General features: G+C 38.3%; 7 protein-coding genes and 1 non-coding gene across 8 annotated transcripts; 4 read left to right on the top strand and 4 right to left on the bottom strand.

Annotated features, from left to right (window-relative positions):
• The first annotated feature begins 443 nt into the window (after positions 1 to 443).
• Positions 444 to 25,970, top strand: LOC147158321 (adhesion G protein-coupled receptor F5-like). The gene is made up of 28 exons (XM_086061748.1): positions 444 to 462; positions 576 to 605; positions 3,208 to 3,354; positions 3,500 to 3,661; positions 3,778 to 3,819; positions 5,342 to 5,488; positions 5,634 to 5,795; positions 5,912 to 5,953; positions 7,476 to 7,622; positions 7,768 to 7,929; positions 8,046 to 8,102; positions 9,487 to 9,633; positions 9,750 to 9,908; positions 10,028 to 10,099; positions 11,651 to 11,680; positions 11,758 to 11,846; positions 11,943 to 12,004; positions 12,166 to 12,290; positions 13,081 to 13,296; positions 14,709 to 14,909; positions 17,074 to 17,208; positions 17,311 to 17,495; positions 18,477 to 18,653; positions 18,741 to 20,117; positions 22,200 to 22,241; positions 22,593 to 22,649; positions 22,738 to 22,795; positions 25,093 to 25,970. The coding sequence occupies exons 1-28, from the start codon at positions 444 to 446 to the stop codon at positions 25,146 to 25,148; spliced, it is 4,305 nt and encodes a 1,434-aa protein (XP_085917874.1). The 3' UTR covers positions 25,149 to 25,970.
• Positions 25,971 to 35,992: 10,022 nt separating this feature from the next.
• LOC147158320 (uncharacterized) lies at positions 35,993 to 56,865 on the top strand. Its single transcript, XM_086061230.1, has 29 exons — positions 35,993 to 36,094; positions 36,267 to 36,373; positions 36,822 to 36,873; positions 36,994 to 37,179; positions 37,272 to 37,430; positions 38,925 to 38,957; positions 39,610 to 39,753; positions 39,865 to 40,038; positions 40,155 to 40,187; positions 41,147 to 41,299; positions 41,407 to 41,574; positions 42,081 to 42,119; positions 42,795 to 42,935; positions 43,016 to 43,177; positions 43,290 to 43,316; positions 44,362 to 44,391; positions 44,480 to 44,568; positions 44,660 to 44,721; positions 45,693 to 45,817; positions 45,924 to 46,139; positions 47,082 to 47,282; positions 48,749 to 48,883; positions 48,980 to 49,164; positions 49,876 to 50,052; positions 50,137 to 51,510; positions 53,568 to 53,609; positions 54,090 to 54,152; positions 54,243 to 54,303; positions 56,388 to 56,865. Exons 2-28 carry the CDS (start codon positions 36,272 to 36,274, stop codon positions 54,261 to 54,263), a joined length of 4,293 nt encoding a protein of 1,430 aa, XP_085917356.1. The 5' UTR covers positions 35,993 to 36,094; positions 36,267 to 36,271; the 3' UTR covers positions 54,264 to 54,303; positions 56,388 to 56,865.
• A 5,335-nt stretch (positions 56,866 to 62,200) lies between these two features.
• On the top strand, positions 62,201 to 74,977 carry adgrf3b (adhesion G protein-coupled receptor F3b). The gene is made up of 14 exons (XM_086061743.1): positions 62,201 to 62,375; positions 62,597 to 62,749; positions 63,292 to 63,353; positions 63,710 to 63,768; positions 64,116 to 64,240; positions 64,968 to 65,198; positions 65,472 to 65,702; positions 68,697 to 68,837; positions 68,942 to 69,132; positions 70,363 to 70,548; positions 71,355 to 72,659; positions 74,621 to 74,662; positions 74,771 to 74,800; positions 74,896 to 74,977. Exons 1-14 carry the CDS (start codon positions 62,201 to 62,203, stop codon positions 74,956 to 74,958), a joined length of 2,994 nt encoding a protein of 997 aa, XP_085917869.1. The 3' UTR covers positions 74,959 to 74,977.
• Positions 74,978 to 75,103: 126 nt separating this feature from the next.
• On the bottom strand, positions 75,104 to 83,779 carry LOC147158318 (meprin A subunit alpha-like). The gene is given in 16 exon segments (XM_086061742.1): positions 75,104 to 75,124; positions 76,077 to 76,197; positions 80,098 to 80,183; positions 80,186 to 80,289; positions 80,401 to 80,574; positions 80,870 to 81,316; positions 81,409 to 81,624; positions 81,708 to 81,854; positions 82,109 to 82,330; positions 82,725 to 82,900; positions 83,016 to 83,133; positions 83,206 to 83,281; positions 83,354 to 83,391; positions 83,470 to 83,523; positions 83,617 to 83,641; positions 83,717 to 83,779. Coding segments are annotated over 16 exon segments (2,088 nt in total).
• Positions 83,780 to 89,326: 5,547 nt separating this feature from the next.
• On the bottom strand, positions 89,327 to 97,723 carry LOC147158317 (meprin A subunit alpha-like). The gene is given in 12 exon segments (XM_086061741.1): positions 89,327 to 89,379; positions 89,466 to 89,639; positions 92,603 to 92,931; positions 92,933 to 93,059; positions 93,272 to 93,487; positions 93,554 to 93,700; positions 95,022 to 95,243; positions 95,357 to 95,532; positions 95,851 to 95,968; positions 96,516 to 96,591; positions 96,679 to 96,719; positions 97,693 to 97,723. Coding segments are annotated over 12 exon segments (1,710 nt in total).
• Positions 97,724 to 100,404: 2,681 nt separating this feature from the next.
• Positions 100,405 to 100,486, top strand: trnas-gcu (transfer RNA serine (anticodon GCU)). Its single transcript has one exon. It is a non-coding gene; the product is annotated as a tRNA-Ser (tRNA).
• Positions 100,487 to 100,699: 213 nt separating this feature from the next.
• Positions 100,700 to 109,389, bottom strand: brox (BRO1 domain and CAAX motif containing). The gene is made up of 13 exons (XM_086061069.1): positions 109,306 to 109,389; positions 108,772 to 108,900; positions 108,448 to 108,554; positions 107,719 to 107,815; positions 106,542 to 106,637; positions 106,395 to 106,467; positions 106,042 to 106,147; positions 105,458 to 105,547; positions 105,269 to 105,354; positions 105,108 to 105,189; positions 103,942 to 104,092; positions 103,592 to 103,751; positions 100,700 to 101,869 (listed from the first exon to the last, which is right to left on the bottom strand). The coding sequence occupies exons 2-13, from the start codon at positions 108,870 to 108,872 to the stop codon at positions 101,786 to 101,788; spliced, it is 1,233 nt and encodes a 410-aa protein (XP_085917195.1). The 5' UTR covers positions 108,873 to 108,900; positions 109,306 to 109,389; the 3' UTR covers positions 100,700 to 101,785.
• A 1,219-nt stretch (positions 109,390 to 110,608) lies between these two features.
• LOC147158314 (alpha-1,6-mannosyl-glycoprotein 2-beta-N-acetylglucosaminyltransferase) lies at positions 110,609 to 113,460 on the bottom strand. Its single transcript, XM_086061068.1, has 2 exons — positions 113,239 to 113,460; positions 110,609 to 113,155 (listed from the first exon to the last, which is right to left on the bottom strand). Exon 2 carries the CDS (start codon positions 113,018 to 113,020, stop codon positions 111,764 to 111,766), a length of 1,257 nt encoding a protein of 418 aa, XP_085917194.1. The 5' UTR covers positions 113,021 to 113,155; positions 113,239 to 113,460; the 3' UTR covers positions 110,609 to 111,763.
• Between the last annotated feature and the right edge of the window lie 8,436 nt (positions 113,461 to 121,896).

Here is a 121,896-nt window from a genome sequence, read left to right as displayed (position 1 = left end):
CGATTAAGAAATTTCAAAACTTTTAAATGTGCATTATGGTTGTGAAAATACGGTAGATTATCATTGACACATTATCTGCAAACACAAGAGGTGAGACTTCAAGGTGTTTTCTACATCTATCCTGCGTTGAGAAATTATGTTTAGAAAGATAATCTCTTAAAATCTGTGACAAAGGACAGCCTTGACAGAGTCCAAAGTTTACTGTGAAAAAGCTGTATTCACTCCAGTCACTGTAAACCCAGCATCTCCTCGCACTGTGTAGAGTCCCAAATGACCTGTAGTACTGTAGATTTCCCCTATTTATCTTTTGTATCTAGCTGTATTTTATTTAAATTTCAGGTGACTACATTGTTTGTTTTAAGGATTCTAAACAATTTTAACCTCTGTGATTGGCTGATGAACAGTCCAGAGTTTACCTCACCTCCAGCCCAAAGTAACCTGAGATGGGCCTCGCCGACCCCAGTGAGAACAAAGACAGTAGAAAATAGGTGGATGGATTGAATTTGATGAGGACATTGTTTTCCCTCTTATAGAATGATATTGTAATATTTTTTCTTTCAAAATTTGCTCCACAGCAATCGACCCGTGTCCACCACTAACAGAAGGTATGTTGATGTAAAAGTCATCCCTTGAAACCAGTTTCAGTTCATTTTAGCTAGACATTTTTTTTTTCTAATTCATTAATGTAATATTTTATATGGTACATAACTTAGCTCCGTTTTTTAAATATGGCTAATTATAATGTCAGATCACCTGGAATCTTGCAGATCAGCTCCGAAACCAACCCACTGTATTATTGGGCGCATGCATGCTAAATACAAATTGTAGCATGCGTGCTAAAATCAAACGGTAGCATCTATGCTAAAACATACGGGAGCAAGCATTCTACCATGTTTTAAAAAGGCAACTGAAGCAAAATAGTGAGTTAGTTAGGTTGTACTTTATAATTCAAATATTTAACAATTTACGCACATTTTTCGTTGCCGTGCAGCTCGTCAAGACACTTTAAGCCAGGTGTTCACAATCCATTCACATACCGTGGCGTAACTCGTCCGGCCGGCACTGCCTCCCAATTTGTTTTGGTGGAAGTGTGTTCTCCTTCTCTCATGCATCGCTCCCATGCTTCTTGCAACTTTACTTTGAACGGCCAGTTTAAATGTCCAGCGGTTGGAGTTTGTTTATTAATCCTCCCGGAATGATGGCAAGCCCCTAATTAGTTTTCTTGCTTCCTTCACTTCCAAACCATGGATCCATTGATGTGGAATTATCTCGTGGCTGCTCTATTCCCATGTAAAACCGCGTAACTGATAGCTTGCAGTTTAAATTGTGCCTCGAAAGCATTTCTCCCCTAGCTGATGCAATTTTCGGAGTTCCTTAGCCAAATAGATGTTGTTTTGCACAGTGCAAATACCAGCAGTATTTTGTTATCCATTCCTGCTCGAACTCGGCTGGAGTTCAGGTCGTCCAGCCGCTGCACATTGTCAATAAAGTGGGGTCCGAACGGGGTAGATGAAATGAACTACAGCAGACAGAGGAGGTCAAACTGCAGTCTGGTGTTTTATTTTATTTCTTTTTATTGACTTTATTGTTACATCTCCACATTCGAGTACATACAGCCTCAACTCACTTCTGCCTTAGCCTCTCCTTTGTCCGCCGCTGTACCTACACAGGCGCACTCCAAATTCACATGTCATCTACAGCCCTCACAGTACCTTGCCTCCGTAGCTCGAGAAAGCAGCCAACCAGGAATGAGGGTGAACCAACCCACCAATCAGAAATAAGCGTTTGCACAGCAACATTTGCCCCGAAGCTTGGCTGGAAGGAAAACATTTCTGGAACTCGGTGCACACATAAGACAAATTTAAGACTTTTAAGTGTGCCTTATAGTCGTAAAAAATACGGTAAATTTTCTTGAAAACCTCTCGGGCGGCTGCCAGTTTACTTGGGCGGGGCGCATGGTGTGGGAATCAGTGCACATAGTGACTCTTCACACTGAGAAAGTGTAATAATTTTAACTGACAAGTTCTGTATTTACGTAAGATATTTTTTTCTCGCTCTGGAGCTTTACTTTAGTGAATGACATAAATAATGGCAGAACGGTGCATTGCCACGACAACAGCATTTCTCAAAAACTTGCAAACTTCGTGTTTTAAGAGAATGAAAGCTGAAACACTCTTCTGAGCAAATATGAGCTAGATCCGGTTAACCCGCTTGAAAAGAACTTCAAAGAAAAAAACATGTATTTATTTTTGGAAGTAGGTGGGGCTACTACGGTTATGTTCATAGATTTCCTTAGACCTGGACTCTCATCAAATGTGTGAGATTTTTGGAAAAGAGGCTCATCTGGGATAAATTAAAGCAGCTTTATTATCACAGTGCATCATCAGATTTTGCAACACCGTTATGGCCACACCCTTTGCCTAAAAGTCACAATATTTGGTCTGAGGCATGATCAACATCTTAAAAGGAACCCTGACTGTCATGACAAGTTTGCTTTATATTATTTATTTGTTTGTTACTAACATAACTATGAGATTCTTTTTTTTTTTGCCCAGCTCGTGTAGTATTTGACGTCATGTGACGCTGTTGCCGCTCCCGTTCCTCGCAAGCGCGTTAAGCAGTTTCTTTCTTTCTTTCTATCTTTCTTTTTTTTTTTTAATCAACCACATGTGTATGACTATTTACGGATGTGCGTGTGAAGAATTTATGGGAGAGCAATAGTTCAGCTACTTCAGATACTTCAGCGCAAGTAACGTAAACTATCACTTTATTTGCATGAGAGGAGTCGACGAGGCAGTGGAACCGTCAAGGCGTTTGACTACCGAACCGATATTGACAGCGCGAGCACATTTGGTTTTTGCAGACATAGGGTGAAGTCACGGACAGTCAAATCCGTTCCGAGTGTTTCGAGCTGATCTGACTGAGATGCATCCTGTCAAAATCAGATATGAAACTACCTCCCGCATGTGGTTTCAATCCGTCCCGGAATAATCGGATTTCATGTCCTTCGTGACTGTTCAGACTACAAAACAGCCATCCACTTTCGATCTGGATCGGCTAAAAATCTGATTTGGGCTTCCAGTCTGAACAAGGCTTTTATCTCCTAGGGCACATGACCTACATTGTATACTCCTCCTTATGGTCTTTTCAGTCATGAATGCTACACTTGAGGTAATTTGTTTTCATGTAATCTGTGTTTCTTCTTAGCCTCACTGGACGCTGTTCTCAGCATAAGCACATTCAACACTGAGCCAAAGGAGCTCATGAGTCAACTAAGAGAAACTGTGAAAAATGTCTCTTTACCATTCAACATCACTATGGATTTAATATTGACAAGCTTAAATTTGACCACAGGTGAGAATGCATTTTACGTTAGTTGGTTTCTTTTGTCTGTCTGTGTGTCTGTTTGTCTAAAAAAACAAAAAAACTCTTGTCTTCCAGTTTTTCAATATTAAAATAGTCAGTGTTATGACATGTTTTTTTGTTTTGTTTTTTTCAGTCTGCTATAGAGACTTTAATGGACAGGAGCAATGTCAATGTGAGGATGAGTACCTATGGCCATGTGACATCTGTGAAACTTATGGTGCATGTAGCAATACCAGTCTGCAAAGTTGCAACTGCATAAATGGAATTCCTTCAGATGGGCAGTATTGTGAACGAAGTAAGTGCATTTACTCAGACTCATGCGCCTGGATATGAACACTGATTTGACTATTACGTTTGCTAGTAATAATCATGTTTAATGTATACTGTTATATTTTCATTTGTGCTCCACAGGTGTCAACACCACATGCCCACCACCACCACCATCAGTAGAAAGTAATGTATATCAGATATACATACAATATACGACTCTTACATTTATTTACCTACAAGCTTAACTCTAAGTACAATTACATTAAGACCGAGCTGCGCTCTTCTGAGCAAATGTGAGCTAGATCCGGTTGGAAAAAAATGCTAAAATAAAAAAACAACATGTATTTCTTTTTGAAAGTAGTTGGGCTACAACTACGATGAAATATAGTGTTATGTTTGTAGATTTCTTCAGACCTGGACTCTCATAAAATGTGCGAGATTTTGAGAAGAGAGGCTTATCTCGGTCAAGTTAAAGCAGCTTTATTGTCACAGTGTAACATCAGGCTTTGCGAGACCGTAATGTCCACACCCTTTGCCGAAAAGTCACAATATTTGGGCTGAGGTAAGATCAACATCCTAAGGCTTTTCTGACAAATTTTCAACTGGATCCGTTCAACGGGCTTGGGGTACTAGATAAGAATGTAAAAAAAGAAATTTCTTGTCACCACTAGTCGGCACTACATGTATAACTGAATATTGTCATTTAGATGCTTCAGGTCATGACTATTAACAAACGTGAAGTTTGGGATTTTTGGGAGCATGTACACGGGAGTTAATTTAATAAGCATTTCCTACTTTGTGACAAAGCGAAAGGCAAAATTTAATGCCCCGCCTCTTTCGTGTAGTATTTCAAAAACTCAAGATTTTTTTCCCCCAGTTGTTATCCCAGATCTTAAGATAATACAGCCCTAGTTTTAAGTCAATCAGAATAATCTTCTAGGACAAGGGAGCAAAAGTATGACCCTTGTAATTGCACAAAAATGGGCCAAAATTGGACATTAAACAATTCATAGCTCACTTCCTGCACATTTTAGGATAGGGCTTCTACTGACTTTTTTGTACGTCACAGGGTGCTACACGTGCCTCCCAAAATTTGCAGCCCTAGGTCCAACTTGCTGCGATAGGGCCTCATTAGGGGGTGCTACAGAGCTGTTTTGTTTTCATCACTTATGACAACTTTAATATAGAAACGTTTTCACCAGGCCCGGCGAGAGTGCAAAGTTTGGAGAGTTTCCGTACATATTTAGGTCCTCAAAAATGCAATTTAGTTAGGAGAAAAAGAACAAGAATTTCTACAGATACAAATACAATAGGGACCTCGAAGCGGTCGCCGTTGGTAGTTTTTGGAAAGGGAGTGTTAATGACCCAATTGAGCTGAAGTCTTGTACAAGCCCTGGGGCTTAAGGTAGCAACTAAACCTCCATATCTCTTGCTTGGGAAAAAAATTAAATGAAGGTAAAAGTTAAAAGTAAATATAAACTCTCCTGTTGTGTGTCCTATCAAATATATAAACAATCAATATAATCAAGTTTTACATCTGTAATATTTAGTTTGACATTCTCTTTTTCTGTAGCCTATAATCTAAACGTGATTCTTTATCTGCAGGCACTTGGCCCACATTGTATACTCCTCCTTATGGTCTTTTCAGTCATTGTTTGCTACACTTGAGGTAATTTGTTTTCATGTAATCTGTGTTTCTTCTTAGCCTCACTGGACGCTGTTCTCAGCATAAGCACATTCAACACTGAGCCAAAGGAGCTCATGAGTCAACTAAGAGAAACTGTGAAAAATGTCTCTTTACCATTCAACATCACTATGGATTTAATATTGACAAGCTTAAATTTGACCACAGGTGAGAATGCATTTTACGTTAGTTGGTTTCTTTTGTCTGTCTGTGTGTCTGTTTGTCTAAAAAAACAAAAAAACTCTTGTCTTCCAGTTTTTCAATATTAAAATAGTCAATGTTATGACATGTTTTTTTGTTTTGTTTTTTTCAGTCTGCTATAGAGACTTTAATGGACAGGAGCAATGTCAATGTGAGGATGAGTACCTATGGCCATGTGACATCTGTGAAACTTATGGTGCATGTAGCAATACCAGTCTGCAAAGTTGCAACTGCATAAATGGAATTCCTTCAGATGGGCAGTATTGTGAACGAAGTAAGTGCATTTACTCAGACTCATGCGCCTGGATATGAACACTGATTTGACTATTACGTTTGCTAGTAATAATCATGTTTAATGTATACTGTTATATTTTCATTTGTGCTCCACAGGTGTCAACACCACATGCCCACCACCACCACCATCAGTAGAAAGTAATGTATATCAGATATACATACAATATACGACTCTTACATTTATTTACCTACAAGCTTAACTCTAAGTACAATTACATTAAGACCGAGCTGCGCTCTTCTGAGCAAATGTGAGCTAGATCCGGTTGGAAAAAAATGCTAAAATAAAAAAACAACATGTATTTCTTTTTGAAAGTAGTTGGGCTACAACTACGATGAAATATAGTGTTAACTTTGTAGATTTCTTCAGACCTGGATTCTCATTAAATGTGCGAGATTTTGAGAAGAGAGGCTTATCTCGGTCAAGTTAAAGCAGCTTTATTGTCACAGTGTAACATCAGGCTTTGCGAGACCGTAATGTCCACACCCTTTGCCGAAAAGTCACAATATTTGGGCTGAGGTAAGATCAACATCCTAAGGCTTTTCTGACAAATTTTCAACTGGATCCGTTCAACGGGCTTGGGGTACTAGATAAGAATGTAAAAAAAGAAATTTCTTGTCACCACTAGTCGGCACTACATGTATAACTGAATATTGTCATTTAGATGCTTCAGGTCATGACTATTAACAAACGTGAAGTTTGGGATTTTTGGGAGCATGTACACGGGAGTTAATTTAATAAGCATTTCCTACTTTGTGACAAAGCGAAAGGCAAAATTTAATGCCCCGCCTCTTTCGTGTAGTATTTCAAAAACTCAAGATTTTTTTCCCCCAGTTGTTATCCCAGATCTTAAGATAATACAGCCCTAGTTTTAAGTCAATCAGAATAATCTTCTAGGACAAGGGAGCAAAAGTATGACCCTTGTAATTGCACAAAAATGGGCCAAAATTGGACATTAAACAATTCATAGCTCACTTCCTGCACATTTTAGGATAGGGCTTCTACTGACTTTTTTGTACGTCACAGGGTGCTACACGTGCCTCCCAAAATTTGCAGCCCTAGGTCCAACTTGCTGCGATAGGGCCTCATTAGGGGGTGCTACAGAGCTGTTTTGTTTTCATCACTTATGACAACTTTAATATAGAAACGTTTTCACCAGGCCCGGCGAGAGTGCAAAGTTTGGAGAGTTTCCGTACATATTTAGGTCCTCAAAAATGCAATTTAGTTAGGAGAAAAAGAACAAGAATTTCTACAGATACAAATACAATAGGGACCTCGAAGCGGTCGCCGTTGGTAGTTTTTGGAAAGGGAGTGTTAATGACCCAATTGAGCTGAAGTCTTGTACAAGCCCTGGGGCTTAAGGTAGCAACTAAACCTCCATATCTCTTGCTTGGGAAAAAAAATAAATGAAGGTAAAAGTTAAAAGTAAATATAAACTCTCCTGTTGTGTGTCCTATCAAATATATAAACAACCAATATAATCAAGTTTTACATCTGTAATATTTAGTTTGACATTCTCTTTTTCTGTAGCCTATAATCTAAACGTGATTCTTTATCTGCAGGCACTTGGCCCACATTGTATACTCCTCCTTATGGTCTTTTCAGTCATTGTTTGCTACACTTGAGGTAATTTGTTTTCATGTAATCTGTGTTTCTTCTTAGCCTCACTGGACGCTGTTCTCAGCATAAGCACATTCAACACTGAGCCAAAGGAGCTCATGAGTCAACTAAGAGAAACTGTGAAAAATGTCTCTTTACCATTCAACATCACTATGGATTTAATATTGACAAGCTTAAATTTGACCACAGGTGAGAATGCATTTTACGTTAGTTGGTTTCTTTTGTCTGTCTGTGTGTCTGTTTGTCTAAAAAAACAAAAAAACTCTTGTCTTCCAGTTTTTCAATATTAAAATAGTCAATGTTATGACATGTTTTTTTGTTTTGTTTTTTTCAGTCTGCTATAGAGACTTTAATGGACAGGAGCAATGTCAATGTGAGGATGAGTACCTATGGCCATGTGACATCTGTGAAACTTATGGTGCATGTAGCAATACCAGTCTGCAAAGTTGCAACTGCATAAATGGAATTCCTTCAGATGGGCAGTATTGTGAACGAAGTAAGTGAATCTATTTAGATTAATGCACCAGGATATGAACAACGATTTGACTATTACGTTTGCTAGTAATAATCATGTTTAATGCATACTGTTGTATTTTCATTTGTGCTCCATAGGTGTCAACATCACATGCCCACCACCACCACCACCACCACCAACACCATCAGTAGAAAGTAATGTATCTGAGACATACGTACAATATATGACTCTTACATTATTTTACCTAAGAGCTTAACTCTAAGTACAATTACAATTAAGACCTAGCTTACACAATGAAAGGAAACATTTCAAGTGGCACTGGTTTCAAAGTCTTTAAGCATAATAGCTTTGAAACTTAAAAAAAAAAAACACAAACTATTTAACATTCTTCTACAAATAAGTATTCAAATGTCTTAAGTTGCCACCATCACACAATTTACCTCAGTACCTGATATACCATGATATCCTTAACATTTCAAATGGCACAAAATGTCGGACAACTTTTTTTTTTACTCTTAGATATTTTGTGAACTTGAGTAAGATTTGGGGAAAAAAATATTGGAATGTTTGAGAACTTCTTGTAATTCAACTTTTGCTCTACAATTCACACTTCAGATTTGCCTACAAATATCCAGACAATAGATGGTAAATAAGTTAGACATAGTGACTCTTCAGACTGAGAAAGTGTAATAATTTTTACTGACAAGTTACTTCTTTATTTTAGTGTGATATCTGCGCCATCAAAAATTTAAAGATGATAACAATATTAATGCATTGAATGAGATTTTTTTTCTTCAAGGATTTAGCGGGATCACCGGGCTCGCTGTTATTTTATGAAGAAAATACAATTTATAAATAAAATACGATAACTCTCACCACAAAGTGCAAAATCGGTTTTTCTGCGCCTTGATAAAATCCACCAATATTTACACCACGGCGCTTCAATTTAGCTAGTCTAAAATCTAGTCTACTTTTCGTCACCAAACAATAGAATATGCTGGAACGCTTATTGAGGCGTAACACTGTATACCAAAATTCAGAAACACGCTACACAAGGCTGGCCCGGGCATAAAAATGAAGGTTCACCCATTTTTACGCTGAGCACACGAGCGCCTCTCTACGAAAATATGGGACTTAGTCGTATACACCCTAAGTTGCATTTGCGAGTAACTAAGCATGGAAAATAAGTGATACCGTGGAACCCTGGTAGTTATTGGTTAACATACACATGCTGTGATTAGGAGGGGAAAAAACATGTCAGCGGTGAAAAACCAACAGACGCTGAATGCCCAAGACTCATCACAGAATACTTCATCAGTTGCAAACAACAATGCATTCCTTCTTCTGGCCCATAAAATCTTGGGTTTTACATCTGTAATATATAGTTTTACACCTGTAATACTATTACCCTTCACATTCAGTTTTTCTGTAGCCTATATTTATCTGAACATGTTTCTGTGTTCTGTATCTCTGAGGCTGACAGGTATACTACATTCTATACTACTCCCTATTCTCTTTTAAGTCATGAATACTACACTTGAGGTAAATTGTTGTCATGTAATCTGTGTTTCTCTCTAGCCTCAGTGGACGCTATTCTCAACGCGCGCACACTGCTCACTGAGCCAAGGGAGCTCATAATTCATCTAAAAGAAGCTATAGAAAATATCACCTTGCCATTCAACGTCACTGTTGATTTAAGACTGACAAGCTTAATTTTAACCACAGGTGAGAATGTTTATTGGTTTCTGTTATCTGTAGAAAACAAACAAACAAACTAAAACAACTCTGGTCTTCAAGTTTTTCAATATTATATTAGTCAATGTTGTGGTGTATTTTTTCAGCCTGCTTTAGAGACTTTAATGGACAAGAACAGTGTCAGTGTGAGGATGAGTATCTATGGCCGTGTGACATCTGCGCCATCTGTGCCTGTAGCAACACCAGTATGCAAAATTGCGACTGCATAAATAAAATTCCTTCAGATGGGCAGCATTGTGAACTAGGTAAGCGCCTATACTCAAACTCTTGTGCCAGGATATGAACAACAATTTGACTATTACGTTTGCTTAGTCATGATTATGCATTTAATGTATACTGTTATATTTTTAATTGTGCTATACAGGTGTCAACACCATATGTCCACCAACAACAACACCATCATTATCAACAACAACAACACCATCATCAGCAGAAAGTAAAGTATCAGAGACACATACAATATACTCTTACGTTCATTTACCTAAGATCTTAACTCTTAAGTACAAACATTAAGACGGAGCTAACACTATGAAAAGTATGGTGGATGGAAACATTTCAAAGTGGCACTGGTTTTACAGTCTTTAAGCATAATAGCTGTGAACCTTAAAATAGTATTTAGCATTCTTCTACAAGTATATCTTAATATTACACAATTTACCTCAGTACCTGATATAAGGGAGAGCAGGGTAAGTAGTGCCAATGTTTACTTAAAGCGTCGTTCACGCAAGGGGATTACAGGAATGTCTCCAACTAAAATATGTTCATATTGTTTCAGATGTTGTGCATCCCTGGGAGCAATCACTTTGGAGCCTCAATAAATTGTTTGAGAAATATAGCTTTAAAAAAAAAGAAGTGGCACAACTTGCCTCCGCCACTAGTCAGAATTCAGTGGGGTAAATTGTGCCATTGATAACTGAAGTAAAAAAGATCATTTTAATTTCACAAACGATAATGCTATATAAAAGGAAGACAGAGGCCTTTTCTTTTTTCATTCTTTTGCTTTTCCTGTTCAGCCCTCTTATCTTATCTTTCTTTGTGAGCCGTCTCTAATTCCATCTTCTCAGGTGTGTCAATCACAATTCTTCTTTTCACTTTCTTGCTTTTTTTCTTTTTCTTTACAATTCTGTTCTTTCTTTCTGTGGATTTTGGTTAAGTAAAAATAACTTCTGCAGACACATAACCCAAGTGAGCAGAACAACCAGATTTGTTACTTGCCTGAGCCTATTTTTTTCTTATCCCTATATTTTTTTTATGGCCATCCTGCAGAATTTTATCTCCTTTCCAACCTGACGTATGGTCTTACCCTCTTTCCAAATCCTCAGGAGGAGTTGAAATCCTATCTTCCTTTTGTATCTGGTGACAGGATGAGTTTTGGTCAAAAATGAAGAATGGCACATACTTTTAGTAATCAAATGTAAGAATACAGTTAAAATACAATAAAGTAATATAGAGTAAATAATCAAAAATGTTCTCACAAATTACCCCAAGCCCACCATTTTGAAAAAAAAATGCATCCCCCAGCTGTTTTGAGCCAACATCATGCTAACCATATAGTTTCATGATGTAGCTTACTAAAGCACTAAAACGTGTGAACTGTTTTAATAGTTGTCTGTAATTGTTCAAACACAGCCATCAAAAAACCTTAATCATAGAAATTTTACTTTGAAGGGCAAAAAACTGTGCTTACCTCTCAAGCCATGTGTCTCCCTTTTTTACCGGATGAGCGAAATGGATGTCTCTCCAAGAATATGTGGTCACATGACCAACTTTTTCTATGGTTTTCTAAATAACAGGGGTGTAACTACTTGCACAAATTGCCCCACTCTCCCCTATCTATCCTTAACATTTCAAATGGCACAAAACGTTTGACAACTTTTTTTTTTACTCTTTCTAAGATATTATGTGAACTTAGTAAGATTTGCAAAAAAATATTGGAATGTTTGAAAAACTTCTAATTCAAACTTTTGCTATACAATTCACATTACAGATTTGACTACAGATATGCAGACAAGAGACGGTAAATAAGTTACACATAATGACTCTTCACTGAAAAAGTGTAATAATTTTTACTGACAAGTTACTTCTGTATTTTAGGGAGGTCATTATTGCTCACTCTGGAGCTTGACTTTGAAAACTCATACAACGATGAAACTAACGGTGTTTACCAGAGGTGTTTGCTGTCTGTAAGTTATAATTTGTTCTCATCATTTCAAAGAATGCTTGCAATTGCTGTTGGTATAATTGTTGAACGCATGTTGGGTGTGCTCACGCTCAAACAGATTCGAACACAATCTAGGATCCATATCCCAGAAATACTATCATCTGAACTTTCGGGCTTCAGGTAGATTTAATTCTTTAATTTCAAAATGTTTAAGCTTTTTACAATTATTGCCCTGAACTATCTGACCTTATCTGACCGTTCGTACATTAGAATGAAAGCCTTTTGGCCTTTATTTCAAGTTCACCTTACTGTGATAAATCTGATTTTAAACGTTTGTGTAGGTTTGGTAGCACCATTATGGACTTTGAAATTACTGCAAATACTACAATTCAAGACCAAGATGTTGATGCACTTCTAGCAGCATTATTCAATGATCTGAGGGTTGACTTTCCTATAAGGTTTGAGAGTAAGTAACTTTAATTATGTTGTCATTGGAATGACCTTAGAGTCATTTTAATGTCATGTTACCATTAAGATTATTTGTCTTGAGAACAGGGGTGTCAAACTCAAATTAGCTCAGGGACCGCATGGAGGAAAATATATTAGTAAGTGGGCCGGATTGGTAAAATAATGGTATATAAGTTAAAAACAATTGCCGTCAATTATACGCAGATTTTCAGTATTTTTGGGCCAGCCCTAAGTTACGGACTTCAACTGTAATCATATTGTTGCAAAAAATAACACAAATGTAAATGGAATGCGGCAACACTTTGCCTGTATGAGTTACGGACGTGTTATGCATATATATTGTTCCCAGAATGCATTGTGCGGCGCAGTTAATGAAGTTATAAGGACTTTAATGTTTGTCACATTTATTTTTGTTATCAGTAATTGAATTTGTTTTGTATTTAACACGTTAATGTCGGTCTATGATAAAAAAAAAAAAAAAAAAAACACAAAAAAACCCCGTAACTTTAAGTTGTGTGTAAAATAATGACATCCAGGACGATTCCATGTACAAGTTGCATTGCTCATCTGAGTACTGCTTGTGAAATTACGAATGTATATGTTTTGATTGTGGCCGGCTGATTAATTGACATAGCAAAAACATTTTTACTTTACAAAATCGTCTCGCTGACCAAATTAAACCCCTTTGTGGGCCTGATCTGGCCCGCGGGCCGTATGTTTGACACCCCTGCTTGAGAAACCTCTGCAGAATAATAATTGTACACATTTTATGTTGCTTTCCTTCAAAGGCAGAAGAAACTTAACATTTCAACCACCTAGAGTATTCTTCAATGACATTTTGAATGTGACATGTGGCCCACCACCAGAGGGCCTCGAGTTTCGTATCGACAGGACTGAATGGACACTTGATGATGCTGTAATAATTGAAGGCATTAGACACAGCTTTTCACGAGCTAATGGAGCGGAAACGCTGACTATCACAAATTCCTTTTTTACTGACAATGGTAAGAAACACTTGAAGCACTGTATATGCACAAGGGCCCTATTTCCGTGCCCAGCACAAGTTTAGCACTAAGCGCAGTGTAACTGTGCACATGGGCGGAGTTTTCTTTCTTTTGGTATTTTCGTAGACTTTGCACAGGTAGAATTGGGCGTAAGGGAGTGTATATGCCGTTGTGGGATGGAACGCAACTGACTTCCGGGCCATGAAACTGCTCCCCTCATTCCCATTTAAATTACGGCGGTGGAAGTGCGCACATGCTTCAGGAAGTTGTGGAAGCAGAAATTAAGTCTGAAAGACCGCCTTGCACCCCTGATTGTGTATCTGTGTGTGTGATCCCGGGAACCCCACCCCATTTGTGACGCGCGTTCTGGGGGTGCAATTAACGTATTATTAAGATGATAATGATAATTCGTTCAATTAATTGATTTCTACAACAATTCGGAGGGATTGTTCTACGCATTTGGCGTATTCATGAATAAAATCTGATGATGTCCACCACAAATGTCCATGGAGCACCAAATCTGTAGGGCTGGGCCTACCAAAATCGCATTCCACCACCTGCGCCAGAATTTAGACCTGCTTTTTGCAAGTCTATAATCAAGTCACCTTTTTATCACCAAATTTTGTCATACGCTGGGGGTGCGGCAGCCACACAAATACGCTAAACCAGGGGTGGGCAAACTTGGTCCTCGAAGGCCGGAGTCATTGAGGTTTTGGAGTCTTCCAACACAAGCTGATTCCAATCAACAGGATCATTATAAGGCTTATGCAGAGCTTGCTGATGAGCTGATCATATATCAGCTGTGTTGGAGAAGGGAAACATCCAAAACCTGCAGGACTCTGGCCCTCGAGGACCGAGTTTGCCCATCCCTGGGCTAAACTATACTTAAATTGACACAAAAATTAAGATATACCAGTTTTTACACTGAGTGCAGTCTACTTAGTGGTTCTCAACTCTGGTCCTCTGAGACCTCTATCCAGCCTGTTTTCTATGTCTCCATCAGCCAACACAGGTGAGTATCATTATCAGGCTTCATGCAGAGCTTGCTGATTAGCTGATCGACTCACCTGTGTTGGCTGAAGACGACATGGAAAACAGGCTGGATAGGGGTCCCTGAGGAACGGGGTTGAGAACCACTGGCTTTGTCACCAAATTGGCACGTGTGTCATCTCCATCCCCAACACGGGATACTAGTCTTGCTCTTGCCTGAAAATGAAGACGCACACATTTTTACGCCAAGCACACGGGCACCCACTAGGGAACTGGGCTACTAGGCCAAACCGAGGAAAAACAACTCCACTGAGTGCTTTACATTGAAATCTGTTTCCATTTACTGCCATCTGCCACATTTTAGAATACTTGGCAGTTGGCAGTGAAATCTTACATTAATTTGCATAACAATATTATTTCAGGACGCTATCAATGTCAGCTGTTTGATGGGGAGTCAAGTTTCCTTGAGAAATCCAATAAATCGTTCAGTCTTTTGGAAACACCCACAGTCCAGACTATTCCCCTTCAAAACACGATCTTGTGTGAGGCTGGCCAGCAAGTGCAAATACAGTGCTCTGTCCAGGACTCCTACCAAGTGAGGTTTAAAGACATCCCAAATACAGGTAAAACTGAAAGCGCAAAAAAACAGAAAGACATCAAAATTATATTTTGCATTTGTAAAGTTATGCAGATCAACAGTAGCTTGACTCTTATTGGCAAAAGTTTGGAATTTCTAACGAAACCATTTGTCATTTTAATCAAATAGATAAAACAACAACAAAAATAAATTTTCAGAATTTTCCCAAAATTTTTGACCATGTGCCGCCATTTTGAAATTTTCAAATATTGTGAACGTTTAATGAAATGTACAGTATACCACTGCTACTATTTACACATTTGGTGTTTCTGGGCATTGCTTTTGCACCAAAGGGATGTTTGGGCCTTTAGTCACATTAAAAATGGTTATTGAATTTTCCCGCCAATTGTCACTGTGCCGCTATTTTGAATTTCTTGAAAATAGCAACATTTTAACAGAAGTTACCACCACATTAAATTATATTTTTGGGCATTTCCCGACACTAATGAAGCCGAGCCACTTGTATTTCGCTATCCCATTTGAACATTTACTGTACTGCCAATTTTCCTTGAGGGAAGCCATTCAGAATTTTTCAAGAATGGTATACGTAATATACATACCACTTGTCATAGTAATCATTATTAATTACTAGAACCCTCAGATGGCTCAAACGTAAGATAACGTCCCTTATCAATACATTTCAAAACCTGACTACATAATAATATTCTAATCGCAGCTGAACCTAAGTGACTTACTAACAGTTGCGAGCGGTAACCTATTAGAGTGGGCATGCTGGAGTGACACATATTTTGGGGTATTTTTATTCTTAATTTTAATATTAAATAATATTTAATTAAATCGGAAATATTCAGGACTGACGCAGCTTGATGCACACACACTGTAATGTAACCAGCTCCGTGGTGAGTGAAATGACACAATCACATGCCCACAAATTTGCTAATACACTGGAATTTGCAGTATTCGGAACTGGCTCATGCCGACGAAGTGGGCTCAACCCAGGAGAGGAAAAAATGACATCACAGCGGAGCCACAAGTGATTTCAACCAACAATCAAGTTTGCTAACCTGTGAACAGCCAGCGAGCCATTTATGTTTCTCGTACGTCCTGGCTTGAAAGTGACGGACAAAATTCGTCCCCGTTTTCGTGATGATTACTTCAGGAGTAGAACGACCACTTGAAATTATATTCTTCTTTTCCTCAAAAGTTCCCAGAGAAAACGGCACTCATTGTGATTCGGTAATGAACTGAACCACTGACTGTTTACCGCAGAACAAGTCAAGTAAGCCAATTATGCGCACGCACGTTATCAGCTGCCAGCTTTTTTTGCCATTTGCACAAAAACAACCTCTTGGGAAATAAGACAACTTGATTTCTCATTGCGCATTCGCAAAACAAGCTGTCAGCTTTTCAGCTCTCCGCGAGGAAAACAGGACAAATTACACATAAGAATTTAAGACCAAAACAGTCAAACTAAGGTATTGTATAATAGAGGACACTGACTATATACAAATATTTTCAATTTATTTATTCAAAGGGCTTGGGCATAACTGCATTAATATCTTATTATGACTGCTCGCCACTGCTTACTAACTTAGTTAAATGGTCGCAAAGTCCAAATTGGCAGTAAAATTCAATAACCATTTTTAATGTGAATAAGAGCCCCTTAACCATTCGTTTGTGCCAAAGAAATACTCAAAAACACCAAATGTGCAAATAATGATAATGCAAAACATTTCATTGAAATTTCACCAATTTTAAGAATTTCATAATGGTGGCACATGATCAAAGATGGCAGGAAAACTCAAAAAAATTATTTTGTTGTGCTTTTGTGTTCATTCATCTATTTGATTATAATGCCAAATGGTCTCGTTAGAAATTACAAACTTTTGCCAAAACAGTATGAGCTAATCTATAGTGTCGCCCAAAATTATTGTTAGCCTCGCCATTTGTGAGTTAAAGTGAATTTGTATCTGTTGAGAAGGGATCTTGTGGCTGCAATAACACAAGAAAATGAGAAAATATATGACAAATTACACATTTGCGTGTGGAATTTGCAAATTCTTGTGTTGGTTTTCCCAAATGCAGAATTTAAAAAAATGCACAAAGCAAAATTCAGATTTTGAATAATTTTGACTAAACTGTATGTTAATAATGTTTCACAATGCTGGGTTTTGTGTGTACATGTTTAGAAAGAGGCCCTGTCATCCAACAACTGATAACAATCACACAAGAAGACTGTGATAACCAAGAATTAATCATTACTTGTGAAGTGGTTGGAAATTCTCGATTCACACGGGACATAACATTGCGGTTAATCAATGATGGTAAGCCCTGAGCTACAAATGACAACACATTTAATACTTGAGAGTTAAAGCTTTTATCCCCATCTTCCATATCACTTGGGTAAACGTGCATTGTCTTTCCAGGTACATTCACATGTCTAGCTGATCCAGACTTCGGAAATGGATTTTTAGATGACGAGGGAAGAGCTTCTTGTGAAACAAACCAGGTGGGACAAAAGACTGCCTTTTGCAGGGCAAGTGGAGAATGGGAAGCTCGAGACGACACCTGCACCCTCCAGAGGATTGCACAACTACTCTCTCAATCTACGGTGAGATGGTTGACTTTTTTCCCCCCCACAAAATTGAAATGCAAAGATGATTTGAGTTATTGGACAACTAATGGGAGCCATTTCCCCATAAAGGGTTATCTGGAGTGACTGACTAACCCCTAAATTACACCGCATGCGTGTGTGTTGGGATCCGCTCCGGCGGCGGAGTAGAAGTGTTTCCATTCTATCAGCTTGTTCAATTTACACCGACTGCGTATGCATTGCGGATCGACTGCGGCCCAGCTCCGTCGTGCCGCAGTTCGCCGGACGAATAGAACTATTTTCTATTTTTTGCCGGACGTCGCATCCATTGGCATCCGTCAAATGGCAAAGTAGCACAGAATACAACGAGTGGGACAGGAAGACCGACGCAGTTTCAAAATAAAACATTTTTGGTTACTTTTCAGAATAACACTCACCAGTTCCTATTTCGCAATCATGTCAGCAAAACGTCATAATGGGTGGAGCCAGGCTTGGAGTCAACAGGCCAGGTGCTTATTCACGGTTTAAATTTAAACACCAGCGAACATAGACAAGGAGAGATTTATAATGGAGGTGGAAACCCACAAAATTATATATGACCTGGCACATCCTAAAAAATGCAGCATGGAACGTCATAGCAGAAGCTATGGGAGTGGATGGTGATTTATTACTAACTTCAGTAAAAACTTCAATGCAAGTTGTGCCACATTATTCCGTGTGATCACGCGAGACACGGCGGGAAGTTGCCGGTGATGGAGCTGGCGGACCGCAGTTGTCGCAGCCGGTGAGTTTTGTACATGGTATTGGCGTGTTTGGACCACGTAGTCAAGACTGAGCGGGGCGGATCTGCAACGCACACGCATGCGGTGTAATCTAGGGGGTAACTACAAATCTGAGTTTGACGACAGACAATATATTTGCCTGAGTTTTTAATGTTTTCAAATAGAAAACTTGATGCACATATTGATTGTAACATTTTTTTCCCCTCTGAAAATGCAGTTGTTGACTGAACAGACTTTAGAAGCATTCCTGGACGAACTCCGCAATGCTTCTCTAGAACTAAGCAACCAAGTGGCTCAATCGCCTAACAACATTAAGGCTATTGTTAGAATTATGAACAATGTATCCAACTTTGTGACAACATTCGGTATCACGATAAGTCAGGACTCTATGGAGGTACGTGTGTTTGTGTTGTTTCATCTAACAATACAGTAGGCGTTAAGACAAGTACTGACTCTAGTTCTTTTTCACTTTTTATTCTAGGATGTCCTTTTCGCTACTGATGTCCTTACTAGAGATGCGGCAAGAGAATCATGGGATATTCTTAACTTTGAAGCTATCATAGAGTCTATAGACCCAAGAACCATCACTCCCAGAAATGAGAGTTTCAGTTCATTATTGTTGTTTGCTCTGGAGGGTATAACACGTAGGCTTGTCAATGCATCCTTTGGCATTGAAACGCCTTTGATTCTCTTGAACAAAACTACATTCATCAACAATTTCAACGGGGACTTTAATTCTACAGTGGAGATAGAAATACAGGAGGCTGATGGAGCAACAAACCTCACTGTGATAACCTTTGAAAGTATGAATAATATACTTCCTCCAAGAGATGAGAACAACTCTTTGGGCAGGGTCATCAATGGGAGAGTCGTACTTGTTCAGTCTGACACCATTATCGACAATGTCACTTTCACATTTGACATAGTCAATGATACTCTGGGAAACCCACAATGTGTGTTCTGGAACTTTTCCCTTTTTGACGGTCTTGGAGGATGGGATGATGAAGGCTGCGAGCTTGTCAGAGAGGATGAAACAGTCACATGTCAGTGTGACCACCTGACCTCATTTTCGATACTAATGTCACCTATTGATATAATCAGCCGTCTGTTGGATTTCATAAGCTACATTGGCGTCAGCATTTCCATTGCATCTTTAGTGATATGCCTCATTATTGAGGCTTTTATATTGACAAAAGTTAGCAATAACGCCACGTCATACTTGCGCCATGTTTCCATTGTTAACATTGCAGTTTGTCTCCTTATTGCAAACATTTGGTTCATTGTTGGTGCAAGTATCTCTGAAGAATCTAGAAATACAAGAAACCCAGACGCATGCACCGCTGCTACCTTTTTCATCCATTTCTTTTACTTAGCCCTCTTTTTCTGGATGTTATCATCAGCCTTGTTGTTATTCTACCGCTTAGTATGGATCTTTGGTGGAAGACTTTCAACAAAAACGATGTTGGTGATTGGATTCTCTCTTAGCTATGGAGCCCCACTGCTTATCGCAGTCATTACTATCGCTGTAACTGCACCAAACGATGCTTACATTCGAGAAAATGTGATCTGCTGGCTCAATTGGGATAGGTCAAGAGCGCTGCTGGCATTTGTGGTCCCGGCACTGCTCATCGTGTTTATAAACATTATAATCCTAATTGTGGTGACAGTTAAAATATTGCGTCGTGGAATGACAAACAATGCACAAGATGATGAGACGTATGTCCTGGTGGTCATTATTAGGAGCTTAGCCATCCTCACACCGTTCTTTGGAATAACATGGGGTCTTGGAGTTGGAATCTTGATTGAACCAACTAATATCGGAATCCACATTGCCTTCGCCTTCTTCAACTCTCTGCAAGTGAGTTTCCGATAATTGTGTTGTATGTATTTATTTCATGTGTTTATCTCTTTTGTATTTGGTCATATATTATTTATTTTACTTAATTTTTTTTTTCAATCTTGTGTCAATATTTAGTCAACCAAGCCCATCTATGGTGGAAATTCATTACCAGATCCTAAAAAGTCTAACATCAAAACACAAAGACTTCCAGCTGACTTGGATTAAGCCCATGAAATTGTTATCTGTTTAACCTTACACAACCAATTAATCAATAAAAATATTTATAAAGCACTTCAAAAACAACAGGAATAAAGGTGATTAGATAAAAGTTAGATAAAAGTGTAAGAAATAAAAAATTGAATACACAAGCCCAGGCCGGATACTAAAAATCTATATATATCAAACTAGGTTGAAAGCCAGTTAAAAATCCGGGCATTCTGGATAAGATGTAAGTGATTAATGGGATTTTAAAAGTAAAGAGCATTACAATCGTCAAGTAAAGCTGTAATAAAAGCATTGATTACTGTTTCAAGATCCTGACGTGACAAAAATAAACCTCTTTGAAGTTAATTGCCTCCACTAAACTGTTTTTATCCTTCTTGGCAACCAGAGAGCAGAGAGGGAGGGCGCAAGACGAAAATGAGATTGCAAACACTGATGTGTTTTGTTCTGATTAATGTGCAATGTCCTAACCCCCCCCAACAACAAAAAATGTGCCAGTGGGTGCTAGTTAGCCTTAAGGACAGCATGAGTAGCACACGGGTCTGTTCTAAAATTAGCTTACCAGTGATTGGACACTGTGACTTACTAAGAAGAATTAACATTTGTTTATTGACAATTTGACATGTTTTGTCTGTACCAAATATTATATACTTTGCGTAAAAAAAAGAGAATAAATTGTGTTCAATGCGGGGAAAAAAGCAGCTTTTTTCAGTAAACTATTTTAAAAAAGGTCATTTTAGAGCTGTAATTGTAATACCGTGATACCATAGTATCTCAGCTATCATACCGTCAAAATCTAATATTGTCCCATGCCTAGTCCTGGCTTGCTTTAAAGGGATGTAATCTCTGTTGTATATACTGAACAGTAGAAACCTGCAAAGTTGTTAATTATTTGCGTGACAGTGGTCAACTTTCAGATTGTTCTAATTTCAAAATAATATTTTAAAAATTTTCATTAAAAACATTCTTATTGGTGAAGTAAGTGGGTAAATCTTTTACCATTGTTCATTCAAACAGTTAAATGACAAATAATATACTCATCATCTTTCACACCTTGCTGAGGCATGATGTAGTTACACCGGGATATTATTGGTATAGAGGAGCAAAACTGCCAAAATTAAAAATAAATGACTAAATAAATAAATGAATAAAAGTGAAAATAAAAACGGATATAAAAAATATAAAATTTAAAAAATTAATATGAATGGAAATAAAAACGACAACAAATATATATCCATAAATAAATAAATACAATTTAAAAATTAAAAACAAGAACCACAACTTGCGACTTGAGTTGCTCGACAACAAGTTGTGGTGAGAGTGGACAAGTACTGGAGCTCTCTATGCAAGCCGGCGAGACCGCCCCCTCATTTGAATAACATTTCGACCTGACAGAGTGTCTGCAGCATGAAATAGATAAATGTGAGACCAGAGCATTTTTATTGATTGATTGATATTTAATTCTATTTATATATTTATTTTTATTTTATCTTGTTTTTTATTTTTGTATTTATTTTTACTTGTATTTATTTATTTAGGGATATGTATATATACACAATATTTTGTTGTTTTTATTTCCATTCATATTTATTTTTTTGTATTTCATTTTTGAATTGTATTTTTATATCCGTTTTGATTTTCACATTTATTTATTTAGTCATTTATTTTTATTTTTTATTTTGGCAGTTTTGGTCCTTCATATACTGCTAGTACTGGGAGTCTCACATTAACCTACTGTATTAGACTTTGAATAGAGGTTCTAAGTCTAATACAGTAGGTTCATGTGATAATGTGATTCTATGTTTTACAATGTGCTGCATGTTCATCAAGAAATTAATTTTTTTGTTGTCTAAAGCTTCTCTTCTTATCTTCACATAGGGTTTTTTCATATTAGTTTTCGGAACGCTCTTAGACAGAAAGGTACGTGCCACTAATGCATAAAAAAAAAGAAGAAGCAATTTGGGGTTTTGGGGTATGCTACCAAGCTAAACTAACTCACAATTTGCTTCTTAAATGACTTTGAATCTGATGAGTGGTCTTCTGTAATTATGCATAGTTGAAATGAGCATAGCAATTACGATCATTGCATCTCAGCTTTCCCACAATTGTCTTAGTTTTGATGTTATATTTGCTTCGATTTGCTTCATTGTTTTATTGGTAACGCACATTGGAAAATTTAGTTTAAAAATCACAAATCTTGACATAACTCCTGCCAGACTTATCAGAGTTGTGTAGTCAGATGCTAATTTGTGTGCACTACATTTTCTTCAGGTTCGGTCAGAAATAGCGTTGTTGACATCGTCTCAATTTACCAGGAGTGGGACAAAGGTAGGAACGCACTGAATTTATCCGCACTGTTCATAGATCACATTATCGTTTCTCCAATAATGACTTGTGGTTTTGGTAATTCTTTTAGACCACAAGTACTGGATCATCAAGTGGATGGCAGGTTTTTAAGAACTTGGGAAGAAGAGGTATAGCATTTTTTGAAAAGTGTGCAATATACTTCTTGTGCTCTGTTTTGCCCATGCATGATACTAAAGATCAGGATCGTTATCAGGCATGCTGATAAATTGATTATACGAATCAGGTGTGCTCGTGGGTGGAAACATCTAAAACCTGCAGGACTACGGACCTCGAGGACTAGAATTGGTGAACCCTGTCCTACATGGACCCCAGAGAGTCAGTTTCTGCTTCCACATGTTAGACCATGACAATGTACTGTATTTAAAGGGGATGTATCTCAGTATTTTAAGCCATTCCACAGTTAATTACAATATAGGCATATAATGATTAAATCTTTCCTTTGACACCATGGCGATGTAATTTTTTAGGAAATATTAGGTATTTTGCTGGCTATTTCTCTAAAGTGGAAGTAAAACGCCCAGTTCAGTACAACCCCGCCTCTCCCCGTGTGGTTGCCGCGCTCCTAAGCCGGTTGCTGCATGCAACGCCCACAAAACTCAGGAGAGCTGCGTTCAAGCACTCCTCTGAGTGGCCATGCATTCTTTAAATGTGGAAATTGGATGGATGTTCAATTCGTCAATAAACATTTGAAACAAAACGGCTCCTTTGCCGCAAGAAATCGTAGTCGAGAAGGAAGGAAGGGGGAAAAAAATAACCTGAGTGGGACATGAACCCGGGACCTTCTGCTTATAGTGTGAGCACGCTAACCAGTACACCGTTCATTCATTTAGGTTAAATAGTGTGCAGAAATTGTACTTGTAGTTTACACAAGTGTCAGCCACAACTTTCTGGGAATTTAAGACAGCCAATTGTCATTGCACTTTGCCGTTGCAAATGGAAAAGGATAATTGATTGCTTTAAATTCATTTGGACAGAACATTTACTTAAAGGCTTTTATCACTATCCTGCAAGCATGGAGGTCTCAGAGAAAGTGGGCATGTGTTTAGTCCGCATAGGCGGTGCGGTGCGGGGGTGGGTCCACACCTGATGACGTCATAGAGTAAGCACCCGCTAATTTTCTCGGGTTGGCAGTGGCTGGTGCTTGGAGAGCAGAATGATCTAGAATTTCTCATAGAGGGGCAAATGGAGGAAAACACCACTTCGGTGATGTTTTTGGTGAGGAATTTGCATTTTAACATGGCTAAAAGCGCCAAAAAGTTGATTTTTCACGTTACTGTCTTTTTAACTCATTCATTTCAAATGAAGCAACCCCCTTCACATCAGGCTGTTTTACTGGATTTTGACTGATTTTGCAAGGCCCACAGAATATTGTGTTCTATTGCTATAAAAACATGGATCCTACCAAAACAAAGATTAGAGACTCTGCTTTCATCAGGAAAAAATGCATATCTATCTGTTTCCGCTTTGCAGCAATTAGCATTAGAATATAGCTAAGTTTCATCACTATTCACAAATCTGTTTAAAACACTGGGGAAATTAGCTTTTTTGCAACATGGCCCTGGTTGATCTCTTATACTCTGCTTGTAGAGTGTAAGAGTATTTATGTATTTTGTATTAACTACCATTGCTTTAAACGACCTCTTCAGGTCAGAGGCTGCATCAAAGCCTTTTATTTTTAAACCGTATACATACGTTTTTGGGACCATGGCAATATTTAAAATAGAACGTTTTTATACGTTTTTGGGAGCAAATGAGTTAAAGGGAATGAGAGCAGCCACTTCCATTAACCAGAACCAAATTGGCTGTGTTCACTCCCACAACAGTGCAAAGACCTGTTTCTAACTGCGCACATCTGGAAAAATGCCAAAAGAAGGGAAACTCCACCCATGTAAAATATGTAAGACCGCGCTCTGCACTGGGCACGAAAATAGGGCCCCTAAGTTTTGGTATTTGTACTTGTTTTTTGTAGCTCATTCTGGGCATTTATTTATCTCATAGTTGCCATTCACCAATTGGTAGCTACAATCCTGTCAAGCGAGTAACTCGACAATCAATTGATTAGGTTGTACTTTACTCATCTGGTGAGAATACACAGAAGCATGTAAAGTTCCAACTATCCATACATCCATGCAACCATCCATTCAATCATCCATCCATTTTCTATGCTGAACATTAATTAGGGTTATGCATGAGCTGGAGCCTAGCCCACCTGACTTTGTACAAAAGACGGACTACAATCTGGGCTGGTTGCTGGTTAATTGCAGGGCCCATACTGTATACAGTAGACAAAAATTAACACTCAGCATAAGACAGTCAACATAGCAACAGATGACAGCAACCAAGATGTGGAGTATAAATCTAGCCATTTCGTCACTGATTTAATCTGTTTTGTTGTGTTTTTCAGGTGGTAACAACGTATCATCCAATACCTCTTCGTCATCTCAGGCAATCAACACTTGATAACTGCTGCAAACATCTCCACTCAGGCTGACCAAGCAACGAACTGTTCCCAAAAAAGGCTGTGAATGCTGAGCAATAAGATGTCACAAGTACAATAACACAACTATTCTGTTAATACTGTACAGTAAATGCACATGCACTCAAAATATTACAACTACTGTATTCGGGGCAAAGGGTAATTTCTTCTATACAGTGTGTGTGTATATATATATATATATATATATATATATATATATATATATTGTTCTCTAACAAGGAGCTGACAAAATTAGACCAGTGGCCACATTCCTCTGAGGCCACATTCCTGTTTGGATCCTTGCTTGCAAGGTACTGTTGGTTAATTATTAGGTGATATCTTGGTCTCATGTCAAAATGTGAAGAGCAGGATGAGGAGGACCGTATGAATACCAGTTGTAATTGTCAAAATGTGTGGAATGTACAGTATATAGTGCATTTTAGGTTAATTCTGAAATTTCATCCGAAAACCGATGGTGATTATCCCTATCTTTTTGTGCTTAATGTATGTATTCTAATCACAGTAACAGTTACTTTGTATGTTTCACGTTTGTGTATTTTCCTTGAATTTTACCAGCTATGTGTTACTTAACATACTTGCCCGATAGGAGCTATATTGCTATACAGTGGAAATGGCCTCTGTCCTTAAGTAAAACTCCCTTTACTAAATGTATTGAGTGCTATGAACATGCAATGCATTAGGCACATTAGTATACTTGGAAAATATATATATATATATATATATATATGTATATTTATAATTTTTTAAATAATTTTTCTGTACATGATTTGATAGTAACATTTAATATAATCCTGAATAAAGAATTACAAGCAATGACTGATCTTATTGACTTTTGAATAGTTTTGTTTAGAAATAGTTTAGTTTAATTGTGAGTGTAGATGGTTGTTTGTCTCGGGTGTACCCCGCCTACTGCGCAAAGCCAGCTGGGATAGGCTCCAGCATCCCCGCAACCCAAGGTGAGGACAAGCGGTTAAGAAAATGCATCCTAAGGAGGCAGCGCAAAACGACTACGACACGGCTATCTGCCATTGTTGTTGACAGACTGGCGGTTCGCGCGCAGTCACGCGAGAATTGGAGCATACGTCATCAAACTACGACATTGCGTCATCATCGAGCTGCGACTATTACGTCATCACTGGAGGAGGATCCTGCATATGGTGTCCAGACGGAAGCGTACAGGGCGCATTTTGAAATCTTCCCACTCTGGAGCCCGATTTTAAAACGGATTCAAGCTCCGTGTGGGCGAACGGCCTAAACTGTAAGAAACTTGTGAGAATACATGAAACAGGCTTTTGTGTAGACGGGGCCCACACACACATTCACACACAAACGACATAACGAGACACACCTGGGCAAGACAAGTGGCTGAGTGTACTGATAGGTAAACACACAAGGCAAACACAGATGAGCAGGACAATGACAAGGAGACAAGGTAGTGTTAGAGTAGACAATATTATTGTACTCTTTGCGTGTTCAATAAAATGAAGTTGAGATTCTGGTGAAGAAGTCCCTTTGCAAAGGTAATTAATCAGAAGCTTCTGATCACACAAATAAAGTCACCCAAGCAGTGATCTGTTCAAAAGTGTGTCTCCTCCTCCAGCACACAGCACATTTATTGAAAATCAGTGAATACAACAAAATCCCTCTCCCCTCCCATCAGCAAGTTCCCATAGGTACAAATCAGATTAGACTTGAACAGCAGTATATCAGCCTGTCCTTGGACTCTCTTTGACCGGACAGAGACTCGTACAAACTATACTCCCTTTAGATAATATAGAAAAGAAACCTGTTACCTTCCTCTTTCCCAGGCAAGAGAACAAAGGACTATAGATTGACTTAATATATGAATTAACTGTTATCTTATTATTACACAGCTCTAACTAATATCCAAAACGGTTAAAATATAAATCAAAACAGAAAAACAATGTTAATAATCTAACATTCCCTCATTTGAGCTCGTGAGAGCTCAACACATTGAAACATTTTTTTTCTTTCTTGTTCAAAGGAAAATACCAGCCGGATCTTCATCATCGCAAACAGCAACGTAACATTAAGCAATGGTTGTGTGGTGGAAGTAATTATCATTAAAACATCCCTTTAGCAGGAGAGGAGGTAGTTTAGCAGTCATATGGTATTAAGAAAAACAATTTGATACATTAAAAGATTTTTTTGTGGAATAAGCATAGCATATGTGAGGCTTAACACAAAATGTTGTTCGCGGTGCATCGGCAGACGGATATGTGTTCCCGCTTTGAAGCCATTTCGTGATGAAGTTCTTTGTTGAATGAGAAGATGACGTTGTCAACTTTTTGCAGAACCCCAGAATAGATTGCCTGCAAATGTGATTCTCGTGATGATTGCCCAGGAAAAGGCACTTGACTCGATTTTCGTTGAATAATGTCGAATGATGTTCTTAAACGGCCGCTCCAGAACCGAGCACTGATTCGGCTGACGTGGCTCCCAGGTCGGAGGTGATAAGATTGATGATCATCAGTTGGTGAGATAGCTGAGTCTGGGACGTTTCCGGCAGCCTTGTAGACCAGTTGTGGAATTTCGTCTCCCCCTCCTTTGAACCGGATAACCTCTCACAACCTGAGAGCGAAACATGTTCATTTAGTCACTCAGAAACTTGCATAAATTTTATTTGGAGAAAAAAACGCTGATAGTTTTTGTTAGTTGGGATTAGTAAATGTTATTTGATTAAGATCCGTAGGTTCTGTGCTGTTGGAACAGGAAAATATCTATATTTGTGACAGTGAAATAGAGCCCAGCCTTTGATTGAGTTGAATGACATTCGCTCATTCATTAATACAACAGACGGAGCTTGTAAATATAATTTTTTTAAATAGATTTCATATAATAGTAGGTAATTTTTTTACCACGACATTTACTGTTCTAAATTTGCATGAATGTGCCTTTCACCATCCTGAAAGGAATCATTTTACTAGCATATCATATATAATCTTTTGCAAACACTGGGCTCCAAACATTACATTTTTCAATTATTTCTGAGATAAAAGATATAATATAATATAATTACCTTCATTTGGCGATATACTTCATTATTGTCTTCGCTTGCTTCAAACTTACTTTGCTTCCGCTCGATTTCCTCTGGTAGATTTCTTTATATTCAAACTGTGGATTATCACTTCAAAACCTTTTCATTTTTTAATCTACTAATTCATCTACATTGGTTAATTTCTTAAACATAAACTGTCCTATAAACACCCTCCTTTTGACAAAGATCCACTGATCTTTTTAAACACGTCAAGATAAAGGGAGGATAAAACAGAGACCTCGTAGCTCATAAATAAGGAATACCAGACCATAGCTTTCCGCAAAAGACGTCGTAAATAACACAACCCTCTAAATCAGGCCGTGAGGTAAACGAGAGAGCTACAGGACACTGCAATAAAAAATGAGCACAAGCAGATATAATTTAAGACACTGGTATATGAGGACTTTGGGGACATGAAAAAATAGAGGTAACCATATTAATCTATTTCAGGATACGAATTACACAAAACCTACAAATATCTACCCTCTCAACGAGTAAAACAAATGTTTATAATCAAAAGCAAAAATAAAAATTAAAAACAATACTCCTAGATTTAAGCAAACTAAAAATTATTCTCAAACTACTAATCAACCTCACCTCTTCTATAGATTAGTGGGGCTTGAAAGAACACTAATTTTTTTTTATATCTCTGGGATTCATAAATCACAGTGCTGTAAAAAAATTAATAAATAAAAAATCTAAAATTAACCAGCAAACTCGCTGTTATTTATTAAATAACATTAACTGAGTACCATAAGATGTATGGTTCAATATTATGTATATCGAACATATACTTAGATAATATATATATTTATAATATATACTACTATGAAGACTTCTGGAAAGTCTTCTACTTATTGCTACTCTTTTTATTCTATTATTTTTTCTATACTGTAGCTGCAGCTGGACGGAGTCCAGGAAAAAGTTCCTTACGAGGAAAATAAAAGTATATCGTATTGTATCGTATTTGTTAAATACCCATTGTACCAATTCAGAAACTGATTCTCCCAAGAAAATAGGCAAAAATTTAGTAGGCTAAACCCAATAATAAAATAGAGTAATTAAAATTAAAAGAAATTTTCCCAATCCCTCATTTCAAATTCACATATGTCGTTTTCAATTTCCTGAAATACCTTGCTATAGATCACATTTCCCCATCCAACACATTAAAAATGCCTTGCATACAACCCGTTTAGCATCTCAATGATTGAAGGGTCGCATCCCAGTCAGACCACCAGCTTTTAGTAGTCAATGTTCAGTCCTGGCCAGCAGATGGCAGGGCGGCGGCTGTGTCAGGCAATGTTCAGGCATTGAGATTTTCACTGGAGCCAAAATAGCCGTAGGGGATATGTCTCTGTAATGAGGCTTGCACACAGTCACTGGGCATTGTGGAATTTGAGCACCATGTTTGTTGGTCACAGAGGAATGACTTTGCTGTGGCGTGAAGCTCTTTGATCTCTGCCACATCCACCCAGACGCTGGAGGTTGCTGTCTGCAATCGTGGACGCGATGACACATTTCGGCCCTCCCAGGCGCTCACCCGACCAACGCATGCACCCGCCTGATCCAATGCACTTCAAATGCCAGACTGAGGAGGATGAGCTCTATAGCAAGACAGTTCACTTCATACTTTCTCAAAAATATTTCAACATTACCATAGCTTGTGTTTTGGGAATACCCTTCAAAATAGCCACTAAAAATACTTGCAAATACAACGTATCAGCAGAGCTGGGGCGCATCCCGTTCGCAGAGTCACCAAACCCCCATCTGCTTTGGAACTTAAGCATCAGTTTCTGAAATGACACACTCAGAGAAAAAACAAATATTAAAAATCATTATTATTATGTCGACTTCAAAAACATTTATAACTTCTTATTCAACTATCTTAAATCTAGCCACAACCATACAGATGTAGGTATAATTATATTAACTCAATATAGCTCAATACAAAATACCTTTATATTTTCATTATTCTTGATTCATTTATCCAGAAAATAAAAAGTCAACAAGTCTATTATCTACATCAAAAGTAGTATAGCGTAAAAGACTGTCAATTCAGTCACTAAAAAAAAAAAAAAACACTAATCTAATATTCTTCTACAATAACTCAGCAATATCCTTCAAATACTATTACTTATTTTATTTTATTACAGTAGACACAAGAAAAACAGAACTTAACACTGATCATGACAGAAACTAAAGAAACATTGACAAAAATCTAACAAAACCCAAACCGTGACTAAGGTAAAACAAAAACTAACCAAAACCTGACAGTACTCCCCCCTCAAGGGACGGCTCCCGGACGTCCCACCAGGTTCCAAAAACAAAAAGAGCCTCAAAACAGGCGGGCTGGAAGGGGCACGGAGACAGGAGCACAGCCCACCCTCGCACAGAAATTTTCGAACATAAGTACTGTATGAATAATACAGCAATCCTATCTCACCGTGCCACCTGGATCTTCCAGAAAAGATGCCACTAAGACTGGTGGCTTAATTGATGGCCTGGTACCCAATGCATTGTGCATGTACTGCCAGGTACCCACAGTATTTTGACCTCCTTCAGTAATTGACTGAGCCTGTTTTTGGGCATTTGTATTCCCTTCAAGAAGACATAATTGCAAAATTGTGACATTTTCAAAATTCATTTGCTATTGCATTTCAGGGGTAGAGCTAGAAAATTACCTTGTATTTTTTTTAGACTTGTCCTGTTGCCTTTCCCTCAGCCCAACTATTCTACCAATTTCACATTACTTAAAACAATTCAGCTCAAGAGCACATACGTAAAGGTCAATATTTGCATGTTATACTCTGATATTTTCTTATTACTTTTGTCTCGGGTGTGTTTCTAGACTAATGGGACAACAGCCAACGGACATGATTAATTAGACAACTAAATGAAAAACATACACCACAGAATTCTGACGTAACAATACTCCCTAGCCTCTAGCCTCAGTGTTGCTAGTTTGCTCTGACAGCATGTACAGTAAGCTATGGCTAGCGTCCACCAACAAATTAAAATCGACTAATTGTACAAAGTATAGAATATCTATTATAATCTTTGTTGTGTCACCGGGGTAGATGGTGAGAGTGAATCCCAAAACACGCAGACCACAAAATAAGGATTGAGATTTATTCCACAATGTTGCGTGGAAACAAACCACCCTAAAAAACTGGTTACAAATTAACACAACCGAGGACACTTGCAAAAGGCATGGAGAAAAAAAACATTAACGAAAAACGCTTGCTAAAAGCAAGGAATAACATCGCAAATACGGTTTCGCACAAAATTGAAAGTACAACTTAGAATAACGAGGCAAAAGCACACACGCAAAGATATTACTTACAGGCAACGGTGAAAGAAACGCGAACTATAAACTAGTGTTGTGCCCTACTGTGCCGAGGCGCCGATGCGTGTGCCGAGTAAACCGGAAACAAATCTGCAAAGCGCGCATCGAGGCATGTGTTGATTACGCTTGTGGCCACGTCCGAAGCCTCGGAACGCGCGTTGCTACGTCCGAAGCCTCGCCAGACGGGCTTCCTACGTCATCGCCAACACATAGTTTCGCGGGTGATTCGAAATAAAATGCCGCACCGAGACGACAATGAGCTCACAGGTGACACTGACACACCCAACTCGCATCTTCAAACCTCAATTCAATCGGATTTGTTTTGCAATGGACGCACCCGCAACGAAAAAGAAGAGAACATCCCCTGTCTGGGATCATTTTGAGCAGATCTATCCTAAAAAGGTACAAATTATAATAACCAGTGTGAATATATATTGTAAATTATTGTGACAACACAGTGTATCCCTTGTTTTAATGTCTTTCTTCTACTTGCTGATATTTCAAAAGGTGAAGTGTAAACTTTGTTCTAAAGAACTTACCAAGAGAACACCCTTTAGCCTCAATAAAGCACAAGAGGCTGAGAGGAGGCTCACAGCTGAATGTGCGACAGTGATCCGGCACAGGGCATCTTCCTCCTCCTCCTCCTCCAACCCATCATCTTCATCAACACAACCAGACACATCAGAAGCTTCCCAGCCTGTGGAGCAAGGTAATATTTGATACATTCTAATGGTGTTAATTAAGCAATAGGAAATGAGCGGCAGTGCATTATTGTGGGATAAGGCATTATTTTGCTCCCATCTCTACGATGGGCAGCCAGAACTGCCTGTTGGCTGTTAGTCTGTTTGTTGTGTCTTAGGTGACAAACTGTGGCGGCGATTGGACCACACAGTCATGCAGAGGAGGACCCAGAGTGAGACCGCAGATGCGACTGTGGAGGTCCACACTTACCTGGGGGAACCCAACATAAGCAGGATGTCAAACCCCCTGGACTACTGGGAGCTGCACAAACATGTCTACCCAAACCTCTACAAACGAGCAATAACCTTTCTCTGTACCCCGGCCTCATCCGTCCCTTGCGAAATACTATTTTCAAAAGCAGGAGAAATCCTATCTAAAATAATAAACCGTTTAAATCCAAAAACTTTGGAAATGCTAGTTTTCCTCAATAAAAATGAATGAAAGGTGTGTCTTGTTTCTTGTTTATATGTCAATGTCTAAAATAAAGCAATCATTCTTTCAATTACCACACGCACATTCATTCACATCCCAACTCCCTGCTCTTTTGACCCCATCAAATCCATGGTATCATTTTAATCACTGTCTGTCATGACATTTATTTTCCACATGAAGGCGCAATAGAACAAATGAAGCCTCATGATGCTTCGGCCCAGGAGCGAACCAGTTGGATGGAAGGCCTCATTGCTTCATGATGCTTCAGTTTACCATCACTACTATAAACCCAACAATTAATAAAGGTCAACAAAGAGCGACGTCGTAATACAAGACACGTGAAAAACTATAAATAATAGGCTATGAAAACGCAAGAATAAACACTTATCAGCACGCCAGTGAGCAAGATGAATAATCTGGCAGTGGGCAGTAGTGGCTCAGTTGCTTTTAAAATCCATTGATTGGTCATGGTGAACAAGTGCGGTAGTGGAGGGAACGCCCACCAATCACTCAGGCACTGGAATAAAAAACAAAACTAAAAAACACAGAGGCCTGAGAGCCGAGCTATGACAATCTTGAGTGTCATTACCATGAAAATCAGTTTGTCACAGTATTCAGAAGCAACAATACTACCTAGCTTCCAAAGTCTGACACTGACGACATGTAAGGCAGCTCTATGGACATCCAGGCATTTCCACACTCGTCAACGAAAACTGTAACTTTTTGTTGACTAAAATTAGACTAATAAAATTGTTTTCTGGGACTAAAATAAAAATTTAAATGCTAGTTTTCTAGTCGCCTAAAAATTGACTAATTTAAAACAGGTGGAGGTTGACTATGATAGAAACAAGTGGGATTGAAACTGGACAAAAACTGAGGCAATATTTTAAAATGGCGGATACAATAAACATGGTGAAAACATACAGAAAACAAAACCCCCACCGTATTGTATTGCTTTTGCCTTACATGTATGTGTGTCCCTTTTCTTTTTGCTCGCAAATATTGTTGTAGCCATCGTTGCCGAGGTGTGTGTAGACCTCTGTCGTCTAGGGAGGTTGGGGTCTGTCTTGGTGTATGAGGGCCATAGGCCCCTGGTCGGTGACCACACTCCGAAAGTATACAGAGAATTGGGACACTAATTAGTTCTTGTGAACACGCAGTTGTAGGGCTAAGAGATGAGATTTAAGGGGTGGTATTGAGATTGGGCCAAAATCTAGGCTCGGCATCTAACTTAATGCCACATTGGCTTGGGCCAGCCCTGGCAATCACAACTGCCAAACAAACAAATATGCAGAACACACCCTAATATAAACTCCTCCTCCAAGCATCTCATTTTTCAACCTGTCTTTTTGTAATTTGTTTTAAAAACAATAACCAAACAAAGAGATCAGTGTCCACAACAATCTAAATAATGACACCCACTGTAGTAAATTGACAAACAAACAATCTGTGAGGACCTATATGGACAGTCTGGGTAGTTGTTTACTCTTTCGTCGCTAAGTAACAGGGTGTGTAGGTGTTATTAGCCAGGCATGAAAAACACAAATCGCGTATTTTAAGTTTTAAGTCTTAAGAAGGACCTTACAAAGGTATAGCCATACTAATTCTCATCACTAGGCTATTAGGAATTAATGTAATAATGTGTTGAGGTCAAAATGTATGTACAGTAGATAACTTGCAAAAAAAGATGATGTAAGTCAAATGAAACTTAATTGTCAACATGCCAGTAAAGCTTGGCAAAAAATGACGGGAATGTTTCTTTAGCGCTGCCTACTTCCTTCTACCATAAAAGAATAACAAAGCTTGGTTTTATAACATATTAGTGTAGAGTTACTGTATGCTGTGTTTAGTATTGTAGGTGTAGTGTGCAGTATTCACATTGAGGGTCATTTAATATCTGTAGTTCACAGTGGATGGGTTTGTAAACAATGTCCATTTCCCCACTGGTTTGGTTTGCGCTGCCATGGTAAATGTGTGCCAAAATGTGTTGCAACAAACCACATAATGTCGCTGTCTCCTCTTAATGGTATAGAGTAGAGTAGAGTAGAGTAGACTCAGAGTCCCTCCCAGATAACCGTGTTTCTCACCTCGCTAAGGAAATTCTTCTAGACCGATTGTATCTGGAATCTCGTTCTTTCTCATCCACTTGGGGCAGGATCTCATCCCCGACCCAGAGAGGGCACTGACTGAGGAAGAGGATGAGGTACTTATTTTCATCCCAAATGGTTCATGGCCGACTGCGAACCACTCCAGTGAGAGCTGGCTTGAAGAAGCCCTCAGTACCACCACATGATCTGTAAAAAGCAGGGATGCAGTACTGAGGCCACCAAATAGCCGAATAGCCCGTATCAGGAAGTTTGGTACCCTGCACTCCCAAAGCATCCCCACAAAACTCACCGAGGGACACGGTCGAACGCTTTCTCCAAGTACACAAAACAGGAGGTAAAATTTTGGCATGCGTACTTCTTAACTTTGCACCACTGGACACAAGCAAGCATTAAAATGACAGCTAGAACATAAAAATCAGCTAAAACAGCAACTGCACCCCTCCGTGAGTCGTCACCTTATCGTGTCCCAATGATCCTAGGTGCTATGTTGTCTGGGGTTTTATGCCCCTGGCAGGGTCGCCAATGGCAAACAGGTCCTAGGTGTGGGACCAGACAAAGCATGACTCAAGCAGATTCCATATGATGAGCAATAAAAATGGATCGTGGTTTCCCTTGCACGCGGGTCACCGGGGTCCCCCTCTAGAGCCAGGCCTGGAGGCGGGACTCAAAGGCGGGCCTTAACCCATGGGGTGAAAAGGCAACGTGGGTCCCTCTTTCTATGGGCTGACCACCTGTTTTTTGATTTTTTTGGGAATAGCGTCGCCATGGTAACTTGGAATTCTTAGAAAAATAATGCCGCAGCGAGTCAGATCGAGCCTCATCGTTTGATACCTCATTTGTGCCGGTGCGATCTACGGTACGGGCCGCATTTTTGCGGAAAATAATAAACCCTTTTTCCCTTTTTCTAGGATAGTAATATGTGCCTGCTTGTTTCGCTTGCTCCGCTCAGCAGGCCTATAATTAACTCTCAGGAGGGTGGAACGGCGAGTTCCAGTCAGTTATGCTTGTCATTAGCCAAAGCACAAAGAAAGAAGGAACATAATCGTCTTACATGAATGCTTAATGATTGTAATTGTTGCATGCTATGTGAAGCAAATTAACCTGTCAGACTGGTGAGTAACCCGGACACATGCTGCATAAAGTGGATGGAGAGCAACTGACGCACATTTTTCTTCAGGCATTCGGGAAAAAAATAGTGATTTCATCGAAAAGAAGAAAAACAAGGTAAATACAAACTTCCCCTGCCCTTTCTATTTTGTACATTGTCTTAGTCAAGTCATCTATTTATATAGAAACATCACATTTTGTATTAGTTTTTAAGCACTGTGGATGGATGGATGATTTTCTGTGTTACGAGGAAGCATTTGAATTAATTATGAATTCAATTTCTCTACAGTCTGGATGGAATTACTGAAGGCCGTCAGATTCATCGTTCTCCTTCTGGGTGCCTTTCTCTTTTTCTGGAATAAGGACTACACACAGTCTTTGAACTTGTTTCATAAAGTAAGAATTTAAAGCAATTCACACAACTTGTAAACACATTACAAATTATTCTTTAATGACAAATTCGGAATGTGGATTTATGTGTAATAGTGAAATACTTTGCAGCTATTTTGAGGCAAGTAGAAAAGCATTAGCCATGCATTTTAAACTACAGTGGAAGAGTATGATGAAGTATTTAACTCCCAAATATATTTGAATAGCTCTTAAAATGTATAGCTCTTATTTCTTTTTGCCGTTGTTGCCATTTGCTGCTGTATAGTCAATATTATTCAGCTATTGCAAGAGTCAGAAAAAATAGAGATGAGACTGACATATGGAAACATTTCTAAACAATGTAAACCAAACTGAAGTAAATGGGCATTTATTGAAGACAACAAAACAGCTACTATTTTGACAAAACTCCATTTTGGTATTTTATGTGACTCAAGCATGTTTTTCTACTTTCCAGGAGCTCAGACATAGAAAAATAACCCACAGTCATGGCAGAGAAAAAAGGAATGGTAAGTAGTGTTTAAATGGGGACTTCACTAGGGTGCAGTATTCTTAGTCAAGCAATTTGCTAATTAAAGCAATGCCTGAAACTGAAACTGTTTTTTGTTTTGTTTCATCCCCCGCTTTAGCCATAGAAAACTGTTCTGCAGCAAATTGCTCTACAGGATCAGTGGACATATTCTTCTCACTTGACCCTCTAGACTTTACAGCAAACAGGTTCTTTAATCAACTGAGGGATAGTCTGGAAAATGTCCCCTTACCAATCATTGTCACAGAGGACGTATTACTGCTGGCAGGCATAAATTTCACAACAGGTGACAGTCTAAAGTTGCCAACTTGCCACTTTCATTTATTTTTGTGTTTTAGTTAATCTGTTAGCTAACGTATCATGTAAATTTCTTTTCAGCCTGCTTTCAAAACTCTACTGGAGGCCATCAGTGTCATTGTGAGGATGACTTTTTCTGGTCAGCTGACATTTGTGACACCTACGGTGCATGCAGCAATACTATCACACAAACCTGCAACTGCGTAAATGGAATTCCAAATAGGCAGTTCTGTGAACCAAGTAAGTGTCGCTTATATGAAACAGTTGCAATAATATTAACATATATTAACATATAATCTAGGATGACCAAACCTTCTCTTTTACCCGGACATGTCCGCTTACTTTGAGATTTCTTTGAAATGTAAAGTGCATTACAAATTAAATTTATTATTATTATTATTATTATGTACACCCTGCCCGGTTTTTATAGTTTTTATAAATTCATGAAAACATCCGTTTTCATTGTTTTTGACGGGACCAATATGCATGTGTTGAACTTACTGACGCTTTGCGCGACAAATGTATGTAACCTGGACACAAGTGGCGGTCAAGACCCCAGAAAAGATGTAGTTGTTGGCGTTAGGAGAGCTACAAGTGATAGAATGTTTTATGATACGTGAGCTGCTTAATGGGCTCTTTGCACAAATTCACTACTTCCTGAACTCAGTACCACTCCTTCATTTCCTGACTTTCATGATTGGACAAACTGATTAATCGAGGTGTGCCTGTCCTCAGTAACCACGATGACAATGGCCAGACACACCTGGATTAATCAGTTTGTCCAATTATGAAAGACAGGAAATGAAGGAGTGATATTGAGTTCAGGAAGTAGTGGATTTGTGCAAAGAGCCCATTGGGATGGAATATGAATGTTAAAGTCGCCGGACCGAGAGGTGACCTGTGTTGGCCATTAATATTCAATCTTCAAGACATCCACCCAACACTACTTAGCGATTGAATCTCTAAGTAGTGTTGGGTGGATAATGGAACTAGGCACCAGGAAGCATGAAGAAGATGAAGTGAAGGATTAAACACCAAGATTTCAGATCCAGAAGAAAGTTTTATATATAAAAAAAAAAACAATCTAAATTGATTCAGAATATTTATTGTCATTGTCACAAAGAAACATCGCAACTTCGTTTGGAGCATCCATACAGCAGAAATGGTAAAGTGCAAAGTCCCACAAAATAAATACCCATAAAATAACCCAGTGTAAACATTCGACACAGTATAAGTCATAGTACAAAAAAGACTGAGCGCACTTAAGGTCTTGTCATTAATAAAGTGCAGAGCAGAAATATTCAGATACTTGAGAATGACATCGTGCATCAGTGCAAAACCGGATGATTTAATCAAATATTATGGTCGTCAAACATTGAGTAAGCAGGATAAATGGACAAAGGGAGTAGTGACATTCTGCAACAATGCAAACCGGTTCAAAGTTATTGTTGTTGTTGGATGTAATTATTGTCCATAATGGGGAGCAGAGAGGGAAGAGGAGCAGAGTTCAGTAGCCTCACAGCCTGTGGATACAGACTGTTGGCCAGTCTTGATGTTCTGGCCCGTATGGACCTGTACCTTCTCCCTGAGGGCAGCAGGTGCAAAAGGTGGTGAGCCGGATGGTGCACCACTTTTTTCCCCCCACATGGGATTATATGGCCACTGTATATGCTTATGAGTTGAAATGTCTCAGAATTTCTTTACATGTTACTGTTAATTGTTTGTGCTTTACAGGTATCATCACAACTCCCACACCATCCATATCAGGTACTATTATTATTATTTTTTTTACATTACTCCTATCAAAGGTACTTTTAGATCACTCACACTAAAATGTCAGATCTAACATTCAAATATCAGTGAAAGACATTTATGGTCCGAAATATTCTTAGGACTGTATAACAGTTGTAAAGTGCCGTTTATGTTCAGGCTGGTGTAGTAAATACTAATGGACTGTATATATAACACAATATATAAATTAGGTTGGTGAATTTGGCTTATCAAGGCAGGGAAGTAGACACCAATCAACTTAAAAGTAGTTAAATGTCCCCAAAAAAATAATGGGTAAAAAAAATTAACTATGCCATTTGTCTTCCTTTCAGCATGCCTTATTTGTCTTTTTTTAATTATTATTATTAAATTATCATTATTATGTATTTATTAAATTTACTTTGTGTGTACTGTCGACAAAAATGTTAGGAATGGTAAGGGGTTTTAATAGGAAACTCTTACATTAAATACACATTTACTCAATTGTTTAAAGTTAGTTTTTCGGTGAAAATTAAGTAAAAATTATAAAATACAAACATGATAACTATGAGTTAAGCCAGCAGTTTACAGCGAAAACTCTGGCTCCAAATAATGAATGGCCCAAATGTAAACTAATTCCTGTTGTCTTGCCTCCTATGCTCCTTCTCAGCATCAGTAGACATTGTCTTCATGGTGAACGCATCAGTTCCATTTCAGTTCATTGATATGCTGAGGGCTGCTGTGGCGAATGCCCCCTCCATCTTAGAATCACAGAGAAGAGATTTAAGACGACTCGACTGGAATCTGACCACAGGTAAGAATTTCGTTTTTTTCATTCATCTCCTCAAAAATTGTTACTGGCTTTTATAATTCTGAAATTTGTAATAGCTTATTAATGACCGTTCTGTGATCAATTCCTTTTTAGTTTGTTATTCAAATGCAAACACTACTGGAGAATATGAGTGTCAGTGTGAGGATTCATTTAGATGGTCATGTGACATCTGCGACACTTTCAATACATGCAGCAATGAACGTACACCATCGTGTGACTGCATCCGTGGAATTCCTCAATTTTTACAGTTCTGTGAACCAATTTCAGGTAAGTGGATCTTATATAAAAATAGTGAAATAGAAGTAGCCTAATAAAAGTCAAGCATGACCTATTTCCATTCTTTCAATTTTTATAAAATGTTTTTGTTCATTTTTGCTCCACAGTTATCTCCCCATGTCAAGTACCAACAACAGAAGGTAGTGTACTGTATATGATCATAAGTGGGACACTTTTTGCGTTATTTCACATAAAAGTTGTTCTTCGAAAACAAGTGAAGGGACTACCATATAGTTAAGTAAAATAATAGGACACATTTTTATTAGAGCTGTAAAACAATAAATTTTTTAAATCAGATTAATCACATCTTCGAATTTGGATTAATCACGATTAATTGCTTAAAAAAAAAAATAAGGCTTTTTTATCCCAAAAGAATTCCTGCCAAATTTGAAGAGCACCAGTTATGTGTTCATTCTTTTGACATTTAATGTTATGAGGACATCTTCAAAAAATTTTGATCCACTGCACACACTCACCCTCCTCTTTTTCTAATCAGTTAATTACTTGAATGTGATACGCAAACATTTATTAAATGCTTTACTTTGATGCATGTAATTATGTTTATTGCTAAAACACAACCTGTGCTACCTTAAACGTAGCCATCCGCTGTCACGCTAAAGGATAATTTATGGTCAAAATTGATAGTGGAGATTAATCTGCGTTAATTTATGATTAATGCGATAATTTTTGGTGATTAATTAATCAGTTAACGCTTTAACTTTGACTGCACTAGTTTTTATACACTTGCGCTTCCCTAGTGACGGTTGTAGCTTGATTCGCACCCGGGTTGCCCTTTGCATCACTTACTTAACTATGAGAAGCTACGGATATCCATTTTACCATTCAACATTGTGGTCTCTATTTTTGAGACCAGAGCAAATCCGGCGCAGCGAGCAGAGTCAATCTGTGTAGAGGCAGGTTAGACATTCAGTGAGTCATTTTTGTGGATATGTGCAAGCTGTTTTATTTAAAAAGAGACAGCTTGTGCAGAATCTGTCTGCCTGTGCCATTTCCGCGTATGTCTATGAAAAAAGACATGCAATGAATGGCCCTAATGTAAATTAATTCCTTTTGTTATGTCTCCTGTGCACTTCTTCAGCATTAGTGGACATTTTTCTCATTCTGGACACTACACCAAACGGCACTAAGCCATTAGAAATCATTAATCAATTGAGGACTGCTGTGGTTAATGGCTCCTTACCATTTGAGATAGAAGAGGATTTAACACTGATAAGCTGGAATTTGACCACAGGTGAGAATTTCTGTCAGTTGATTGGTCTCCTGGACAAATGTTGCTGGATATTTCAAATTTCACGTTTTAGGTTACTAATAAACAATGTGACAACAATATCATTTCAGCCTGCTATCCAAACTCTACTGGAGAACATCTGTGTCAGTGTGAAGATTCGTTTGGATGGTCATGTGACATCTGTAACACTTTTGATGTATGTAGCACTTCAAGTACACCGACATGTGACTGCATATATGGATTGCCTCCATTTGGACAGTTCTGTGAACCGGTTTCAAGTAAGTGGGTCTTTAATGAAAGTGTTGAAATAACAATGGCCTCATAAAAGTTAAAGGTGGGGTCTTAAGTTTTGACCGTTTCTGTTTGTAAACAAACAATTCAAAACGGACTCCTCCCAACCCCCCACTCTCTCATCAACATTGCACCTGCCTTCAGCGACACGCCCCCCGCTCTGTGATTGGCTGGAGGGGTAAACATTGACTTCTGCCCAGAAACGTCCCTTTTATGGCGAAACACAACAAAATGGCAAAATACAGGCTGGGGGAGTGGGGGTCGGTCACCACACATTAACACAAGCCCAGCGGTGTTGATTGAGAAGGATTTCATGTGTATACATCCAGTGTTCATGAAGTGTTCATATCTGAGTGAAAACTTAAGACCCCACCTTTAAGCATTGTATGTCCATTATTCTACTCAATTCCCTCTGCTCACCCATGTTGATATCTGGAGATTGATGAGAAAAATGCTTTCGCGTTTATGTTTTGTTGTCATTTTTACTCCACAGTTATCTCCCCATGTCCACCACCACCAATAACGGAAAGAGGTATTGTACTGTTTTATAAGAGGTGTGACTATGTTTGCATTATTTCACATGAAAGTTATTCTTGAAAAACAACTGAAGGGATTGTGATTGAAGTCAAAGTAAAGCGCATGCACTGTTTTCAATACTTGAATGTTTTAGATACTTGAACTGTGAAAGTACCCTTTAAGTAGTGATGGTAGAATGAAGCTTCATGAAGCACTTGCAATATTTTTTTTTACTCCTCATGATCGTGTTCTTGGTTTAAAGATCAAAGTTAGTACATTGGAAATTGATTACATTTCCACTGCATCTTTAAACCAAGACTACCATGTAGAGAAGAAAAAGTGCTTCATGAAGCTTGATTTGGCCATCACTTAAAAAATGAATGGAAAAAGACACTGTATACACCTTATAAACAACTTGATCCAATCCAGTCTCCTACCTAATGAAGTATTCTTTACAAACATTGCCACTGTGCCCTGCTTGGTCTGACCCATAAAATCTCTTAGCTACCTCTGGCTTGACATTTGTAATACTGTGTCCATTTATAGTCATTTTTCTAGTATATTTATCTAAAAGGGATTTTGTGTTGTGGGCACAGTGATCTACTAGAGATTGTTTTATTGAAGCAGACAGTGTATACTATATATAGATGTGATGTAAACTGCTGTCATTTTTTTCTGTACTTCTCCACAGCTTTAGTACACTCTGTTTTCAACATAAATTCATTAAGCATTGAGCCAACAGAAATAATTAAAGGACTAAGAGATGCTGTGGCTATTTTACCAGTAGACATCACGATTGAAGTAATACTGACCAACTTTATTCTGACCACAGGTGAGAATGTGTTTCATTTTTGTTGCTCTATGTTTTACAATTTTCTATTAGTCATTGTTGTGGTGTCAATTTATTTTCAGTCTGTCATTTGAACTTTAATAATGAAGAGCAGTGTGAGTGCGGGGATCAGTATCTATGGCCATGTGGGATCTGTGAAACATTTGGTGCATGCAACAGTAACAATATGCAAACTTGTGACTGCATAAATAGAATTCCTCCAGACGGCATATTATGTGTACCAAGTAAGTGCAGCGACTCTCAAGATGTTTCAGAATCAGAATAATTTTATTCATACAAAGTACATTATTATATGTCTACTATGGCTATAACATTTGTTTCAATTTTTCTCCTCAGGCGTCGCCGCTGCATGTCCAACAGAAAGTAATGTATCTGTAATATATATAACACCTATAACTAATTCTCAGTACATTTTCATTCACATGGTGCTTATACAATTTGAATTAACGTAGACTGCAACATTTGAAAATCACATAGGAATCACATTCTTGACAATTTTTTAGAACTTCCTTTCGAAAAACACCATTCAGGTCTTAACGCCACTACAAACAGAACATGTTGTTTTTTTCAACTAGCTGAAATTACTTTACTAATTTGTAAGGAAAAGTACAGTAATTACAGTTCCTTTATTCTTGCTCTTGAGTGAAGAAGACATTTGGGTTTGACATAAAACTATTTATATAGTGCAGAGCAACCATCAAAGACATCTATCCATTAAATGTGGCGCTTATTCTCTAGATGGTCACAAAACAATTTAAAAATAAAAAACCCACAAAAGCAACATTTAAGGAGTCCCAAGGAAACATTTGCAACAATCAGAGTGAGATGAAAGCGTAGACGAATATTTACGGTGTTACCTGTTGGCCATAATAAATGGTAAAAGTAAAAATATAGCCACCTCCATTGACAAACAGCTAGTACGAGTACTGTGATGCCAGTGAATATGTAATGGCATTTTGATGAGTGAGGAATTGTAATACACAGTATGTGAAAAGATGATGAATTGTCTTTACCGGCAACAAAGTCATGTCATTTTGCCTGCACTGATGATTCAACAAAAAAAAAAAAAAACTTTCACATTTTTAATAGAAAATTTTTAATACTACAAGTTCTGCTATGATTGATCTTGCTCACATATTTTTTACTTTCATCACAACCTGGCATTTGTATTAGGGTGTGTGGACTTTTTGTATTGATTGAACCTCAAAATAAAATCTCCACTGTTGATCTCGTCAAAGCCCACATTTTCAGTAGAGAGCAAAAATAAAGGAATTGGCCTCACCGTTCTAACATTTTTGTACAGGAGTGTCCTCCTGAAAGTAATTTTGTGAACCTGAGTTATATTTGTGAACAAATGATGGAATGTTTGTGAACTTTTACTTATTCAATTTTGCTCTACAATGCACAGGTCCACCGACAGTGCCCCCGATAATAGACGGTAAATGAGTTATACACAATTGCTTTTTTTTTCCCCTCACAAAAGTAATTGGACTAACTTGTATTGACAATCTGCTTCTTTATTTTAGTGAGGTCATTGTCATTCACCTTGGATATGGAGTTTGATGACGCATTCAACGATGAAAATAATAATGTTCATCAGATATGTTTAAATTCTGTACGTTATAATTTCTCATGAACTTTTCAAAGAGGGCTTGTAATTGTTGATGAAATAACTGTTGAATCTTTGTGCTCACTGTCTCAAACAGATTGAAACACAATCTAGGATCCATATCACAGGTTTACAGTCATCAGATCTTTTAGCCTTCAGGTACATTTAATTCTTTAATCTGAAATTCTTCAATTTTTTCACTTGTGGTGGGTAGACTGATCCAAATATTCATAATATTGACAGCAAGTTTGTATCAATGTTTGATTGATACTAACGAGCTGGGACCGATACAGTAGTTTCAGTTTTGCCCTTATATGTACCACTGCAGTTTGGTCAAACTTGTGACACAAGCGGTGTCTCAGCGCCAAGCAGGCGCTCCCACAATACCTCTCCCCTCTCAAAAGTGTCGGTATCGGCGATACCGGCCCTGCACTTACTCGGAATAGGATTGACACCAAAATATGCATTATCGCGCACCACAACTTTTTTTTTTAACTTTATGTATCAAAAACTATCAGTCTCTGCACCCAAGCCAACAAACACATCTGATATCTTAAAATTGTAAACACTTTCTAATATCTTAAAATAATCGCCTAATCACCAGATTTTTCAAGAAACACAAATTGAAGCATTTGCATCATGAGGAGATGATAGAGGCAAAAAAATGACTTAGGCAATTTTAAGAGGGTGACGATATGAGAAATATGGGATTGACGTAATTTAGCATTTACAACTAGATCAGAGCTAGTCCTGAACAGTGCCCGCCTACTGATGAAAGAGAATGACAGATACAATTATTTCATTAGGTACAGGGACAGGAGTGACTTAATTCAATATGAAATAATTAGATCCATCCATCCAACTTTTTTGGGCTTATTCGGCCTTATACGACTAATAAATATTGAAATAATTAAAGAGGAATAAATTAAGAGGGAAATAAAATAAATATATTACATATTTAAATAATTAAATTGGAAAATAAATCTTTCATGACACATGCAATTATTTCATTATTATTATTATTTTGGTCACTCCTAGCCCTCTATATGAGAAAAATTTGACTTATTTAAAAGTTACTGTTATCAAGTTCTCACATAATGTTTAATCTGCTTTTAAATGTTTTTATATAGGTCTGGTAGCACCATTGTTGACTTTGAAATTACTGCAAATACTTCAATTCAAGAACCAGAGGTTGAAGCACTTCTAGTGGGAATATTCAATGACCTGAAAAATGTCTTTCCTGTGGTGTTGGACAGTAAGTAACTTTAATGTTCTCATCGGAACACAATGAAAGACCTTGTCGTATCGTCTCACCATGAATTGTCTCGAAAAATCTTACACAATTTTTTTTTTTATCAAAGGTGTTGATGAATTGACATCTGATCCAAGAGATATATTTTTCCAAGAGACTGTGAATTTTACATGTGGCCCACCACCAGAGGGAGCCGATTTTACTGTCACTTCATCAATGTGGACACTAGATGGTGTTATAATAAATGAAGATGATCGACACAGGTTTTCACAAGCTAATGGATTGGAAATGCTTACAATCACAAATTTCTTTACCACTGATGAAGGTAAGAAACACTTGAAATCTATTATGCACTTTTAAAATTAACATGTAAAATGTACTGTACACGTATGAGTCTAGTAATACATATTTGTAATCTGCTGGCATCATTTAAGAAAAAGCAACAATATTTAAACACCTGATGTTATTTAAAATAATTTTGTCTTTATTGTCTTTTTTTAATAGTTTTTATTATTTTAAAAACACAAAGGAAGAAAAGAAGGTACAGATTAATGAACAAAAATATAAACATAACTTTCCAAAGGCATCTCCTATCAAATACTTCCCAGCGCCAATTAAATGAAAAATATAAAAGAGACACCTACTGTACATAATTTAAACATTGGTACATTCCTATTTGAATAAATTTTCTCTTTTTTTCATAAAAACAAAACAAAAAACAGCAAAAAGACTTAACCAAAGACAAGAGAAATACAATTCATCACAACACAAAAACAAATATCACAAACATAACCAAAAAACACAAAAATAACCCCCCCAAAAAATCTGACAAACAAGCTAAACCAAGATCTACGTAAACAAAGCAAATATAATTCATCACAACACACAAAAAATATATACACATATACACATATCGTAACTATTCTACATACTCACACATATACACACAAACACAATATATTCCTGGTGCAACTTTCTGCATACAGTCTTTATGGAAGAGAGAAAAAACTCCCAACAATTCAAAAGACCAAAAAAAAGAAGAGAAAATAAGAAGACAATAATTCATTGACAGAAATGGTGAATAAATAGCATATCTAATACATTGATTTAACTCAATAATACTAATAGTATTGGGCTAATTACAGGTCCTCAAGTATTTGCTGCCAAACAAAATCAAACTGTTTTTCGTACATTACATTACATTACATTACACTTGCTGGAAGAGTTAGCGGTGGAGTCTTTGATTCACAAAACAATTTCATTTCAGGACTCTATGAATGTCAGCTGTTTGATGGGGATTCAAGTTTCCGGCAGAACATTAATGAAAGAGTCGTTATTTTGGTAACGCCCACAATCCAGGTAGTACCCCGCCAAAACACAATCTTGTGTGAGGTTGGGCAGCCAGTGTCAGTGCAGTGCTTTGTCCAGAGGCCCTACCAGGTGGTGTTTAGAGGTGTCGTAAATTCAGGTAAAACAGAAAATATAATACAAAACAATATTTTGCATTTGTGAAATTCTCTTTTATTTTTTGGTTCTAACCTAGGAAAAGGAACATATTTCAGCATAAAACTCCAAGGGCCAAATCCACTAAAGGTTTGCGTAGCTTTTGCGCGCCACTTACTGCTATAAATGGAGCAATCAGGGAGCGTGTAATCCACTAAGCACGCGCAGATGGGGAAATTCAGTGCTAACTGCGCAGCCAACCAAATTGCGCCCCGTTGCGCCGGTGGTTTTTGCGTACGTAAATAAGGTAATTTGCATAAATTTGGCGGAGAAATTGCCTTCCTCTATTCAATTGAGACTCATTGATAAAAACAGCATCTAATTCACTAACGCCAGCGCTAATAGCCACACCGAATTTGAGTGACGCAAACAACGTTTGTGGAAGGCTGGTGTAAACTTCCTCGAACCTGTGCCTCATAGCAGCAGTGGTTGTGGCACAGAGAAGGCAGTGCCCGTCCCCCTGCGATCGTTTTCACATGACAGATGCATATTGTATGCCCATGTCAACCTGTGAAAATATAAAGAATGATTGCACCCATATTTTGTATTTTAAGAACATTAAATGAATGAACGATTGACGTCGTCGTCCTCTTCACAGCTTAATGGCGCTAAATGAGGAAAACACTTTTGCACCTCCTCGATCTTTAAGCCCACTTTGTGATAGTTAAATTTTTCTCGCAACTGTTATTAAACTGCCCTGTTCTTGCCGCAAATCAATTGCCATTTGTGGTAAATCAGGCACAAATTTTCTCCTTACTGTGAAACTTTGTGGGTGTGCGCTGGTATATAATTAGAGTAATATCCTTAGCGAATAGGACGTTAACAGGGAGCAAGCTGCGGGTGCAGATGCGGAGCAATTTCTGGCGCTGTTAGGGGCGCATTCTTAGTGGATTAAGCCCTAACTGAAGATAATTTTAAGTAAGTAATTTTTGGCCTTTTAAAACAATTATTTAAATTCAGCAAGTGATCTTTTCAGATCAGTTCCAAAACATTCCACAAATTAACACTTTTTACAGAAACACACCTTTGCTTAATATTTTTTATTGTTTTAATTTTTTTGTAGACACTTGTACCCCTTATGTTTTAAGGACTCTCTCTAATTTCCAACAGCTTCCGAGTCCTGTGGCAGAATAGATTGTTGTGTACTTTATACATTATTTGTGCTATTTTAAATTCAACTAAGTCGTAAAATTTCATTGTATTTGATTTAATAAATAGAGAATGAGGGTGGTTCTGCATATTTTGATTGATTTATAATTCTTTTTTTTTGCAGTTTGAAAACAGGATCGGTATTTGTTCTATATGCGTTTCCCCAAATTTCCACACAATAGAAAACATTTGCTTTCCAAAATTATTATTATTTTTACTTAAATTGATGTTAACAATTACTGTATAACTTTCACAGTGTTGGTTTTGTCTGTACATATTTAGAAAGCGGAAACAGCATCCAGCAACTGATAACAATCACACAGGAAGACTGTGATAACGAAGAAATAATCATCACTTGTCAAGAGATGGAATTTTCTCAATTCAGAAGCAACACAACATTGCGGTTGATCAATGATGGTAAGTATTGAGCCAGAAATGACAACACATTTTATACTATACTGTTAAACCTTTTGGTTGTTCCATCACCTAGGTGAACCTGAATTGTCTTTCCAGGTGAATTCACATGTGTTGGTGATCCAGAATTTGGAAATGGATTTTTAAATGAAGTGGGAAGAGCTTCTTGTGAAATAAATGATGAGGGAGAGAGAACTGCCATTTGCAGGGCAAGTGGCGAATGGGAAAATCGAGATGACAACTGCACCATCCAGAGGATTGCGCAACTACTCATTCAATCTCAGGTGAGTTGATTACCTTGTTATAAGAGAACCAATCAGATCTATGTCCTTAAAAGGGATTTCTGGGTTTGCATGAAGGCAGTGAAATCACAAATTTTCTACAATGATTTTAGTACAGTGTAAGGACTGGAAACCTGTCAACATTAACATATTCAAACCCAAAAATGTATAAATAAGTTTTTTAATACTTTGTTCTGCACTCCCAAAAACGTATTTATATGTTTTTGTATACTAGAGCTTACAGAAGGCTTTGATACAGCTTCTGACATGAAGAGGTTGCTTAAAGCAATGATAGTTATTACAAAATAGCTAGCAGGTGGCAGCAGAGTATAAGAGATGAGCCAGGGCCATGTTGCAACAAGCTCTTTTTCACATTGTTTCCAACAGGTTTGTGAATAATGATGAAGCTTAACTATATTCTAATGCTTATTGCTGCAAAACAGAACAGAAACAGATACAAATATACTTTTTTTTCCTGATGAAAGAAGAGACTCTAATCTTTCTTTTAGGTTCCATGTTTTTATAGCAATAGAACAGAATATTCTGTGGGCCTTGCAAAATCAGGCAAAATCCAGTAAAGGCCAGAAGCGAAGGGGGTTGCTTCAGAGAAAATGACTGGGAGTGAATGAGATAAATGGATTATTTCACGGTTCTGTATAGAAAATCTTGAGTCACGTATTGATTATAGCACCTGTTGTTCTTCTGAAATTTCAGTTTTTGACTGAAATGACTTTGCCAGAGTTCCTCGATGATCTCAGCAATGCCACTATCGATCTGACTGTCGAAGTGACTCAATCGTCTAACAACATTGAGGCCATCATTAGAATTTTCAACAATGTGGCCAACTTTGTAACAATAACTGTTTTCACGTTAAGTCAGGTGTCTATGGAGGTATGTGCGTTCTTTTTGTGTCATCTCACACAAACGATGTTTAAACAAGTAGTAACTTTCTAATTTTTTCCCCTTTTACTTTAGGATGTCCTTTTAACTACAGGTGTCCTTACCACAGATTCGGCAATAGAATCATGGAATATTCTTAACCTTGAAGCTGTCACAGAGTCTATAGACCCAAGAACCATCACTCCCAGAAATGAGAGTTTCAGTTCATTATTGTTGTTTGCTCTGGAGGGTATAACACGTAGGCTTGTCAATGCATCCTTTGGCATTGAAACGCCTTTGATTCTCTTGAACAAAACTACATTCATCAACAATTTCAACGGGGACGTTAATTCTACAGTGGAGATAGAAATACAGGAGGCTGATGGAGCAACAAACCTCACTGTGATAACCTTTGAAAGTATGAATAATATACTTCCTCCAAGAGATGAGAACAACTCTTCGGGCAGGGTCATCAATGGGAGAGTCGTACTTGTTCAGTCTGACACCATCATCGACAATGTCACTTTCACATTTGACATAGTCAATGGTAGTCTGGGAAACCCACAGTGTGTGTTCTGGAACTTTTCCCTTTTTGGCGGTCTTGGAGGATGGGATGATGAAGGCTGTGAACTTGTTGTCAGAGAGGATGAAACAGTCACATGTCAGTGTGACCACTTGACCTCATTTTCAATCCTCATGTCACCTTTTTTTCCAGATAGTGAGCTTTTGAGTTTCATAACCTTCATTGGCGTCGGCATTTCCATGGCATCCTTAGTTCTGTGCCTCTTGATAGAGGCGTTTATATGGAACAGAGTTAGAAAGGACGATTACCAACACTTGCGCAACATTACCATTATTAACATTGCACTGTCTCTATTGATTGCAAACATTTGGTTCATTATTGGCGCAAGTATCTCGGAAAATGATCAAAAGAATCCAGGTTCATGCACTGCTGCTACCTTTTTCATCCATTTCTTCTACTTAGCCCTTTTTTTCTGGATGTTGAATTTTGCCATGTTCCTATTCTATAACATAGTCAACGTTACCATTAGAAGCCTGCCTAAAGGACCTATGCTTGCTATTGGATTCTCTATCGGCTATGGGGTGCCACTGATTATCGCAAGCATTACTATAGCTGTCACTGCACCGAACGATACTTATATTCAAGAAAATGTAATCTGCTGGCTCAATTGGACTCAGTCCAGAGCGTTGCTGGCATTTGTGATACCGGCACTTCTTATTCTTTTTATAAACATTATAATTCTAATTGTGTTGCTGGTTAAACTGCTGCTAAGTCGAGCGTGGGGAACCCTTGCACAAGACAATGAGAATACTTTAGCCACAATTGCCAAGACCTTGGCCATCTTGACACCGTTTTTTGGAATAACTTGGAGTCTTGGAGTGGGAACCCTAATCAACCCAACTAATATCGGAATCCACATTGCCTTTGCCTTCTTTAATTCTCTGCAGGTGAGTTTCTGATACAGTTTGACTTTATTTTAATCAGAGGTGGGCATTCCCGTCATTACTGACAGACGCCTGTTTTTCTGCCGAATGACGAGATCCTATAAAAAAAAAAGATGGACTAAGCACTGACGGAAGGGTTTTTTCGTTTGTCAGTGTAATCGTCAGTCCATTGCTGGCGGACGACCATTATGCTTACGAGTGATGTCCACCTCTGTCGTTCCTAAAATCGTGGTGACAGAGTGACAACAGAAGCATGGTTAAAATGAACCAATGGACTGCTGGACTAATAATTACAGTTTGGTTCGGCTTAAAATAATAACGGAGTGAAGATGATGGAAGTCTGCCCAGACAAATGTCCAATGACGGACCAGCATTTTTTTTTAAATGCCTACCTTTGATTTCTCTTTTAATTCTCATGCATCCAGATTACGGTAAAGTTTTGTATTAGTATTAGTAGAAATATTAAGAAGACCAAATGCATTTGAATAAGCCCATGCAACAGTTAAATTGTTGCAATGTTTAACCTCACTTTGTTTAAATTTTTTGTATAAGATTTTTATCCTTTGCAATCGTGCATTTCTGTATTTACACCCATCCAGTAAGACTGTAAATGCCTACATGTAAAATCTGGTGTGTGTCTCACTGGGTCCACTTTTCATTAGTTAGTTCACCTACACTGCTCTGTCACAGTTTTTGCAAAAATAATATCTTAGTTTGAAAAGACTAAACACAGCGGTCCCCAACATTATCTGTTTTACAAACACATATTTTAAAGGTATTAGAGGGGATTCTGCGGCGAACGAGTAGCCCAACGGTACTGGGTTTTCTTGATACTGCGCATGCATAAACCCCCAATCAATAACGAAACAGCTTCGTTATTGATTGGCTAGAATCTAAAATTCCCCGCCACGTCCACAGTTGGATTTTTATTTTTATTTTTTGCTAACCATGATTACAAGTCCGTTACCGGTTGATAAAGCGATTTTTAAGTGAATCAGACAACAAAGGAGATAATAGTCTCTTCAGCATTTCCTGGTTTGTGCCTGGGGCCTCCTCCTGCTGGGAAAGGAGGCATCGTAATCCAAAATGTTGCAGCCAGAAGTGGCTCCTCTCAATATAGAAAAGAGTCTCTGCTCTGAGCCCCTTCTGGGTCACCAAGATTTTCACCTTGGGGCAGCGTGGCTCAGTGGTAGAGTCGTTTCGCAAACACTGAGGTTGTCAGTTCGATCCCAGGCCATTGAGACCGCATCGAAGTAGCCTCAAACAAGATACTGAACCCCCAGTTGCTCCTGATGCTGCGCCATCAGTAGGTGGATGAGTAGTCAAAAGGTAAAGCACTTTGATGGCCTTGTAAGGTGGAAAAGCTCTATATAAATGAAGTACTATGCCATTATAATAAAAGTCCTCTATACACCATTCTGATATTGGTAATCAGTTGGGCATTGCTGAGCGCCGTGCCAAGTTAACAGCAGTAAACTATGATCACCTGGGCCAACTAGAGGTCTGCTTGCATACATTGTGCGCTTTGATGTTCTGCATGGACTCTAGCAAATCATTTTCAGCTTCCACCATGTCAAAGACCGTGCACCTCTCGCACGCCCAATTTAAAGCCCATTATGACAATCGGCTGTCTTCACACACACCCTCGGTATCTAACTGTGCGTGTCTGCAAAAATTCCAGAATAAAGAAATCCCGCCCATGCACACAGTTAGGCCGTGCTTTACGCCGGACTTGCACTAGACATCAATATAGAGCAGTCAGTGTTCAGTTTTTTACTGTATGCATGTAAGGCGTCACCCTGGCAATCCAAATGAACCTCTTTATAATTTTCAATTGCATTAATCATATTGTGCAAAACAATCCAAGAGTTAAAAAAATAAAATAAATAAATACCACTATAGTGCCCCTTCAAAGTTGGTCATTCAGAATTGCCTGAAACCATGAGTCAATATACACACATGAGCTTGAGAATGTTTTATGGGGTACCAAACTCATCTAACATGTGAAACTCTCATTTTAATTTTATAAATCTTTTGCCTTTGTCTCTGTCGTTGCATAGGGTTTCTTTGTATTGGTTTTTGGAACTCTCTTGGTCAAAAAGGTATGTGCCTTAATGCCAAAATGAAGAAAAAAAATCTCAATTGATATATGTACAGCACTTAAAGTATGTTGTGTGACTAGACACAGCCTGAATCAACTTCCAGATGATCCCATAACATGATTGCCAAGTGCTATTTTTGTATGTGCTTGGTCTGAGGAAAGTGATCAGAATCCACATTGTATTTTAAATGACTGAATCGATGACTGTTTGTGCTCTAATTATGCAGTTAAAACGCAGTCACAGTGACAAAAACAAAATCGCTTGTGATTTGTATTTTATTTTTTTTAGCATTTGTGCAAAGATCATATCTTATCAGTCCCACAATTTTGCAGTTTTTTTTAAGATAGCTTTGTGCAGTTAATCTTCACTAAACTATTGGTTATACTCAATGGCAGTATTTTATTAAAAGTAAAAAAAAAATCCTGCTAAACTCATCTACCTACCTGCATATAGCTAATTTTTGTACACTAACATTTTCAGGTGCGAACTGAAATCCTAAGGCCATTTCTCAGGCTGTCTCAAGCTACTGCAAATGGGACCAAGGTAATAACACAGTTTGTGAAAATTTTGGTAGCAACTCACATATCCTTTTGCCAGTCATGTATTGATGTGTGGTTCTGCTCATTCTTTTAGAACACGACTACTGGAACTTAATCAAGTGGATGGCAGATTTTTAAGAACTTTGGAGAAAAAGGTATATAGTGTATTTTGAAAATTGTGCAATGTACTCCTTATGATCTATATCTATGATCCATTCAAGCCTCATTTAGCATTTTGGGAATTTGGCAGACCGCGCTGCACCATTTTGGGTATTCTGGCAGACTAAGGGTGTTTTCTTTTACACGCTACCTGCGCGCCTGAGAATCTGGTGGCTGAAAGTAGACTAAACTTTACACCTGCTGGAAGCAGGTCTAAGTTGAGGTGCAGGTGGTGTAAAGCAATTTTAGTGAATTTGAATGAGGCGCGTGTGGTGGATGTCATCATATTTCATTCATGAAAAAGACAACAATATGCATCAAACTTTCTGAATCATTTATGACTTGTATAAATGTTATATTTCACACATCATTTCAAGGGACCATCAATCATCCATTTATATTTGTCCACTTACCCATTGGTTTCCATTGACTTTCCTTCCCAGCCACCTCAACCATGATACAAGAGACTTTTTTTTTCTAAAGAGCTCAGTATTGTTCATTCGGTAATGTCATCATCTCATGTCTCTTAATTGCATCGTTCCTAGCTCCCCACTCCTCAAAACATTCAAAGCGACCCAGAAGTTGTTCTCATGCCGCCATATTAAGGAGCATCTCAACTGTCTTAAACGTACAATGAGATGCAGGAGCCGAGCATCGAGGAGCTTCCACCGGCTAGATTAAATTAAGGGACATTAATGTAACCTCTGCGGAAGTCTTGTAGCTCCCCTATGGCAACATATGAAAACGGGCAAGACAGTGCTCCAACACAATACGACCACAATACGATATTGGTGGTTTTAACATGCATCAAAATACGACCAAGTGTTACGTTTTCTAGTTTATCGACCCCCTAGGCCATGTAAATAGCAAAAGAAAATAGTAAACTGAACCATCACGAGAGTTACTGGGACTCGAACCCGGGCCATGTGGTTGGAAGACGAGCGTCTATCTCACTGAGCTAACGGGCCAGTAATGGGTTTATTGCTGACAACATGTTTTGTAATCTCAACAACCTCAACCTCTTCCATTAGTGTCCCATGTGAAGACGTAACATGTACAACCTCACTGAACCCCTAATACTAACTCCAACCATTAATATCCCTTCCTAAAAGTGACAGCAAATTCCCAAAAGTGACGATGAATTGACATCAAGGAGTATGCGCAGAACATACCAACGTCTTGTTCGTCTTGTGACGTACCTGTCGTGTAATATGCTCTATTTGGTCATATTTTCGTGCATGGTAAAACGACCAATATGGTCGTATTGTGTTGAATGACTTGTTGAAACGGGCGTGTACTAGCTGGACTGCAAACAATGCAGGACTTCAAATTAAATAGTTATAATGCCTGTTTGTGTCGTTTCTTGATTACTTTAGTTTGAATATACATATTTGGCTGAGCGTGTGTTCTACTGTTTTTGGAGCACCGATAACAGACTTGATTACACTGGCTCATTATAACTACGCTGAACGTAATAATGTTTCTAAGGTTTGTTAGCTGCTATTTCGCAAAGCATTTGGTCATATAGGCTAAAGAAAATGAAAAACGTTTTGATAGTTCTTCAGTTTCTTGCATTCAAAGTAACACACAAGGAACATATCTCCATCAAATAACGACATCGAGGAGCAATCGTCTCAATACACCAAAACATTTTAACCAGCTCTCTCCTCGCTCTTTTGGTAATCTCTTTCCTCCTCGTCCTTCTCCTTGGAATTTCTGGTGGTAGGTGGTAGGATGTAAACAAAGGATCGAGGACCTAGGAACGTGCAATTAGAGGAATGAGATGAACCCTTATTCTCTCTAGCATTTCACTATTTCTAGTTTGCCCACATCACTTGGACCCATGTTTCTCCATGGGTCCTTGGGGTGCTGTTATTGTTTCTATAAAGTTGCTCTCTCTTGTTCCAATTTAGTTGAAAGCTATCACAGTACAACCCATCAATCTTTTTTCTGTACTGCTTGAACATGTTCAGTGCCACAGGGAGCCTGAAGCCTTTCCCAGCTACAACATGGACTGGTTGGCTTTCAGTTTTTCTTGGTCATAGATTGAGTATTTTGTTGATGTGTTTTTTTTTCTCAGATGGCAACAACTCGTCATCTGATGTCAATTCATCATCTCACGCTGCCTGATTTTGATGACCACCGCACACATCTCTGCTCTGGCTTACCCAGCAACAAATGGTTCCAAATACTCTTTGAATGCTGAAGGATAGATAAGATGTCACATTTCTGTTGCTAAAGTACTTTAATATTACTTGAACACTGAATTATATTTGTCACAGCCCCTAGGGGGAACATTTGTAAGCTATCTAGCTATGGCCGTATATATTTGCAAATATTAACCAATGTTCTAGTCCTGAATATATTTAAGGAACTAGATTCATACATACGTTGTATAATTAAGTAAGTGTGATACACTTGTACATACATAATGTATTGGAGATATTTTATGTGTCTTCTCTCTGTATCTTTCGTATTTTAACTTTCTGTTTGTTAATGGAACTATACTGCAGAGCGTTTTTTCCCGTTGTTAAATGTTTAAGCTTATTATATGTAAGCTATCATTAAAGGCAGAGTATGTAGTCAACTGCTAGCAAGATTGGAATGTAGCCTCCCCCCCCCCCCCCCCCACACAGATATGAACCTAGGAGGTACATAAGACACGTCCCTTTTGAGCTGCGCGCCAATGGCGACGCTAAGCTAAGAGGTGCAAAGACGTCAACGCATTCCGTGTGTGGATGGCAAAAAAACTAAAAACAAAGGATGCTGGCACATTGTGCAGCATATAGTTGCGCACAGCGTCCTACAATTATGACAAGGAACTGGGAATAACATTGCTCATGTAAGAATAAATAAATAAACAAATCTGCATTTTTAGCACTGACATAAAACGTAAACCTCATTAAAATCGAGTGAGAAATGAGCACGATATCGACTGAATTTCAATGTCAATGCATTGCCCTATCCCAACATGGCCGCCACGTAAACATGTATGTATTTCATCGCTATCAGGCAGAAATCTACAATGCCCAACTTTAGTCTATTCCACATTTTTTTTCCACACAAAACGCAGAAGTGCCAGTACAAACTATTAACCTGTGTGGGGGTGGGGGTGGGTGGGGGGGGGGGGGGGGGGGGTTGTAGGTGTGTGTGTTGAGTGTTGAACATTTTCTGGTGTTAATGTTTATGATTGAGTGATTAAAATGTTGAGAAACATGTCTGACTCATTTTTCTTGTCCTTTTCTGGTTAAATAAGTTGATAGTAACACTTGATGAGCAAATGACTTAATTTATTTTCCTGCGGCATTTGATAGATGGTGGGAAAACAAACACTGGACGTATTTTGACACTGAATTTTCATGAGAGATATTTTATTTTTCTTAACCCAAAAGTAAACTTTAAAGGTCTAATAATGGAAAGTTGACAATACAAATAAGTCTAGTGTTCAACTAAACATCCAAGTAAATCTTTTGTATGTGTGAAATATCAGCTTGACAAAAGCCATCTCTGGTTGCATGGACAATATTTCTAAACTTAATGGGAAACTTGACTCATTGAGCCATTTTCAGCAATAAAAACTATTTTGAATCCCTTGTCAAAATGTGCCAACCTTTCTGTCAAACAAAACATGCAAATTTTTAATGGTGCTTCAGTACAAAGGTAGTAGATTAGAGAGTACACAGCCCCTCCCCCTCCCCTTTCTTGAATTTGTATCAAATTTGGATGCACAGGGCATCCAGAGCTATGTTTCTCTTCACCACTTGCAGCTGAAAGGTGAGAACTGTCTCTCAATTAAAAACATTTTTATGGATGCCATTCATGTAACTTTTAGCTTGAATGTTTATTAAACCAGTCATTTGCATCTGTAATGACAGTACTGTGTTGTAAATCTGTAGGAAAGCAAGTTTGCCTGTAAATAGCTCATTAATATCTCTACAGCCAGGAAAATAAATGAGGCCCTGTACAGCAATAATTAGTCTACAGTGATAATTATCCGTGCAATGTAATGCACAAAGGAGTTAACAATGGATTCCTCACACATGACTTAATAGCAGTTAATAGAGGATGTTATGATTTAATTTAAGCCTCTTGACTTAAGTATAAATGGTGCTACACTTCCTTGATTTTGAGGGAAAAGGGTCAATTGTAATGCTGTTAAATATTATTTTATTGATTTTAAATGACAATTTTTTTTAACCAATAGTATGATCTCAAATGTAATCATCTAATTCTTGAGAAACTACTTCATAAACAGGACACTCACATATTTCCAGTTTACCAACACATGGCATTATCTATAGTCATTCATTTTTGTGCCCAGTAGGCTTATCCCTATGTGGCCTTTGTATACCGGTAATTATTCAGTGGTCCTGTACAGTTTTTGTTTGCATGCTACAGTGTGTTTAGAAATTTGATGTAATGCACATAAGTATTCATGTCTGTCATAAAAATAGTGTCAAATTTATGAGAAAAATATGCAACCATGTTCTTAGATGACAAACAATGAGGTGAGTATGTCCTGCTCAATTCAAATTTTGTGGTATCACAGCTGTGGAGAGGAGTGAATGAAGAACTGTTCCAAGAAGCATGAAAACAAATTAAGTGCCACTGTTTTGTTTAATTATTATACCAGACTGGCATTAAACTCGGAGTGCCTTTTGGGGTGCATAGGATAAAAATACGGTCGTTGAGGAATCCCACCAATACATCACTGAAGGAGGACTGTGTTTATTACAAGTCAGTAAAATGATTAAATGTAATTAAAGGGTATATTTACAAATGGTTAAAAGAGCATTTTGTTATTGTTGTTTTGTTTATTCTAATCATTAAACATTCAACTTAAATGTACCAGAATTCAAGTTGATTTGTGATTGTATGCAGTGCTCAGTGTAGCTTCAACGATGGGACAGAGATGAAAAGTACTTCCTGAAATATACTTATTAATATAAGGCTACTTCTTATATTGTAATATATTGTTTATTGATGGGTGATATTTTTCCATTAGGAACACAATGTTATCCACCATGTTAGTGTATCTGATGGGGTCTTTCTACATGTACTATCAGGTAATGATGCTTCTTAACATTGCACTGTGATTGTTTCTGGTATTGACTAGTACAGTACATAGCCACAGCTAATGGCGGAATAGTGAAAAATAGTTTGATCCTATATTATATCTCCACGAGGTAGTAACTGGTACTCTATAGTCGTCAGTTTTGGCACGTTTTCAGCAATTATCTTCAAACTTCAACTTCAACTTCAACTTTAACTAGGGATTTAACGATAACGCCAATACAGTGTTCCCTCGTTTCTCGCGGGTTCATCTTTTGCAGCCTTTCTGTTTTTTACACACAACACTCGAGTGGAGTTTCGGGGGCACCGCGGCGGTGCGGTCACGGTCAAAATGGGTTTATGTGTCCTGCCTCGTATCTTCATCATTAAAATTAAGAGATAAAGGGCCGACAAACGATGGATTTTTACCCGGGATGGGAACCACCGCCAGCAGGGTAACTTTTTGAAAATCCTTGGTGTCCTGGAGGTCTTTGGCCGGCCGTATCTCCCCTGCCCTACGTCTTACCGGGGACATACGGGAACATCCTCGGATTCGTCTCGACGAGACCTTTCCAACAATGTATGGCCCGTTGCGTTCCGACCTTGCCCTTCGCCTTCGTGACCTGGAGATAGAGGCCCGACAGTTTCCTAATTTCATGCCCTGGAACGCTCGTGCGTCCGCCACCGCCCCATGGCTCAACCCTAGATTACACCGCATGCATGTGCATTCCGGACCTGCTCCGCCAATTTATTTCCATTTCCACCTTGTTCATATTACACTGGCTGCGTTTGCGCTGCGGATCGAATGCCGACCAGCTTGTCGTACCGAGACCGCCAGACCGGCAATGCGCTCTCAAACCTCCCGGACAAAATGGATTTCTCAGCCTCGTATCATCGTCATTAAAATTAAGAGTGTCATTTCTAACCGCTGTTTTGTTGTTGTTGTGTGTGTGTGATTCTTTTTAATTACTATTTTTATTTTTTAGGATAACATACTGGCCAGAAAAAAATTGAGCGATCGCCGTTATATTTAAGTTTCTCAAATAAATGTTTTGGATATTAGTTTAATTCTATTTTATTGTTATTATTATTATTTTCTAATCTACAAAGGTTTGAACACTGAGAGTGTGTAGGCCTACTGGGTTTAAATAAGAGATACAGTATGTGAGAAAATGCCTATCAAGATAAATACATGTATAAAGTGTGTGGTGAGGTGTTTGGCTTAAAATATATATAATAAATGAAAAGAATATAGTATGAACAAAAAACATTTATAATTAATGCAAAAATATATACTGTTTTGTATAATAAGTAAATAAAAAAAGTACTTTTAATGGAAAAAAATTACTGTAAATAAAAAAGAACATATATGATGAATGAAAAAGCATTCTTAATAAATTAAAAATCATACCAAAATGAAAAAACGTATATAATAAACAAAAATATATATATAATTAGCGAAAAAAATAAAATTAACGCGGATTTCCATTATCGCGGGTAGTTTTTGGACCGTAACACCCACGAAAAATGATGGAACACTGTATCGTGATATTGCGATATTAAAACTGACACAATATTGTAATCGTCATGTCACAATATTAAAAACAGCTCATCTTATAAAAGTCAGGTTGATTTCCATTTGTGGTCACCCTCTGGTGGCTATTTATTTTTTTGTGAAGTTAAAATTTCATAAGGCATGTTTTGGCCCTTCTATGTTTAAAATCCACGCTAGTTGTCAGAAGAAGGGATAAGTAATATGCTTGTGAAGCGAGTCAATATGTGGAGGAACTCAATGTGTGTGTGCATAAGTAAGTAATGCCTCAATATTAAATGTTATTAGCGATTGTAGCTTGTTTATATGCATTGTTATGTACATGATATTGTTTTTTAGTTAGAGCTCTCTTTTTTTTTACAATATATATTTTTTTATATTGCCAACCTCCTCACAATATCGTGATAATTATTGTATCGTGATGTTTGGATAGTTACATCCCTAATTTTAACTAAAGCTTGGTTAGTGTATGTGTGAGTGTCTGTGCATGTTTCTCTGTGTAAGGCAAGGCAAGTATATTTGTATAGCACATTTCATACACAAGGCAACTCAATGTGCTTTACACAAGGAAAGACAACACCTATAAGCATCAACAAACATAGCAGGTAACAACATTCGGAAGCAAAGAAGAAGTAAGGTTACCTTAGACAAGGTTGGGGAATTCCGTTCCAGAAAACAAAGACCCTAACAGTCTGGCTTTAGCCACAGGTGCTTCTACTCAACTGGCAGGTAAAGGAGCTTGTCTCCAACTATGTCAGGGTCTTTACTTTCTGGACCTAACCCTGGTTAGCTATGTGTAATTTTCCAATACAATTGAGTTAACCCTAACCCTCGAGTAAGAGTCAACATGCGAAAGTCACATTTTGTATGCATGAAATTGCCATGCTTTTCATACCTGCAATACAAATAGTGGGGAAGATGTAAGAAATGATTGATTTTTTTGTCTGTTCTTGTGATTTGCAGGCTTATGCTGCTGGTATGTATTACTACCACTTCAGTTTTCCTATACTTATTACTAAATGGTCAATGTTTTATATATATATATATATATATATATATATAAAGTTTCACATTTCTGGTCCAACTGCCAAGTGTCAATTAAAGACATTTCACATTAGTGCCTGAATGTTTTGTTTTGTTTCTCCCAAAATCCATTTACCTCACACTTCTGAGGCTTGGGGTACGAATTTCAGTTCTGGAGGCTTGGATGTTATCGAATCAACTAAGACAACATTGTTGATGAAATTAGAGAAATGTATTTTGTATTTATTGAGATACTGTATTTTAAGATGGTTACTAATATTTCTCTAGGGACTCACTACGTCGCTGAACTTTTGGTGAAAAGTAATGCCACACTGCAGGCCCAGACCATCATATCAGTCTTAAATGCAAGACATCTCCAGGTGGCCGATGACAATGGCACATTCTACACAGTGACGCTTGATAACAGTGAAATGGTTGCAGGTACATCATGCAAATCACTGATTAGCTTGTTCTGTCACACAACAAGGAAGAACAGAGAATATTGCAACCACATAATTATAAACAAATAATGCTGTTGGAATGAGGAACCAAAGTCTGCCACCATTATGGAATCTTTTTTCTTTCAAACAGTATAAATGTATTGTGTTCTATTTATTATACAGTACTGTATGACAAAAAGAAGCCTGTGCTTCTTATTCTAGAATGCCAAATTATTGGTGATGAATACGCTTGCAACTGTTCTGAAGGCTACACTTGGAGCAATGAGGTGTGCTACAAACTAAGCTGCTGCAGTGAAACTACGTGCAAACACGATGTGTTTAAAATCACACCAGTTTGCATTGCCAAGGTCCAAGGTAACAGATTGCCAGAGGTGGGACTCAACTAAAAACATATTTTTCTAATTAATTTGATGCTATGTAATTAATCACTATCACATCTTTCTCGAATACAACTTCATACTGAATACATTATATTTTGATTTTCCATTCTAATAGAAATACAAATCGTCCACTCTCCAAATAAAACAGTGTGCTTGCTTCAAGTATTTGTCCATCCCAGTTTACTGTAAAACTGACACATTAAAAGAGATTTTACATTGTAGAGTTAAGCTTATTAAAATTACTACCAGAATGTATATTGTAAAAATGTTACACACATTTACCTTTTTTTTTTTTAACATTTAAAAGCAAAGGAAATAGATACATTACAAGACCATATCATGAAACAGATTTTTTTTTTAAATGCTTAAAAGACCTTTAAAAAAAGAAGAAGCATAGTTTACCTCAAATTAAAAGCTATACTTGGGCCTGACTTCATGCACCAGAATACTGCAGTAATCCTGTAAGATGATGAGGATGGTGAGGTCATAACTAAACCCCCCCTGTCATCTCTACAGTTCACCTCACTGGAAATTCAACACTGAATGGAACCACATGGGATTCAAACAGATCTAAACAGGTAAATAATATAAATTGAGGTGTAAAATGTGTGATTAATTTGCGATTAATCGTGAGTTAATTATTGAAGTCATGTGATTAACTACAATTACAAATTATATATATATATATATATATATATATATATATTTATATATATATATATTTATATATTTATATATATATATATATATATATTAGAGGTGTCAGGTGTCAGTTGATTAAAATTTGTAATCGTAGTTAATCGCATGGCTTCAATAATTAACTCACGCACATTTTATACCTCAATTTATATCTACATTTATAATAAAGTGTACAATATTTTGTGTGTGTGTGTATATATATTAAACACAATTTGTACTGGTTTCCTTTTTAAAGCTTGAAACTGCCTTTCAAGGACTTAACGGTTTTGAAAGTCTGAACATCACCAGCTTGAGGTATTGTACTGAACAAATAGATCATATTTATTAAAATTAAAATATCAGTACTGTGACATATCTAACTGTTGTCTGCTGCAATGCAGTATTGTGCACTTAAACATATTTACACATTTATTTTGCAAATAGGCCTAAATGCATACTTTTTTCTTTTTATATATATAATTGTTTTTTAGATTTAGATTTTATGTAAGTCTAATGTGTTAGACCAATTATAGATTTTTCATTTATTCCATCATAGATACCTGTGTATTGATGTATCTTTTGTAAGAGCGCACAAATCTTAAAACAATGGAAATTTATGATATCACCAAATATGTGTTTTTGAGCTTTTCTCAATCTTAAAGTCTGGCCAACAGTTCTATGGACTTTGAGGTGGATCTTAGCGTCAAATTTGAAATGTCGAAACTCCAAGGCATTGTGTCTGATTTGGAAGCCAGTCTTGGAGCTGTTTTCAGGATCAACTCTGTAGGCAAGTAAGTTTATTGTTGATGTTTTTCCATGCTGATGTATATATAATTTTGTTTCCAACGGTTTGGTGAAGACGTAATAAAATAATCTCCAAGTTTAAATCAGGTTGTGGAAAGAGATCTGTTAATTTCTTGAAAACTACTGAGGTTTTGTACACATGTGAATTTTTAACATTAACCGTTTTTTGTTTTTTTTGCCAGACTCTAGATATAATAATAATAATGCACCAGATGTATATAGCCCTTTTCTAGACACTCAAAGACGCTTTACAATGGAATGGATACATTATTCACTCACACTGTGGTGGCGGTAAGCTACTAAGTAGCCACAGCTGCCCTGGGCAGGCTGACGGAAGCGTGGCCGCCAGTGTGCGCCTACGGCCCCTCCGACCAACACCGAACATTCGCACCTTCCATACACCAGCATGAGTAGCACTGGAGGCATTGTGTGTGAAGTGCCTTGCCCAAGGACACAACGACACATGACTTGGGGAGAGCGGAGATCGAACAGCCAACCTTCTGGTTACTGAACAACCGTCTTTACGCCCTGAGCCACGGCCGCCACACAGATATGGTTAACATATCTGTGTTTCTCAAGATGTCAGCAGTTTTGAAGTACCTGTCACTCCAGTCAGGTTGAGCCCTGACTTTTAGCATTCTTCATCTTGGGCCATATTGTTCAGTTTTCGGCTAATCCATTTTACACACTGTGTTGTCTTTCTCACATAGGCATGGTCACCATAGAGCCAACAGAACCTTTTGTACCTTATAAGTCTGAGTCGACACTGAAATGCACTTTAGAGGAGGCATCGAACAGCTCTGGCTGGAAATTCAGCAGGATGAACGAGTGCTATGATCTTAACAATGGCGGTGTGGTGAAAGTGAATTCAAGCTGTGCCACAAACGAATATAAATCTTGCACTGTCGTCACACTTCAGAGTGTAACAAGCCTTTGGGCAGGTGAGTGCGGAAATTTCTGAAGACAAAGACATTAAGTCATTCACTCCTAGCCATTTGCATTGAAGCAACCCCCTTTGCTCCCTGCTGTTTTACTGGATTTTGACTGATTTTGCAAGGCCCACACAAAATTGTGTTCTATTGCTATAAAAACATGTGACCTACCAAAGGAAAGATTAGAGTCTCTTCTTTCATCAGGAAACAAAAGTATATTTGTATCTTATATGTGTATTGACGTTAGTCATTTTTGTCTTCCTTATCTTCTGTTCACTGCAGGCGTGTACAAATGTGAATTCACTAGTGGCTCATTCAGGCATATGGCAACGACAGAACTAAGAGTGGCATCCCTGCCTGAAGATATCACCATGACATCCACACCAGTTACTGTGGACTGCTCTCAAAGACAATGGACTGACAATGTTACAGCAAATATAACTGCCACTATGGAAAACAACAATGACTCTTATGGAGTCACGTGGAGCTACAAAGGTGGACCTGAAATGAAATGTAAATAAACTTATTTAGCTTCTTCTTTTTAGCTGCAACAAAAAAAAAATCACACAAATGATAAATACGGACATCTGACTATTGTTATTTGAGTCTCAATTTCGCCACGCCACCCTTTTCCGACTGAGGACCATGGTCTCAGATTTGGAGGTGCCGATTTTCATCCCAACCCCTTCACACTCGGCTGCAAACTGCTCCAGTGAGAGTTGGAGATCACAGCTTGATGAAGCCAACAGCACCACATCATCTGCAAAAAGCAGAGATGCAATGCTGAGGCCACCAAACTTGACCCCCTCAACGCCTCAGAATCGGTGATAAAGGGCAGCTCTGGTGGAGTCCAACCCTCACTGGGAACAAATCCAACTTACTGCCGGCAATGTGGACCAAACTCTGACACCGGTCGTACAGGGGCTGAACAGCCCATATCAAGGGGCTCGGCACCCCATACTCCCGAAACAAACAACCCCCACAGGATTCCCCGAGGGACACAGTCAAACACCTTCTCCAAGTCTACAAAACACATGTAGACTAGCTCCCATGCACCCTCGCGGACCCAGCCGAGGGTGTAGAGCTGGTCCACTGTTCCATGGCTGGGATGAAAACCACACTGTTCCTCCTGATTCGGAGATTAGACTTCCCGACGGACCCTCCTCTCCAGCACCCCTAAATAAACCCTACTAGGGAGGCTAAGGAGTGTGTTCCCTCTATAGTTGGAACATATCCTCCGGTCCCCATTCTTAAAAAGGGGGACCACCACCCCGGTCTGCCAATCCAGAGGCACTGTCCCTGATGTCCATGCGATGTTATTGAGGCGTGTCAACCACGACAGACCACAACATCCAGAGCCTTTAGGAACTCCGTGCGGATCTCATCCACCCCCGGAGCCCTGCCACCGAGGAGCGTTCCAACCACCTCAGTGACTTCGACCCCAGACATAGGAGAGCCCACCTCAGAGTCCCCAGACTCTGCTTCCTCAAAGAAATTGAGGTGGAATTCATTCAATTCATCAAAGGTGGAATTGAAGAGACTTTGAAGTATTCTCCCCACCGACTCACGGCTTCCTGAGTCGAGGTCAGCAGCACCCCATCTCCACTATACACAGTATTAATGGTGCACTGCTTTCGTCTCCTGAGACGCCGGATGGTGGACCAGAATTTCCTCAAAGCCATTCGGAAGTCGTTTTCCAAGGCCTCACCGAACTCCTTCCATGTCAGAATTTTTGCCTTAGTGACCGCCGAAGCCGCATTCCTCTTGGCCAGCCGGTACCTGTCAGCTGCCTCCGGAGTCCCACAGGCCAAAAAGGCCCGATAGGACTCCTTCTTCAGCTTGACGGCATCCCTTACGGTTCGAGGATCACCGCCGCAACAGGCATCGAATCGAGAACCTTACGGCCACAGCTCCGATCGGCCGCCTCAACAATGGAGGCGCGGAACATGGCCCACTCGAACTCAATATATCCCCTGTCCCCCCCGGGACAAGGGAGAAGTTCTGCCAGAGGTGGGCTTTGAAACTCCTTCTGACAGGGCATTCCGCCAGACGTTCCCAGCAAACCCTCACAATACGTTTGGGTCTGCCAGGTTTGACCGGCATCTTCCCCCACCAGCTCCGCCTCTCTCTTCACTCAAGTGTCTAAAACATGTGGCCGCAAATCCGGTGACACCCTCCAAAAACTCAAAAAAGGGTGGGTACTCTGAACTGCTGTTTGGTGCATAGGCACAAACAACAGTCAGGACCCGTCCCCCCACCCAAAGGCGGAGGAAAGCTACCCTCCCGTCTACCGGGGTGAACCCCAATGTACAGGCGCTAAGCCGGGGGGCAATCATTATGCCCACACCTGCTCTGCACCTCTCATTGTGGGCAACTCTAGAGTGGAAGAGAGTCCAACCCCTCTCGAGAGGATTGGTACCAGAGCCCAAGCTGTGTGTGGAGGAGAGTTCAACTATATCTAGTCGGAATTTCTCTGCCTCATACACCAGCTCGGGCTCCTACCCTGCCAAAGAGGTGACATTCCATGTCCCAAGAGCTAGCTTCTGTAGCCGGGGATCGGTACAACGAGGTCCCCAAGGGCCCTCAGGGGTCTCCAAATTTGGTCCTTGTGAACCCCTATCCAGTCTGTTTTCTAGAGCTGGGTATCGATTCGATTTTGATTCACAAGAGTTCAGTTTGATTCGATATTGATTGATTAATTAAGGACATGATAAAAACTCCACAAACATTAAATTCCAAATAAAATTTGTGGTTAAATTACTTAGTTTATTAATGAAAGCACCATGTTATAATCACTTAATTGTTACACAAAGAATTAGATGGCAATATTTTCATAATTCTAATTCAATAATTGTAAATATAAATGAAAATGATTCTGAATTGTCCTTAAGTGTAATAAGTCAAGTTTTTCAGAAATGTAAGAAAATACTTTTAAATTCATGTGAACAGTACGATAAAATAAATAAATAAATAACTAAGATACAAAAAAACCCACAAAAAAAACATTGGCCTTTAAAATTCTATTTTCTTACCAACGTATAGGGAACAGATATTAAAATAATCGATTTTCATTTTCAAGCCTGATATCGATTCATAAAACCATGAATCGATATCAGGCTTGAAAATGAAAATCGATTCGATATCGATTATTATTATTTTTTTTAAACGCATCCCTACTGTTTTACATGTCTCACTCCTCCAACACACCTGAATCATATAATTAGGATCGTTATCAGGCTCTTGCAGAACTTGCTAATTAGCTGATCATTTAATTCAGCAGTGTTGGGGGAGGGAGCCATGGAAAACTCGCTGGACATAGGCTCTCGTGGACCAAATTTGGATCATGGATAATTTCCCGCAGTCTTTCATGACACACTAATGTGCCATGGAACAGTGGTTGGGAATCACAGCTTTAAAGAACTGATTTTCTTTTTGTTGTTGGCAGCCCATTTAGGGAGAAAGCAAGTACTGTACATATTCCTGAAACTGACATGTTTTTGTTTGCAGCCACTGTGGATTCATTGGGATACACTTTCAAAGCTGTAATCAGCTGCCAGAAAACTATTGAAGCACATTATGTGAACATCACCTTTAAAAACGTCAAAGATCAACATAAAAGTGCAAGACTGGACATTCCAGTAATTTATGGTACACAACATTACACATATGACAGATTTGTTTTATGTCATAATTGGCTAATTATCCTAACATTATTTATTTGTATAGTTATCAACAAATCTTCTCTTTCCTAGAGAATGACACGTTTTGCAAAGAAGATGGAGATTCGTGGCCCAAGACCCCAGATGGAGACACAATAATTAAGCAAATATGTCCAGAAGGCAGAGTTGGCTATGAGTCACGCACTTGTAAAGGAAACACGTGGCAGCCAGTGTTCTCCAAATGTGTCATCAACCAAGTGTTTAACCTTATGAAAGCAGCAGAGGTAAAACATGTGTACTACTTTTACAAGCAGCAAAATTATGAGGTCTACTTGTATTGTTATTGATCGTAACTTCAAAATGATAGGGATTTTCACAGTTTAATGCCTAGGTATCTCACATTTTTTCAGTCAAAATGCAGTAAGTCATGACACGCTATTTATTACTCAGTGTTAAGGAGGTGGTTCTGTTTCGGGCAAACAAGTAGCTGATTATCAGCCTATTATTCTATGAAGCCAATAAACTTTTGTTACCCGGCCAGTGCTGAAGACAGGACATTGAGATTGCTGCTTGAGTTAGGCGAGCAGGAAAAGAGCAGGGAAAGACAACCTTTTTTTTACTCATTGAGGCAGCACTTCCTCACCAGGCCGCCACATGACACTGGTCAAGTGTGGAACAAGTAGTTTTGCTTTGCAATGTGGATTTTGTACATTTTATATGGATTCAAATTACACTGTTAAAACTGCTGGGTCAAAAACGACCCAATTTGGGTCAAAAATTGGACCGAACCTGGTAACTTGGGTAAATTACTTGATCGGTCCAGTTTTGTGGTGTAAATACCATGAATAGTATCAAATTTGTTAACAGGAAAAAATGTAAAACTAAAAAAAAAATTGGGGTGCATGTAGCGGCTAACACAATTAGGGCCAACACCTTTGACAATAGACAGAAAGAAAGATTTACTCGATTGTAACATTCTTTATTTCATATTTGATAGGTGGGGTACTGGGTAGGCACTCCAATTGCCCTACAAGCAAGTAAAAAATATATCCTAGGTAGGGTGAGCAGATTTTTAAAATTAAAAACCAGGACATTTAAATTTGACTGAAAATCAAATATCAGTTAAATATACAATAAATCCTCACCAGGATCTACTTGTAACTAGTGATAGACCAATATGTTTTTTTCAGGGTCAATACTGATTATTAGTAGTCGATAACCGATATTTGGAGCCGATATTCATTTTTACTAAAAGAGAAAATATTGGCATCAAAAATGTTAAAAATACAAACTCCAGCTCTTTCTTTTAAAGCATATGTTTATTGAACAACGTTTAGGGTTCATAAAATATTTAAAAAAAAATCTTGGTCAATAGACATCTTTGTTTTACAAATCTAACACAAAGTTCAGGAATCTTCCCTGGGCAGTAGCATGTCTTCAAAAGTTAAATAAAAGTTAAATAAAAACTTTAAACTAAGTAAATAGCTCCCTATTGTTTGTTTTTCATATTTTAGAAGTTCTTGAAAGGACCAGGGGCAACTCCAGAGGCAGCCAAAGCCATTTTTAGGGAACTTCTGGGATGTTCTATGTTGGATTCAAATTCAAGTGGCAGGATGTCTGACCTTACTGCATCTATCCACATTCTTGAGTCGATGGCCAAAGCATCAGAAAGCATTACCCTGCAGAGCAGTGTCTTGCCTGTAAGTATTTGTCAGTATCTATAATAACAACATATTCTAGCATGACCGGAAAGCCTCTTTTTTTTTACTTTTAAAACCCTCAAAATACGAACAGGAAAATACGAATATTTTTCAAATCACCGTAACTCCTGAACTGGACTCCAACGGCTTCTGAAAGCAGAGAAGCGGAGCTTTACGTCGATACCAGATACATTACGGTAGCTGGCAGATTGTCATGAGTGGAGGAGAATAAAGTCGTGCGTCATAGAGGGGAGTGACTTAAAATCATCGTAACTCTGGAACCGTTTGTGCTAGCAACGTAATTCCAATGGCTTCTGAGAGCAGAGAAGCGGAGCTTTGCATCAATACCCCATACGTTGTGTGTCATAGAGGAGAGTGATGCAGGAGACAGGAGATCACGCATGTTTTTAAATCAGGGTAACTCCGGAACCATTTGCGCTCGCAACGTATTCTGAAAGCGGAGAAGCGGAGCTTTACGTCGAGATAATTTTTTTTTATAAAAAACGGCTATGATAATAGTATTTAAAGGGTTATTAAAAAGGTGGCCCAGTGGGTGTATTGCAACTACAAGGGGAATCACACTTCTCAGTCTAGCAGGTTTTCACTGGAGTTCCGGTGCTCTGCATTTTTCAAGTCCGTCCATCCATCCATCTCCTGCACCGCATATCCTCATTAGGGTTGTGTGATATTTCAAGTCCAACTTTGAAATTTCACCAAGCCAACCTTTGGGGGTTGTCGCGCCACTACATATTCAAAAGGGATGCACTCACATTGTTCCAAATGACATTGTTTCCTTTGCATTTCAGGACTTCATACAAGCAGCAAGTAATATGTTGGACAAAACCTGGGATGCAGTCAACAACTCCATTACTCATGACCTGTCATCAAATTATCTCGAGTCTGTGGAAAGTTTAGTCAAGAACATTCAAATCAGCATAGATCAAACCAATGTGACCACTCACAATTTAGACCTCAAGTTCTGCCAAGGTGGTAACTGTAAAGTGACTTTGTTCAATAGGATGGTAAATATGAGCAGGTCCTCTGGATTATTGAAAATATTTTGTGTGAAAAATCTGACGGATAAATTGCTGAACAACTTCCCCAACACAACGCCATCTCCAGTTTTAATATCTGCAACACTGGAAGACAAAGAAGAGTCATCTTTAAGAATTAGTTTGGACTTCTTCGAAGGGCAGCAGAAAGCGGGGAAAACTTTGTGTGTGTTCTGGAACACCACAAGTGGATGGTCAGAAGAAGGATGCACAGCAACAAGTGTTATTGGCAACAACATCTTCTGTGTGTGCAACCACTTGACTGCATTTTCTGCCCTGTGGGGTGTTGGTGACAAATCTTCACAAGACCTTGATAGACTTACAAGAGTAGGTCTCTGTGTGTCCATTTGCTCCGTGCTTATCTTTCTTATCAGTCAGTTTCTGGTGTGGTCAGCAGTGGTCAAAACAAACCTTTCACATTTTTATCATACAGTCATGGTGAATATTGCCGTTTTCCTATTGCTTGCCCACTGCAGTTTCTTGATTTCCTCATATATTGATCTCTCAGTGCATCCCCCGTGGTGCGAAATTGTTACTGTTTGCAAACATTTTTTTTTCTTGGCCACATTTTGCTGGATGCTGTGCATGAGCATTCTGCTTGTTCACCATCTGGTTTTTGTATTCAACCCAGTGAGCAGAAGAGTTTTCATGTTGCTCTCCTGCATGGTCGGCTACGTTTGCCCAACGCTCATAGTGGGATCCACCTACATGTATTGTAAAAATAGCAACAAGCCTTACCATGACAAAAATTGTTGGCTAGTTCCTGGAAAAGGCTTCGAGGGCTCATTGTCTTCTTTTCTCCTCCCAATTGGAACCATTACTTTGATAAATCTCTGTTGCATGGTGGTTGTCATTGCCACTTTGGTGAGGTCTCCAGTCCTCGATGGCAGCAAGGCAGATCACAAGGAGACAGCTAAAAGTATCCTCAAAGCGGTGGTCATTTTGACCCCAATCTTTGGACTAACATGGATTGCTGGATACTTTTACTACATGCTGGATTTAAAGGAACCATTTTATACTATTGTGGACTACAGTTTCTGCCTCCTCAATTCCTTTCAGGTACTTTCAACACACAAACCCAAACACAGTGTTAAATCCTTGGATGTACTAATTATTTTCGCTACGAAAACCAGTTCTGATATTTTGAGGGCCGTTTGGCAACGCTAATAGCATTACTTCCCCAAAAGTCTAAATTAGTTTAAATTTAATTGAAAAATCACATCATGTGAAGATCATGACCATGGTCAAAACCACTTAGGAAACAATGGGGAAATTATTAGGCCTTGTACACTATATCGTATCCCACTGAGTGACAAACAGAGGAGTAACATTCCTTAACATCTCAAATGAGCCCAAAATCTTTTTGTTCAGTTTTGATTCAATTAGCCTGAAGGGTAGGGTGACCAGATTTTCAAAATGAAAAAGTGTGATGCTATGATTTAGCTGAAAATCAGATATACAACAAGTAATTATCACCAAATTTATTCGCTAGTCAATCTTCGTGCCAGGTTCAGTCAACCTAGAACATTGACTAAACAATAGACAAGGAAAGAAGACAAGAGACTTAGAGTTGGAGAACGGACAGAGATGTGCTCAGTTACAATCTCCTACCCGTTCTGAGGCACACACCGCCGGGCCCCCTCGTTTTATTGGGTAGTCACTAGTTAGTCACTAGTTACATAGCGCTTACTGCTCTAAAGGGAGGGGGAACACACAGCAGCAACCATCACTGTTATGAATCATTGTGCAGATAATAATACAGACGTGTCTTTCTTTGGCGCTGAAGGTTTCAACAGTCAAAGTTCAACAGTTCATCCGCAAAGTGTTTCAGCCGCTATCTTGTGATAAGGCACAGTTCCTGCAGCCCCAGGAGCATCCCATGGGGCTCTGCTCTCTTCACAGATAACTCCAACTCACATGATTCAAACCAAGATCATACCGCTAAATAAATGCTTTGCAAAAAATATAAGAGTAAATATGGGATAACTTATGTACATTTATTCTATTATTACATTAGCTAATGCTAAATGCTATCTTGGTTGACAATTCAACATGTCAATGCACTCATCATTATCCAAGCTTTTGTTCTCAGTCTGGTAACTATTGGAAGCCGGCTGTGCCATTTAACTCGCATTGTAGGAAATTATTGAAGGAAATTTAAAGTTAAATTCCCTTTTAATTGGTTTATCGTATGAATCACTATGGTAACTGTGTGGTTGACATACACATGGCAACAAAAAAACGTGACGCTGGGGCGGGACCTGCGTAATATTGGGACAAAACAATGGGGTCAACGAAATCCGCCAGGACGCGGGACTCAAGGCTCAAAAACGGGATTGTCCCGGTCAATCGAGACATCTGGTCATCCTACTGAAGAGGGAAGTGCAATTAATGTCTCATAAATTACATCTCCAACCCACCCCCTGTCCTCAGGGCTACCTAATGTGGGTTTTTAACAAAAATGCTCATAATTCATTGACATGCCTACCTCTGTCACACTACGACAAGCTATGCTAAATAAACTAATCTAACTAATGCTATACTAATAAATCGGTATAAAGATGTCCACTTAATGCTACTATTCCAACTTGTTAAGGAGGCGTGTACGAGACTGCGCCGGTGGATGGTAGAGCAACTACATCAGTTTCACGCAAGTGAGGGCGGTAGTCCGTCCTCGTACAATGAGAGGGACAAACAGCCAAATTGTGTTTATCCCAGTGTTTAACCTGGAGATAGCGCCACACAGCGTTTTTTCAAACTTTCAACAAACATGCACTAAAATGTCAAAATAATGACAAGGACATGTATAGACAGCATTAGTAGACACCCGTTTATACAGTTTATCAACAACAACAACAGCAACAAAATAATGATTTGGCGTTGAGTACCCCTTTAAAAGCGTCCTTACCCTACCCAACCCCACAAAAAAGGCTTTGCAACATTATCAAAGGTATTCATTAAAAGCAACATTAAAACAAATGATAAACATCATTTAACTTGTTATTCTTACTGTCTTGCAGGGACTTTCCATTTTGCTGTCAGGCTGTTTTGCAGAGCAGAAGGTAGGTGTATTTCTTTAAAATAGCAAATAACCCTGTACATTTTTTACACAAAGGTACCCAGTCAATTTGTGTGTGTGTTTGTCTGTGTGTGCATGTCACTAATCACAGGTTCGAGATGAACTATTGAAGCTCATAAGGGTACAGCACTTACAAATCCGATTTATTAGGAATTATGCCAAATTATACCATTGAATGGAGTATAAACTGTTTCTCTTTTCTGTTAATATTCTCAGGTGAAGTCAAAAAGACGACATTTGAACCTTAAAACATCAACCACATTCATAAAAGGCAAATGAATCATCAGCTACTTTGTGCTCTATTTTCTGCATCTTTAATTTTTCATCTTTGTTTTTCTTTTCTTTTTTGAGAATCTGAAATATTTTGATTGTTTAGTTGCTTAGTGTTACTGCCCGATAATCATGCAACTGCCTAAATTCTGCTCTATGTTCTGTCAATGGCACACTTAAATAAAGATACACATCCAGCAGAAGACGGTAACACGATTGTCTGTCATTCTCTCATCAACGATTTTTTTGTTGTTGTTGCAAGTGCCACATATTTCTAATACACTAGGAATAAAGAATATAACGTAAATATTGTAACATTAAATCTAGCATTGTTCCCTGTAAACAGTAGCTTCAATTTTGACATATAAATTGTCGTGATTTTTTAACTGTTCTCAAATTCTTACTCTCTGCATAGTTTCTCCACTTTAAAGCTGCCTTTTGTAGCAATTTGCCCAAAATATCTTTACAATAGCCTTTTTATTTGAACATTTATGACTGAAACATCTTCTAATTAGTAAATTCAATTTTCTGCATTCAGCAGCTTTAATGTTAAAGGTTATCAAACAAATGTAAATATCAAAGATAACCCAAGTAAACATAAAATGCAGTTTTTAGATAATTGTATTCATTTACAGAAAAAATATTCTAAACTACCTTACCCTGTACGAAAAGTATTTATACCCCTTATTAAATCATAAATTAACTGTGGCTAATCACTTCAGTTTTTTTTTAAAGGAAATAACTATATATATATATATATATATATATATATATATATATATAATGATTTTATTAATAGGACACAAATCTTGTGCATTGTATGTCCACAAGTATAAAATATTTGGAATATTGCAGCTTTTTAGTATACACCTTTATTATTATATGAGTAATGTCAATTTAAAGTATAACATACACACAGTGATCATACAAACAAATTGATTACAGAATAGTTACAGCTTCAGGATAAGGACTCATTTAGCTGCGTCCATTTATGTCTTCTTGTTTAAATACAATACTGTATATTGAGCTGGAATTGGGCGAGTGGTCTACATCAGTAAGATCCAGAAGGCATTTGCTATCCAGTCAGGTAAGAAGAATAACGGAGTTGGCGTTAGGGTTAGGGTTACCAGCACTCTATACAGGTCAATTTTAAGCACACGGTCTGTGTCAAACACCTGAAGAATGTGTGTGATTTTCACATTCTCACACCTCGAACCACTATAGAGCGAGGGCTGACTTGAAGCACGCCTAAAAAGAAGCAGATGGTAAAGAAGTTAACTCAGTAAAAACAAATTTAATTTAATTTAATTTAATATGCTTTTCCTGGCAATTTTGTAGTCACATCTTGGGCTTCCACAGGACCAATGGGATCTCATGTGTAGACTTTTAATATCCAATGCGTATTTTTACCCAACTTTGGCGACCTCAAGTGGAGGATGCAGCCATTGCGCAAACCTCATAAAATGCATTGTGAAATTTACAGTATCTCACAAATGTGAGTACACCCCTCCCATTTCTGCAGATATTTTTCTTTTCATGGGACTGCACTGAAAAAATGACCTGCTCCCTATCCACACCTGAGAACCTTTAACACGAGTCACATGAAAGAAGGGGAAAAAAATGACTACAAAAAATATATTGTGCTCAATGTTAACATTTTCACTTGGGGGTGTTCTCACTTTTGTTGCCGGAGGTTTAGTAATCAGTGGCTGTATTTTGAGCTATTTTGGGGAAACAATACATTTATAGCGTTATAAAAGCTGTACACTGACTATGTTTCATTGTTAATTTCTTTAAAGAGGAAGTCAACCTTAAACATTTCTTGACAATATGTTATATGTGACCTCACTAGTCTAAACATAACATTCTGATTAATATTACATTTGTGGAATACGAGTTATGAAACAAAATCCAGTCATTTTTATCCATCTCAAAAGGCGGGCCATTTTGCCATTTGCTGTCAACTGAAGAGGACATCACACTAACTCAGGGCTCAGGCAACGACCAATCACAGCTCACCTGTTTTCTGAAGCAGAGCTCTGATTGGTTGCTACCTGAGCCCTGAGCAACATTGGAGTCATCTTCACTCGACAGCAAGTGGCAAAATGGCCGCCTTCTGATGTTGATAAAAACTGCTGGATTTTGCTGCTAAGGCCCAACTCATATTCCACTAACACAATATTACGCAGAATACCGTATTGTTGTCAAGATCCTTTTAAAATTGCAGACTGTATCTTCAATAAACAATCGCCGTTAATTGTGCTTCATTCAAGTGACTTGTTTTATTTTAGTTTATTTAACTTTAGCAAGAACCTTTTTAAGTGAGCCAGAAAACTGGAAAATAAAATTACTAATCCCATGGTTGCTTAAAAAAAGGGGGGGGGGGAAGCCTTTTTTATACATGGTTGTTGTTTTTTCAAACACCTTACTATACATGGTATTTAAATTAAAAAAATTAAGTAAAAGCTTTACTATAAATGGTAGTCTGAATTTAGCCTACTGTACATCGTAACACATTAAATGGTCATTTACAACAACAAAATCAGCCTTGGCCTTACATGGTCTTTTATATATATATATATATATATATATATATATGTTGTTGTTGTTGTTGTTGTTTTTTTTTTGGGGGGGGGGGGACTTCCCCTTTAATTCATTCACTCCCAGCCATTTTCACATGAACAATCCCCTTCGCTCTCGCTATTTCACTGGATTTTAACCGATTTTGCAAGGCCCACAGAATATTCTATTCTATTGCTCTAAAAACATGGAACCTACCAAAATAAAGATTAAAGTCACTTCTTTCATCAGGATAAATAAAGTGTATTTCTATCTGTTGTTGTTTTGCAGCAATTAGCATTAGAATATAGCTAAGTTTCATCATTCACAAATCTATTTAAAACTGTGAGTAAATTAGCTTTTTTTCAACATGGCCCTGGTTGATCTATTTTGCTCTGCTGCCACCTGCTGGTCGTTTGTATAATAACTAGAGCTGTCAAACGATATATATATTTTAAATCAGATTAATCACAATTTAGAATTTTGATTAATCATGATTAATCACTTAATAAAAAAGGCTTTTTTATCAGTATTTTTTTCCCACCAAATTTAAGCACCTGTTATGTGTCAATTAGTTTGACATTTAATGTTATGAGGACATCTTCAACATTTTTTTCATCCACTGCACACGCTCATCCTCCTCTTTTTCTTTTTTTTTAAGAGCTCAGTATTGTTCATTCGGAAATGTCATCATCATTGCTCTTTTATTTTTATTATTATTTTTTAATTTTTTTTTTTTTTTTGTGTGTGTGTGGGTGTGGGTGAGTATGTGTATGTGCGTGCGTGCGTGCGTGCGTGCGTGTATTTGTTAGCTCACCAGAAAACCTATTAGAAAAAATCTCATACCGTTCACCTAAACCGAACACCAGGAGACCCGAGGGGACCAAAGAAAACCAAGGAAGGTGAAATCCAGCACCGACCAGACCCCCCCACCAGAACTCCTCCCCAGCCCAAGAAACATCCAGACCCCAACAAATCCAAAAAACATAAAATCAGGGAGGCCTCAAGAGACCAAAGGAGAGACCGAGAAAAGGAAGGAAGGACAGACGAAGCCGCGTGAGATCCGCAGACACCAGCCTCCACCGATTCAATAACCTGAGGAGGAAACAGATTGTGTCTGAGTTTCGGTAGATGCTGGTGTGGTGGATCTGGCATGCATGAAAATCTCCACCAAAGAGGGGAGCCGTCGACCCCCGCCGGAACAGAGCAAGCGCAACACCTCAGGGCCCCCCAGGCCGCGGCAGCGCCAAAGGACGACCCCCGGGCCCCGCCAGGGCCACCGGCCGGAGAGCAAACCCAGGAGCAGGAGCGCCCCCCGCCCCAACACGGCCCGCGCCCCCGGCCCAACGCAGCAGGACGGGGCACTGCAGGCCCACCAGGCACCCCACCGGCCCCCAACCCCCGCACCCCCCGCCCCCCATCCACCCCCGCCACCCACCCCAACCCAGCCCCAGCCGCCCCCACGTCCCCAATCCCCCAGACACCCCCCACCCCCAGCACCCCCCACCCCGCAACCCCCACCACCGCCCCCCCCCCAACAAAGCCGCCCCCCACCCCGACCAACCGGCAGCCCCCCAACCCCCGACCCCCAGCTCCCGGGGACCACCCGCACCCAGGCACCGGCGCCGAAGAGGGGCCGGACAGCGGAGCGGAGAGGGCAGCCGCGCCCACCCCACCCCCCGCCGTGTGGAAGGACGGAACACCGGGGGCAGAAGGGGGAGATGGGGGCACCGGAGGGCGGCCGACACCCCCGAACCCCAGGCCCAGCGGGGGAAGGCCCCGGTCGTCACCCCAGCGTTCTTTGTGAAAATTAACCCCTGTTACTGAGTCCGCCAGCTCACCGACTGGCGAACTCTACCCCTAAACCGTGAATGTGACCCCACCCAGTGTATATACAAGTGTCCTCCTCTTTTTCTAATCAATGAATTATTTGCATAATTTAAAATGGGGAAAAAATTACCCAAATATTGTGACATGAACAAATATTCTAAATGTCATACGCAAACATTTATTAAATGCTTTACTTTAGTGCATGTAAATATGTTTATTGCTCAAACACAACCTGTGCTACCTTAAACGTAGCCATCCGCTGTCATGATAAAGGATTATCTATGGTCAAAATTAATTGTGCATGTATTAATCTGCGTTAATTCATGATTCATGCGACCTTTTTTTGTGATTAATTAATCAGTTAATGCTTTAACTTTTTCAGCACTAAGAATAACTACCATTTCTTCAACCGTTGTTTGCAGTTGAGAGGCTGCATGAAAGCCTTCTGTATGCTCTAGCATTAAAAAAAAAAAAACATGAAAAAAACTGTATAAATACGTCTTTGACACTTAAAACATTTAATTGTGTTTATACGTTTGGGTGGGAGCAAATGAGTTAAACATTTTAAACAACATTGTGCTCTTTTGAAAAGCATTCACACAGGCCTACAACATGCAAAGAAAAGGTACAGAAATGGTCCCTTTGCCAGTTTATACGATTTTGTACTTTCTAACCATAAACAGTACTTAATTGCACCTCGGGGTTTAATTGTGAACCTGACAGGATATAACAAAATCATCTGTACAATGGAAAACACACCTGCAAGAGTATGCTCCATCTTTCTCCACACACACACCTCCATTCAAACAAGGGCCACATGGGTCTGTGTAGCACGTGCTTTCCTGGGTTTGGAAGCCTCCAAGCTTGTTTCTATTGCCTTCTCAGCGATTGTATCTTTGTTTGGTGGCACAGGTTTGATGGGCACCTCAGACTTGATCAAATGCGTCAAATCTGATGAATGAATGAAATTGATATTTATTTTTACACACTTCACATAGTAAATGTGAAACAATTTAGAATGCTGAACTGTAAAATAATAAAATTGATATTTGGGATTATCACCATTAAAGTCAGCAAAAATGATGAGGTCATCATTTTTAATGAAGCTTCTCTTGTGGAGTTGCTTGTGAGAAATGTAAGTGCTCCAGCCTCTTTCCACACCCTGGTAGCAATTGCAGTTAGCATCCCACACTGCACCAGATGCAGCTGTCGGTTTGCTCCAGCGGCCATCAACATCTACAAAGGATGAAGTCGCAAGGAACAATTAAGAGTAATTACATGCCAGGGTGTACCTTACCTCTTGGCCAAAGTCTGTCAGGATACATTCCACTTCACCCCAAAACTTATGAGAACATTCACTATAGAAAATGGATGGAATGCTTATTAATAATAAATTATTCACTGGCAGCCAAAAGTTCAGCAGATATGCCCTTAGTTTGAGGCCAAAATGCACCTTGCCGTGGTTTTAACCTTTCTTACCCCCAAATAAGGATGACCCTATGTCCAGTATATGCCGGTGAGCTTGGCCTACCTGTGGTAAAACTCCTTGTAGACGACATCCTCATTTTAACATCGGAATCTTGGTCCATGGTAACAAACGTAACTTGTCGGTTCTGGGCCGGCCACTCCATCACTGCGTCATTTTCACCACTGCACAGGTGGAAGAACAGACCCACGTAGTTTTGGTAGGCTTTGTCTTTTCCATTTGGGTAAATGCTTATCCCGAACGAGTAGCCCTCAGAGTTGTAAAAGCATGGACTTTTCACTGGACTGCCGGGAGGGGTGCTGGAAAGAAGTCCAGAAATGTTGTGGATTTGCCAGACAGCAGTGGGGCAAACTGTCTCACTGAGAGTGATGTCATCAAGATAGATGGCGCCAGAGGAGCTGGGTGATCCTCTGATTCCTTGGAAGACGTAGCGAAATTTGTGGGACATCTTGAGCTTTACATGGATTATTTTCCAGACATCATTTCCGTCACCTAGAAACAAACAAATAATAATAAAGAAATAAAAAATAGCTTCAATCAATTCATGCATCAAAGTTTAAAGCAAAGTTCATGAAATCCAATACCTGTGATGGTGTGGATCTTCCTGACACTGCGAACAGTTCCTGTTCCATCGTCCACCCGGACCCATATCACCAGTTTGTCCCCTGCTGCTCCTGTCATCTTGTAGAAGAACTGCAAGCACTGCTCTTGTCTCTTGGGGTAGATGATGCGAGACTCCAGTAAGGCGCTGTTTGCAACTTTACCAGTAGAAGTGTCAAACTTCATGAAGTAGCCAGAATCTTAAATTAGACATAAAAAAAAGATTTGTGAGAACTACCTAAATGTGAATCGAGAGATAAGTCAAAAAAGCTTTTTTTTGTACCCCTGCAGCGTCCTGCAAGGGTTTGATCCATATCAGCAGAAGTACTCAGCGTCTGAGCCCAGTCTGCATTGTCATCCTCATTCTGGATCATTCCACAGATGTTGTTCAGTTCGAAAGAGCACTGGTCTAGAAGAGTGTGTGTGTTTGCTGTTAAAAGACAAGAAGGATCTCAAATGAAAAATGTTCAATCGAATCAACAGTCTCTAATATCATCTGAAACCAGAGTACTACACTCCACATATTAATTTAAGATGTGGAAGTGATGTAGAAGTTCTCATTTAATGGGATCACATCATGTCTAAACAACTTTTAAGTCTTCTCTTCCATTTCTGCTTCCCATGACTGTAAGACAGAATCACATGGCTCTTATCTTTTTCAGATGTTTATGAGCAGAGACTCACCACAGCTATACATATGATTGAGCCGAGTGATATCCACTTCACTGAAGTCCAGACGCTGTCCAATGACATCATTAAAAAATGGAATGGTGGTGGTGATTGTGGGGATACTCTCATTCTTGTTGAAGGAAAGTGGCCTGTAGTGCATGATGGACTCATAATCATATGGCGTGTTCAGATCAGTGATGAAGTCATCCTCATACTTGTTGAAATTGTGCTTCTTCCCTGTGAAGTAATGATAGTGGTCATTTGATTTTTTTTCCCCCACTCACCAGATTCATGTCTCCTTCTTTTCCATCTAAGAAACTTGGGACGCTAGTTAGCGAACCACCAGGCTACTCGTTCTGTCTCCTTGTTGGCCAATGTTATTTTCGTGTTCCGGGTTTCGCTGAGTTGTGAATTTGAAGACAAATTGTGTGTTTTTTTTCCATACTTGGCCAATAAATCTGCTCCTCGAGTCACACAAAAGATCAAACTACAATACATGACACTGAACTCCGCACTTGTCTGTCTTTTTATTTGGCTAGTTGTGTCTCAAAGGGTGTCAAGACAATAATGTTCTCCGCAGTAATCTTGCAACATCCCTTGTTATTGAATAACGTTTCTTACAGATCATTACCTTCTTCAATCTGGTCCCACCAGATTTTGACATAGTCGTCTCTATCGGAACGTGACTGTTCATGGTAAAAGCCGAGAGCGTGCAGGAGCTCATGCTGTACGATGGCCTTCGTGTCACATCGGGCTCCGATGGACACGTTCTGTCCCGTTTTATCATTTCCGACATATGACCAGCATCTGGATTTAGAAAGGTGGAAAATCCCGTTCTTACTGTAGTCTAGTTTTAAATAACCTTGGGTTCTATACTTTGATGATGATGTTACTTGTGTATATAAAAGAGGTTATAGTTTACCCAGAGAGCTTTGTGAAGGAGATGTAGCTTGCCTCTCCTTCATAGGGCTTGAAGTCCACACAGGATCGTAAACGATATTCTTCAAAAGCTTGGAGTATTACCCCTTTAGCATTCAACTCTATAACATAAGCAATCATGATTACAATATTATTTTAGATCAGAAAAACTTTATTCATCCAACCCAGTGTACCTAATGAATCTGTTAAGATGTAAGGTATGGGGAACTTCCATCTCCTTGTTTCATCAAGAATTGCATTCCTGGTGATCTGCAACACACATAGCGAGAACTGTCCGTTCTTTTCATTTAAACTATTTCAGCATCGGCTGTATATACTTACATCACCTGCAATGTCTCCCTCGAAAAGATGCGTCAAGTCTGAAAATGTCATGGCATAATGTCGATCGACAAAGCTTGCAGTCACAGACAACATATGAAACAGCTAGAAACGATTACCTTTATTGATCTCTGGGATATCTCCCCTTAGCTCACCACCATCTGCATTATCATCTGGATAATAAATACATGGATCATGTCTTATTGGTCAAAAAGCCATTGAAAGTTTACAACATGCATGAGATTAATGCATTGTCATGAACCAACCTGTAGCTATTGGAGCAGTCTGCACCTGGCATAAAAATAAAACAGTTTAATTCCAGTACTAATAATTTCCCGGGTGCAACTCAATTTGAGATACATCTACCTTTAAAACTGCCAAAAAGACAACAAGCGACCCAATCTTCATCCAGCTTTCTCCAAAGCCCATGTTGTTATCTACACAGCACTTGGTTCAGTGATGCTAGCGTAAGCATGTCCATAAAGAACCTAGGGAGGTACTTTGCTCTCCATAATGGAGCTTAATAGATAACTTATACTTTACACATCCTTTTAAGCCTCAAGTGTCGCTGTACATCATCAGTGTGATCATATCTCAATTATAATGAATATTGCCATAGACATGACAACAAATCTTACTTCAACGTAATTTTGAGAAATTCAAGCTTTTACATAGTGCTAACTTCACGTCTATGTTATGACCTGATATCTTATAAAGATATTTTACAAGGAATATATTTTTATTATCATAAACCTGTAAAGCTATTGAGCACTGTCGCTGATTTAGTCTATTGATGTTGATGGCTGATATATGCCTTGTGAAGTTCAGTTGGAAATATAGTAATAAAAACATAATAAACATAGTAGTAATGATAATAAAAACCTGATATAATTTTTCATTTGCCTGGTCCAATACGGGTGATATGATGTTGGTCTTATCTTATTGATTAGCATTTGACAACTTTGATTAAAAACAACAACACCAACAAAAACAGTTTCTATCATGATATGAAGATTTGGAAATGTCGCAGATAGCGGCTCACTTGTCTGACTTTCGTGAAGGCACATGCAGGCATGCGTCTGCAGTATAAATGCTCATCCATTCGCATCCGATCTATATGTCAAGTCAAGTGAAGTTTATCTATATAGCCCTTAATCACAAAAGTGATAAAAAAAAATTTTTTAAACCTGGTTTGTGACTTCATTTCTACTCAAATGACACTTTCTGGCTTTCTGTGTGTGCCTGTCTTAGGTTGGAACAAACATGGTTGAGTACATCCAGCAGGCGGAAAGAAGGCCCTACCTACCTCACTGTTCTTGGGCTTGTCGCATAAATTAAATGTGCCTCACAATCATTTGTAATATTTGCAGGTAATGTACTGTACATCCTCAAACTACACTACTTGGTACAGTTGACCTGTGCTTTTAAAATATTTTACATTTTTGATATCAACTACCACGAGCAGTGTGCGCAAGCATGGGAGTTTCTGCAAACAATTTTTTTTATGGCATAGAGAGACCTGAGTCGAAGCAGGTGTATTTTTTTAGGACAGCCTGGCAAAACACTGCTTTGTAAAGATTCTAGTTCAGTTTTCGAATAACCGCCATCTATGCCTCAATACTGTGGTTTAGTTTTTAAGGTTGTTTTTCCCCCCTTTTACATAGCAACTGTTATAATAAAAAAAACACACACACACTTTGAATTGCCCAATTTTTGGCAGCATTCAATGGCAAAACAAACAATTTGTCCAATATTCTCTCTGTTAAATAAATTAAATAAAAAAATATTTGAACACATACACGCCTGAAGAATCTGTCATTTGAGATATTGCTCTTAATACTATCCATCCATCCATTTTCTTGACCGCTTAATCCTCACAAGGGTTGCAGGGGTGTTGGAGCCTATCCCACACCCTGAACTGGTTGCCAGCCAATCCAAGGCACACATAGGCATATAAGATTAATTTGTAAGATGTTAATAAAATTAGGTTAATGGTGTAAATCAATACATTTATAGTGGAAGGTTCACCTAGTTTAATATAATTTAAAAAAATAATAATAATCTGTGACCTGTACAGTGTAGCCAATATAGCATAACAGGATATTTTGTAGAAACATTTCATCACTTGTAAACATTTGTCTGTGTGTTGCATAATTTAGACAGGTGGGAATTGATGAAATCGAAATAACAGATTAATCAGATTTATTTAAAATAGATAGTAATTAAAATATGTGTGACTCCCTTAACACTGAAAACAAAGATATGAATTAGACAATGGTTGATTCTTTTTAGTGTTTAAAAAAGTGGATGTTTGAATTATAATTTTAATCTTTTTTCTTTTTATATACATAAAATTGGCTGATTCTTGCTAATTAAAAAAGATGATTGGTCAGGCCTTAATAGACAAATAATTATTTTATTTTTTTAAAGGGATTTACTGCCATTTGGGCAAATTTTATTATTTGAGTTATTCTTTTAACTAAACGTTGGGTAAAAATATATATATATATTTTTTGCATTGACCTAATTAGTTGTATTATTTTAATCATAAAAATTGGGTGAAAATGGAATAACCCAACTGTTGCATTGATTTGACCCAATATGTTGTATTCATTTAACCCTAAAAATTGGGTCAAAAGTGAATAACCCAATTTTTGGGTTAAAACCCAAGTATTTAGTATGCAAGCTATGATGTCGATACTTAATTAAGTGAAGATGATGGATCAAAAGTACAACTCAAAGGAAGCCATCAGATGCCCAGTTTAGAAAAAGGAAAGAAGAGGGGAAACAGAAAAGTTAGGCCGATTTCTACGAGTGCATTATGAGAGTAACAGTCGGCTATGGGCTATTTATTATTTTTTCAGCGGGGAAGCTGAACAGTTCGGCAAACTACAGGCAAATTGCGCTTGCCAGTGTTATATCTAAAGTACTAGAGACAACATTATTGTGTAGGATTGAGAGGTATGTCCTGTCTGCTGATAATCAATTTGGTTTTAAAAGGAAACATAGCACTGATTTGTGTATATTTGCACTAAAGGAAATTTTTGATAAATACAGTAGGCATAACTCAATGATGTTTATATGTTTTATTGATGCATCTAAAGCATTTGATCATGTAAACCATAACAAATAAATTTTAAAATTGTCTAAATATGGGGTCCCTGTTTTTTAAATTTGGATTATAGTTGGTACTGGTACTCGCATCAGACTATGAGAGTGAGATGGGGCAACGCAACATCAGTTCCCTTCCACGTCACCAATGGTGTCCTTCAGGGTGGAATATTGTCTCCTTTCCTGTTTAATGTGTATATGAATGACTTGTCTTTGATCTTAAATGCGAGTGGTACAGGATGCATGATCGGTGATGGACTGATTAAACATCTAATGTATGCGGATTACCTGGTCATTTTTAGCCACTGTAGTGCTGGCCTACAGCCGCTTTTAGGGATATGCACACAGTATGGCGCTGACTTTGATATAAAATGCAATGCTGAAAAGAGTAAGGTCATGATAGTCACAAGTAGAGAAGACAGTCATTCAACATTTGACATGGTACGGGTGGCTGGTTGGGGGGGTGCTGACAACTTCACGACTCTAGCGGGATTCTGAAGTATTCGGTTTAGGTGAACGGTATGGGATTTTTAATAGGTTTTAGGTGAATCAATGAGCACACATTCACACGCACACACATATGCAAACACACGCACACGCACATACTCACGCTCATACAAAAAAAAGAAAAAGAAAAAAAAGAGAGCAATGATGATGACATGTCGAATCGATAACATTACAGAATAAACAATACTGAGCTCCCTAAGAAAAAAGGAAAATTAAAAAATTAAAATAAATATATAAATAATGACACCATGAGGCTAAAAATACACTTAAAATTATTGCCCTGGCGGCTTTGTGTGCTATCTTATGACATCACACTTACAGTATTGTTTGAACACTTTATTGAACAATGAAAATTAAAAACTGAAACACCAACCTGAACCAAACACTAAACTGAACCGTCCAGGGATGCGCTATCTGCTGGGGACATGAAGTACTGCACTTCGGCCTCTTCCGTCAAACCGTTTAGTTAGTTCCGCCCCGGCTGACTGAGGGTTGAGTTTAATTTTCAATACTCCAAAACGTGTTTTGAAAAAATAACTTTATGCCATAACACGGCACATCATTAAATAGCAAATTTTGCTGAAAAAAAAAAGATTAAATCATTTTGAAAAATCCGTGTGGGCGGAGTCAAATGTTTAAGTCCACCCCACGTGGCGGCACGCCTCAAACTGTACTCTGCATCCAGGGCTACTTGGCGAGAGTAGCTAGCAACAACTCACTGTAGCAGCTAAGGAGTGGTTAACGGGAGAAGCTAGCAAGAGCAAAGCAGAGTGACTCAGCGATGACCACCTGCAGGCCCTAGCTGTGGAAGGTAAGCGACGGTCGACCCATTGGGTCCGACACTAGCTCCAAACACCACGACAGTTCGCAGAAAGATGGTGGCGGAACACGTCAGCCTGCTGTACGACGCGGCACAACATATGTAATATAATTAGCTAGTCTAGACCTACAGTTATATATTTTTTTGAAAATGTATGTAGATGTGATGGGAGGGATTCGGAGTAAAGGCGCTGCTTCTCTGCCTTGAGAGGAACCAGTTGAGGTTGCTCGGGCATCTGGTTCGGATGCCTCCTGGACGCCACCCTGGAGAGGTGTTACGGGCATGTCCCACTGGCTGGAGGTCCCGGGGACGACCCAGCACACGCCGGAGAGACTATATCTCTCGGCTGGCCTGGGAACGCCTTGGGATCCCGCTGGAGGAGCTGGTTGAAGTGGCTGTAGAGAGGGAAGTCTGGGCTTCCCTGCTAAAGCTGCTGCCCCCGTGACCCGACCTCGGATAAGCGGCAGAAGATGGATGGATGGATGGATGGATGGATGGATGTTAATGTGATAGAACATATTTTCTTGCCTATTGAAATTGATAAGGTTTTTTAAATGAATTTAGTTCACCACTAGATGGCACTAAATGCTACACACTGACCCTTTAATATCCATTATCAGGACAAATTGGCCAGTGGCCTGCAATTCAGAACACCCCCACGGTTTGTGTCATGAGGGTTGGCTGTGCAAAACGATATAAAATGCAAACATGATCTAAATATTTAGACTAAAAAGGACTGTTTTGTCCGGAATGACTCAAGGACTTGCGAAGTCAGTGATATTGTAGATGTCAGACACAGTGATGAATTTGGAAATTGCAGACAAAATCATGTTTCACTTTCAAAAATACATGTCCATTACCGATATATCTGATGAGGGAATAGCCTAAATGACCTCCTGAATGCACCTTGCATTGACATAAAACTGCAGTGAACCGTGGCTCACAACTCAAGAAGCGCTAAAGTTCATGAAATTGTTAAAAAATCTGACTACAATAACCTACTGCACAGTCATTCATCATTCAGAGAAGAGCACAGTAGCCAACATGATATAATGAAAATGTCCGCGTGTGTTTCTTGTTTCTTGTTGCAGAAGAAAATGTTTTTATATTAAAAAAAAAAAGTCATAAAGACAAGAATACACCAAACCAATGCTCTGATGTTTATGGTTATATAAAGAACATTGATTCAGCTGCTCTATTTACATTATTTACTGTATATGCGTTTTAAAACTCATCAAGTATGTCCTCATCATTATTTTGTTAAGTCACAGGATGTTTTAAGGACTATGTCAACCTGGATTCATACAAATGTAATGGACAAATATTAGAAACACCCACACTGTTGATAAAATACTTTGATGACATCTTGCTTCAAGCGCTGCTCTCGTTCCAGAAACATGTCTAAATAAAAAATAAAAAAACACACACACAAAACATTGCTTTACATAATTGGTACATAGAATGAAAGAAAGTAATAACCTTTGTATAACAAAGAAACTTTTTTATTTTACCTCCAGGTAGTTATAGCACAGTTGCACTTATAATTCAGTTGGTTTAACAGGGACTTCCGTTTTGATCAATGGTGTTATGTCTGCAAAATAATAAATATTTAAGAGGTCTTTCAATCAGTTTCAACACCAGCATAGTCATAAACACAGTCAACTCCAGATTACTAACCCTCAAAGTCGATGAAGATGATGAGATCATCGTTCTTAAGGTAATTACGCCGCCTAAGGTCAAAGTGCTTGACAAAATTTCTCCAACCCTGAGATCCTCCTCTGTGGCAATGACAGGAAGGGTCATATTCCCCTACCTTTGCAGGGTTGTCCCAAAAGTACTTTCCATTTGTTGCTAGAAGACACACAAAGATGTGGAAGTATAATGTACACCAGGGGTAGGAAACTACGGTCCTCGAGATCCGCTGTCCTGCCTGTTTGAGATATTTGTAAATGTGAGTGTGAATGCTTGTTTTTTGTGTATATTCCCCGAGTTGTCACGAGTATAGCCACCGTAGCCATAAATCCCTGTATTAATGTAGAAAAGAAGTGCAAAGATGTGGAAAAGAAGTGCAAAGTAACAAAGTTCATAACAAAGAAATCATTAACATCCCTTTCTCTCCCTGAATTTCAATTGCACGAGACAGAACTGCCCAACAAAACTGAGTGATTTTAACAGGAGTATTTTTACTGGATGCTAAGCATGCTGTAAAAATTTATCCTTTTTGCACTTTGACCAAAATGGTCTTACACCTGGTGACTGTTTTAAATTTTAGAGAGAGAAAAATAGCATAGATTCCATTTCAGTAATATTGTGCAATGTCACCAGATGTGGGCACATGGATCATAGTATCAATCTCTGCTATTGTGCTAAATATTAGAGCTTGGACTCACATTCAAAATCCGCTATTTGTTTTGACATTAACCAACGAGTCTTGAATCGACCGGAATGGGTAACTACTTGTACTTTTGCTGGGAGGGAGGGGGGAGAAACATGTCATAGTCTAAAAAATGAAAAATACAATATAACCATAATGGTACAAAGCCATTTTTACTTATCTCATTCAAACGTAGTGGAGTGTAGCCTTCACCGGCGCACTGACGCAGTTTATCAACCCATTGAAAGTTTATTTTCTTTTTTTGTTAAAAACAGCTAACTTTAATCTCCAGGAAACCACGCCATACCCTGGTCAACGGCAAACCGCAGGATGTTTTTTCTCTTTGTTTTTACATCAATCCACATTGTGTTGTCCTAGCCTCATCCGAGCTAGCACTAAAATAGTTAGTCTCTCAGATCTGGCGTCAAAGTTTGCAACAGCAAAATAACGACATAGGCATTGATACACTGCCCAACGAGGCTTTATTGACCGACTGCTTAACAGTTTAAATTGAATTGTCATAAACTTAGGGTGACTAGACATCTCTATTTAACCGGGACAGTGGATCCCGGCAGATTTTGCCAGCCCCACTGTTTTGTCTCACTTTTACGTAGGTCCCGTCCCGGCGTTCCGCTTTTTCCAGTCAATTGTTTGGCCCATATGTATGCCAAACACACAGTTGTCATAGCGATTCATTACGTAGGTTCCGTCCCGGCATTCCCCTTTTTCCAGTCAATTGTTTGGCCCATATGTATGTCAAACACACAGTTGTCAAAGCGATTCATTTGATAAACCAATTGAAACCAATCCAGTTGGCGGAATGGTCACATCACAAAGGTAACCCAAGAAGACAATAGACATTTGCTGAACGAGAATACAGAGAAGACCAGTTGATCTTTCACACCTTATACAAGAACAACAGGAAAGAGTCAAAAACAAGTGATGTTTTTGCAAAAGATGAGAGGGACACAGGATGTATTCTGGACTTGCAAATGAAAATACACCTCAAAGACAGTGTTCCAGTTACAAAAACATACAATGCAATCTACATCCTATCCCGAGAATACAGGAGATTCTCGAAAACCTTGGTGGAAACTCCTGGTTCACCCTGCTACATCAAGGTAAAGCATATCATCAAGGCTTTATCAGTCCTGAAAGCCGAGCATGCACATCCTTCATCATCGCCATGGGGTCTTTATGAATGGCTCAGGATCCCTTTTGGCCTGACCAATGCCCCGGCTGCCTTTCAGCGGTACATGGAAGGTTGATCTAAGGGATGAGGTATGTGTACCCTACCTTGACAATGTTTTAGTTTTCAGCAAGGACTTTGATCAACACATTGAAAATGTGAGGAAAGTACTGAACAAAGAGAATGAAGAATTAATCTCAAACCAAAGAAATTTGATTTTTTCTTCAAACGGGAAGTACGCTACGTTGGTAGTGTCATTTCTGAGAATGGTTACAGCACAAATCCAAAAGAAGTGGAAGTTGTTCAAGCATTGAAAAGTACAAAACCAAAAACTGTCAAAGAGGTGAGATCATTAGTAAGCTTTTTAGGCTAGGAATGAGATGCTAAAAAGTTGCAAAGGTACTGTGGTATACGACACTCAAGGACCATACCTTACCATCTCCAGTCAAATCCAGCCGAGCGTTTTAACAGAACATTGCTCAGTATGCTCAGGACACTAGAAGAAACACAAAAGCCAAACTGGAAGGACTACTGAACAAAGTGGTTCATGCATATAACTCAACAGTTCACGAATCTACTGGATTGCCACCGTTCTACCTATTATTTGAAAGACAGCCAATTTTGCCAATTGATCTTATGTTTCCAAGAGAATTTACAAAACCACAATCTCAGGAGGTGTTAAGACTTTTGATTAATGGACAAATTAATCCCTACAACAATTGCTCATTTTATTATTTATTAATGCAATAGAGCTAAATAGAAATTATGCTTTTCTATGTTTCACTCGTTTACAAATTCAAACTTTATTCTCTCCGTGGAAAGGTACGCGCATGCTCAAAGGTTACTTAGCACAGCTGATTGTCCTCTGTCATTATCATCCCTGAACTGTCAAGCAGTTTATGAACGCAGATTGCCATGCTATTTTGTTTTGCATATGCATTTTTCGTAGTGGTAGCATTTAACGTTGTGTATTTGTTAGTTAACATTAATGGATATTAACCGCGAAGTTTAATTCATGCGCACGTCGTGGACGCTCATGTACCAGGACGCATGCATTTGCCACGTGATAGATCGCGGCCAAACATAGTCAATTATTGTAACAGTGGGTTTTGTTTGGCTGTGACTGTTGCATGCGGTGCTTGCATTGAGAAACAGTTTGACGCCACTGATACGGGGATTGGAATAAAAGTTGCCCAAAACGAATAAAGCGAGTCTTGTTGCTCATTTCAGGTGGGGCAACATATACCTTACCTTCTCTCATATCTGTGGTAAGACTGCGGGCAGTAGACATCCTCAAAAGAATATCCGGGTCTTGGTCCATCACTATCAGGGTCGCCTGTCTGTTTACCGCTGGCCATTGCATCACCACATCATTCTCCCCACTGACCAAGTGGAAGTACAGCCCAGTGTAGTTCCCTGTGTAGTCAGTGTATTCTGACAAAGGCTTGACACGGACACCGTAACCGTATCCCTCAGGGCTGTAGAAACGAGGGCTGTCGATAACTGTGTTTATGTCAGCTGCTTCCATGATCTGAGAGAAGTTTTGGATCCTCCATACAGCATTGGGACAGCGTGTCTCTGATGTCATCGATGTAGATACCTCCTGAAGAAGCAGAGGGCTCACCACGTACAGCTTGGAAAGCATAGCGTAATTTGACATCTACCTCCATTGGGATATGGGCAATCTTCCACGTGTGATCAGAATCCGCTGCAGAACAAAAAGGAGCAAGAAAAAGGTAACAAAAGCGCTCTTTAACTCATTCGCTGCCATTGACAGCTATAGACGTCAAATATAAATGTGCCATTGTACATTAAACAAGAATAAAACACTAAATTAGCTTCCTGGATTACAAAACTGGAAATATTCTACAACTTTGTTCCTGTAAATGTTTTTTTTTTTTTGCCATAGTTGCTTTATACCGTGAAAGGTGCACAGTTTCTTCATTTTGCGAACAGTGCCTGTTCCATCGTCCGTTTTGACCCAGATCACAAGCCTGTCCTTGGGACTCCCGGTCATCTTGTAGAAAAATTGCAGACACTGAAGTTTCCTCTTGGGGTAGAGGGTTCGAGATTCCAGTAGAGCGGATTCCTGAGGTCTGCCAGTTGAAGTGCTGAATTGCATAAAGTAACCGGCATCTGAAAAACACAACGTATGAGAAACTTTCATATCTTAACGCTGGTTAAAAAGTATCCAATACTGACCTCTGCATTTCCCGAGGAGTGTATGATCTTCTGCGCCCACAGTGCTCTTGGTGTGGACCCAGTCGTCGTCATCAGAAGACGCTTGGATCATCCCGCAGATGCTGGCATACTCAAAGGCACATTGGTCCAGCAGGGTGAGCGGACCAGCTGTGATTGGCAAAAACAGAAAGAAGAACAGACCGCTTTGTCTCACTTTTAGGTGAGTACTAAAGTTGAGTTGATGTTCTTTATAACAGCATGGCCCAGTCTTGTCCGAATCGCCTTGTTTCTTGATGATTACAAAACCAACCCAAACACTGCAGTTCGTTCGAATGCAGTGGTGCCGTGCCATATGACATGATTTACGCTAGGTGTGTAGACAGTTGATTTGAGATGCAATGCAACAAGCGATAAATAAATGAAATTATTTGACACAAAATATTAAGCAACATTTTGTAGACTGAGTCTTTTTCTTCTTCTTTGCATTTAACTTTAGTCCCATTTTGGCCTTTTTTATGTATTCATTGTGTTATATCAGAGAAAAAGTATATATATTTTTTTAAACCACTAGGAAGCTAAACATTTCAGCAAATTGTCATAACATGTAGAGGTTCAAAATGGCACCATAAATATATATATATATATATATATATATATATATATATATATATATATATATATATATATATATATATATATATATATATATACACAGCATAGTTAGTTTTGCTTATAGCACAAAACTGCTTTCATTGTCCATAAATATCCATAAAGGTATCTGGCTCAAATTGAGGCAGAGGTGTACCATCCAGACTATGGGCGACATATAATACTCCCATGTTCTAACAATAATAATAATAATAATTATTATTATTAAAAAAGCTGTTTCTTCAGTAGTTGTTGCTTCAGGTCTTTTCTGTGCTAATGGTATAGTGCCTCGATAAAGGTGCAATGCTGCATCTACAGTTAAAATACATTGCTGCCGAGCTCAATCAACACAGCTGGAGCGCTGTGTTGAACAATGTCAGGCTGGAGGTGGCAAGCTAATTAGGTGAAGGTGGCCGCCTTAGTACATAGATAAAACCCTGCATACATACATCCATACATCCATACATACATCCATACATCCATACATACATCCATACATACATACATACATACATACATACAAACATACATACATACATACATACATACATACATACATACAGACAGACAGACAGACAGACAGACAGACAGACAGACAGACAGGCAGGCAGACAGACAGGCAGACAGACAGCTATATATGAGGCCACTGTACTTTTTTGAATAGTTGAAAGTAAAAATATATTCATAATTAACTTAGTTATCACACTTCAAGAGCAGAGCCCATTTTAGGCTCAAATACCACAAGTCTAGTAAAAAAAAAAAAACTACATATAACCAACAGGTTGAATAAAAAAGTGCTGCACCAGTCAAAACAGACATTCATACATTTATATGTACGTACAGCAGTTATACATCCTGTTGAGTCTGTGTGTGTCCAGCTTGCTGAAGTCAAGGTACTGGCCAATGATGTTGTAGAATTCTGGGATTTTGGTTGTTATAGTGGGAATGGACTGGTTCTTGTTGAAGGAGAAGGGCCTGTAATGCATGATGGACTCGTAGTCGTAAGCTGTGTTTTGGTCTGTGATGAAATCGTCATTATATTTGTTGAAGTTGTGTTCAAGTCCTGTATAAAGAAAAACAATCATCCCAAAATGTCACATCTAAGACTGATCCTGGACGTTTTTTGGTTTAATTGTTTGTGTAAGTAGTCTAGTTTTGAGAATAACGCAACTTTACCTGATTGAACTTGATCCAGCCAGATGTCCACATAGTCATCCCTATCTGTACGGGACTGCTCATGGTAAAAGCCTAAAGCGTGGAGGAGCTCATGTTCAATCACTGCCTTGTGGTCGCAGCCTGACCCTAAAGACAGAATCTGACCAGTCTGCTGGTCTCCGACACTGGAGAAACACCTACAAGAGTTGGATTATTTAAGCACTGTGTTTGATTATATTGAGTTAACAGGATTGCAGAATCTCCACAAAATTGTATGGGGGAACAATGGACCCTTTAAATTCACACGTTAAGACATATGGATTGATAAAACTATATCATATTAGAATTTTTCCTATTTAGAAATGAGGTCAATAAGGGCAACATGAACATGCTTGCTTTTGTGATGGAGGACGTTGAAACTCCACACAGACGTGATATTTTTCGAAGCTTTGTTTCATTGTGCTTATGCAGTAACTCATCAACAAACACAACAGGTTGGAAATCGCAAGTCATACCCTCCTCTCTTCTCAAACTTGATGAATGTCTTCTCTTCTTCATAAGGTTTGAAGTCAATGCAAGATTTGAGGCGATACATCTCAAAGGCCTGGTGCACGCAGCCCTTGGCGTTTAGATCTGAGGAGTGAATCAAAGTATCAATACTTAAAACAACAGCTAATTACAAACTTTGTATGGTATTTTCAAAAAGCTTGTGTTCTTGGAGTAAAGTCACTTTTCACCAATATCCATTCATCCATTTTCTGGACCGCTTATCCTCTTCAGAGTCACGTGACGCTAAAGCCTGTTCTTCGAGCGAAAGGCAGACGACACACTAGACTGGTTGCCAATACATCACAGTGCACAATGGACAGCCATTCACAATCACTTTCACACCCTCACTGAGTGGGATTTGGGCCTATGCTTCTATTTTGAAGTCAGGCTAACCCAGAGAGCATACAGATATGCTAACCACTGCTGATGCTAACACTAACGTAGCGCTCTCTTCATTGCCAAAAAAAAGAAAGAAAATGACACTACAGTGGCTTCACCGCATTGTAACCAGTGATTTTCACCAGGCAAACTTAAGTTAACGTGTGAAACCAGAGGGGAATATAGATTATATTATGTTTACATACAGAACTACACAACTTGCACATTTATAACAGCATACACAGAGGCATACCTAAATCATCACCCAAAATGTATGGAATAGGAAATTTCCATCTGTATCTTTTGTCCTTCACGGCATTCCTTCCTTTCTGAACCATACAAGAAAAGATAGAAGACATAAGAAAAGATATTGATATTGTGAAAGAAGGAGAAAAATGTCCAAAGAGCTCACATACGTCAACGAAAATGTCACCCTCAAAAAGCTTGATATCTGACCCTGCAGAAGAAATATAAGCAAATTAAAATTTGATTAGCTTCATTTTTGTCTCAGCCGTCAAAGTATATTTTGTCACAGTCTGTTGAGTAACACAGCATTTGCATCTCACCATAGTTGAGGAATGGGTTAAAATTTTCACCATTCTTATATACCTCTGTAAAAAAATAAAATAAAATGAAGTTGTAACCACCAGCTTTTTCCACACACAAACATCATTTAGACACTATACAGTATATTAAAAGTAATCCTTTGACATACCATGCACCACAGGTGAAATTGGTATCTGCGAATAATAAAAGCAACTTTAGTACATGTCATCAAAAAGTGACATACTTGTGATACAAAATGTACAATACTTACAATATGTAAGGAAGTGAGAGAAACAAGTCCAAACAATAAAACGACACCAAGCATCTTAATGCTTACCGTCACCAAGTGTGAATATGACAAGACAGCACCTGCAGCCCTTTAGAAGGCTTAAAATGAACTTTGAATCAACCGATGGGAGCGTCCAGTACAGGAGTAGTAAGCATTCTGTTATCTTCCTGTGCAAGGCTGATGTGTGATCATAACAAATTATATAGAGAAGTACATCGTTTGCCTTGTGAAGGCAGTAAAATCTGAGGGGTTGTGTGTGTGTAAATTTGCACATTGATGTTTTTGGCAAACATCAAAATTAATTATAGTTACAATCTTGGGAGTCGGGATAGATGATGATACAGCATCCTTAAATTAAATAAAAAATGTTCGCATTGGCAGTGGCATAGCAACATTCCCCAGGGGCCCCTAGCAAGAAGGGATTGTGGCAGCCATTTGTAATGTATATAGTGCGTCATTTTAAAATTGCACACTGTATCTTCAATAAGCAATCACCGTTAATTGTGCTTCATTCAAGTGACTTGTTTTATTTTACTTTATTTAACTTTAGCAAGAAACTTTCTAAGTGAGCCAGAAAACTGGAAAATAAAATTACCGATCCCATGGTCAGAGGGGGTCTGTATCATTTTCACTAGCACTAAGCAACTTTGAGGAGGATGGTAGGAACACTGCCACACAAAAACTACAAATGTGCTGACTGCTTTATGGCAATGGTGACTTTCCCCCTTCTCTATTCGCTACAAAGACAGAAGGCAAGTTGAATGTCGATGCACCTTTACTGCTTTTCTGGCTGCTGCAAAACAACTTTTTTTTGTCTGAGGAGACAAAAAAAAAGGAAGCTACCCGGTCAAAGGGGCAGTCGAGGATCAACACTGGCCTGGCTTTCACATGCTGGCATGAGTTAAAAAAACAACGCAATGCACTTGTCCTCATGCGAAATGTTGTCTTCCTTCAGGCATAACTTAACCGCTTTTGTCCATATGGCGCTGCCATAATTAACATAAACTGAAAGTTTTGTAGTTTTGCTTTTAAAAAAAAGGTACTATTTATGTATAGTAAGGCTTTTATTATTAAAGGAAATGACCATGTATAAAGCCTTACTTTATATAGATGGCTTTTGTTCGTAAGGCTTTTGTTTAAACAACCATGGCTTTTTTAAACAACATTGTATAATGTGATGTTTTTCTAAAATAAAACAACCATTTATAGGAAATCTTTAAATAACAAAATTAAAACAAGATCATTTATTTAAAAGAAAATTACTGTGTATACTATGGCTTTTATTATTAAAAATAAATAAATAGATACATACATAAATGACAATGTAATGCTTTTTATCATTATTTTTTTAAAGTTACCATATAAGACATTTATTTTAAATATAGCCATTTATTTAAAAAAATAACCATTTATTTAAACTTTTTTTTTTTTTAAACAACAACCAAAAATACCATACCAAGACGTTTTTTGTTTTTTTAAACGACCATGAGTAAGACGTAATGGTCTTTTTTTGTTTTGTTATAATTGTAATAAATAAATAAATGAATAAATAAATAATTAATAAAAGCATTTGTGTCATATATTTATTTGTAAATAAATGCTTGACTATACATTGTCATCTTAAAAAAAACACACAAAAAAACACAATATACATATACACATATGCACAATATACATGTTACTTTACTATACATGTTTTTTTTTTTTTTTTTTAAATAATTGCCTTACTGGCATTAATGGCTCTTTTTTTTAAATAAATGTCATGGTAACTCTTTTTTTTTAAATAATAATTTAAAACAAGCCTCACTATGGTTGTTACATGAATTAATAAAATAAATAAATAAATGCATATACATGGTCGTTTAAAAAATTATTTGGTAAAGTTTTACTATAAGTGTTTTTTTAAATTATTATTATACATGTTTTGTTTAGGGAGTTTTTAATGCCTTGCTATACATGGTTGTTTAAATAAACACCTCACTATATACATGTTTGTTTGTTTAAATAATAAAAGTCTTACTATACAGGGTAATTTCCTTTAATAATAAAAGCGTTACATATATATAAATGCCATACATAGCTATTTTTTTAAAAGTAAATGTCTGTCTATTCATGGTAACTTTTCTTTTCTTTCTTTTTTAAGAATTAATAAAAGTATTCTCTACATGGTTATTTATTTATTTCGTTTTTAATAATAAAAGCCTTAGTGTACATGATAATTTAAATAAATGCCCTACTATACATGGTCATGTTTTAAATAATGCTTTACTACGTGTGGCCATAAAAAAAAAAAGCCAGTTACTATAAATAGTCATGAAAAAAGCATTACAATATATGGTCGTTTAAAATAATTTATACATAAAATAAATAACACCATTTTTTTTTCTGTACATGGTTGTTTAATCAAATGCCTCACTAAACAAGGTCGTTAAAAAAATAATGCATATTCTTTTTTTTAGAGAGAAAAAAACCCTTACGTTTTGGATGAATAATTAATTAAATAAATAAATGCCTCTATACATGATCTTTTTTTATCTGTTTTTATTTTTTAAACTTGCCTAATCTTTTTATTTTTTTATAAAAGCTTTACTATTCATGATCATTTTAAAAAACGGCTATGGTTGTTTGTTAAATTAAAAAAACACATCTGACTCAAGGAATTTAAGACGGTAACTTGTCATTGCTGCACTGCTCATGTGAAGGATATGCGGTTTGTGTTAAATCTGTTGGGCCTCTGGGGCCCCCTGCTGGCTAAGGGCCTGCCTTGCCTGATGGCAAACCTTGTTCTTTGTTACGGATCTACAAAGGTGCTTTGACACTTTTAGGTGTAGTGTGCTTCTTATACCACGAGGGGACGCACGAGGATAGGAAAAGTTTGCTTTGTCAACAGCTATGGTGAATTACTTGTTTCGTTTCGTATTATGTTTCGTTTTTCCGTCGTTTAATGACCAGAAATGGTGGTACTGCAACGCATTTTAAATCTTTGGCTAATGCGTCTTCTTGTTTTGAACAAAACTGGAGTGAATTCGTTCAACGTAAACATGACAGTAAACGTATAGGATTTGACGTGGTATCCTTACTTAAAGCGTTATCGTGAAAACGCCATGGCAGTTTGAACACAACTGGAGTGAACACAACTGGAGTGAATTCGTTCAACGTAATCATTACAGTAAACGTATAGGGTTGACGTGGTCTCCTTACTTGAAGTGTTATCGTGAAAACTCCATGGCAATGTATTTAATGAAATTTTGCCCGGTTTGACAAAGGACGGCCTTTATATATGTTTAGATAAACAGGGGAGGCTCACGACGAGGTGGCCGAGTGGTTAAGGCGATGGACTGCTAATCCATTGTGCTCTGCACGCGTGGGTTCGAATCCCATCCTCGTCGAAAGAGTTTTTTATTTTTGAAACGTAATCTGCTAATCCATTATACTCTGCACGCGTGGGTTCGAATCCAATGATTCTGAAACGTTACCTTTACGCCTTCGTAACAGCGTTCTTTTATATATAGTTTGTAATGGGCTATGTTGTGTGTTAGTTTTTTAGCAAACATGTTTGCTAAACCGATTAAATAGAAATAAACCAACAAACACATACAGGAAGCAGTTATAACTGATTTAATATTGATTGTAATGCAGTATACACAATTACAACACCTACTTTACAATGATTTTTAATTGTGATAGTGAACTCACCCTACTGATGAACAAGTGGATTGATGAAAAATACAAAACAAGCATCAGTCAGTTCCAAAGGGAAAAACAATCATTTCATTTCTATTTTTTTCACTGTTTACCATCTTCTATATGTTGTGAGTAGAATACAGGACAAGTATATTATGTTACAGTGTGTACATGATTCAACTAGTTGTGAAATCCAACTGGGAGTCTTAGACGATATGATAATTGTCAGTTACTTGCAGCAGCACATTCTATTTTTAATTGTCCATTTGCGATTATACACTTTAAAATATTGGGGGAGAAACACCTTACAGTACAGTGTTAACTATGAACAGCACTTTTTCAGCAAATAATAGTAAACATGATTAAGGCAATTGTGATGTATCAAGAATAGAAAAAAATATTTGGACAAAAAAAATGAGTTTTGAATACTGTTAGTTTGAAGTTATCTACTACAATATTTATAAAATGAATAAATAAGGAACAATGATTACAAGGACAGAATCCCAAGACTAACCTAACTTTGTTAATCATTTTTTTCTGTAGTCCAATTTATTTTTGTTTCCACTATGGATTTACATGAAAGTAAAACAAATTATATGACTAAAACCGATTTATTGGCGTGTATTTGCAAAGGTTGTACAAATGCAAAGTTATATTCTGGAGTAAAACGGATATTTTGACATTTTGTTGAGAGGCATCTCATTGGGTCAAGACCTCAAACCCTGTGGACCAAAACTCCAGTGTTGCACCATAAAGCCGCGCGAAGCTGAATGACAATGACTGAGTTGGTTACACTAATGTTTACATTATGAAGCAGTTTCAATCAAATGCCACAAATACTTGGGCTTTATTATGAGCTATATGATAACGTGAAGGTAATTGTCTCTGGTAATCATGTTAATATCCAAACGCACTAAATATTTAATCATACATAAAAAAAGAAGAGGGTAATTTGTGTGGATATTGGATTCGACTGCAGCATGAGAGGAATGACTCAAACATATTTAAGAAATGGTGCAGCCTGTGTCCTTCTGGGGCTTTAAATCGGGTTCCTTCATTGGTTTCACTTCTTCCTCTTTAGGTTTGACCTGCAGAAAAAGACAATAAACATGATTATTAGAAACAAATGTTGCACACATTTTGTTTTGTTTTTAAATTTTTTTAATGTTTTCTTATGAACGCATGAACGAGGTGGGTCAGTGGTAGAGTGGTCGTCAATGTGGGTTCGATTCCATGCCATTGTGACCACGTCAAGGTATCCTTGAGCCAGTGAAGCTTGCAGCTCTTTGGATGTCCTTCTAAGTTCTGTTTTGACTTCTTGGATGACTCGTGCACACTTGGAAGTAATTCAACATAGCTGGCAGTTTCCACCATTTGTGGATAATGGCTCTGATCATGGATTATTGGAGTTTAACTCATTCAAACCCAAAAACGTATTCATACATTAAAAAAATATATATTATAGAGCTTACACAGAAGGCTTTGATACAGCTTCTGACATGAAGAGGTCGCTTAAATCAATGGTAGTTATTACAAAAACGGCCAGTAGGTGGCAGCAGAATAAAAGGGTCATGTTACAAAAAAGCTCTTTTTGCCATTGTTTTCAACAAGTTTGTGAATAATGATGAAACTTAGCTATATTCTAATGCTAATTGCTGCAAAACGGAAACAGATACAAATGTACTTTTTTGCCTGAGGAAAGAAGGAACTCTAATATTTCTTTAGGTAGGTTCCATGTTTTTATAGCTATATATATGCAAAATCAGTCAAAATCCAGCCGGGAGCAAAAGGGGTTGCTTCAGTGAAAATAGCTGCGAGTGCATGAAAATGGCTTTGTTACCTTATCCAAATCTAGTTTCTTGAATGTCTGTGGCTAGTCATGTGTTGCTTTTTAAGATTGTGTAGCCCACTTACGGTATTTTTTTTCTTTTTTACAGGTATCTAAGTGATTTCTTGATTAAACAAATCTGGTGGTAATCAGTCCTAACCTGTGATGTGTAGCCAGTTATATTGAAATAAGATTTCCAAAAGCTCTGCTTAACTACAGTTGACTCCTGATTAAACAAAAGGGGGGCAATTATTTTTCACATAGAGCGAGATAGGTCACGATTTTGTTTCCTGTAATAAATCCTCATTGAGGAATTTCATTTTCTATTTACAGTACTTGGCTTGTCATGAAAATTGGGTTGATGATTCAAAATGTTCAAGTGTATAACATTAAAGGGACTGCAACATGAAAAAATCTACTTTTTGTGGAGCTTTTATCCATGTTAAAATGCTAATTCCTCACCAAAAACATGACCAAAGTTGTGTTTTCCTCCATTCGCCCCTGTATGAGAAATTCTAGGTTATTCTGCTTTCCAAGCACCAGCCCCTCCCAACCTGAGAAAAAGAGCTGTTGCACGGTTTGACGTCATTGCGTGCGGCCCCACCCCCCGTACCGCCTCTGCGGACAAAACGCACGCCCAATTTCTCTGAGACCTCCCTCCATGGGATGATGACAAAAGTAGCGAAGCAGCCGGCTCGGACGACGTCAAGAGAGGGGCGCGGCAACCACAGGGGGAGAGGCGGGGTTTTACTGAACCGAGCGTTTTGACTTCCGGGTAAGAAAACTAGCCACCGAAATAACTCATATTTCATAAGAAATTACATCGCGATTGTGTCAAAGGTAAGTTTTCATCATTATATGCCTATAGTTAAGGTATTAAAATACCCATGGTGTAGTCCCTTTAAACACATTTTAACAATATGACAAAAAAAAACAAATCATGAAGGGGGCAATTATTTTGATGTTGCAATCGATTTCCTACCTTGTCGTTTTTGGCTCCCCTGGTGAGGTCAAAGGTGGCATAAACTTCAGGAGTACACTGCTCACTGGGGGGCGGCAACTCGAAGGGGACTGGCTCAACCAGGCCATAGTTTGCCTTCAACTCAAGCTGGGGAGGTTCAGCTGGCACCTTGTGGAAGTATCTGGGGGGGAAAAATATTAAATCAATAGGCCATGTCATAAATAAGTGCTTTTGGTTTGAATATGTAGCATAAGTGTCTTTTACAACTTTTTCTGTTGTGACCCACATCATGATAGTTTGTATGTGAATTGTTCACATTCCTGTTAATTACAATTAAAGTCTATAAAGAAGATGAAAATTGAGCGTCTCACATGAAGCCATTTTCTCTCTGGCACTTATCCAGTGTATTCTTAATGAAGCCACCCAATTTGAGGAAGAAAAGCTGCTCAGACGGTTTGGCCGTGGTTCCCGGACCTTTGGTGTGACGATACTCTTTACACAGCTCCTCAGCACGGGAATAAGCTACAAATAAAAACATGATGTCATTTTATTTCAATGAGGAAGTAGGCTAGTAAAGCGAGGATGAGCAAGTATTTGGGCCTGTACAGACACATCTGAGAACCACCAAACCTGCGTAGTGTTAAACAGCAGATACTTTTATCTGACCTAGCTAAACACATACTATGGGTTTATTGTACTTAAATTTGTCAAATCTATCCAAACACGAAAATGCGTAAGTGTTAACTTAGTAGGCATTTGAATTGTTTCATTACTATAACAAGATTCCAAAATTCTAGTTATCTAGAAAAAAAAACCATTCAATGGTAAACTGAAATTGTAAATTTAACCTACTCTGTGGTAACATAAAAAAATAATAATCCTCATATATTCATCCCATTACATTAAAGGGGAAGTCAACCTTAAACATTTCTTGACAATAATTTGATATACGTGACCTCGCTAGTCTAAACATGACATTCTGATCAAAATGACATTTGTTGAATATGAGTTATGCAGCAAAATCCAGCCATTTTTATCCATGTCAGGGGGCGGCCATTTTGCCACTTCCTGTCAACTGAAGATGACATCACAGTTGCTTGCTCAGGGCTCAGCCAACAACCAATCACAGCTCACCTGTTCTCTCAAGCTGAGCTGTGATTGGTTGTTAACTGAGACCCGAGCAACTGTGATGTCATTTTCACTCGAAAGCAAGTGGCAAAATGGCCGCCTTCTGATAGTGATAAAAAATGCTGGATTTTGCTGCTTAACTCATATTCCGTTAACACAATATTAAGCAGAATATCATATTTAGACTAATGGAGCTGCAGAGAACATATTGTCAACAAATGTTTTAGGGTTGAGTTCCCTTTTGTTATAACTCAAAGCTTCTTTTTTTTTTTTTAACTTAACATGAATCACTTCTACACTTTTGCACAACCTGTTTGACTTCTACAGTAAAACAATGACCTATAGTTACAAGAATCCATAATTTAGATCAGGCGCTGCGGCTGGGAAAATAATCAAAACCAAAACATACCCTTTTCTGCTTCTTGGAGAGATCGTATCGCCTCACCACACTTATCATTGGCCAGCAATGTCTGTCCGTGATAGCAGTACACCTGTAAACACGCAGCAGCGCATTTAGATGGAACCGCCACAGTGTTAAGGATATGCGATCACACGCACGAACAAAGTTACATAAGCCGTGTAGAAGAAGAACTTCAGCTGGAGATACTTCCTCCATTTGCTGCTGCACTCGGGCTCCAAAGTGTTTAGAGTGTGGTCTGGAGACAAGATCAGTGATTTAGTACTGCTGTGAAATGGATACACGGTGCTAACAACTTCACACGTGACAATTAGAAACAACTGTGGACTTGAAATGCTCACCAGCTTTCTGGTAAAAATTTGCCGTCTCGGATGCCAACGCTGCAACAATTGAGGCATTGTGCTTCAGTTCAATGGCTCTGGCGATTGTCACTGTGGAAAAACAAGAATGTTTGCATTCTCAATGACACGCAGACTGGGGTCAAATTCTCTTTAGTTCATTGCCTCACAGAGAAGAGAACTTGTGAGAAGATGACAAGGAAATACAACATTGTGCCTTATATGGCATTGGGAGTAAATGCACACATGCAGAGATGTCAAAATTAATTGACTATTTTACTATTTTAGTCACACTGTCAAACATCCTTATTCCGGTTAACACTCAAATAAATACTTAAATCAAATTAAAAATGAATCCCAAAGGCTCATGTATTAAATTAATTACCAAAGACGAAAACTAAGGACATTTTCACTATAATTATAGTTTCAGTTAGTTTTACTTTTTTTTTTTTTTTTAAAGCATTTTCGTTTTTCGAAAATGTTTTGTTTTTTGTTGTTGTTGTGTTATTTAGTTAGTTTTAGTTAACCAAAATAACCTTAGTGACAGCACTACACACATGATTTTCCAACTATGAAAGTAAACATACCTTCTTGAGCTTCTGCCTGAGACTGGATGATGTATGCATCAATCACTCTAGGATCCAAGTCTCTACCTTTTTCTGCAGGGGTGATGAGACGGGGGATGTGATTCTCCTGTTGGAAAAATGTTAAATCATTTTTTAAATATATATATATATATATATATATATATATATATATATATATATATATATATATATGAATTGTGCATATGGAACTTGATAAAAATCTACAATATAGCATGACGTCATGTCAAGGAGCTATATTTGTATTTAGATCGAAATTTGCTCAAAATTGCTGTCTTGCTGAACAAAAGACATTTCGTGAGATAGAGTATAAGAAGTCACTACGCATTTGTTACCCTAAGATTTTTGAAGATTCCAGCAGCAACTTTCAGGCTACGGTGAACAACTTTAGCTTCATCCTCTGAGACACTGTGAAAAACATCTCGTGAAATAACTGCAGGTAAACTTTTGTAACATTGAAAGAAAATGACATCAAGGCATACTTTTCTTTTCCAGCAAGTCTCGAGGCGAACTTGGTGTACCAGAGCGCTACGTTGAAGGCCATGGAGACCAGCTCGAAGACTGCATCTTGTTGGCCACTGAGACGACAAAATGGAACAACGTTGGATAAGCATTTTCCAATTTAAATCAGAAGTAATCATTCAATTTTGTTGCACGGACTCCCATTTCAGAAGGTGTTGGTAGAAAATCAATTATCGGCGCAAATATTAGGTATTTTGACAAATATCGGCGCAAATATTAGGTATTTTGACAAATATCGGCATTAGCCTTTTTACCAGTCTGAAGGCCGATAAAGCTGGTATTTCGAACATATTCAGACCATTTTTTCACGGCCTGCGAAGAACTTTTGAAAACTTTGACAAACCCTGATGAAAACCAAAAATTTGCTACGTTCGCATGTATTTGTCGCACAGTGAGATACAGAAACTTTTCATTTATGGATCTATTTAAAGTTTCCTTTAATAAATAATGATGATGACACTGGAACTCCATACACTTTCTATTTAAAAAGTAAGAAAATAAAAAAAGTTTAAATAAAGAAATGTTGAAATTTTGGAAAAACTTTAGGGAACTATTTACTTGTTTAGTATTTCATTTAGCGTAACACATACTGATGACCCTGGAAGCTCCCTGCAATTTTTGTTACAATTTTTTTAACAAATATTTTAATATAGTTTAAAATTAAAAGAAAAAGGTTTGTTTTGTTTTTTGACACAAATATTTTCTCTTCTGCTGCAAATTAATATCGGCTTGAAATATTGGTTACCGTCCTCCTTGACTACTAATAATCGGTAGCAGCTTTGAAAAAGCCACAACGGTCTGGGCTGAAAATTAGACCCAGTCTAACTGTACTGGGTACAACAGTACAGTATGAGTTTTTTTTCTGGCTTAAATTGAAGCAGAGGTGGTATCACCCTGACTATGATGGGTGACTACCGATACTTATTTTACCATGATCGGCCACCCTCCTACGCCATGACGTGCCTGTATTCTGAAAAATTCAACTGACTCACTTTCATTTTTTTACAGGCAACATATAATAATTCCATGTTTCAATAATAAGAATAATAGTTCCAAGCCTCTGAATTTTGTACACAGGAAAAACCCTGAGTATGTCACTGTAATGCGAGTGGAAAGAATTACTATAACAATCCATACCTTGGTGTGTTCCCTTGTAAAGTATCCGTCCATTTGAAGTTCTGAATATACCTCATCTTGTTGTCCTGTGTAGTTCCATCCAAGGATACAATAAAGCCTGTTAAATTAACCACAGTTAACAAAAAGAACACCAACAAATTCAGATTTTATATTTATAAATTAAGTGGAATGTTAGAGGCATGGGTTTACTATAGCGTACACGTATGTAACATGTTTAGTGGGTGATATGATTGAGCATGTTCATATTTCCTCAGATAGGTGCCATTTGTGTACTCAAATGCTGACAGCACCAACCATTTATTTGGAAAAGGCTTCACATGACTAGTTCAGTCAATAATGCAGTGTATTTAGAGACGTAACTAATTGTTCGCTGTACATGTTTGAACAGTGCTACAAGACGATTCAAGTTTGCACTTGCTATTTAGGTTGTAAGACCATGTTGATGTGTATCTTTTGTCAATTCATTTCAAATCAGTTCTCAAGACTTGGATTGCCCCCCCCCCCCCCCCAATAAATAAATACATTTAGCATGACATCTGACTGCATGCTTGAGGATGCTCCAAGATATCAAGAGAACGAAGTCTAGCCACTAATAAAGGTATCTATTACAACAGAGATCACAATTTGAGCAAGCAATACTGTACACGGCAGTTAGATTATATGGTCAACAGTGGCGCACATTCCATTCCCACAACTTTTTAGTGATGTTGTGTGACTGTAGCAACTGACATTGCAGGAGGGAGAAGTATGCATCTGTGGCACTTTTCATGATCTCTGCGTTGCAGGTGACATCTGTGAACATTTCCAGCAACCTTGCTCTCGTTGTCCTGAGGTCACTGTATTTGTAAACAAAATAAACAGTCATTAGGTGGTGTATAGTTGATTGGAAACCATGTGATAGATTGATAGAACATTTGTATGGCTAAAGGATATTAATCGAGACAACATACTGTACAGTTTGAGATACAATAAACATCCAATGTTTGGTCATGATAATAAATATCAAAGTCTAAATCTGATTACACTATCATGAATGTATCAACATAGACATACTTGCAGATTTTATTGGCAGCGGGGCTCCCTGCAACGCCATAGAAATTAAAGGACACAGGCGCTGTAGCCTTCAGAGGGTTACGGTGAAACCAGTGTGCCATCTCCTGGGTGAAGGCACGCCTATAATGGCTGCAACAGTCAACAGGACAACATGTTCATCTATGAGTTATGTATTAATATTAGATCGGGGAATTTTGGCCATGACGTGTTAATTCCAGTGGATAGCGCAAGCTAATAGCTAGCAGTTCACCGATGTGCTACGATGTTAACTCGCTGTTGCTAAAAGACGACAGAAAATCAACACAACACAAAAAATATATACATTTGCTGCTCCAAGTATATACACTATAGCTCAATTGTTTTTCACATCGCGTCGGTGTCTTAAAAATAAACGATTATGATTACGTAAGCTACAAAGAACAGCTATCGGCTAATATTAACGCTGCAGTAATATGAGTAATTATAGCAATGTGCCGACCGATTCTTCACATCACAAATATGTAATACTGTACCTCTATAATGGGTTAAACTTACCAATCCTTGTGACTTTGTTTTTGATGTGACGGAAAGTCCGACGTTACAAGTTACTTCCGGAAATAAACAGGGACTGAACTGTAACCAATAAGAACATACTGTTTAGTCATATGACAACAATCCGGAAAGTACTTCAACCTGCTTGTCAGGCTGCAGTACATGATACATATGCGTGTGACAAAGCTAGACGTACCATTGCAATTAGTCTAAAATATATCATTACAGGATCTGTACATAAGTGTTTGTCCTTTGGGATCAATCTTACGTTAAATGACAAATTTCAGTTACACAAAATGAGAATTTGCAAATTGGATCCTTCCCAATTTTCAAATATTTCTTGTAATAATAATAATAATAATGAGGCATTAGATTTATATAGCGCTTAAATGTAATCTGTACATAAATACTCATAAGATAATTATTATGCTGTAATACCTTGGTGAATTATCCCTACAGTATAGATCTTGAATGAAAGTGTGTACCTTATATTGTTACTGCTTTCTTTGATTTGTTTTATTCCCTTAAATACACCTGCTGATGTTCATACACTACTATTGTTTGCAGATTTTTATGTATGTTCATGCCAAAACCTTTTCAAGCCCGTAATGCCTATTTGAATGTCCTGCCAATCGTCAAGTCTTCGGGCGGGAAAAACGGTGTCTGGGGTGTTAATGGATACATTTGCCACAGCGGGCAAGTTCTGAATGGCTAGCTCACAGCACATTTTGGGGAAACAGAATTTTAGAAACACTTTTACTTGGTTGTTTCACACTTGGTGGACAGACAGACACTCAGTAAACACAACTATTTGTATAGAGTATAATAAGTGAAATTTTCCAAATGTTCGCTTTTCACACAGGATTTTATTTTTATTTTTTTAAAGTGAAGTCAATACATTAATCTTTGCAGCTCCACTTGTTAAAACATGGCATTCTAATTAATTTTGCATTTTTGAAAAATAATTTTTGGTTTATCTATAAGGAGCGGCCATTTTGCCACCTGCTATCGATTTAAAATGACACCACATTTGCTCAAGGCTCAGGTTAACCACCAATTGCGGCTCAGCTTCAGAAAACAGGTGAGCTGTGATTGGTTGTTACCTGAGCAACTGTTATGTCATTTTCAAGTGGCAAAATGGCCGCCCCCCCCAAAAAATACCGTGAGTAGACTAGTGGGGCCACATACGACATAATCCCCTTTCAAGTATAAAAAAAAACTACAATTAAAAATAATAAATTGCATCAACTAACACTACATTATTTGTTAAGTCCTCATAAGATAAAAGTGCTTTATCACAAGGAAATAAGGAAAATATATATTTTTATTTATTTATTAAACATTGATCAACAATAAACATTTATTAAAAGTAATGATCAGCCAGATAACCAAGACAACAACAAAATCACATTATTAATATCCTGCCACCAACACGAGAATCAAGAAATCTATTAGCACATCAACATCAAAGATTTACAGGATGCCTCGTGTTGACGAGGAATGATTCAGAAGAGTTTACAGTCTAAAGATGCACTATTATCAATATACCATTTTTGGTTACTGACTGCATTAGCAAGATGTCACCGGCAATTTCAAATAATGATTTTTTATTTTTTTATTTTTTTAAACATTCATTCCACCCTCCTTTTCGAATTTAAGACTAATATGCTTTGTTGGCACTATTCTGACACACAAAGGAACAATCAAAAGGCACTACTGGTCAGACAAAACTCAAATACTTAATAGAACTGTATTAAACTTTTCAAACACTAATTCACATGAAGGAATGTTCACTTTTGTTTGTTTTACAAATGTGCATTTTGGGATCTAATGGGGCAAAATTCCAAAAGGACACATTTCTCCTGTTTCAAAAGCAAACATCCAGGGGGAAGAAAAAAAATAAATCAATAAACCAAACTCTTACTGTTGAAATCAGTGACTATCACAGAAGGGAGCAAACAGGTCCAATGAACAAACCAGACTAAAGTCTGCTCACGTTAACTTTCATTATGTGCATCAGTTTAACATTTCCATACCTTCCACGTGCAGCTTTAACGGCACTTGAAATTGTACCATGGAAAGCACACATACAAAAAATAAACAAACAAAAAAATCATACATATAGTGCAATACATGACAGACTTGTGTAAAACATGCTGTCAATCATGGGGAAAATAAATGGTCATGGCAATTCTATGGCTTAAAAGAGCTAAAGCATCCATCAATCTTGTAATGCTTATTTCTTCATAGGGTTTGCGGGTAACTGGAGCTGTTGACTTGGGGTAAGAGGCGGAGTTCACATTGGTCTCGATGCATGCCAATTACAGATGAAATGTCTCAATGTATCAGTCTTGCCAATGCATACATGCTTGGAATTGATTTGTTTTGGAATGTGTATGTTTGAAAAATGTGCAGAATAGACTTCTTTTTTTTTTTTTACCTTGTTACATAAAGGCACAGTTTAAAGCCGTTTGGCGTAGTTAGTGCATAGAATATGATCTCGGATATCTCCCCACCCACCATTCTTCATGTGGTCCTTGTGTTGAACTGCTTCAGAAGCAGCAAGGACAAGAGAAGAAGGGAAAAGGCCATCTTTAGCTTTCGCAAGTGCCTCCTCGACCTTCTGTGAGGCCCATTCTGGTCTGCAGTTCTGCTTCTGGTGCAGCCCACAGTCTCCGGTGTGAAGAACCCGAGAGCCCTGAGCCACAAGCACTTTGATAGGCTTGGAAATGCAGGCGCCAGAAAGGTGCTGCAGCGTCCAGTCCCAGTTGTAATCATCATACGTGCAGAAGTCATTGCTGCAGGCCATCATCTTGTAGTACACCTCTCTGGAGATGGCCATGCCTATGTTGTGTTTTGTGGACATCCACCCAGTGGTCAGAACCTTGTTTGACAGTGTGTGGAAGCCAGTGAAGTCATTATGGTTTCCCAAAGCCAGCATATCACAATCCTGGCAGCTGTTCTTTATGTACTCAACCATTGATTGATATAAATGGAAAAAGTCTGGTAAAATGTAGTTGTCCTCCTCCAGAAATATTACAAATCCGCCGTAGCCTTGCATTGCTTGCACTCTCTCCCACACAAAGTGCATCTTCCACCACCAGTGATGTTTGGTTTGAGTGACGGAGGCTTCTCTGTAGTGCCTGTAAGAGTCCGGGTGCTTTGCATTGAGGCATCCTGTTTTGATGGCATTGTCTTTGGATATGTCCCGCGGGCAGTCCCGTGGATCCTGCCCAGGAAATTCAGTGGGATACAGCTGAGTGCTGAAAGGGAAATAAATTTGCAGTACCTTGCAGAAAGTGATCCCTTGCACAATGCCGTTGATTTCCTCTGAAAAATAGTCATGGCTGAAGATGAGGAGGATGCTGTGGACCTCTGCAGCTTTCTCCAGAGACTTGATGAGAAGTTGGAGGTATTCCGGTCTGTTGTGGACCTGCACAACCAGCACCAGCTGGGGCTCCCCTGGAAACCGCTCAGCATTTAAAACATGTTGCTTGTAGTTGGCAGTGTAGACAGATTGCCTCAGCCCGGACAGTGACCCAGAAAAGTCAAACTTGACTGTACCGCTTGAGCGTGTGCCCGGATTAGCTTGATTATTCACGTCACTTGTGCCGTTCTCTGAAACTGACAGCACACGTGTGGAAACCAAAAGAGTCCAAACCAAAAAGGAAACACCCAGAAGCACCAGCAGATTCTTTTTAGCCAGCCGAAACCTCATTTTGGAAAGGTCAAAAGAGCAACCTTTGGTCAACAACAGCTCACATTATCTAGAAAGTTCTCCTGTGTTGATTTAAATGACTGCTTAACTTCTCTCTCGCTAGCTGCCACACGCGTTGCTTTTTTTTTTTAATGCCTGTAAGGAGAAAGGAAGTGAATCAAAAATATTTTAAACAAAAGTATGAACTTTGTGTCAAAAGTTAGCTTGTCTTGACTTACCCCAGCTGCTGTGTAACTTGACAGGGTGCAATGCTCGTAACAGGAAGAGAGAAGTCTGACGGGGGTGTTTCATCTTCCTCAACTCCACAACTCATTGACTGCTGACGTGTACAATGTGGCAAAGCGTCCAGTAGTGAAAAAGTTCCGCCCCTGTCTTGCAGGCTGCAAGAAAGACCCCTCCTCCTCTAAGCGTCACAGAGAGTGAGCGGCTGCTGGACGAATCATACTTGCAGTGTTGTACGTAATATGAGAAGCAGACTCATAGATCTGACAGTCAACAAAGGGAGGGGCCGGGCATTGCTAGTTTATATATATATATATATATATATATATATATATATATATATATATATATATATATATATATATATATATATATATATATATATATATATATGCTGTCAAAGTTAAAGCATTAACTTAATTAATTACTTACAAAAAAATAGCGCATTAATCATGTATTAGCGCAGATTATCCACACTATTAATTTTGACCGGAGATGATCCTTTATCCTTTAGCTAACAGCGGATGGTTAAGTTAAAGGTAGCACAGGTTGTGTTTGAGCAATAAACATAACTACATGCAATAAAGTAAAGCATTCAATAAATGATAGCTTATGACATTCAGAATATTTGTTCATGTCAAAATATTGGGGTAATTATTTTTCCCATTTTAAATTATGCAAGTAATTAACTGATTAGGAAAATGTGTGTGTGCAGTGGATCAAATAATGTTGAAGACATCCCCATATCATTAAATGTCGATAGAATTAACATATAAAATGTGCTCTTTAAATTTGGCGGGCAAAAAATGTTGATAAAAAGCCTTTTTTAACTCAGCGATTAATCGTGATTAATCAAAATTATATATATTTAATGAACATACAGCCTTGCTATTGGTGTTCATAAATGAGTCAGTGAAGAAGCTTCACGTTCGCAAAGAAGGAACGTATCATGGAGTGAACAAGTCAGTGAATGAATGTGTTGCCATTTCCGGTTCACGAACGTATCAGTAAGTGAACGATTCAGTGAGTGAACCTGCTACATCCATTTCCCGTACGATTCATTGAGTAAACGTTCTGCCATACCAGTTCAGTCAGTGAGTGTAGTCTTGCCATGAGTGATTCACGATTTGCCAACGAAGGAACTACTCACCGAAACACCACTATTTCCGTGCCGGCGGGGACAAGCTTTCTTTGTCATGTGTTTCTCTAAGCTAACGGCTAATGTGGAGTTCATCCACGCACTGAGGGGCAAGTGCATGAAAACAAAATAGAGCAAGTCACAGTCTCTCGAGTCATCAGCACATGATGACATGCCTTGCGCTACAGCAGCAGGGAGATGATGTTGTTGGTGATATCTTTAATTGAAATAAATTATTACAATAAATAACATGTACAGATGTAGGCTACAACTAAATATTATTATCCCCTCTGTGTACTCTGTGGGTGTAGTGTCTTTTGCAATAATAATAATTATTATTAGTTTTATTATTAATATTATTATTATTATTATTATTAGCAGTAGTAGTAGTATCATAACAGTTTATTAAAAAATATCAGTTTAAATAAATTTAAAAAAAGGCACTACATTCCAATTTTTTTTGTTTACTCACGACGGTTGGGGGTGGATGAACGATTCGGTGAACGAATCTTTTGAACGGTTCTTTTTGATGAACTGATAATTATTATGATATGATAATGATTCAGTTCACCTAAAAGAACTGTCATGCCCATCACTAATAAAAACAGTGGTATCGGCATCTGCAAGTACTAACAAGTGACATGCCGATACTATTATTTCCAAAGCTAATATAGGACTTTGGATGCAGCATCTTGTGTTTTACTTGTGCACAACATTCACTGATGTGTGACGTGTTCACTGCATGCCACGCTAGGATATCCTTCTTTTTTTTTTTTTTTCTAAAAGAGCTCAGTATTGTTCATTCGGTAATGTCATCATCATTGCTCTTTTCTTTTCTTTTTTTTGTATGTGGGTGAGTATGTGTATGTGCGTGCGTGCGTGCGTGCGTGCGAGTGTGTGTGTATTCGTTAGCTCACCAAAAACCTATTAGAAAAAATCCCATACCGTTCACCTAAACCGAACACCGCCGTCAGGAGACCCGAGGGGACCAAAGAAAAAAAGTAAAGTGAAATCCAGCACCGGCCAGACACCACCCACCGGGCCACCAACCAGAATTCTTCACCAACCCCAGAAACATTTAAATTCCAACAAATCCAAAAAATCAGGGAGACCTCAAGAGACCAAAGGAGAGACTGAGGAAAGGAAGGAAGGACAAACGAAGCAGAGTGAGATCCACAGACACCAGCCTCCACCGATTCAACGACCTGAGGAGGAAGCAGATTGTGTCTGAGTTTCGATAGATGCTGGTGTGGTGGATCTGGCATGCATGAAAATCTCCACCAAAGAGGGGAGCCGCCGACCCCTGCCAGGACAGAGCAAGCGCAACACCTCAGGGCCCCCCAGCACCAAAGGACGACCCCCGGGCCCCGCCAGGGCCACCGGCCGGAGAGCAAACCCAGGAGCAGGAGCGCCCGCCACCCCAACACGGCCCGCGCCCCCAACCCAACGCAGCAGGATGGGGCACTGCAGGCCCGCTAGGCACCCCACCGGTCCACAGCCCAGAGAAATATGACCATACTTTTTTTTTTCAATATGCTTGCATTAAAAAAAAATAATAATAATAATTTTTAACTGCCATGTTGTTTTCAAAATAGTACTACAAATCAAATCTGAGCAAATTTGTTGTTTCTAGGGATGGGTGAAACCAGGTAGTATTGGTAGCAGAGGTTTAATGGAGCCCTATCCTGGCACGTTTGACCTAGGACTATGACAATTTGGGGATGGGGGCTTGCAAAAGGTCAATTGGGAGGCACGCTTATCACACCAAGACGTACAAAAAAGTGTTGGTCACCATACCCTAAAATGTACAGGAAGTGAGGTATGAGTACCGGAATTTGAATGTTTGATTTTGGCACATTTTCACACATTTACATGGGTCATACTTTTATGCCTTGTAGAGATTTCATCCAATTGACTTCAACAATGGTCACATCTCAAGATTTGGGACTTTAAAGAGGGTAAAAATCTGGAGTTTGTATTGACGGCGGTAGGGCATCAAATTTTGCATTTAATAATTCTCTTGCCACAAAAGAGGAAATGCTCCAAATAATTCCAAACTTCATGTGTAGATTAATTGTCACCTTTACATTTTAATACACAACTTGATTCAGATGACCTGCTCTTCTCAAAAGTTCACAAATTTGATGAGAATCCAGCCTCCAAGAGAGCTAACGAGTTTATTCTTCTTAGCATGACCACTTGTGTCCAAAACCCAGTGGAAAAAAATAATAATAATTCAAGATCACTTTGGTGTTTCCTACAGCCAGAGGGCTCCAGAGCACCACACAGCCAAGACATGATCAAAGGACTGTAGTGAAAAGCCCACCTGTTTAGAGGCAAGATTGGTTGGTTTAGTTTGACTGGTTTAGTTGTGTATAAACTGATCGCACAGTAAAACAGGAACTCGAGCAGTATGCCATTGTATTGAAATGTACTGCACACATTTCTGAACTGGATTTAGTGGGAAATGAATTTAGAAAAAAATAGTCAAGGTTAGTAATTTGAGGTATAATTGACAAGTCATAATGTATTTTCAGTCTAATAAATTTATGTACTCATTTTCTGTCAACTTTATGTCACCGCTTGCAATACAGATATACAGCAACCACTTTTTGGCAGAGTTTCTTCAACATTCCAAAAGCATGCATTTCACAATGTTCAATATACTGTAAATAATCATTTGACCATTTAGAAAGTCTGTCATTCCAAATGTTCCATTTGTTTATGTTGACCACTGTCAGGTAACTGAAGACTACATTTAATGCTCGAATGTTAGTGTCCCAGTGATTGACTGACACCCAGTGACTTTGGCTCTATATTCTGTAGCTAACTTTCAACTATCAAATTGGGAACAACAGAGTGATAAACATAAGTGCAATTAAATAGGTGAAACATGAAGAACAGTCTATCTTGGATACCAGAGTTTCCAGAGTTTCATAACTTACTTTTCCTTGCTTTGTTTTTGAAGCTGTGCTCTTAAAGTCTCAGTGTGAAGTAGTTTCTTTGATGACTTAGCCTAATTCTATGTTGCTTTGTTTAAATTAGGGAGGGGACGGACAACACTGGAGTGTGTGTATCGCTTTAAGAAAAAATCATGTCCGATGCAGGAAGTGTGTTGTTTGTGCCGCATTAAATTGTGTTTATAAGGAAACAAACTGCATTGACATGTTGTGGGTTTGTTGGATGGGGATAAAAATGAAACTGTTCTGTACCTGTGCCTGTTAGATTTTTGCTTTGCTTCTACTTATGGATCGTTTTCACAATCAAGTCTAGAAAAATCTTTGGATGACAAATAATTAATCTTTTCCTCTTTTGGGCATTGTTTACTGTTTTTGATTAAATGTCTCTACCATTTTCTAGTAAGAAGTTTGATTTCTTATACGATAACTACCAAACATAATTTATACCTTTTATCTCAGAATTATAGTGCAGACAAATTTGCTATATTTTACATGCTAACACATTTAAGCATTTATACAAACAAGCATATTTTGAACCCTTCTCACAAACAACTTTATTCAGCAAACAAATGGAGCAAATGAAATTATGCAAAGACGATATCATATTTTAAGTGAAACACTAGCAAATGAATAAATATTTAGTATCCATTCAGAGCGTGATAATATCTCCGGTGCTCTTGAGTGGAGGAATCAGCACAAAACTTAAAAAAAAAAAAACAGGAGACTGAGGCACTCAAAGTAATTCTGATGAAGTGGCCTTTATTTTAACATGGCAAGTTGATTAAAATATTTCCTACATGTTCCGGCTTTTGTAGGCATTAATCAGGGCAAGTAGTCTTTAATCAACAGACAATTATTACAGTCAACTGGCCATGTTAAAATAAAGGCATTTGAGTGCCTCAGTCTCCAGTCAAAAAAAAAGAAAAGAAAAAAAGATTATTATTATTATTCTACAGGCTTACCGATATGTTAGGTTTACAGCATGCAAGTTTTTCCTAACCTCACAAGTCAGATTGATAATTGTGAGTCACTTTGCTCGCCGCCTCCAGTCTGAGCGACTGATATCGCTCAACACAGCGCTCTGCTCCAACTTTGCTGATTGAGCTCGGCAGCAACGTATTTTAAATGCAAATGGCATCTGGTTGTCTTGCTGGTAAAGCTGGAAAAAAATGTCCTCTATACGTGAAAGCTTCTCTGCATTTAATGGCCTGTACTTTAAAAAGAACCCTGACTGTCATGACAAGTGTGCTCTATATGATTTATTTGGTTGTTACTAACATAATTTTGAGATTCTTTTTTCAAAAATCATTTGCAGTTTAATACATTTTGTATAAACTTTATTTGGACGTACGTGGTTATTTATGTCGCAATGCATTCATGCATTGTGACGTAGAATGCCTATAAAGAAAGCAAGTTAAGCCTTGTAGCATTCCTAAAGGGATGATCAAAACTTTTTGGGTGAATGACCAGAGCACTGCGTGGGGAAGGGTGACTCTACCAATCACATGTTGTTTCTTTTGGAGCGCCACGAGGCTTATTTTTGAAAAATGAATCTCATAGTTTTATTAGTAACAACCAAATAAATAATATAGAGCAAACTTGTCATGACGGTTGGGGTTCCTTCTAAGATGTCGCCACATCATGCAACGGAAATTCATATTTTTGAATCCTGTAAAAAAAAAAAAGCAGTGAAAAACATTAAACTCAAAATGTCAAACTTGGCTAGTTAGATAATAGGAACACAACTTTAAGCCATTAATGCCTTGTTATTTTACACATGATCCATGTAAAAATAAGAATGTTTCTGCCTCCTATTGAATTTAAAATGTGTGTTCCTAAATCCTAAAGGGCTATATTAGACATTTTGAATTGATTTTTTTTTGTTTATGGAAAAAGCGCTTTACAAAATAAATGCGGACAAAGTACTATTTATCTTCCTTTTTTTCTGTTCCAAAAAACGATCCGATCTGTGACTCAAATCCGTGATTTGATCCGAACCGCGACTTTTGTGATCTGTTGCACCACTACAGATAATAAAGTCATTTTGTTTTTTTCTGACAAAAGGCAGAACAGTCACTCTGTTTCAGGATTCATTTGTAATAAATGCTTTCTTTCTTTTTTTAAGTGCAAAAAATACACCAGAAAACTCCCTGAGTTTTAGTATTCAGGTTCAACTGTTAACTATTAAGCATGACCCAATTAAGTTGGAAAAGAAGCTTGGGCAATGCAGCTGAAGTATTTTCATATCAGCCGATATTGACAAATCTAACTTGTTTTTTGTTCTTTATGTTTTCTACATCCTCGGGTCGACGATGCTCTTTGTTGGGGAAGAATGTAGCAAGTGGCACCTCTAGGGGTCACTGTAGTCCTTAAACCAAATTAGGTTTAAATGAGAGCAGGTGCGTGTGTGGTGAAAACGCCAAATTTAGGCCCCGTCCAGACGGAAGCAAAGCCGGCTTAGTTCCTCAAACAAACCTCGTACACACAGAAGCATTTCAAGACTTGCGTGTGTCCAAAAGAAGACGCTGTGGACGTTTAACGGCTGTAATGTATATGCCAAGTTTGGAGTGGGGCGCTGTAGCGCAGCCACAGGGAGTTAACGGAAAGCGTAGAAGAAGAATCAGCGAAGACGACAAACACTTTTTTTTCCCCCAACTTTATTGCAATCTACCGAAAAAACATGGCTTTGCATGTATCAAAAGTGTAAGCGAGTGCCTCTGGCGATTACCGTGGGGTACAGATTGACTACAGCTCTCAAAAGATGCGTGATAAAGCTAAAGTCCGGAAATTATTGGTGGGCACTGGACATCGAATTGCAAGGTCGTTTATGGCAACGTTTATTAATTGTGAAGAAGAAGAAGCTAGCTAGTTTGCTTTGTGTCAGTACTAGTGAGAAAGTTCGTCCTGAATATGTTTGTATTCCTTTCCAAAAGATGGCTAACTTTATGAAGAAGAAGAAGAAAGCGTGAAATTTCCTGAATGGATTACTTCTTTTGAAGGTATTCTTTTTTGGGGTTATAAAAGTAAAAAATAAAATAAACAAACAAAGGCCAGTGAATTCAATAAAAGTGCCACAACAGACTAAAGTGAGACAGCAAGATGTCTGAAATAGAATGTCCTCAATTTAACTGTACTGTAGATTGCACTAATGTATTATCTTCTTGTCTGTTGATAACAAAATCTGATTTAACTGCAGAGCCACAAAAAATATTTACCTAAAACTTCAAGCATGGCGAGTTTATATTTTACAGAATATGTTTGACGAAGTAAATTAATACTTTTTACAAAATTATTCCTTCCGCGTTTTTTTTGTTAAATATATTTTTATCTTTGTCTAATGCAGCAGATTTCTTCAGAATTCTGTGTTACATGATCCTGACTGTACTGCAAAATTACTTCAAAACTGGAACCCATATTTGTATGTGAAGATCAACAAATGACCAAGAAGGAGAAGATGGGCAACCTCCTTGCCAACATAATTTTTCTCTCAACAGGTATGCACATGATACATATCCCTGGAACTGCTTTTAAACATTTGAGCTCTGTATCAGGCCATTATCTGTGGCAATGGTGTCCAAACTTTTAAACATCTGAATGCTGATACTGGGATGGAAAACTTTGATGTATGATGTCATTTTTGTGCCAATATTCAACAAACAAATCAATCGCAAATATTTGTGCAGTGTTCCCTTGCTATAATTATGGTTCACCTTTCACGGCCTCGCTGTAACCATATTTTTATGTATCGCAGGTTTACCTTATTTTGTGGGTTTTCTTACTATTCTACTTCCTTCTTAGTCGGACTAGTAAAAAAAAAAAAAAGAATATATATATATATATATCTGCGATTGGCTGGCAACCAGTTCAGGGTGTACCCCGCCTACTGCCCGAAGCCAGCTGGGATAGGCTCCAGCAACCCCCGCGACCCTTGTGAGGACAAGCGGTACAGAAAATGGATGGATGGATGGATATATATATATATATATATATATATATATATATATATATATATATATAAAGTTTTGTTTCAGGGGTTGTTTCACAAAAACCAAGACCATTAACGGCACATTGGAACAACGTTTCCGAATGGTCTGAGTGAAGCAGTGCTTTCGTGTTTCCAAACCCACCCACACTGAGGGAACGGGGATTTGGGTGGCAACAAGCTCTTATGTTCATGGTCTTGGTTTTTGTTATGTTTGAGGAGGAGCATCTGTGCTCACAAGCATGTGATTATAAATGGGGCGGACGGCCTTGGTGCACCGATCCCTTTTGGGTGCAGTTGATGGGTCCTGCCTATACATTTTATGCACAGGTATAATACCCCAAACCATGTGCCCAGGGTTGGGAATCTATTCAGAGTGTGATCTTCCACATTCCAGGACAGCAATCAAATGCAGCACTGTAAGTTGATGAAAGAGCAAATTGCTTTTTTTCACTTTTTTTTTTTAATTTTTTTTTTATTATTACTTAAAATTGTTGTTTATGACTGAATTATTATTTAAAAAAAAAATAGTACAAATCCTCAGAATTTCATCCTCTCGACATTAAATATTTGC

This window comes from Leptonotus elevatus, chromosome 18 (assembly GCF_054856555.1).
Source record: "Leptonotus elevatus isolate MCC_2025b chromosome 18, RoL_Lele_1.0, whole genome shotgun sequence".
NCBI lineage: Eukaryota > Metazoa > Chordata > Actinopteri > Syngnathiformes > Syngnathidae > Leptonotus > Leptonotus elevatus.
This window is presented reverse-complemented; position numbering and strand designations above follow the sequence as displayed.

Excerpts from the sequence above, each read along its gene's own strand:
- LOC147158321 (XM_086061748.1), top strand. Across the intron at positions 12,005-12,165 it reads TCTGAACTTTCGGGCTTCAG|GTTTGGTAGCACCATTATGG; the intron begins GTAGATTTAATT and ends ACGTTTGTGTAG. Across the intron at positions 20,118-22,199 it reads CCTTCTTCAACTCTCTGCAA|GGTTTTTTCATATTAGTTTT; the intron begins GTGAGTTTCCGA and ends ATCTTCACATAG.
- brox (XM_086061069.1), bottom strand. The coding sequence starts at position 108,872 with ATGGCACACTGGTTTCACCGTAACCCTCTGAAGGCTACAGCGCCTGTG. Across the intron at positions 106,468-106,541 it reads AGACTTGCTGGAAAAGAAAA|TGTCTCAGAGGATGAAGCTA; the intron begins GTATGCCTTGAT and ends TGTTTTTCACAG. Across the intron at positions 104,093-105,107 it reads TCTCCAAGAAGCAGAAAAGG|CTTATTCCCGTGCTGAGGAG; the intron begins GTATGTTTTGGT and ends TTTTATTTGTAG.
- LOC147158314 (XM_086061068.1), bottom strand. The coding sequence starts at position 113,020 with ATGAGGTTTCGGCTGGCTAAAAAGAATCTGCTGGTGCTTCTGGGTGTT.
- LOC147158320 (XM_086061230.1), top strand. The coding sequence starts at position 36,272 with ATGGAATTACTGAAGGCCGTCAGATTCATCGTTCTCCTTCTGGGTGCC. Across the intron at positions 36,874-36,993 it reads TGGCAGAGAAAAAAGGAATG|CCATAGAAAACTGTTCTGCA; the intron begins GTAAGTAGTGTT and ends CCCCCGCTTTAG. Across the intron at positions 42,936-43,015 it reads CAACTTTATTCTGACCACAG|TCTGTCATTTGAACTTTAAT; the intron begins GTGAGAATGTGT and ends ATTTATTTTCAG.
- adgrf3b (XM_086061743.1), top strand. The coding sequence starts at position 62,201 with ATGGTTACTAATATTTCTCTAGGGACTCACTACGTCGCTGAACTTTTG. Across the intron at positions 62,750-63,291 it reads TTGCATTGCCAAGGTCCAAG|TTCACCTCACTGGAAATTCA; the intron begins GTAACAGATTGC and ends TCATCTCTACAG. Across the intron at positions 68,838-68,941 it reads GGACATTCCAGTAATTTATG|AGAATGACACGTTTTGCAAA; the intron begins GTACACAACATT and ends TCTCTTTCCTAG.